This window comes from Dendropsophus ebraccatus, chromosome 3, assembly GCF_027789765.1.
Source record: "Dendropsophus ebraccatus isolate aDenEbr1 chromosome 3, aDenEbr1.pat, whole genome shotgun sequence".
Taxonomy (NCBI): Eukaryota; Metazoa; Chordata; class Amphibia; order Anura; family Hylidae; genus Dendropsophus; species Dendropsophus ebraccatus.
In genome coordinates, this window is record NC_091456.1 from 23,542,331 (window position 1) to 23,686,509 (window position 144,179).

At 44.1% G+C, this 144,179-nt stretch overlaps 4 protein-coding genes across 9 annotated transcripts; 3 read left to right on the top strand and 1 right to left on the bottom strand.

Annotated features, from left to right (window-relative positions):
• The first annotated feature begins 6,062 nt into the window (after positions 1–6,062).
• MMP11 (matrix metallopeptidase 11) lies at positions 6,063–43,804 on the top strand. Of its 5 annotated transcripts, none has more exons than XM_069964059.1 (8): positions 6,063–6,682; positions 23,279–23,484; positions 25,662–25,805; positions 31,803–31,936; positions 32,075–32,322; positions 35,111–35,315; positions 38,861–39,121; positions 41,661–43,804. In XM_069964059.1, exons 1-8 carry the CDS (start codon positions 6,593–6,595, stop codon positions 41,807–41,809), a joined length of 1,437 nt encoding a protein of 478 aa, XP_069820160.1. In that variant the 5' UTR covers positions 6,063–6,592; the 3' UTR covers positions 41,810–43,804. The 5 variants fall into 5 exon arrangements, with proteins under 5 accessions (XP_069820160.1, XP_069820155.1, XP_069820161.1 ...); XM_069964054.1 differs by having other exon boundaries at positions 6,601–6,682; positions 23,167–23,484; XM_069964060.1 differs by lacking the exon at positions 6,063–6,682 and adding an exon at positions 18,486–18,558.
• A 10,116-nt stretch (positions 43,805–53,920) lies between these two features.
• SMARCB1 (SWI/SNF related BAF chromatin remodeling complex subunit B1) lies at positions 53,921–70,297 on the top strand. The gene is made up of 9 exons (XM_069961132.1): positions 53,921–54,072; positions 56,034–56,154; positions 58,226–58,355; positions 60,391–60,528; positions 61,089–61,216; positions 62,609–62,775; positions 63,167–63,357; positions 66,670–66,801; positions 69,822–70,297. Exons 1-9 carry the CDS (start codon positions 53,983–53,985, stop codon positions 69,859–69,861), a joined length of 1,137 nt encoding a protein of 378 aa, XP_069817233.1. The 5' UTR covers positions 53,921–53,982; the 3' UTR covers positions 69,862–70,297.
• Positions 70,298–70,406: 109 nt separating this feature from the next.
• Positions 70,407–85,568, bottom strand: DERL3 (derlin 3). The gene is made up of 7 exons (XM_069964061.1): positions 85,319–85,568; positions 85,152–85,217; positions 82,297–82,370; positions 77,208–77,301; positions 73,410–73,605; positions 73,096–73,186; positions 70,407–70,693 (listed from the first exon to the last, which is right to left on the bottom strand). Exons 1-7 carry the CDS (start codon positions 85,412–85,414, stop codon positions 70,591–70,593), a joined length of 720 nt encoding a protein of 239 aa, XP_069820162.1. The 5' UTR covers positions 85,415–85,568; the 3' UTR covers positions 70,407–70,590.
• A 26,745-nt stretch (positions 85,569–112,313) lies between these two features.
• SLC2A11 (solute carrier family 2 member 11) lies at positions 112,314–141,252 on the top strand. 2 transcript variants are annotated; one of them, XM_069961135.1, is made up of 12 exons: positions 112,314–112,494; positions 115,196–115,288; positions 118,480–118,640; positions 121,328–121,452; positions 122,751–122,880; positions 133,985–134,133; positions 134,393–134,580; positions 134,670–134,780; positions 136,341–136,442; positions 137,580–137,655; positions 138,519–138,646; positions 140,235–141,252. In XM_069961135.1, the coding sequence occupies exons 1-12, from the start codon at positions 112,441–112,443 to the stop codon at positions 140,433–140,435; spliced, it is 1,518 nt and encodes a 505-aa protein (XP_069817236.1). In that variant the 5' UTR covers positions 112,314–112,440; the 3' UTR covers positions 140,436–141,252. The 2 variants fall into 2 exon arrangements, with proteins under 2 accessions (XP_069817236.1, XP_069817237.1); XM_069961136.1 differs by lacking the exon at positions 112,314–112,494 and adding an exon at positions 112,613–112,662.
• The last annotated feature ends 2,927 nt before the right edge of the window (positions 141,253–144,179 follow it).

Genomic DNA, 144,179 nt, shown 5'->3' on the forward strand with positions numbered 1-144,179 from the left:
CGGAACGTGGAATGCAGCCTTAGTCCCTGGGGTGATGCGCGGCTGCCGGAGGTGTCCCGTCCTGTCCCCGGCAGCGCGCGCATCAGAGAGATCCCCGTGCGCCGGAAGTCACAGCCACAGGCACACGGGGAGCTCTCTGATGCGCGCGCTGCAGGGGACAGGACGGGACACCCCGGGCAGCCGCACATCAGCCGGGACCAGACCAGAGAGGCTCGACGGGGGAACGGAGGGCAGGTGAGTTATGTGCTGTTTCTTGTTTTATCTGCTGTGCAGGGGGGGGGGACCATCTATAAGGGAGGGGGGAAAGAGGGGGACCATCTATAAGGTAGGGGGGGGGGGGAAGGGGACCATCTATAAGGGGGGGGGAGAGGGGGACCATCTATGAGGGGGGGGGGAAGGGGACCATCTATAAGGGAGGGGGGAAAGAGGGGGACGATCTATAAGGGGGGGGGGAAAGAGGGGGACCATCTATAAGGGGGGGGGGGACCATCTATAAGGGGGGGGAGAGGGGGACCATCTATAAGGGGGGGGGAGAGGGGGACCATCTATAAGGGAGGGGGGAGAGGGGGACCATGTATAAGGTAGGGGGGGGAAGGGGACCATCTATAAGGGGGGGGGGGGAGAGGGGGACCATCTATAAGGGAGGGGGGGAGAGGGGGACCATCTATAAGGGAGGGGGGGAGAGGGGGACCATCTATAAGGTAGGGGGGGGAAGGGGACCATCTATAAGGGAGGGGGGGGAAGGGGACCATCTATAAGGGAGGGGGGAAAGAGGGGGACGATCTATAAGGGAGGGGGGAAAGAGGGGGACCATCTATAAGGGGGGGGACCATCTATAAGGGAGGGGGACCATCTATAGGGGGGGGAAGGGGACCATCTATAAGGGAGGGGGACCATCTATAGGGGGGGGAAGGGGACCATCTATAAGGGAGGGGGGAAAGAGGGGGACCATCTATAAGGGGGGGACCATCTATAAGGGAGGGGCGGGAGGGGGACCGTCTATAAGGGGGGGGAAGAGGGGGACCATCTATAAGGGGGGGAAGAGGGGGACCATCTATAAGGGAGGGGGGAGAGGGGGACCATGTATAAGGGGGGGAGGGGGACCATCTATAAGGGAAAGGGGACCATCTATAAGGGAGGGGGAGAGGGGGACCATCTATAAGGGAGAGGGGGACCATCTATAAGGGAGAGGGGACCATCTATAAGGGGGGGGAAGAGGGGGACCATCTATAAGGGAGAGGGGACCATCTATAAGGGGGGGGAAGAGGGGGACCATCTATAAGGGGGGGGGAAAGAGGGGGACCATCTATAAGGGGGGGAGAGAGAGGGAAGAGGGGGACCATCTATAAGGGAGGGGAAAGAGGGGGACCATCTATAAGGGAGGGACCATCTATAAGGGAGGGGGGAGAGGGGGACCATCTATAAGGGAGAGGGGACCATCTATAAGGGGGGGAAGAGGGGGACCATCTCCTAAAAGATCAGCACCCTCCTCTCCTGACATCCTCTGTGCTGCTGTGACCTCTCCTAAAAGATCAGCACCCTCCTCTCCTGACATCCTCTGTGCTGCTGGGACTTCTCCTATAGGATTAGCACCCTCCTCTCCTGACATCCTCTGTGCTGCTGGGACCTCTCCTATAGGATTAGCACCCTCCTCTCCTGACATCCTCTGTGCTGCTGGGACCTCTCCTATAGGATTAGCACCCTCATCTCCTGACATCCTCTGTGCTGCTGGGACCTCTCCTATAGGATTAGCACCCTCCTCTCCTGACATCCTCTGTGCTGCTGGGACCTCTCCTATAGGATTAGCCCCCTCCTCTCCTGACATCCTCTGTGCTGCTGGGACCTCTCCTATAGGATTAGCCCCCTCCTCTCCTGACATCCTCTGTGCTGCTGGGACCTCTCCTATAAAGTCAGCCCCCTCCTCTCCTGACATCCTCTGTGCAGCAAGGGACCAAACATTATGTTTATTGGGGACAGCAGTGGGGGGGGGGGGGGCAGTAGTGGATTATAATGTGGGCGGATTGACGGGGGGGGGGGGGGGGGCGTCATTCTATAGTTCGCCTCGGGCAGCAGAGAGGCTAGAATCACCCCTGCTAACAGGACATGCTTTATATCGCATCTACTGTTGATTTACATTTTGAAAGTTATTACAGGGACCCTTTAAACTGTATTTTTAAAGATACAGATTAGCTCAAAGCTCTTACAAAGTGAGAGCTCTTTCTTTTGAAGTATACAGCATGTTAAAAGTTTTGTCAGGGAGAGTGTCTACAAAGGAGAGGATGTAAGGCCATGTTCACACACATGTTCCACGTGCTAATTTTGCTATTATCTAAGAATAGTGCAAATAGTGATAGACAGTCAAGTCTACAAATCCATACAATACTTTGTAATATGTGAAGAGTTTTCCACATTTTATCCGTGCTGGCGGCTTCGGGGACAACACAAGTTTTATTTATTTTTTTTGCTAACAGACTGTTGTAGACCCGTACTATAACCCCATTTGAACAGGTGATTTCTCCATATTCTGCTGCCAAAAAAGGTGGACTACACGCTGACAGATCCAGATTTCATGCATATTGGAATTTCAATTCCAATGTTGTCTAGGACCACCACTCTGCTCTAAAAGCAGTGGTCTGGCCGATGTATATGTAGCTATTATGTAGATGTATAGAGCTATAGCGTATCAATTGTACTGTATACAAATATGTAAACTATCATTGTGGGAGATTTATCAAACATGGTGTAAAGTGAAACTGGCTCAGTTGCCCCTAGCAACCAATCAGATTCCACCTTTCATTTTCCAAAGAGTCTGTGAGGAATGAAAGGTGGAATCTGATTGGTTGCTAGGGGCAACTGGGCCAGTTTCACTTTACACCATGTTTGATATATCTCCCCCATTATATATCTATATATACACACCAGCCAGACCACTGCTTTTACAGCAGAGTGGTGGTTTGTAACCTAGACAACCGGCTGTCAACAATGGGAGGGAAAGAGCAGCATATCAGAAGGAGGAATGTTTGTAAGATGAATATTTCACATGATGAGTCCTACAAGTACAACTATGTTAGCTGAGAGGGAATATCCCTTTAAGTTTAAAATTCCTTTAATCGCTGTATTAGTGATGGATGTATTTATGTTGGTGAGAAAGCCATAGTTGTCAGAAGACTGACACACATATCGGCCTGCACTGATCTATGGAGGACTGTAAACACTTGCACAAGCAGGTGTCAGGTGAAGGGACACCTGGTGTTTGCACCATGTTTTGGTTTATGCCGGATTCTTTCCTGGACCTCAGAGGGATATGGTTTAGTCTGTCTCTTTCAGGAACGGTTTGTATCGGTTTGGATTGAATTCCTGCAGACTGTTTGTTTGTACATAGGATGGGGCTGAGTGATGTGATGGATGAACCTTCTGCTGTGTGTAACAGAAAGACGGCCTTACATGTGAGGGTATATTCTTATGCTGAAAATTTGTTGCAGAAATGCATGAGACTGAAGATCAGTTTTAGGCTGGGTTCACACTACGTATATTTCAGTCAGTATTGTGGTCCTCATATTGCAACCAAAACCAGGAGTGGATTAAAAACCATACCTCCCAACTTTTGCAAAGCACAAAGAGGGACATGTGTGCCGCGGTCCCCATAGCCACGCCCCCATAGCGACCCTCCATAGCCACACCCCCATAGCGACCCTCCATAGCCACGCCCCCATAGCAACCCTCCATAGCCACTCCCCTACAGTCACCACATGCTGCTGACTGAATAGTGCCCTATACAATATCCAAACCCCCCAAAAAATGCCCTATATAGTATCCAATCCCCCATTATAGTGCCCCACATAGTATCCAATCCCCCATTATAGTGCCCCACATAGTATCCAATCCCCCACATAGTGCCCCACATAGTATCCAATGCCCCCATATAGTGCCCCATATAGTATCCAATGCCCCCATATAGTGCCCCACATAGTATCCAATGCCCCATATAGTGCCCCACATAGTATCCAATGCCCCCATATAGTGCCCCACATAGTATCCAATCCACCATATAGTGCCCCACATAGTAGCCTATGCCCCCATATAGTGCCCCACATAGTAGCCAATCCCCATATAGTGACCCACATAGTAGCCAATGCCCCCATATAGTGCCCCACATAGTAGCCAATCCCCATATATGCCCCACATAGTAGCCAATGCCCCCATATAGTGCCCCACATAGTAGCCAATCCCCATATAGTGCCCCACATAGTAGCCAATCCCTCCATATAGTGCCCCACATAGTAGCCAATGCTCCCATATAGTGCCCCACATATTATCCAACCCCCATATAGTGCCCCACATAGTAGCCAATCCCCCATATAGTGCCCCACATAGTAGCCAATGCCCCCATATAGTGCCCCACAAAGTAGCCAATCCCCCCATATAGTGCCCCACATAGTAGCCAATGCCCCCATATAGTGCCCACATAGTAGCCAATGCCCCCATATAGTGCCCCACATAGTAGCCAATCCCCCATATAGTGCCCCACATAGTAGCCAATGCCCCCATATAGTGCCCACATAGTAGCCAATGCCCCCATATATGCCCCACATAGTAGCCAATGCCCCCATATAGTGCCCCACATAGTATCCAATACCCCATATAGTGCCCCACATATTATCCAACCCCCCATATAGTGCCCCACATAGTAGCCAATCCCCCCATATAGTGCCCCACATAGTAGCCAATGCCACCATATAGTGTCCCACAAAGTAGCCAATCCCCCCATATAGTGCCCCACATAGTAGCCAATGCCCCCATATAGTGCCCACATAGTAGCCAATGCCCCCATATAGTGCCCCACATAGTAGCCAATGCCCCCATATATGCCCCACATAGTAGCCAATGCCCCCATATAGTGCCCCACATAGTATCCAATACCCAATATAGCGCCCCACATAGTAGCCAATCCCCCACATAGTAGCCAATCCCCCATATAGCGCCCCACATAGTAGCCAATCCCCCCATATAGTAGCCAATCCCCGATATAGCGCCCCACATAGTAGCCAATCCCCCCATTTGTGTGGCCCGACCAGAAAAACAATAAACCAGTAACTCACCTGTCCACCGGCCCCAGCAGCTCCTCTCCCGGCAGAGCCCGCACTCCCGTCATCCTCCGGGGCGGGCAGCGGGGTATACAGACACTGACTGTGCCGGAAGTAATTCATGACAGAGGCTGCAGGCTGCAGCCGTTGTTTTAGAATAACAGCAAATATTTGCCTTTAAATGGCAGCCATCCACTCAATTTCAACATTGTGTGATCAGATCCTTTCTGTGTTTTTAATCCACTCCTGGTTTTGGTTGCAATACTGATTGAAATATAAGTAGTGTGAACCCAGCCATAGGGTGCGTTTACACCTACAGGATCCGCAGCAGATTTTGTACAGGAGAAGCCCTGCAACATTCTTAGATAAAGTATGGTGTTTAAACAAGGGCTGCAAGGACATCGGTAACAGTGTCCCCGCAGCCCTCGCTAAAAAATTATTGGGCCGTGTAACAGGCCCAGTAAACGAGCGCCGATCTAGCAGATCAGCGCTCATTTACATTATTGATCGGGCCCCCATCGGCCCCTGGAATGGGTACGTTCAGACTGAGTAAAACAGGCACGCCGTGTACTCCACTTGGAATCCCGCCTGCCTCAGTGTCTCAATGTAATGTGTTGCGCATCTCCCCCCCGGCTCTCCCCCCAGCCCTCCCTCCGGATCTCCCCCAGGCAGCAGGTAGGGGGGCAGCCTTACTTTCGGGTTGTGCCTTAGTTTAGGGTGGGGGTTCCTTACTTTTGGAGGGTGCCTTATTTTCGGCGGAATGCCTTATTTTAGGCTAGTTGGTAGGCTAGTTGGGGTATCTTATTTTAGGAGGATGTCTTATTTTCGGGGAACCACGGTAGTAGACAGAACTAACGGATATGAGCAGCTTCCAGACACCTGTAGTGTTGCTTATCTTATAGGGAAATGATAGAATTTGACAGACAGAATACAAAGGGTTCAGTGTTCTTCATCAGTGAAGTTTCTGGTAGTTCAGTATATTCAGTGGGATCTTCAGGCGACACATAGTGACAATTCCATCCAGTCCATGGCGGAATCTTTTGACACATTTGTTACCTCTTTATTAATAGCTATCTCTTTGTACTTATTAATTCCTCCCCTACAGTAACGCTCCACAGTGTAAACTATCAGTAAGTCCTTAAGACCTCTTTCTTCTTCATTTTTTTTTTTTTTGTTTATAGGAAGGAGATTACCCGTCTCCCTCCTCCTCTCCAAAATGAACCCCTCTCCTTAGTCAACCCCTCTGTCTCTCTCCACTTCCCAAACATTTAGCACGTGATGCTGTTCAGATGTGTCACTTCAGGCCATAAAAGTGAAGAGAGAGAACAAAAGGCACAGAGGAGTATAAATCCCCAGCAGGGATTCTCTGCTCACTGACACAGGCACCAGGCTGTTCCTCCACACATACACATCCAGGAGAGCAACACAGAAAGAAAGGAACAAAGAGGCTGCTGCCCATAGAGTAAGCACTACTACCTCCAGCAGACAACCTGTGCCCTGCCCTGAGGATGCATCTCCTCCTTATCCTGCCTGCCCTGTGCCTACTGGGGGCACAAACAGCAACTTTACCTCTCAGGACCTCCAAGCAGAAAAGCCAGGTGAGCCGCACCTATAGCATATATATGATTTCATGTCCTTCTGTATTTGTTCTTTATGTGCTTAGAATGTGGGCGAATACATTGGCACAATTCAGGATGAATGAATACATGGTGCTATGTGCTGAGACAGCAGTTTGTTTGCATGAGTTGCCTTCCCCTTGCACTTTTAGTTCTGTGTTAAATTCTCAGCTTCTTTCTTGGTAAAGTGTTTTTTTTTTTACTACAGATATTCAATTGTATTTTAAATATTCTGTCTAATTAAAATGAGATAGGGAACTTTGTCTCTCTGGCTGTTGCAAAACTACAACTCCCATCATGCCTGGAGAGCCAAAGCTTTAGCTTGATGGGAGTTGTAGTTTTGCAACAGCTGGAGAGCCAAGGTTCCCCACCCCTGGTCTAATATCATGCCCATGCTGTATAAGTACATGCCAGGTGCCAGACTGGCAAATTTGGCATTCACCAGAATAGATGACATGAAGGATTAGTATCCATGGGCACGTTTTATAGCTTTGTCTATGTTAGCAATATGCACTTGGTCATTCATAGTACCAGTCAGCCAGCGATGGAGGTGCCAATCCTGGCACGCTAGGACCGTTCCTCGATGTAGCTCAGATATCATGCCACATTACAGAAAAAATAATAATCATAGAAATGTGTGTTTGTCCTGCGCATGTTTCCACCTGGGAAGAATGTGCTGCAGGCCTTTAGCAATGCAAGGGTGATGATTTTCTGATTGGATGAGTGTGACAGCCACAGGATGACTCTGGCAGACCCTGTTTGTATAAGGGATGTCATGTTTCTGTGCTGTCAGCTGCCTGGGATTTGGAATCTGCAGGCTGGCGTTTTTTTTTTTTTTTCTTTTTACATATCAGGGTTAAGCGCAGTGTATATAATGACAGCTTTTTTTTTTCATGTACAGAAATTTCAGCTGTAAACCCTTATACCATCATGGGGATTTAAACTGAAACTCAGTCATGTGATGAGAATGTTAGAAAGACTGTATACAATTCCCTCATTCACCAAGCTGGTTTATTTCAATGATGTACTGTATTAGCCTATACATAAAGAATAAGAAAGATTATAGTGGGCTTACACAGTGTGAGTGGGGGGACTTGCATATCTTGCATGGTCTCGCCAAGTGGTTGCATATGACTAAGTTCTGCCTAGAACAAAGAACAGATTTTTTTTTTTTTTTTTACGTATTGAGTTCGGTAAGTAAAAAAGTAGCAATAAGGAGGAGCCAAACCAATGAGTTAATGGGCTGGACTCCTAAGCAGAACAAAGAGAAGAGTTCTCTGCTAAAGTAGAATAAAGTGGTACCCAAGACAGCTCTGTCACCGCTTGCACAGTCCTCGGCATTGACATCTGTATTGCTGCCTAGAAAGTAGAACACCAGTTCACAATGTGGTGGCAGCTACTAGAGCCAACGCAGAACTTGCCCAGATGGATTCTGCGTTCTTGTTCAGAGTTATTTCCGATCTTTTGAAATGTTTATCCTCCGTATAAACAGGATCTAAAAACATTGCACAGACTGAATGTTCAGTGCAGAGGAAAAGGTTGGAGAGATGACAGAGTTATATTAGGGGCACAGTGAGAATAGACAAAAAATATATATAATACGCTGCTACGATTTAAAAAAAAAAAGTAATTTTTTTTTACTTTTTGGTTTTGTGGATGAATATGTATAATGTTATGGTTACAGTAGATGTAGCACTGACTTACTGGAGAGGGACGTGTTGTTGACTAAAGCGGTGTTTATCACAGACTGTGTGTATTCTCTAGGAACAAACTGATCATTTCTATTTTTATTGAAGACTTTATAAAAGGTGATGTGGGTGTTAAATGATTGTTGACAGTGTTTAAACAACAAAATTTTCCTAAAAAAAAAAGTTATTTTAAGTTTTTCTAATGACAGACTGCTTAGCCAATTACTGGCCGTGGCACTGTCCCGCTGCAGTCAGTGATTGGCTGAGCAGGTTGTCACTGCTGAGATGGGTCTATGTCAGAAATAGCAGCCAGAGCGTTGAGTGGGAGACCCAAAGATGTCCCAGGAGGACTCCCGGGGAAGCGTGATAGGTGAGCATAGGTTATTTTCTGTGCAGCTCCAGTTGGAATCCTGACCATTATTAGCAGCCATATGGTTAACGAAACGGCCACGTTTGCCCGATGTGTCCCCGAAGTAGGAGCCTGAAAGAGATTTATAGAAACAAAAAAAGAGCTGAATTCCAGATGTTCTTGTTTTCTGTCCTGCTTAGTCCGGAGAGTGCCAACAGCCAGGACTGAGAAATCCTATCTATAGTCAAGGACATGATATCAAACAGTGATCTCAAGATTTCATTGATAAATTGGATACAGAATTCTCCTGCTGATTTCAACGTATATTTGGTGGGAAGTGGAAGTAAATGTGTCTGCTTTGTGATAGTTTGTTGTGTCACTGGGGAATATTAATTATTACTATGGCAATGTTTGAAGATTTTTTTCACTTTGTGGGCACAGGGCCGGCTCCAGGTTTTTGCGGGCCCTAGGGCAACAGAGCCTCAGCGGGCCCCTCATCCATCCACTATGCATCCATCATGCACACACTATGCACAATCCCTTGAGACACCATTAACATACTAAAACACACATTACTGAGACAGACACTGATTGACACTGACTAGCTGACAAGGACTTACACTGACTGATTGACACAGACACTGACAGACACAGACTAACTAACTGAAAAAGATACTGACTGACACTGACACACTCAGACACTGACACACAGCACTTACAGCTCAGCCTTCTTCCTCTCTTTCGATCTGCTCTACACACTGTGAGGTCGAGGACCTTTGGGTCATGTGATCAGGTCCTTCACCCTTTTCTCTGTCTGTACAGGTCCTGCTCCGTCTCCTGTGTCTTCTGAGGTTGAGCTCAACCTGCACTACAGTGAGTGGGCAGAACATTAGAACACCGGGCCCCTCTCCCTTTCTGGGACCCTAGAGGCGCTGTGGGCCCCGGCACTTACCCGGGTAAGCCCTGTGCTGACACCGGCCCTGTGTGGGCACCATTAGTCTACGAACACAAGAACAAGAGGACAGTGAGAGGTTAGTGGGGGAAAGTTCAGACGCCAGACAAGAAAAAATATTACTTTACTGAAAGAGTAGTAGATGCTTGGAACAAACTTCCAGCAGATGTGGTGGGTAAATCTACAGTAACTGAATGTAAACCTGCCTGGTATATACATATATCTATCCTAAGATAATAATAAGAAAAATACTAATAGGGCAGACTAGATGGACCAAGTGGTCTTTTTTAGCCAACAATCTTCTACGTTTCGATATGTAGGAGCTGTGTGTGTGCGGAGTATGGCTTTTTTGTCCTTTTTGGCACAGTGTGAACACAGTCTGATGAGACTGCAGTTAATAAAAATTAGTTCCTAACCACATCAAGAGTACACACCCAAAACCGTTGCATGAAAGTAAGCAAGGTAACAAACTTTTGTCTCTGCTAAGCTGTGGTTGTGTTGCAGATTCCCCTGCACCCATCAGGCAGGTCACTCATGTACTTTTCTCTCTCCGGTCATAAAACAAGTCGATATTATCCCTTTACTTCTGTAGACCACCAACGTTGTTAGCTTTAAAGAGGTTGTCCGAGGGATCTAAAAAGTGTTTACACATGCCTGGGGGTATAAAAATAAAAAACAAGATATACTCACCTACCCCAATCCCTTATCATTGCTGCACTGATTCTCCCTACCCCCGGTCTTCTTGGCTACTTCTAGATGGTGCTTTGCCCCCACAGAAACTGCCCCACTTAGGTGAGCATACCCACTTTCTTATTGCTACCCCACTTCCAGGCATCTATAAAAAAAACTTTTGATCCCGAGACTATCCTTTTATCCACTTTACTACCCTACAGTATCAGAGGTGTTGGCATTACACTGGCCTACACTAGCAAAAACACACTTTATCTATTATAGATGGATATTATTGCAACTTTTATCCATAGACCACTAGGTTTATCGTGGGTTAAGAAATTCTGTGGACAGGTCTGATTCATGTGGGCATTGTATGCAGTAGTATCTGGACATTGTATGGTTCTGTAAACTTCGCTGTCGTATGGATAATTCTTTTGAGCACTATGGTGTTTATCTGGCTTAATGGTAAAACATTGCCTAAGTGCATGCACTCATGTCTGCCCTGAGCACTAAGACCTGAATGACAGCTATAGTGAACTCCTGATTAGATACTAGAGCTAAGAGGAGGGGTTGGCGAAGTGGTCAGTGCACGGAGCTCTTGGGCACTGAGCATAAAAGGTCTGTCTCTTGGGCACTTGCTTAAAGGGGTACTCTACTTCAGAAAGATTTAACCCTGTTCAATCTCCACTCATCATCTAAGCTTGTGTGTAATAGGTTTCTATTATATGGATTGGGCCGTTTGTCTGCAGCACAGTTCTGCTGTAAATCCTCACTGCCTGATCCTCTGTCTCCACTCCTCTGTTCTCCACCTCCCTTCTGAGACCAAAGTCACATGATCTCTGTCTGTTCTATTGCCAAGCAAGCTGTAACCCCGCCCACAACTGACATCACACCAATCAGTGATCACCTGGCCAAGAGGTGGGGAAACAACAGAACAGTGACAGCCTCCTGAGCAGTATAGAGGAAAGGAGCCACAGTTGTTTCATCTTTCTCTCGACCTTGCTCTGTCTCTCTGTCTCTCTCTGTATCCTTTTCACATGTACAGAATCCACACAGATTTGATTGAACAGATATCAGTGTAACTAAATAACTGAACAAAGCATCAAATCTGTGCTGCCATAAAATGTGCTGCAGATCTGCTGCGGATCCTGTACATGTGAACGCACTCTTAAGCAGAAGCAGATTGAGCCAGCAATGGGCAGATACTTGGCAGTTGGCTCTGAGGTGCAATGCATGCTGGGAGATGTAGTTTCCCATGGCTGGGTGCCATGATGTAAAACTGGAATCATTTGAGTTTTATTCCAGGGCTAGGGGCAATTTAGACATGTGGGAAATGTGTCAAATGATCCATGGGGGATTGGTGCACCCAAATGCTTTATGTGCCTTTTATTTTATTTTTTTGTGTGATCGCTAGTGTTTGCCTTTAACTTTAAGGCTTTGTTCCCACTCTGTAAAACACCGGCCGTTCCGTGACTCGGCCGGGTCAAAGAACGTCCGATGTCAGAAAAGAGCACCCCGGCCGGTACTGCAGTACTGGCCAGATAATCTTTACCGCCACTGAATTCAGATGCGGTCACATCTGTGCATGCCCGCATCCGAATTACTCAATGCATACAATGAAGCATGCTCCATTGTGTGAACTGACAGGGTTTTCTGCGGCCGATATTCATTTATAAGCGCCCGCAGAAAACTGACACGTCAGTTTCTTGAGGGACCGCTACAATCTCGGCCGGAGTGTATACTATGTGTTTTTAGTCCTCAAACCTGTAAATCCCCTTTAAATGATACTATATGTCACAAGATACTTGCTATTTAATAAATAAAATCAAGAAAAAAGATGTGCATCTGTGCTGGAAATAACTATGAAAATACAGCAGTTTTAGTGTTTCCTAAATATCCTCAGCGCTTCCATAGTGTTTGCAGATAACACCTGCTTACACTGCAGCTGGCCAGAGATCTGCACATACTTGGCCGATGTATCCTGTCTGGGTCTCTTGGCTTGTGCAAGCAACCAGTCATTTAAACAATTTTTATTATTCATGTCGACATCCACATTTGTCAGTAAAATAATTGAACAGTTTATAAAAACAGGGAGATTTATCAAACTGGTGTAAAGTGAAACTGGCTCAGTTGCCCCTAGCAACCAATCAGATTCCACCTTTCATTTTCCAAAGAGGCTGTGAGGAATGAAAGGTGGAATCTGATTGGTTGCTAGGGGCAACTGAGCCAGTTTCACTTTACACCATGTTTGATAAATCTCCCCCATTATGTACAGATGATTATTATTGGTATAGAGTAACCTGTATATGGCAAACTGATGTAAATGAGTATAATCCATGTTCCAATACCATCTGCTACTTCCTGGCAGCCAGCACCATGTGTTGCTAAGGCTGTGTTTACATTGAACTTGTCCTATGCATTGAAAGTATATGTCAGCAGTTTTTCCCAACCATTACCTCTGATGTATACTGGTGTATAGCTGTACAATGTACATGAATGTGCACCATGTGCTGCAGAATACGACTGGTTATATAGGATTTTACCAAAATCATCAAACTGTTGTGTTGTCACCAACATGTCTCATCTTCTTTCATTTAAAGGGGTTATCCAGCCTGGGGGCACTTTTTTGGGGGGACCGGGGAGGAGGTGGCTGAAATAAAAGACGTCCACTTACCTCCCCGGTTCCAGCGGCGGGTACCGCATCACAACGCTCCGGTGCCCGGTTCCCGGACGCTTCCTGGTGTCTGACGCCGCCCGAGACGCTACGTCTCAAGGCCGCTCAGCCACTCAGTGAAGGAGGCGGGATCCGAGCATAACGTAGAGAATAAATGAAGCGTCCGCCTGCTGATTGGATCAATGGGGTCCTTGTTCTCAATATTTTAGGGGACCCCACAGGTCAGACTTCCTGCGATCCCTTAAGGCCCTATTATACCTAGCTATTATCGGCCGTATTTGTATGATAATCGGCCGTTACAGCCAATAATCACTTGGTGTAATAGCTCCTGTTAAAAGGCAACAATCAGCCAACATGCATGATGTCCGCTGATCCTTGTCTTTCAACATGTTGAAAAAAAAATAGAATGATAGCGGCGGTCCATGTAACAGTAGCAGCAGTAGCAGCAGACCGTTGCTCTCTCCTATGGGCCGCCCGGATGACCTAAGGACCCTATTACACGGGACGATTATTGTGTAAAAATTCATTATATCTTTCAAATTTAAACAATAATTGTCCTTTGTAATTGCAGGCAACGATCAAAAAACTGTTTGTGTGTCGTTGATTTAGATCATTGATTAAAATCATTGGTAATCGTTCGCTAATATCCGCATTCGTTGGCTGTAATTCTGCATTCGTTCACTAATCGTTCAGTGTGATTGCACATTGTTCCTTCTTTTGCTGGGATCAGATGGAATAAACGATTGTAGTAACGATTTAACTAACGACTAACGTTCTGTGTAATATGGTGAACAATTTCAGGTTAACGATAAACAATCTCGTCTGCTATAGTTTATCATTAGTCGTTAATCGTTAAAAATAGCTTCATCTAATAGGACCCTAAAGATCGTCCCAGCAGTCCACCTCCCCCTTTGGGAGCATGTAATAGCACCGGCAGCAAACGGGGAGCGAGGAGCAAGCGTCTGTTTTTGGGGCAAACAAGCATCAGACACATTAGGGGAAATTTATCAAGGGCTTTGCGCCTATTTTTAGGTGAATAATTGGATATTTCACTAATTTTTGGTCTATTTCTGAACCCCAAGTTCTGTTTATGAACCCCTATTCGACGGGTGAATATTTTTAGATGCAACTTTTTTTAAAATCTGCCTGTTTTGAGTATTCACCAAAAAATGTGCATAATCCGGGATTAGTGCCCAAATCATCATTTGCGACTTTTTAAAAAGTTGCACAAACGGGTGCAGGCCTACATCTGGTCAGTATCAGGTGAATTTTTGCTACTTTTTTTGCGACTTTTTACTTAGATACATTCACTATGAAAGTTCTACATTTTAATAAATCAGTCACAAGATATTGGAACAAAATATCCACCAATCCCCATCAGAATAGACACACACTCTAGACTCCTTAAGGCCCTATTCAACGGAACGATTATCGTTCATAAACTCGCTCCAACGACCACTCATTAACGATCACTAAACAATTTTTTTTTGCGAACGATAACACACATGGGAACGTAAACGATATATGTAACGATTATTTTGAGGTCGTTACATGGTCGTTTAAAACGTTCGCCAGGGTGATCATGACCGTACGACACACCTACTTTTTTTTAAACCTTTTTACGAACGACTAAAAGATTTCTAATTTTACGAACCGATTAGCGAATTATCTTTCAAAGACCAACGTTTTTTTTCCGACATGCTGAAAAACAATTTTGAACGACATTATATTATGTATATTATGATGCATTAAAACAGGCATGGACTTACAGGACAGGGATATAATATTACCGCTCTATAAAGCTTTGGTGCGGCCTCATCTGGAGTATGCTGTCCAGTTTTGGAACCCGATTCATAAAAAGGATGTTCTAGAGCTGGAGAGGGTACAAAGACGGGCAACTAAACTAATAAGGGGAATGGAGCATCTTAGTTATGAGGAGAGATTAAAAGAATTACATTTGTTTAGTCTGGAGAAGAGACGTTTAAGGGGAGATATGATTAATTTATTTAAATATATAAATGGCCCCTACAAGAAATATGGGGAAAAGATCTTCCAGGTAAAACCCCCTCAAAGGACAAGAGGGCACTGCCTCCGCCTGGAGAAAAAAAGGTTCAATCTCCGGAGGCGACAAGCCTTCTTTACCATGAGAACTGTGAATCTGTGGAACAGTCTACCACAGGATCTGGTCACAGCAACAACAGTAGAGGGCTTCAAAACAGGGCTAGACAAGTTCTTAGAGCAAAATAATATAAATGCTTATGTATAGAACCTATCACCCCTCCCCCTTCCCTGTATCCATCCCCTCCTTGTATATCCCCCTTCCCTGTATCCATCCCCTCCTTGGTTGAACTTGATGGACATGTGTCTTTTTTCAACCGTATTAACTATGTAACTATGTAATTATAACGATTTCGCCTTTGACGTTCGCTCATTTACACCAATTCCGCGAAACAATTATTTTTAATTAGCGAGTTAATGAATGATAATCGTTCCGTGGAATGGGGCCTTTAGTAAATGTCCCCCATTGAGTTTTAGCAATGGCCAATCCTTCATAGACAGGCAGACCCCTGGCTATCCCCTATCCGCCTTCTCTAAAGCATGTGTGCTCGGCTGGAGAACAGAGAAGGACAGCTGCTTATTTGGCTGAATTGAAGGGTACTATGATGCACACAATGATTTATGTGGCCCAAAGACGCAGAGGCCTAAAGAGCTTGGGGGACAGACTGTTATTCATCCTGTCTAGTCTTTATATGTGTACGGGTAATTAGCCCTCACCTGTCTCCAGGTGACTTTGAATTTGAGTCACTGATATCTTCAGACACAGATAAGTGGTGATGTCACAGAAGGGGGCCAAGTTAGTCAAGAGCTTAAAGTGTTTAATGGTCTGAATCCTGAGGCAAAATTAAAGCCTCTGGGTCAAATAGTACAAACACAGACTGTTTACTATAGTCAAGCTATAAACTCCGAAGAATAGGACTGAAAGTGAAGCGTGACAAAAGCCATTCATTCACAACTGGTAATATCCATACAGTAATGTGTTTGCCTTCCGGTTAAAAAACTAAACTAATAACGGTGTAACTAAAGCTTCTCATATTACAGAGGCCGATCTGCAATTTCTACATGGACACTGAATACCCAGAGTCTATAGTCACCAACAATGTTGGAGGTCTCTGCTTGGCTATATTGTGTATATGCAGCCAAAAGCTACCTTCATCCTCAGAGCCCCGTGTACTACAGGGAGATAGAAGCAAGTTTGATACTTCTAACCTACCGTATTTCCGGTGAATAAGACGATCCCTGACTTTTAAGAAGATTTTCAGGGGTTCATCTTACACGGTGGAAAATGTTAACCCCTGCCTGACCACAGCAGGGTTTACCAGCTGTGGTCAGGCAGGGGTTAACTGAGACGGGAGACAGGAACCCCACCACCACCCGACTCCCCCTGGCTGCAGGGCCCCCACTAAAAATAAAACAATGAACTCACCTGTCACCCAATCCCGTTTGCTCACAAACGGCCGCATCCCCACCGAATGCGGCGACCGCTATAAAAAAAAAATTCAACTCATCTCTCACCCATTTCTGGCAGCTGCGCGTTGGCTGCTGGGAGAGCTTCGGGAGAGTGGCAGAGGCACTGTAAATCCCTGAGGCAGCTGAGGGTCACCAAGCTTCTCTGATGAGACGCTCGACTGCCCGGGAGAGCTTCAGGGACCTCTGGTGCAGTTAGTGTCTCTGGATCACACTGCCTGCGTCGGGAACATGACGGGAGAAGGCGGATGCCGGGAATGGGTGACAGGTGAGTTGAATAGTTTTTTTTATAGCGGTCTCTGCATACGGTGGGGATGTGGCTGTTTTTGAGCTCCACCACCGACTATTCTCAGCGTATAAGACAACCCCCAACTTCTGGGCGGATTTTTTTTGGTTAATAAATCGCCTTATACACCGGAAAATCCGGAAATCCGGTACGCATAATTTCCATTTAAAGGTGAACTATCGGCAAATTAGACAAATCGAACCTGCTGATAGCCCCTTATAGTGCTGCTGCTCTCCGCTGGAACGTAACACAAGACAAACACACAGTACAATAAGGGGACATTTGGAATAGAGGAAGATTCAAAATTGGGTGGACAGTCTGGGACACAGTTATCAATGGTAGAGAGGGTGCCCTGGCATATTTTGGCAAATACCAGTAAATATCCACTAGAAATTCTGTAATGCATTAGGCTATGTTCACACAACAATTTTCAAGGGCTGTTATATTTGGCTGTTGGTACATTATTTAAGTTTAGGTTGAATGATGGCCGCTTTCAACAACCTTTTGGGTGTAGCTATTTTTAAAGATCCATTGAATTTTGATGAATAAACAGTAAAAGGATGTCCGAACTAAAATCTGTGTTTGATCAACTTAAAGAGACTCTGTCAGTGGGTTTATTCTGTCTTATGTTAGGATGGCTTACACTAGTGACAGAGAAGCTGAACAGAATGATGTATCACATCAGCACTAGGCTTACCTGGGCAAGTGCCGGGGCACACAGCACCTCTAGGGGCCCAGAGAGGGGCCTGGTGCTCTAATGTTCAGCCCGCTCACTGTAGTGTAGGGTGAGCAGGCTGAACATCAGAAGACAGAGAAAGAGCAGTAATGTTTGTGTCAGTCACTGTGTGTCAGTTAATGTCAGTGTCAGTAATGTGTGTTTGTGTATGTTAGTGATGTCTTATATGATTCTGCCCAGTGTATGGATGGATGAGGGGCCCACTGAGGCTCTGTCGTCCAAGGGCCCGCTAAAACCTGGAGCCGTCCCTGATCACTTACATTGTTCGGTGCAGCTGATTCAGAGATATCTTCCTAAATAACATGGACAATAAGTAGTTGTCTATTATGTGCATGAGCCTAGTAGTCCTGGATATCCATGAGAAGCCAGATAACTCCGCCCACCAGCTGCTGATTGGCAGTTATTTATCCATGCGGTATACAGGGAGTCAACTGTCAATTAACAGCTGGAGGGTGGGGGGAGGGGTGCGGCAATAATCCTATTCTCCTGCTTAATAGGAGAATAGCTGAACAGAATGTAAAACACCAATCTGTTCAGCATTTCTGTCACTTGTTTACTCTGCCCTTGTTTAAGGTACCATACACCTAGTGACAGATTCCCTTTAAAATATCATCCGTTGTATGCTATATAACAGCCGCCAATAAATGTCCTGAACATTAATTTGATGGCCGCTGTGAACAATAGCCACTATTTTATGTATTGTGTGAAGTATTGGCCGTTGGTTCTGTAGACGTCAATGAAAATCATTGAAGGCTGTGAACAACGGCTGTTATAGACAGTTTGTGAACATGGCCTCAAGATGTAACCCTTATTGGGCTTTATTTCTAATTTTATATATATATATATATATATATATATATATATTTATATTAAATAATACCCAAATATGTTGAAATTCCAGATCAGGATTATTGGAAGCTACAGTTACAATAACTATAACCTGGACTACTGTATTTGATTTTTAAGAGGCCTTAAGGTAATTCCCATGGGTATTCTTGTCAATCTTGTCTGTAGCTGGACTACACAGGTACTGACATGTATAAACATAACTTCTACACACACATATACACATACCCAGGTACTTCCAGCCTTAAAGAGCATCCTATATATTTCCGATGAGTAAATGTGGCATAAAAGTATATTTGGAAGAAAATGTTACATATGGAATGACTGATTACAGAGTAGATTGCTATAGTCTTTTAGGTTGTGATTCCTCAGCCCACAGTTATGTGTAAGGTGGGAATAGTCACACGAGCAAAAAAACACTGTGGTAAAAAAAAAAAACTTATGGTGGAAATTATGAGTCTTTTCATGCATTTTTATTTCATTTCTTGAGGGAGAACTCCGGGGTAAACAAAAAATACAGTGTGGGTAGGGGGATGTAGGAACATAATAAAGTATCCATACTTACCTGTCTCCATGCCACCACAGTGCTGCATCACCGCTCACGGACCCCTGCTGGCCTGCTGCAGCTACTGCACCTGTAGTTTCATGACCCAGCTGAAAAATTGCCGCTCAACCAGTCAGTGACTGGGCTGGGACACCACTGCAATAAACTGACTGGTAGAGTGGGCCTGTCCCGCTGGGTCGTGACAACACTGGAACCCAGGAGAAACTAAAGCCTGGCGGCGGTCAGTGATCCTATGATGCGCCGATGCTGTGGCACGAGGATTGGTAAGTATAGACCCTTAATTATTTAACTGCAACCCTATGTCGGCCCTTGATTTTTCATTTTGGCCTAACTTCTCCTTTAACACTCCCATTGATTTCAATGGGGACATTTATGCAAAACTGCAATGAAAACTGTCACTTCTTAGTAGGATCCTGGCTCTCTATTTATTTATTTATTAGCCAGCGCCAACCTACTTTGTGGCCATAAGATTCACAATCTGCAATTTAAAGCAACTCTGTACCCACAATCTGACCCCCCCCCCCCCAAACCACTTCAGATAGTTGCTTTTAATCCAAGATCTGTCCTGGGGTCCGTTCGGCAGGTGATGCAGTTATTGTCCTAAAAAACAACTTTTAAACTTGCAGCCCCATGCCAAACGGCCGTGGCCTAGAGTATCTGTGCTCTAACCTTGCACCACCCCTCCGTCCCTCCTCCCCACCCTCCTCATCATTAGGAATGCCACTGGCAGGATTTTTTCTATTCCTCTGCAGTGAACATTGCACAGGTACCTTAACAATCCAGCCCATGTACCCTGCTGACACAGGTGATGAATAGGAGAAAATCTGCCTTGGGCATTCCTAATGATGAAGAGAGCGGAGAGGAGGGAATGCACAGACACTCTAGGCCACTGCAGTTTGGCACAGGGCTGCAAGTTTAAAAGTTGTTTTTTAGGACAAAAACTGCATCACCTGCCGAACAGACCCCAGGACAGAACTTGGATTAAAAGCAGCTATCCGAAGGTACAAGTGGTTTGGGGGGGGGGGGGGGGGGGGGGTCAGATTGTGGGTACAGAGTCGCTTTATAGGGGTCTCCTTATAGTATTATCCTCAGGGAGGAAACATAACATACACTTACCTCCTGGGTTCCCATGCTACCACCTGTACTACACCTCTCAAGTCCCTGTTTCAGCCAGACACCATTCTTTATGGTTTTAATTTATTTGTATGTAACATCTGCACTGAAAATATGCCTATATCCAGTCCAGGGACGGTGGATTCGGTTTATGCATATGTTTTTTATTTTGTGTATCTTTATTAAACTGTCTGTGATTAAAAAAGGAAAAAATAAAGGAAGAAATGCATGCTTAGTACCATCTGTCCAGAAAAACACATTCCTGTCTATAAATGAGGACTATTCCTGACACTGCAAACAGTCGACGCTAGGTTTATTCTTCTAATAGTCTTATTTGTAAATATCTAGCCAGAGCTCTGGGACTCTGAGCCTCATCAGTATTTAGAATGTAAGTATTTCTCTAAATATTATGGTTTAAAAGAATTTAAATGTTCAGACATTTACAATTTGTGTTTTTGGATATACTATTTAACATGCCTAGGGTCTGGATTGAAATGTATTAGTTCACATGTGGCCTATATTTTCATCACAGAATTGGTTGCCATGAAGTTACTATAAAAAGCATGTATGTAATATATATGGTTTGGATTCTGCATTACTACAAAGCAAATGTTGAAATCCACATCCAAACCTGCATCGCATTGACATGTAAGAGTATATGCACACTGAGCAATTTTTCGCGGGATTTTGAGCGGATTCCGCGTCAAAAGGCATGAGGATTCCGCTTGAAATTCTGCCCGTAAAAAATTAGCAGTCTTGGCTCCCATTGTTTTCTATGTTTTTGCGCGGATAAGTGCAGACGGTGGACGTTTCAGTCTGGAATTCTGTCCGGAATCCGTGTTCCGCCAAAAGAATTGATATGTCAATTCTTTTTTCGGATTCCGCTAAAGGAATCCTGTAGAAGTCAATGTGGCTTAAATTCTGCTTGAATTCCGATCCTATGCTGCTCCTATTTTGCCAGAGCAGAAAGGAAGAGGAATTTCAAGCTGAAATATTTCTTTTTTAATTCCTCACGGAATCTGCAAGAATTGCTCAGTGTGCATATACCCTCACACAGCAGAAAAATATGGCACATAACTCTGACAGGTGTCTGTGCTGTCTTGTATCCTTTCCATAGTGTTCTATGCCATCAGCATAGAACTCCATTGAAAGAGGAGTAACAGTAATCCAGGGATGCTCACTATAGTTAGCCAACCCTGGCTTACTGTTTTCTGCTTAATGCCAAAATCTGTGGCCCTTTTTTCTGACATTACAAGGCTGCTTTGTTTGCATCTTGCTGGTTATGAAAAAGTGTTGGGAACATTATTTTCTTTTTTTATTATTATTATTATTATTATTATTATTATTATGCATCTATTTTTTTTTTCTTTCTTAAGTGGGGTCCAGGCTGGAAAATGAATAACAACTCAGACCAAACAAGTTGTGTTCCCATCTTATAAAGTGGTTTCATATGAATTGGCTAGATCAGGGGTAGGGAACCTTGGCTCTCCAGCTGTTGCAAAAATACAACTCCCATCATGCCTGGACAGCCAAAGCTTTAGCTTTGGCTGTCAAGGCATGATGGGAGTTGTACTTTTGCAACAGCTGGAGAGCCAAGGTTCCTTACCCCTGGGCTAGACTATGACTTTATGATTGGTGGAAGTCTAACCTCTGTGACCCCAAACAATCCTAAGAATAAAAGGGCTACGGATAAATCAGCAGTGCAGCTTCTTTATTCTCACAGTCTGTAGGGATCCCGGAGATTGCATTCTCACCAGTGCTTAAAGGGCGTGAATCACCTAAAGTTTCTTTTACTGGTTAGAATCAGATCTCATTAATGTTACTGTCGCTATTTTCTAGGCAGTGGACAGTGTATTTGGGCACATACAGACCTTCTCTGATCATAAGATAGAGACATGGCCGTGATCAAATCTCTGGCCAGCTGCTAATTCCGTCAATATATAAGGCTATGAGAAAATATTGATGGAATGAGCGGCTAGCCCTGCGGCATTCTCTAAGCGACTATATCTCCTGATCAAAGAACCGCTGTGATGAATAACTTTTGACATGTCTGACATGTAAAAAGTTATTTGTAGTGACAGGGACCATTTGAAGTAGGAAGAAAAAAATCCTATAGTTTGAATGCACTTTAAGGCTATGTTCCCACTACGTAAAAGTGACGTCCGTCTATCGGTAATGGTCATTAGCAAAAGACAGGGGCAAGAAGATGGCTGCAAAATCCTTTATATACATTTAAAAAAAAAGTTTTTTGCAATATCCCCCCCCCCCAAGCCTTAGGGCCCTATTCCATGGGACGATTATCGTTCGCATAATCGTTAACGATAAACGATCTCAAATGACCGCTATTACGAAAGACCTGAAATCTTTCACCCATTTACATGGAAAGATAATCGTTACTTATGATGGTTCTGGCGGTCGTCTTGTCGTCGCTATTGCGTTCGTCACTACTGCGAACAACGTCTTATTCAATGCGAACGATTTGCGAGCGAGCAACAATAAAAATAGGTCCAGATCTTATTAAACGATCAACGATTTCTCGTTCGGTTGTTAATCATTAACTGCTGTTCAACCGAACGATTATCTCTTAGATTTGAACGACTTAACGATAATTGGCCCGTGAAATAGGGCTCTTAGACACACTTCCTGTTCCATAGCAAAGGTAATATCTATATATAGATAATACAGGATCTACAATTCACAATAGGCGATGGTCACAGCTCACCTTCTACCCCTTTCTGCACTATGACTCTTGCACAGGTCACAGAACATGCTGAGAACACTCTTCCATAAGTAATTTCCAGGTTCAGAACTTCAGGTTCCTATGAGCAATGTGACTGCTGTAAAGCATATCTCTAAATACTGTTAAAAGTAGCTTATAGGGCTGACCCCATATAGATCACTGAAAATTTAATTTAAAAAAATCTATCAAAAATAAAAATACTTTCCCTCTAAGGAAGATTTATCTGTTGCCATACCCATATATCCCTAATAAGTTACATTATTCACCTATAATATGTTCATGGACTTCAAGTACAACCTTTCTCCTTTCTTTGTAAATAGGAGGTGGTAGAAGATGGAACTCATTTATTCTATTTCCAAAATCAGGCAACAAAGAGGACAAATTATTATAATGTCTACTTCAAAGGAAGAACTCAACCTCTTTTATCTACAGGAGCAGGATAATCCCTCCTTGAAGTCACGGTTTTGGATGCGACAACCTTATACAAAGGGAATTTCCAGTCCTCATAATTCTTGGAACCCTCCTCGCTGTGGAGTACCTGATATTCCTGTCCCTGCAGACTCTTCAAATGGTCGTAATAGACAAAAACGGTTTGTGCTCTCTGGAGGTCGATGGGACAAGACAGACCTTACATACAAGTAAGATCACTCTTATTTTGGGGACCTCAACAATTGATGCAATAAGTAGTGTATTAGTTAACAAAGCTAGCAGTGGCAAAAGCCATAATTCTTTGGTTTTAGCCTACGTGAAAAATCTGAGCGTGGAAGGAAGAAGTTGAAAATAGCAGGGTATGACCCTATTTTCCATCGATGAGGAATAAATACACATTGACTGTGTCTTGCCTGTGCCTATTCCGCATGGTCTTCATCTCGTGGTATATGTCCAAGACTGCGCCATAATTTAGTATTTGAATTCTACGATTCATTTGCACGAGTCTTAACCCAGCTTTGTTCCTTCTGGCCTGGTAATTGATTCTTCACCACACCCATCTCCTCCCTGCTGAGTTCCCTCTTGGCAGTTAAAAGTTAAGCTTTGCTATGTTATCGACATTCTGCCTTGCCATTCATCCTTTGCTTTACCAGTCTGTGTTCTGTATGCCCGGTTCAATGACTTGCTGGGTGGGGACCCTGGCCTCCTACAACGTGTTTGTTTGTCAAGTACTCTTTGCTAGCTATTAGCCTCACCTGAGAATGCTAAGCATACCCTGTATCTTTAACTCTGTATCTCTATATATGGGTATCTGATCTCAGGCTCTTGTACCTCTGACTCCTTTTTGGATTCTGACTTTGTACCATGTTGTCCGTATGACCCTTGGGTTTGTCTGTCTTGTCTTAATTTCACGTTTTACACCTTAGGTTAGGCCCAGTTGCCTAGGGCTGTTTTGTGGCAAATAGAAACAGTTGGGTGAAGCAAGTCCAAAGTTTACTGTCCACGTCCTCCCAGTACCTTTTCTAGTCATCCTGTGGCAGCCTAGCTGACAGAATGATTTCATGCAATTCAAACTTTAAAAGTACGATTTGTGCTGGCCTGTTTTAGGCTAGCAATTTCTACTAATTTACATATATGTAAACAAGGCCAGATTAGGACAAAAAACAGTCCTGACACAAACTGCCCCATCAACCCACATAACAACATTAGTATGTTGGCTTAGGATGTTGACATAGAATGTAGGCTTAGGATGTTGACATAGAATGTAGGCTTAGAATGTTATGTTAACATTATAAGCCAGCATTCAATGTCAACATTCCAAGCCTACATTCTGACATAGAATGTTGTTATAAAATGTAGGTTTTGAATATTATGTCAAGCTTCTATAACAACATACTATGCTACATAGTATGACATTAACATTCTAAACCTACATTCTGTGTCACAGATCTCAAACTCAGACCCTCCAGCTGTTACAAACTACAATTCCCATCATACCTGGACAGCCAAAGCTAAAACTTTGGCTGTCCAGGTATGATGGGAATTGTAGTTTTGCAACAGCTTGAGAGCCTGAGTTTGACATTCTGATATGGAATTCTGTCATAGAATGTTGACTTACAATTTAGGTTTGTAGGCTTAGAATATTGACATAGAATGTAGGCTTAGAATGTTGATATACAATGTTGAGATAGAATGAAGGATTAGAATGTTGTCATTGAATGTATACTTATAATGCAGACATAATCCTGATTAGATTCAAAGGTCCCCGATTCCTGCTCATGGTTCTTGCTCTCTCCTGTGGCCCTCCTTTTTAGACCCCTGCTCAGCACCCCCAACTTTTCTCTGTGACCCTGTTTCCCTTTAACAAAGCTTCCTTACAGACTCTTTATTACCTCATCCTCTTTCCCATGCAAAGGTCCTTAAAAGGGTTATCCAGCACTACAAAAACATGGCCACTTTCCGCCCTCTCTTGTCTCCAGTTTGGGTGGGGTTTTGAAACTCAGTTCCATTGAAGTAAATGAAGCTTAATTGCAAACCACACCTGAACTGGAGACAACAGTAGGGGGGAAAGTGGCTGCATAACCCCTTTAAGCTTTTAGTTGCTGATTGGATATGCTGAGCTCTAGCTAGTGCTCAAGAATTGTTAATAACATCATTACAGCTTCTAGCTGCTTATAAGTCTGTGTAGTTTTTGCCATGATTTGTGCAAAATAGAAGAACAATACTTGATTCACTGGCTGGGAAAGAAGAGTGGCCCACAGAGGGCATGGGCCCATCTGGCATTTGCCAGAATTGCCAGATGGCCAGTCCGGCCCTGCATGTAAACAGTAAAATAAAATAAATGTCAGTATTCATATTAATGTCAAATTGTCTCACTGTTTTTAAGGATTATACGCTTTCCGTGGCAGCTCAGCAAGGTGAAGGTGAGAAAGACTCTTGCTGAAGCACTTAAAGTATGGAGTGAGGTGACATCTCTGACATTCACTGAGGTGCATGATGGACGTGCTGACATCAATATTGATTTCACACGGTAAGTACCATGATACGATAGATAGATAGATAGATAGATAGATAGATAGGATAGATAGATGTGCAGTGCTTCCATTTGGGATGGTTGGCCAAATTTAAAATACCTTTTTCACTGTATATGCAGGAAATTATACCAGATAGTTATTGCTTTGGCTTTGTCAAAAGTTATTAATTGCAGCAGTTGTAACTGCTCAGAACCGCTGCAATCAGGATATATAGCTAGGCAAAGAGCTTGGTGGCCTTGCCATCCACACTCTAGCTGTATCTCCTGATCAGCTACTTCCAACAATGTAACGGCCCTATTACACGGAGCGATTATCGTTTTAAAATCGTTAAATCGTTCGGATTTGAATGATAATCGTTTAGTGCAATAGCAGACAACGATTAAACAGCAAATGAGAAATTGTTGGTCGTTTGATAGAATTTGGACCTATTTTTGTCGTTGATCCTTTGCAAATCGTTCTCATGTAATAAGACGTTGTTGGCAGGAGCCACGAACGCAATAGTGATGACAGGACGACCACAAGAACGGTCATAAGAAATGATCATCGTTCCGTGTAATTGGGTGAAAATCGCTTTGTGGAATAGTACCCTAAGGGCGTGTCATCGGCTGATCGTTCATTTAGGGCTAGACCTAAAATCATCATTCCCCCACCGCGCATTGCTACGGTTGAATAGCGGTGCGCGGCGGGCGACCGACGACTTGACAAGCAGCAGCAGCAGCATACAATACCTGTCCAGGCTTCTTCTCCGCGCTGTCTTCATCCCCGGGTCCCGCACGCTCTATCTTCATAATGGCCGGTCAGCTGACGGAGCGCTCAGCCAATCACAGGCCGGGACCGCCGCGGCCTGTGATTGGCTGAGTGTCGCCTGTCAGCTGACCGGCCATTCTGAACATAGAGCGCACGGGACCCGGGGATGAAGACCGCGCGGAGAAGAAGCCTGGATAGGTAATGTATGATGCCGCAAGGGCTGCAAGGACATCGGTAACGATGTCCCTGCAGCCCTCGCTCAACGATCATCGGGCCGTGGAATAGGCCCAGTAAACATCTGCTAGATCGCCGCTTGTTTACATCATTGATCGGGCCCTCCTCGGCCCGTGGAATAGGACCCTAAGTCTATAAAGCTACATTGTCAGAATTGGCAAGTGGCCAGGGAGTAGATAACACTGCCCCACAATCTCTCTCCGGCTATATCCTGATGACATATCAAAAGTTAGTTTTAATGACAGGTACTGTTTACGCTACTGTACCAGTTTTATAAGTGTATGCCTGTTTTATTTTGTTATTAAAGCTGCTTTGGTAAGTCTCTTAGAGGGGGTCATTTTTGAAAGGTTTTTAATGTGCTTAGGCAAGTGGTAAACATTAAAAGAAGACATACTTACCTTCCTTGCTCCCCTGCTGCTGCTGCTGCTACTGTCACAGAGCCCTGAGCCCCATGCACAGGACTTTCAGGAGCAGGGTCAAAAGGAGATTCAGCCAATAAGTGGCCACTGATGGGACACTGCTGCAGCCACTGGGCGGGCAATATCTTATCCTGACATGGCTTCTTGAATTGAGACAGCAGCAGAGGTGGGAGAGCGAGGGTGGTAAGTATAGTTAGTACCAGATTTTATAAGAGGCTGCTCACATACGAAAAACATATTCATAGTGTGCAGTCTCCAAAACGTATACAGCAATGGTTTTTACATGCAGGCGAGTACAGTAGGAGCATCCTGGCAAACGCTATATAGCCAATTTTTCAATGATATCACATAGCATAACAGTGGTTGGCCAACCACCTTCATGCAATATAGTGATTGAGTAGAAGAGCTAAACCTAATAAAGGTAGAAATACTCAGTTTTAAAACAAAAGATGGGGGGGGGGGGAGTTGTTGCTTCATAAACCTCTGCACTGTTCGGTGGCTAAATTCAGGGGTTTTTAGAAAGATTAGGGCAGTTTTTGTGTGCCCAGGATACATTTCAAGTCCACCTTACAGTACCATAAAGTTTGACATTATGGATTCTCGTTCCTCCAGAGGAATAACTGTTATAACTGCTATAAAAGATTTCCATTTGGCCATAAAGCCCTTAGTAGACTTTTATTTAGTTCTCAATACATCAAGGAGTTCCAGATGTAATGTGTTCCTTAAAGCTGTAGTAATTTCAGATAGCATTGGTATTGATGGTTGTAACCAATGTTTGAGAAGACATTGTTATTGTTAAAAGTTGTTATTCTATTCTAATCTGTTTCTATTTTTTGGCTGTAATTTTTTTATTTCACTTTTTGCACATTGTTTTGGGGGCTGACGCCTTGCCCTGGCTGTTCTTAACAGCATTTATTGACATGTTTTACAGCAAGACTCATGGACATAGACGACAATAGACAGACTCCTTCCCTTTGAGATGAATAAACGTACTCTGTGACCTCTGAGGATTTCATTTCACAGGGAGCTACTATTGTCTCCTCTATCTACTGGTGTCACAACTGCGATACTGTACAGACCACTTTACAGCAGCTTCCTCTTATCACTGCAGACACAACAGGAAGTCTCAGCTTAGTTTTAGCCCCAGTGGTGAGAAGGAAATCTGCAAGATCTTAGGATTATTTTATAACAGATAGAAAAACAGAAAAACAGACAACCCCTTTGAGAAGCATTATTGGAGGGCAGCACAGGACATGGGGATAGATTGTTTGTTTGTTTTTTATCATAGTTTGGAGTATTTTATGTAAAAAGCTGTTAAAATACTTTCAGGACATGACATTTTGCAAAACGTGTTTACAAAATATTTTGTGATATACAAATGCTTCAAAATTCATGTTTGTGCCTGAAGGTCTAACTTGAAGACATGACACCTAATAAAAGTAAAAACATTCCAAAATTCACATGTCTATGTCTACACGCACATGTCATCATAAAATCAACTAAATTGTAGAGATCCAAAATTTCCATTATGCACATAACATAAGAGAGGTTGTCCGGAAAAAAATTAACTTTTCCCCATTCACAAGATAGCAGAAAAGTAAGAGATTGAGGGTGTCTAACCTCTGTACCACCCGCTGATCTCCATATTGGGCCCCCGGCTTCTTTGTTATGAAAACAGCGATGGGTACGGCACGTGACCTGTGGCTTTATTCTTTCCTACAGAGCCGCCGAAGAGAGCAGAGTAAGCTGGAAGAACACATACTTGGCTCATTCCAACACCTCCATAGGAATGAACAGAGCCGCGGTCACATGCCATGCCCGTGGCTCTATTCATAACAAAGACACTGGGGTTCCGATACGGAGATAAGCAGGGGGTATGAAGGTCGGACCTGTCGAAAAGGAAAAAGTAAAAGTTAATGTACCGCCGGTACAACGCTTTTCTGATATATACATGGATAGACTGGTGCTGTTGCAGGGATCCTGGTGCTACGGTCCTTTTTTTGAACCGCAGCCTGTTTCCCGCATACGGCGTTGGTCCATTCCCAGGTGCCGGCTGAGGGTGAAGCACTGGAGGGGGGCTGGCTTGCCCCCAGTGGGAGGAAACCCCTGCCCCTCTATGACACGGCTTTATTTATTCTTATGGAGCCGCCTCATAGAGGTACGGGGGTCTCCTCCCACTGGGGGCGGGCTGGCCTGATTCCAGTGCTTCACCCCTTGCTGGTGACCGGGAATGGACCGGCGCTGTACGCAGGAACCGGGCTGCAGTTCAAAAAAAGGACTGCAGCACCGGCATCCCGGCAACGGCGCCAGTCTATCCATGTAAATATTAGAAAAGAAATGTCCCGGTGGTACATTAACTTTAACTTTTTCCGGTAGTACATTCGCTTTCATTTTTTCCTGGACAGTTTTTGATACCTAAATCAACAATAGGTACGCAGACATATCAAACTATATAAAAATGCTATTTGATCTTGAATTTAGTTTCTCATGGGTAAATAAATTAGAGTAACTGCTTCGAGTATCTTCTCAAAACTGCAAAATTATCTCGCCATGCTGATGGTTAAATATTCTACCAAGCAGAGACATTCCGGTAGGGGTCGTTCACTGCTTGGGAGGCTGCCAAAATGTTCAGAGTTTCCTCCTGGGATGAAAGCCTTCAGTGTAATCATTTATAAATATAACTGTCAAGGCCGGTACTGTAAGGGTTTTACAAAGAACATTGTATGTCTAGTTCTCTTCATACTTGAAGCATTGCCCTGGATACCTATTGTGTACCCACAAGTACTGTACAATTGATGAGACTGAAAACCATATACATTGCTCCAAAAAGTAAATATCACATCCTAGTCCTCAAGGAATTAAAAATTCTGGTTGCAAATCTTTATTCATTTCATAGTGGAATGCGTTGAGAACAGTAAAACATAAAATAGAACAAAATGAATATCCCATGGAGGCAGAGGCGGATTAAATGTACCCTGGGCCCCGGGCTGTCCACCCAACCGCTCCCTTCCCCCTCCTCGGCCCCTGACTGCTGCGTTCACTATAGTAGACATGGCTCTCTGACTACTGCATCCACTATAGTAGATTGTCATCATTTGTGGCTACCCGCACAATAGTAGACATGGTCACCTGACTCCAGTGATGCCCTGACATGGCCCCTGAATGCTACCCCCACGATAGTAGACATGGTGACCTGACTGCTGTCCCCAAAATAGTAGACATGGCCAGTTAGTGAGTTAGTGATGTGGGTGGTTTGGATGGCTATAAGCCACCCAGGAGCCTCAGGACCCGGTACGCCGCCTAAATAGCCCACATTATAATCCGCCATTGCATGGAGGTGGATTTGGATTGATACTCAAAAGTCTAATTGCAAAATCAAATTACAGGCTGATTCAAATGCCTCAAGATAAGGAAATGAGGCTCAGTAGTGTGTGTGGCCCTCACGTATGACCTCCCTACAACGCCTGGGCATGCTCCTGATGAGTAGGCAGATCTCCTGAGGGATCTACTCCCAGACCTGGATTAAAGGTGGCGTTGGTGGATGGAACAAGACTAGATATCCCAGATGTGCTGAATTTAATTCAGGTCTGGGCAACGGCAGGCCAATCCATAGCTTCAATGCCGTCATAATGCAGGAACTGCTAACAAACTTCAGCCCCATAAGGCCTAGCATTGTCATGCATCAGAGGGAACCCAAGGCCAACCACACCAGCATATGGTCTCACAATGGGTCTAAGGATCTCATCCCTGTACCTGATAGCACACAGATGGCTATGCGGGCCTCCAAAGAAACACTTCCCTGCCCCATTACTGACCTACTGCCAAACCACTCATGCTGGAGGATGTTACAGACAGCAGAACATTCTCTACAGTGTCTACAGACTGACATGTGCTTAGTGTAAATCTGCCTTCATCCATGAAGAGCACAGGGTGCCATGTTGGTGTTCCCTCACAAATGCCAAATTCTTAATTTCCAACTTAAAAGTTCTTGTGTGTGGGGTAATGCAGCATGCGAGGAGGCCAGCATTAGGCTGGGAAAGAGTCAACTAGATGTCTTCCCTGTCATTCGGATTCATGGAACATGGGATGTGGGAATAGGCCCTTTGATTTCTTTACATGGACCCCAACAATTCATGCATCAATCTAGTATCTCTGGAAATTGTCTAATGGCCCCTTAACATGTCACATTGGGAGAGAAAAAAACTAACAGAAAAAACACATGAAGCCTGGCCTATAATCTATGTGACTGGCACCATTATGGTCTGGTAGCTGTGTCACTCCCCCTCCCTATATTGACGTAATGTGTTTGGCGGAGCCCAATGTGCATGTTTATGGGGGTTGAGCTGATTGACGTTATCTTGTCTATGGGCAGCTTTAAGCCTCATTTACTCATAGTTTGGCCTTAGTGTGAGTAGTACTGTTAAGAAGCTGGACCTGAGCCTAGACTACAGTAAATGATGTTGTCTGTCTCCCAGTTTACCTTAACTTTTGATGTATTAGATACAGAGACAAGCTGTAGCATATCCTCAGATCAGCTCAACACTAAGAACTGAACAGTAACCTATTGAATTAAACAATTATTTTTTTTTACAGGTACTGGCATGGAGACAACTTGCCATTTGATGGTCCTGGGGGCATCCTTGCTCATGCCTTTTTTCCAAAAACTCATCGAGAGGGGGATGTACACTTTGATTATGATGAAGCTTGGACCATTGGGAACAATTTAGGTAGGAACTGGCCATCAGACCCTTATGCAATACAACCAACCTAATCTGTCTATCATCTATCCATTTTCTATAGATGCCTTCATGGTTGACATCCACCATTTATGGTTATATACTTATATTTGCTTTCGTCTATTGCAGGAACAGATCTTTTACAAGTAGCTGCTCATGAGTTTGGCCACGTGCTTGGCTTACAACATTCCTCTGTCTCCAAGTCATTGATGTCTCCATTCTACACCTTCCGTTATCCACTAAGCCTTAGCACAGATGATAAACAGGGAATCCAGTACCTGTATGGGGCTCCGCATCCTCCAACCTTAGCACCAACAATAAAGCCAGAAAGCCGCCAGCTTCCTGAGCCTGAGAGCAACGAGATCCCTTATTCTGAGGTTTGTTGAATGATGTTTTATGCTTATGCACTGTATCTCTATGGGTCAAAAAGAGTTGTCCCCTTTTTGACAACTTGATTTTAAATGTTGGGTATGTTCACACATACTATATATGCTGAGGATTTTTTGCTGCAATTTTTATAATTGACTTACCAGTAGAGAAGTTTTCGAAGCAAGATTTGTTTTTAAGGGGTTATCCAGCGCTACAAAAACATGGCCACTTTTCGCCCTCACTTGTCTCCAGTTTGGGAGGGATTTTAAACTCAGTTCAATTGAAGTAAATAGAGCTTAATTGCAAACAACACCTGAACTTGAGACAAGAGAGGCGGGAAAGTGGCCATGTTTTTGTAGCGCTGGATAACCCCTTTAAACTTTGCAAAGAGCAAAGGGCTATCATTCTTGTCTCAGTCAGGAAATGGAGGCGGCTGAGATCAGCAGGAGGACATCAGGGAGTTCAGACAGGTAAGTATTGATAAGCAAACTTGCTGAACACATGAAATCGTTTAGCTGTTTCAGTGCGGTATGTTTAGGGTTCGGTCAAACCTGAACTTTCCTTAAAAGTTTGCCAATCCTGTTCGCTCATCTTTACTTACTAGCATAAACTGCAGCCTAAAATAAATCAGCAGCATATAAATAGTATGCGTTAAAGAGGTTTTTACATCCTGCTGTTTTTCTGCCATGCCCATTCTAACTTGAAATTTTTGCTCAGTCGCTGTGTGGTGCAATGCTAGCCAATCAAGCAGCTGCACCAAACAGCCAATGAGCAGTAAAGTTGACACAATCCAGTGTGAGCGCACATGCAGTGTGAGCATTTTAAATTCCGAGTACAGGTAGGGTCCTATTCCACGGAGCGATATTTGTCCCGATTCGGCCGATTATCGCTCCGTGGAATAGAGACAACGATCCCGATGATTGTGTCATCGGCTGATCGTTTATTTAGGTTCAAACCTAAAATTATCGGACACGACCGTTAATTGCTACGTGGAATAGCGATGTGCGACGATTTCGCAAGCACCATACATTACCTAAGCATGTAGCAGGTCCTCTCCTGCGCACCTTTTTCCTCCCGCTCCCACGCGCAGCAGAAGCTTCGGAGTGGCCTGTCTTAGCCGACAGACCTCTCAGCCAATGACTGGCCAGGACCGCCTCTCAACTCAGGCTGCACCAAAGTTGCTGCTGCGCGTGGGATCGGGAGGAAGAAGGAGCGCAGGAGAAGCCCTGCAACTTGTTTAGGTAAAGTATGGTGTTTAAAAAAGAGCTGCAAGGACATCGGTAACAATGTCCCTGCTGTCCTCGCTAAACAATTATCGGGCCATGTGATAGGCCCAGTACCCTTTAACTGTTGCAGCACTGCTGTGCTAATTTTCCCCCAGAATACCCCTTTAAGGCCCTATATATGGCAATTATCTGTGAAATCAGAAACATATCACCCTGTCTAATCAGGCCAATGATCAGGCGGCAATCTGATGATCGCTCAATTCTGATATGTCAAAAAATAATCTGCTTTTGGCCGCACATCTCCACACCTATCACCCCTCCCCCTTACCTGTATCCATCCCCTCCTTGGTTGAACTTGATGAACATGTGTCTTTTTTCAACCTTATTAACTATGTAACTATATATAAAAGGCTCTACAAACCAGAGATAGGCACTTGTGTCTACCGAGTCTCGGGCCATCTAATGCAACCCCTTAGGGTACATGTAGTTTTTCTGTAAGTGAACTGCAGCAGATCTGTATCTGATTTTAAATACGTGGGGGGGGGGAGAATTTATCAAAAAAGGTGAAAAAAGACAAAAAGGCGCCAATTTTTGCACAAAGCAATCATGGCCTCCTCTTACCCCTGATTTATCAAAATGTATGCCTGCTAGCTCTCTCGCTGCGCCTTACCCCTCCCCATACTGAAAGCAGGAAAGCTCAGTTGTGCTGAACGGGCAACAGGCAGGGGAGATAACTGATGATGGTTTGGCTGTCAGTTAATAAAAGTGTTTGGTGCCCTTTAAACAGGGTGATTAATGGCCAGAAGAGCTGATTCTTGCCCTGCATCAATATGTAGACAGGGGATGTGCTGTCAACAGCAATGAAGTGAAGGATCCAGTGGAAGGATTCATGTGGCCAATCACTTCCAATAAATTGGCCATGTGAAGGATCTATTTAAAGAGCACTGATGAACTTTTCCATATTCAATTGGTAGTCTCATTGGGCTTTTATCTGCCTTTGTAAAAGGACTCTTTGCTAAAATGAATATCCACATTTTAAAGGGGAATTATCAGCAGGTTAGACGAATCTAATCTCATCTAACCCCCTGATAGCCGATTAGGATGAAGGTATGTCTCTTACCTTCATCCTCGGAGCCATTCCCGTGCACTTAGTCGTTCATGCCACAGTCCGGTAAGCATTTTTAAAGCATTGGGGCACCGTTATAACCAATGGGGCAGGCCGGCCAGGGACGAGTCAGATCAGCGTATGGGGGCAGGGCAGTGCTTCTAACAGTCTTAAAGGACAGAAGAGTAAATGACTAAGTGCATGGAAACGGCGCAGAGGATTAAGGTAAGAGACATGCCTTCCTCTCTGGCGTCTCCTACAAGAGGTGTCTATCAGTAAGTTAGATTCGTCTAATCTGCTAATAGTTCCCCTTTAACATTTTGTTTTCATCATTTTCTCATATACATTTGTAGTACAGGGGCTCCAGCTTTCTGATAAAAAAAACTCCAAGTTTCCCAGTATATGTGTAGTTTAATAAGCACCATGCGGCTTGGCATTCATATCAGCTTATTAAAACTTTTTCAGCCAGATGCCTGTACAACAGATTTTGATGCTGTATCCACAATCCGGGGAGAGCTGTTCTTCTTTAGATCCGGGTACGTCTGGCGCCTGAGAGGAGGAAAACTTCAGAGTGGATATCCAGCACTGGCCTCTCGACACTGGAAAGGGATTCCTGAGTCTGTCGATGCCGCTTTGGAAGATTCTGTTGGGAACATCTGGTTCTTCCATGGTAAAAAGCCTTACGTAACTTTAATAATTTTTACAGTAGTTCAGGAAGAGCTACTACTGTAGGCGTGATACTCACTACTAACATGCAAACCTTTCTTTAGTGTTGTGTTAATATCTTATTTCGGTACTGAATATGCTGTACACTGAAAGGACGTTAGACTTACAGGTTTTCCATAGAAAGCTTCTTTAATTTGAAGTTATCACAAATAATCGTTTCCAATTTCCAACATTTGGAGCTTTATTATAACATATCCAGTTATATGAGGATAGGCAGAGGAAGCACAGACTAAATCTACCTTAAAGGGAATGTGTCATCAGAATATGTTTTTATGTTAAATATATTTTTAAAGAATTTTTTTTTTAATTTTCCTTTTTACTATCTATATTATTAAGAAATTCTTGAAAAGTTTTCCCTCTCACCACTGGGGCTTAGGTAAGTATTACACGGGCCGATGAAGGCCAGATAATAAATGTAAACAAGCGCCGATCTGCTAAATTGGCGCTCGTTTACTATTTACTCATTTACCTATTACACGGCCTGATTATCGTTTAACAAGGGCTGCAGGGACATTGTAACCGATTTCCTTGCAGCCCCTGCTTTTACTTTATACATTACCTGTCCATGGTCCAGGACTCCTCTTGCGGTCTTCTTCTCCCCGGGTCCCGTGTGCTCCAGCTTCAGAGCAGCCTGTCTTAGCTGACAGGCCGCTCAGCCAATCACTGGCCGCAATGGTCCCCGCCAGTGATTGGCTGAGCGGCTTGTCAGCTAAGATAGGCCGCTCTGAAGCTGCAGTGCGTGGGACCTGGGGAGAAGAAGACCGCAAGAGGAGCCCTGCAGCCTGGATAGGTAATGTAAATGATCAGTCGACCGCCGTGCACCGCTGGTACATGTAGTGATGCGCGGTCGGCACCCGACAATTATAGGTTCAAACCTATATCAACGATCAGCTGATGATCGTCGTCATCGGCTGATCTTTGTATTTATTGCACAGAGCGATAATTGGCCAAATCGGCCCGATTCGGCAGATTATTGTTCCATGTAATAGTACCCTAAAACTAAGCTAAGACTTTCTGTTGTGTCTGTAGTGACTGCTGTTCTGTTGTGTCTGTAGGCTGCTGTAAAGTGATCTGTACAGCATTGCAGCGACATCCATCACCAGTAGGTAGATAGCATCAATATAAGACAATAGTAGCTCCCTGTGGAATGACCTCTTCAAAGGTCACAGAGCATGCTCAGTAATTTTTAACGTTCATCCCAAGGAGACAGATTTTGTCTGTTGCCGTCTATGTCCATGAGGAAAGCTGTGCACGGCAGCTACAAGGTGATTAGGCCGGTTTATAGAGCGCTGGTTAGTTGTGATCAGTTCCCTTTAATTTACTGTATACTCCTTTTACTCTTTGGTAACTTTCATAGGTAGTGGTATCAACCTTAAAGGGTCTATACAGGGTTTAAAAATGGATGGACTATCTTCAGACTATGTTATTGATATCTGATTAATGGGGGGTCCAAGTCCGGACTGGAAACCCTGCCAGTCATCTGTTTGTAGGAGCTGTAGCGCTGGTTTAACCCATAGTAGTGATGCTGGAAACAGTTGTCATACATGAGTGTGTAAAGGGGTATTCCACTCAAACATAACTTTTCATATGTTGCTGCCCATGGTGAGACTAACAATTCATTCCATACTTGCTATTATCTATTCAGTCTTCTTCCTCCAGTTCTGATTCTGCTGCTTTCTGCTGAAGACACAAAAATCTGTGTGTGAGCTTTTCTTTCCATCCACCCCTCCCCTTCTAAAACAGATGATGTAAACAAGTCTCTGGCAGCAGCTCAGAACTGGGGGAAGGAGACTGAGTAGATAATAACAAGTATGGAATGAATTGTTAGTCTCACCATGGGCAGCAACTAATAAAAAGTTATGTTTGAATGGAATACCCCTTTAAGAGCAGTGCGAGGCTTTTACATTTTGACCATTAATTTTCTACACATCCAGATTTTCATATCCCAAAATGTTTCAAAGCACTACATTTCATCAAATAGCATTAATGTCCAAACATGCGACAACATCACTTAGGCCTCAATACTAGGGCACTGCCGCATTGGCCCCTGCGGATGCTACTTTGTGCTGAAACATTTGTTATTTTAGCACAGTCAGGACATATCATCAGTAAGGTGTTATACATTACTTGTAAACCAGTACATAACATAGATCCTTGACTTCAAATTCAACTCTAAACAGTTATGTGTTCTATTAGATCTTTAGGCAATAATACTGTATTTAGGGTCCTTTATTTTGTCAGTGCCTGGGTCTATTAAACGAACCCTGGAAATTGTGGAATTATGAAACAAAAATCATATATATATATATATATATATATTAACCATAGAAACTACTATAGAGCTCATGATGAAGTAAATGCAGCATTGTCGCTGTCTATGTGGCAGTGTCCTATAGAGAGATTGAGCATAGAATAGCTGTAGATATTTCCATATATAGAGGTGCTGTTTAGTCTATTATAGCTAATAGTGTGCATTTCAGTGTGTAGATGCAAGCTAGGGCAGGTCCATGGATCAGCTCACATTCTTAGGCCTTTGTTGTGTGTCTGCACCCTGGAGCCGCAGCATGTCCTGTTATCCCGGAGGCAGAGCACAGCAGATATTCAAGCTTCTGCCAGCGCAACTGCCCCATGAAACCTCAGGGTGCAATATTTCAACTATTCCAAGAAAGGGGATCGTTAGTTACGATCGTTACTATGATTGTTATTACTATCATTACTATGATTGTTTATTCCATCTGATCCCAACAAAATAATAAACAATGTGCAACTACACTGAGCGATTAGTGAACAAATGCGGAACTTGAGCGAACGAATGTGGAATTACAGCGAACGATTAACGATAATTTTAGGTTCAGATCTAAATCAACGATCAACGACATGCGAATGATTTTTTGATTGTTGCCTGCAATTACACAGAACGATTATCGCTTAAATTTGAACGATATATCGATTTTTCGAGCGATAATCGTCCTGTGTAATAGGGCCCTAACAAAAATGGAGTTTTCCATAGTATCCTGAAGTTCAGAACTTCACTGGAACTTAGTAGGGCACAATGGAGCGTACTGTGGTTCAGTTTTTGTCATCTGTCAAATGTTTGGTTGACACTTTGAACATATCACATACTATAGAAAGTGGAAGGTAAATACTTTAAAGGGGTACTCCAGCGAAAAAATGCTTCCGCATCCACTGGTGCCAGAAGTTAGTAATTTACTTCTATTTAAAAATCTCCAGTCTTCCGGTACTTATCAGTTGCTGCATGTTCTGTATTCTTTCCTGTCTTGAGAGGAGAGGTTTTTGGGGGGATTTGCCTGTACTCTGGACAATACCTATCACGGACAGAGGTGGCAGCAGAGAGCACTGTGTCACACTGGAAAGAATACACCACATTCTGCAGAACATACAGCTGCTGATAAGTACTGGAAGATTTAAGATTTTTAAAGAGTTCCCCTTTAAAAATAAACTGTATATTAATTGTGATTACTTTTATAGGCTCAAAGTATTGGGTATTTGATGGAAAACTACAGGCCACGGGTCCCTTCCAGTTATCGGATCTTGGATTGTCTGCACCTGATGTTCAAGCTGCGTTTTTGTGGGGCACTAACAAGAGTAAGAAAACGTATTTATTTAGAGGAGCGGAATACTGGCGATTCAATACTGACACGCGGCGAATAGAAAATAGACACTCCAGAAGCATAAGTGATTGGAGAGGGGTGCCCACCAGCATAGATGCCGCCTTCCAGGATGAACACGGTGAGAACATACTACTTCTATAAATAAGGACAATGGGATTAAACAATCTATCCTAAAAGCAGATATATAGAATAAACCACGGAGAGTAGAAATACTCGTAAAGCCTATAAAAGAAAAAGAAAGGTGATATCTAGATTTTTCTGTACACAGTTTCTTTATTTTAAAGAAGTCTAGCAAAAATCTTTATTAGGGTACAAACACACTTGCCGGATCCGCAGCGAGTCCCCTCGCTGCGTATTTGCAGTGAGACTCGCTGCGGATCCCGGCCCTACACTTTCAACGCCATACAAACTCGCAAACTCACAAACTCGAGTTTGTCCGCAGCCCGCCCTGTTAACCCCCCGCCGGCTGGACACTATACATTATCGGGTCCCCGCTCCTGCTTGCTTCGGCGGTTCCTGGCACGTCCCGCCCGGCTAATCAGTGCGCTGCCCCGCCGCAGTGCACTGATTGGCTGAGCGGGACTTGCAGACACCGGGAGCCCTGAAGCACGCAGGATCGGGGACCCGGTAATGTATAGTGTCCAGCCGGCGGGGGGTTAACAGGGCGGGCTGCGGACAAACTCGAGTTTGTGAGTTTGCGAGTTTGTCTGGCGTTGAAAGTGTAGGGCCGGGATCCGCAGCGAGTCTCACTGCAAATACGCAGCGAGGGGACTCGCTGCGGATCCGGCAGGTGTGTTTGTACCCTTAAAGTATTGTATTGCCTCCCAAAAGTTATACAAGTCACCAATATACACTTATTACGGGAAATGCTTACAAGGTGTTTTTTTCCCTGCACTTACTACTGCATCAAGGCTTCACTTCCTGGATAACATGGTGATGTCACTTCCTGGATAACATGGTGATGTCACTTCCTGGATAACATTAGGATGTCACGACCCGACTCCCAGAGCTGTGCGGGCTGTGGCTGCTGGAGAGGATGATGGCTGAGGGACACAGGGCACTGGAGGGACACTGAGCACTGGAGGGACACTGAGCGTCCCTCTGCCATCATCCTCTCCAGCAGCCACAGCCCGCACTGCTCTGGGAGTCGGGTCGTGACATCACCATGTTATCCAGGAAGTGACATCACCAAGTTATCTAGGAAGTGACATCATCATGTTATCCAGGAAGTGACATCACCATGTTATCCAGGAAGTGACATCACCATGTTATCTAGGAAGTGACATAACATGGTGATGTCACTTCCTAGATAACATGGTGATGTCACTTCCTAGATAACATGGTGATGTCACTTCCTGGATAACATGGTGATGTCACTTCCTGGATAACATGGTGATGTCACTTCCTGGATAACATGGTGACGTCATTTTCTGGATAACATGGTGATGTCACTTCCTGGATAACATGGTGATGTCACTTCCTGGATAACAGGGTGATGTCACTTCATAGATAACATGGTGATGTCACTTCCTAGATAACATGGTGATCTATGAAGTGACATCACCATTTTATCCAGGAAGTGACATCACCATGTTATCCAGGAAGTGACATCACCATGTTATCCAAAAAATGACGTCACCATGTTATCCAGGAAGTGACATCACCATGTTATCCAGGAAGTGAAGCCTTGATGCAGTAGTAAGTGCAGGGAAAAAAGCTCTTTATAAGCTTTCCCCGTAATAAGTGTATATTGGTGATTTGTATAACTTTTCCAACAAATGCACAAATGTCCTGTTATACTAAAGACTATAGCTTATTATATGTTCAATAGAGATGAGCAAACCTCAAGCACCCTCGGGTTTGTCCAAACCCCAGTGTGCGGCATTAGATTACCGGTGGTTGAAAAAGTTTGAGGCAGCCCTAAGGGCTTATTCCCACGTCCCATAAATTATGGAGGCTACAGGTGGGGAAACCCTGTAATGGAGTGCGGCTCTTTCACTACAGTGTTGCTAAGATTTAAACAGTTTCCCCTCTCCCGGCATAATCTTAATGCATCATGCCATGTGGGGAAACAGTCCATTATAGGGCTTCCCTGTCCATAGCACCCATAATTTATGGGACGTGGGAATAAGCCCTAGGACTGCATGGAAAACATGGATCCAGCCAGAGGCTGTATGGGGGCTACGGCCCTGTAATGGTGTGCGGCCCAGTCACTACAGTGCTGCAGAAATTCAAACAGTTTCCCCACTCCCGGCATAATATTAAAGCGACTCTGTACCCACAATCTGACCCCCAAAAACTGCTTGTACAATAACTCCATCACCTGCCAAACAGACCCCAGGACAGAACTTGGATTAAAAGCAGCTGACGGTACAAGCGGTTTGGGGGGGGGGGGGGGTTGCAGATTGTGGATATAAAGTTGCTTTAAGCTCTAAGGCTGCCTTGAAAACATGGATCCAGCCATATAGGCTGTATCCATGTTTATCAGTTCTCCCTAGGGCTGCATCCAACTTCTTTAGCCATGGGTAATCAAATGCCGCACACTGGGGTTCGGACAAACCGAGGGTGCTCAGGGTCCGTTCATCTCTAATGTACTTTACGTCCTTGAACAAGAAATACTAAGAATCAACTTTACAATCTTTGACTTTTCCTTGTAGGTTTTGCTTACTTCCTGAGGGGGCGCTATTACTGGAAGTTTGATCCTGTACAAGTTCGTGTGCTTGATGGTTATCCGCGTTTGGTCAGCCAGGATTTCTTTAACTGCCCCGTGGCATCATCATCATCATCTGCCAACTCATTATTATGAAGCCATCTTCACTTAAGCCTTCCTAATACATACGTGTATTCCTGCAGAGCACTGAGGTAATGCGAGCCTACGTTACTTACCGGATGGCAGGGAGTAATGCACAGAACAGTCTTGCTTCAATCAATTGTTTTGGACTGATAAAGCAGGGTGGTGTATCCCTGTGCACAGTTAAAGGACATTTTAAACCTACCAAATGTTGGTATGGCAAAAACATTGTAACCTTGGTGCAAGTCATGTGATGGACTGCCAGGAAGCCTAGAATTGTATGTCTGTGAGAAAAGAAAAAAAAAAATCAGTTGTAAGGGACGTAGTTTCATTGAGACACTGAACAATATTTTCTACATAAGTTCATGAAGTGCAAGGGTACGTCTGCACAGCTTGGAAATGCTGCGGATCTTCTGACCGACTCCGCAGGATGAAAACTGACAGCGTTTCTACAAAGAAATCCCCATTTCCATCTGTGGATTTTACAATCCATTGAGTTAAAGGGGTTATCCGGTCTTATAAAAACATGTCCGCTTTCTTCCAGAATCAGCACCTCTCCGGTCCTCAGGTTGGGTGCGGTTTTGCAGAGGTGGTGCTGTTTTTGCAAGAAAGTAGCTGTGTTTTTTCTAATTCTATGGAACCCTTTTAAAGGAGAAGTCCGGCGATTCATAAAATCCGTCAGCTGGTAGGGGGGGGAATTGATTACAAGTACTAACTTACCTCTTCCCATGCCTGTCCACGGAACCCACACCAGGCTCCGAGATCTCCAGTGCTGACACGACACAACCCGGCTGATGGACTGGCTGCTCCTGTCACTGATTGGCTGAACGGCCAGTCCATCAGCCGGGACAGGCTCCCCTCCCCAGTTGTGATGTCATCACAGCTCGGTGGAAAAAACTCGGCCCCGAGGACGGTTCTTCCACATTGTCGTCAATAAGGAAATCTGCACCCAATCTGCAATGGATCTAACATCTACACTGCAGGTCAGTTTTTGCACATATTCCGTACAGATTTTTAAACGCATCCATTTTTCTGGTCGTGTAAATGCTAAAGATTTTCCACACCCAAAATCCAAATGGAAAATCTGCAGCACATCAGCCCTGTGTGAACATACGCCAAGATAGAGAGGAGTGAACTTGCACAAACCCAAATCGATCGGCATTTGATTGTTCGGGTTTGTGCAAACCTGAACTTTTGGCAATCTCTAATCTTTTAAGTCTACCTGTCACAAAAAATTGTGATCTCAAGCAGTTTTGCAATATACTTAATTTTATTTTATTTTTTTTAACTTTCTATGTTTAAATCAACAATACGGCCAAACTGTGGTCAATGCCAATAATTGGTCTTTTTTTTGTTCAAAAAAATTAGACTAAACAGGAAGGTAAGACACTTAAATAAGAGCTAAATAAAATATACATTTTTGCTAATTAAATTATTAACTATGCATGATTACCAGGAGACAATGCTCTATGTTATGCAATAATTCAGTCACTGTAATGTTTTGGTGCTGTGTGACAGGAGAACTGACCATACAATGCGAGTAACCCCAGGATTCTTCACTGCTGAATGTGGACGAGCAGCAGCTGTACTTATGCACAGTGAAGGGAGACACCTAGTGGCCATATGTATGACATTGATTTAAACATAGAAAACATAAACAAAAATTTATCGCAACCTCTTTAATGAAAAATCCAGACAATCTGTACCACTTACCAAGAAAGACTCTTTGTTTCTTGTTATTTAATGTATGTATCTGTACATTATTAATACTTCTTGCAGTGCTGGACACTGACCAAGAAAGGTACAAGATTGCTTCCTCACTATTCTAAGAACATTTGTACTTCTGTATCAGTAAAATCTACCATAAACTCTGATTGTTTTAAGTGTAAATTCATGGTATAATCGTTCACAAGCTGTGTAAATTACTATACCACAGGTTAATCCTAATGGTACCCCATTTCCCCATCACATATAATGGGGGAGATTTATCAAACATGGTGTAAAGTGAGACTGGCTCAGTTGCCCCTAGCAACCAATCAGATTCCACCTTTCATTCCTCGCAGACTCTTTGGAAAATAAAAGGTGGAATCTGATTGGTTGCTAGGGGAAACTGAGCCAGTTTCACTTTACACCATGTTTGATAAATCTCCGTCATAGTTCGCTATACTGTAGATCTGCTTCTACAGTACTGAAATATACATATCTGTTAGTCTGTTTCTGCAAGTCACATGTAGCACATCACAATACTTGGTATATAGGTGAGGTGATACAGGTGATATATTTCCCGCCAAATGAGTGATCCCACAATAGGCATTTATTTAAATCAATCTCAAGCCCCCCAGTCTCCTTCCCCCAGTTCTGAGCTGCTGCTTTCTGCACAAAAATGTGTGCGTATGAGCTATTCTCTCTGTCTCCTCCCCCTCCCTTCTGAGACAACTGATGTAAAAAAAAAGTCCCTGACTAGCTTTATGTGCAACTTTGTAGCTTTGTTGTAATGCTGGGAGGGTTAATCTGAGTTCAAGTAGCTGATGAACTCACTGATTAATCCTCCTGACATAACAAAGTTGCAGATAGGGACTTGTTTCATCAGCCCACTCAGAATGGAGAGGGGAGGAGGGGGATGAGAGCAGAGACAGACAGAACAGCTCAGATACAGTTTTCTGTGTCTTTAGCAGAAAGCAGCAGACTCAAAACTGAGGGACGGAGACAGAAATGGTATTGACATGTATGGAATGAGGAGGGGGGATGATTCAACATATATTTTACCTAACCGGATAACCCCAACTTTAAGGTCAAATAACTAAGCATTCAGTTCAGCATTAAGCAGTTCTACCACTATTACCACCACTCATTGACGCTTTTAAAATAACAAAAAAAACTAAAAAAAAAAACTATTTTCAGCAATTGTACTACTGACATATATTCTGACTGCTGCCTTGCATAAGGTATCATCACATCATGGAAAGTGTTTTTAGAAGAAAAAAAAATGAAAAAGGAGGCATAGTCAGAGGTTAGTTGGGGGAAAGATCAGAAGCAACATGAGAAAACATTACTTTACTGAAACAGTAGTAGATCCTTGGAACAAACTTCCAGCAGAGGTGGTAGGTAAATCCACAATAACTGAATGTAAACCTACCTGGGATACACATATATCTATCCTAAGATAATAAGAAAGTAATTACTAAAAGGGCAGACTAGATGGACCAGGTGGGATTTTTTCTGCCAACAATCTTCTATGTTTCTGTCACAGAACTCACAGCAATGATTGGTGGTGCAATAAAGATTGAGGCCATGTTCACACGCTGTATAAACAACGGCTGTTCTGCATGAATAGACGTTGTTTAACGCTACCTACAGCCGGAATTAATGATCATAAGGTGGTGTTAAACAACGGCCGTTCACGCGGAACGGCCGTTGTTTATACAGCATGTGAACATATGTGCACCATTCATTCCAGGGTCAAATTTATCCTCATTCCAATGGTCAAACCTCCACCAATCAGTTTGTTATCCCCCTATCCTGTGGATAGAGAAGAACTTCGGCAGATGGAAATACCACTCACTAAATCTTTTTTTACCACCCTCTGATTTGGCACTAAGATGCTATCCTGTCCGGTCTTTCCTCTATTTCTCCGGCCATATGGACTGTTAGCTAGGAAGACAATAATATTCAGAATAAACATTATTGGAAATGTAGATGTGTCTGGAATGTTAACTGGTAATCATTAATAATAATAATCATTATAGCAAACGTACAAATACAGTATCAGGCTAGGTTCACACACAGTATTTTTGCTCAGTATTTTGCAACAAAAACCAGGAGTGGATTAAAAACACAGAAAGGCTATGTTCAAACACTGTTGAAGTTGAGTGGATGGCCGTCATTTAATGGCAAATCATTACCGTTTTTTTTAAAACAATGACCGTTATGTGCCATTAAATGGCGGCCATCGACTTAATTTCAACACTGTGGGAACATAGCCTTTCTGTGTTTTCAATCCATCTAAAACTACTGTGTGGGAACATAGCCTTAGGCTGGGTTTACACTTCGTTTTTGTAATCAATTTTTTTCATCAGTTTTTGCAAAAAAACGGATGGAAAAATGGATGCGTCCAGGTGTCATCTGGAGTCCTGGACAAGCTAATGCCCCAATTTGTTGCTAATTTATTGGATACATATTGCTACTTAGGGTCCATTTACACAGAAAGATTATTTTATAGATTAAGATTTGAAGCCAAAGCCAGGAATGGATTTGAGAAGAGGAGAAATCTCAGGCTTTCGTTTATGACCTGCTCTCTATTTATAGTCTGTTTCTGGCTTTGGCTTCAAATCTTTGGCAGATAATCTGTCAGATAATCTTTCTGTGTAAATGGACCCTCATACTGACCGGTTGGCTACAAAGGGATTGACTCCAATGTGTGACAATAATAGTATACGTCATCAGTGTCAAAGTGGACTCACTGGCTTGTTCCAGGATTGGTTCATAATGATATGCCGTACGTGTCCACTAACATATAGGTTTTTACCAGATTAGACATTGAATAGAATTGAGCCAATATACAACGACTAATAATAATAATTATTATTATTATTATTATTATTATTATTTTAAAAATCAGGAAATACTGTTATAATAACTAATCTGCCCATTGCAGTGTTTTCTCTCTAGTGGAGGCCTCCAGCTGTTGCAGAACTACAATTCCCATCATGCCTGGACAGCTGAAGCCAAAGGTTAAGCTGTCCAGGCATGATGGGAATTGTAGTTTTGCAACAGCTGGAGGGCCTGCAGGTTCCCTGTCCCTGGTTAGAGGTTCTCTGGTACTTTTATAGTAGACACGAGATAGCTGTAGGGGTTCCACAAAAGAACAAACATTTTTGGGGTTTCCCCAAAGAGTTTGCAGATTGATGTCCAGTTGATAGTATTAGCAGGGTTTAGCATAGAAGATCTGTCAGCTCAGCAGCAGGTTTGTAAGAGGCGTAAAATGATCTGTAACTTTAGCTTTGCTGATCGCCGCTTGTTACATTGTAAGTGCTTCTTTTTTTTTTTTTGTTAACTGTAGATAGTCAGTGGTAATGCTGCGTTACAACAGCTTACCTCCACCCTAGCTACTCTTACCCATTGACATACAACGCTGGAGGCCATGTCAATCATGCGGGGGGTTGTGGCTGTAACTCAGCGCCATCAGTTTAACTTTTCAGCTGCGAACAAAAAAAAAAAAAAAAAAAAGCACTTTTATAACTCCACAAACAAGGATTAGCAAAGCTAAAGGTATGGTTAAAGGGGTTTTCCAGTGCTACAAAAACATGGCCGCTTTCTTTCAGAGACAAAATGTCTCCAGGTCAGGTACGGTTTGCAATTAAACTCCATTCACTTCAATGGAACTGAGCAGCAAAGTCCGCCCAAACTGGAGACAAGAGTGGGGCTGTCTCTGGAAGAAAGTGGCCATGTTTTTGTAGTGCTGGATAACCCCTTTAAAAGGGTTATCCAGGGCTACAAAAACATGGCCACTTTTCCCCCTCTCTTGTCTCCAGTTTGGGTGGGGTTTCAAACTCAGTGCCATTGAAGTAAATGGAGCCTAATTGCAAACCGCACCTGAGCTGGAGACAAGAGAGGGGGAAAAATGGCCATGTTTTTGTAGCGCTGGATAACCCCTTTAATTTACCCTCTCTGCTAGGATATGCAGCTGCTCCATACCTGGTATAGCAGCGATAGGGAACCTATGGACCCCAGCTGTTGCAAAACTACAATTCCCATCATGCCTGGACAGCCAAAGCTTCGCTTTGGCTGTCCATGCGTGATGGGAATTGTAGTTTTGCAACAGCTGAAGGGCCGAGTGCTCCCCATCCCTGTGGTCTAGAGCTGACGGATTTACTTTAACCACTAGGGACACTGTAGAGTTACCAAATATTTCAGGTGAAGGGACTATTCTGAGACCATTTCAGGCCTTGTCACTTCATGTATGTGGAGTATTTGGGGTAACTGTTTAGGAGCTAATTTTTTTTTTACTTGTACTGATAACATATATAAGAATTTCTTCTGTGCATTGTATCACTCACAAATCGAGCCATTATGCAGTGTTCTTGTTGTATTCTGTTATTTAAATAACCATTGTGAACCTATTATGCTTTGTTGTTGTACATAAACTTTTTATATGATCTGTAATAAAATGTGTTTTTATAATATGGTTGTGTATCTTTTTTCTATTGTAACTTGTAGACGGCACGATCTTCCTAAGGATTAAGAATGGGATGTCTTGAAATCTTGTGTAGGTGCTAAATTGACTCTGTACCCACAATCTGTTCCCCCCCCCAAACCACTTGTATTTTCGGATAGCTGCTTTTAATCCAAGATCTATCCTGGGGTCGGCAGGTGATGCAGTTATTGTCCCAAAAAACAACTTTTAAACTTGCAGCCCTGTGTCATATTGGCATGGCCTAGTGTCTATGCCCTAGGCTTGAACCGCCTCTCCGTCCCTCCTCCCCGCCCTCTTCACCATTGGGAATGCCACTGGGTAGCATTATTGCTATTCATCACCTATCTGAACACTGCACAGGTGATTAACGATCCAGCCCATGTGCAGTGTTCACACAGGTGATGAATAAGAGAAATCCTGCCAGTGGCATTCCTAATGGTGAAGAGGGTGGGGAGGAGGGACGGAGAGGTGGTGCAAGGTTAGGGCATAGACACTCTAGGCTACGCCAATTTGACACAGGGCTGCAAGTTTAAAAGTTGTTTTTTAGGACAATAACTGCATCACCTGCAGAACGGACCCCAGGACAGATCTTGGATTAAAATCAGCTAACAAGCGGTTTTGTGGAGGGCAGAATGTGGGTACAGAGTGGCTTTAAGGGTGTGTCCTAAAACGTTTATCTACATAGAGTATGATTATATAATTGTCAGTGTTGTCAGTCTCACTTCTTTGTCCTTGTCCTAGTGGCCACATACAATTAGCAACTTGAGAATCTAGGTAAATAGCGACAGGAGCAATTCCTGAACGCACTGGGAGAAATTTATCAAGGGCTTTGCACCTACTTTTAGGTAAAAAAAATTTGATTTTTCGACCACTTTTTTCTATTTGTAAACCAGTTTTTGACGGGCGAATATTTTTTTTTTTGGATGCAATTTTTATTAAATCTGCCTGTTTTAAGTATTCACCCAGAAATTTGTGCCCAATTTATAATTTTTTTATTTATTATTTTAGAAAAGTTCAATAAAGTTGTGAATGCCTATGTCTATACCAGATGAATTTGTTTGCACATTTTTCGCAAATATTCTGAGAATATTCTATTCAGAAATTTCTAAAAAGTTTGTTAAAGGAGAAGTTCGGCCCAGGAGTAAAAAAAATGATTAAGGGCAGGGGGTGGCGGGAAAATAAAAAAGACACTATGCTTACTGCTCCTAGTCCCTGCCCTGCACCGCTGCTTCCAGCGCCCTGACAGCTGTCATCTTCTCCCCGGTTCCAGGTACGTCACTGTGGTGTCCCACCACAGGTTTTTCTAGTTTGGCCTCCGGTTGTTAAAGCCTTATACTTCAAAGTAAAGTGGTAATGAAGTTATATTCTCTGATTTTACCACAAAATGTCACTCTGTATTGTTTTGTATGTTGCACAGCTGTAGTAAGTCAAGGGTTACTATTGTATTTTGTTCTACTGTGCACCAATGAGAGATACTCTTTTCTGCCTACCAATCTCTATTCTCTTTTTTTCTATGCACTCTCTTCTCCACCACTCACAGGACATGTTACACACACCCTGTAGGAAGTAGTCACATGGGGAGAGGAAGTGTAGGACCAGTTTTAGTCAGTCTTTTTCTGATTCTCATCGGAGCAAGACAAATAGATCAGGCATCCCTGCTGAACTTGGCCAGGATTCTGGCTCTGCCAAGTTCCCTGTCCAGGACAGACCAACTGTGGTGTTAGTAGACACGTAGGGAGAACACAGAGACTTTATTTCTTAGAGCTACACTTACAGTCAAGATGCAGTGCTAAACACTTAGAGGAGGACAAGTCCGAGAACTCCTCAACCCACACCGTGAACATCTCTATACAGTGCATGGCAATATCCTAGACAGAGTAATTGACCCGGATAGAGCAAAGCCGCTGTAACCAAGGCCTATGTACTCTATCTCGCAGCACAGGTGACACCACAACACGCTCGGACATTCTGCTCAACTCAGGTAACCTGGACTGGGGCTTGTGTCACCCATGTAGGACGGGTAACCCGACACTTTAGGTCAGAAAGTGGTCTTTAGCGACAAAGGTCGAAACACGGGCACAAGTATTCTTTTTTCTCTTATTTCTTCTTTCAAGTATTTCTTCTCACAATTTCGGGCAGAGCACACTGCAAAACTGAGTTGGGGCTCTCCTGACGAATTCCTCTCTACTCTACTCAACCAAACCAACACTGCTATCCTACCTCAAGTCTTCAGTATCTCTCATCACAGATTCAGTGAAAGCACGTCTGTATCACTAAAGTCACTCCTCATCCTATTTTCCTGTATTACAAAGGACTTATTAGTAAAGATCAGTTTATTTATTCAACTGGGTAATGATAATTGCACCAGCACCTATACATACAGGCAACACCGTCCATGGGTCATTCTCCCCTTTCTGTGGGTGGCAGTACAGACAGTCCAGGTGGGTCATATCTCCACTCTGGACCACCGTGATAAGCACCCAACGTACCCATCAGAGCCCGGCAGGTCACTGACCATTACAGGGGAACAGTGTAGCCAGCCACACACACTAAAAGCAGGTATACCATCACACCCTTGTGTTAGCACTGGCGTCAACAACAGAACTATCACCGGCTGAACTATACTACATCACCAACCAACCACCATAGAAGTGACGTCACCCGTAACAACAGCAGGTGACCGGTCGAGCATCAGATTATGACACGGGATCCATGTAATAGACTGGTGGGATTTAGCCCGCTCAGCCACTCAGTCCCATTCCCCAGGACGGCAAAATCTCAGCAGTGTTCGTCCCTTTAGGATCTTTTAGGCAGACTTGTCTAGAAAAGACATTGATCCATTGATCGAAAATGCTTGATCACATCTTTTGAGCAGGCTTTAAAAGTTAATATCAGTCTCACATCTACCTGGGTAAACATGGCCTCCAATAGCAAAGGGAAACTGACAGCACATATATGCATCTATCCGTGCTGTCAGTTTCCAGATGCCATCACATCAACAGTGTATACTTACCATCAGCGCTGCTGTGTCATTCGGATTCTCCACCTGCTTTATCATGTACTGACAGCGCCACAGATGAGGGACTGTGACACTGTCAGCTCCAATTCTGCTCTTCATCCTCCGCTGTGTATTCAAGCTGCTCTGCCTCGTCCAGCTGTCAATCATTCTGGACGAAGCAGGGTGGCCGCCTGTAGCCATAGACGCTGTCATTATGTGAAAAAGAAGATTCCGGATCACAAGAAGCGCTGATGGTAAGTATACACTGCTTGTGTGATCTGGAAACTGACATACATATCTTATATACATATCTGTGCTGTCAGTTTTCATGGCTACACAAACGATACAAGGATCATTTGTGCGACCCAGCTGCTCGGTTGATTGTGCCATGTAAAGGTGCTGCAAAAAAAGCGCAGATCTTGCTGATTAATGCTTATTTAAAGGACGGATGAAGATCTGGAAATGTAAAATGACATTTCTCTCCTAACAATTCTAAGCATGCATGTAAACGCCCACCATGTTTACGCTAGCAGGTCAAACATTGTTGGGCTTTTGCAGCCCAGGGGAATGCCCCCTGGGCTATATATCCTAATTTGCATTAAACTTTAAAGTGTCACTGTTGTCGTTTTTTTTTTTTTTTTTAATGCAGAAATCAATAGTCCAGGTGATTTTAAGAAACTTTGTAATTGGGTTTATTAACCAAATATGCCATTATCTGCATTAAAAAAGACTTTCCCCAGCCCCCCCCCCCCCTCTCTCATTCACTGCTCAGGAAATCTCGACTCTTTTACATCAGTCGGGCCCTGTCTGTTCTATGGAGAGGGGAGGGGGGAGATTAGTTGGCAGCAGAGAGCAGAGAACAAAGGATTACACAGTAGGGGCTGTGTGAAAACCGGTATTCAGAGGTCAGAGAGGTCAGTGCTGAGTTCAGAGGAGATAGCCCGGTGATATAGCTGTAAATTAACTCCTTGTTGTCCTATTTTAGTGCCTCATCTCCCTCCACTCCTCCCCTCTCTATAGAAAACCATGAAGACAGGAAGGAGAGCTTCAAACTGCTTTTTTATGGTAAAATGCATTTTTCGGCAAATAAACCCAATTGCAACATTTTTTTTTTAATCTCCTGTACTATTGATTTCTGCAAAAATAAATTTAAACGACAGGTACACAGACAGGTATAAACAGTCGAATCCACATAGAGACTATGACGATTGAGTTGGTCCCTCAATAGAGTTCAATATTAATTAGAGTAGGTGCCAATAAAACTCCAATAAGGAATAAAACCTATATTAATATAATAAATAAAAAGTATGCAACCTTGTGTAGAGCTTATGTGGCCGAGACTGTCACCATGATATACTGTAATATCAATAACTGATAAAACAATGTAAGTGTGTCGGCCACTAAAAAGTGGGGAAGAAATATAAAATACAGTGTGTGACAACAATGGCAGATACTATTATAGTACATTGTAACCACAAATCAACACAAAGATACAGAAGACGTCATGGAGAATCTCCCTCTGCTGATCACATATCAGATACTTACATCACGTGTCAAGGGAAGTTAGTTTATATCTGACGCGTTTCCTTGGGCAATTTGGTGTGTATAAACAGGGATAAAGAGGGAAATAGAGAGAAACTATTGCCAGCATGTGTTGAATGCTTAAAAGGGTACTCCAGCAGGGGGGGGGGCTATTTTTGGATCTGGCTGAGAGAAAAGATGTCCACTCACCTCCCCGGATCCAGCGGCGGGTCCCGTATCGTGGCGCTCTGGTCCCCTTTTTCCAGCCGCTTCCTGGTGTCTGACGCGGGCCCGAGACGTGATGTCAAAAGTCCGCTCAGCCAGTCAGTGACAGAGGCGGGATCCGTTTCGGGCCCGCGTCAGACACCAGGAAGCGGCCGGGAACGGGCGACCGGAGCGCCGCGATACGGGACCCGCCGCTGGATTCGGGGAGGTGAGTGGACGTCTTTTCTCTCAGCCGCCTCCTCCAAAAATAGCCCCCCCGCTGGAGTATCCCTTTAAAGGGGTACTCCAGTGTTTTGTTTTTTTTTTTAAATCAGCTGGTGCCACAAAGTTATACAAATTTGTAAATTACTTCTCATTAAACATCTCCAGTCTTCCAGTACTTATCAGCTGCTGTATGTCCTGTATTCTTTTCAGTCTGACACAGTGCTCTCTGCTGCCACCTCTGTCCATGTCAGGGACTGTCCAGACTAGTAGCAAATCCCCATAGAAAACCTCTCCTGCTCTGGACAGTTCCTGACATGGACAGAGGTGGCAGCAGAGAGCACTGTGTCAGACTGAAAAGAATAAACCACTTCCTGCAGGACATACAGCAGCTGATAAGTACTGGAAGACTTGAGATCTTTAAATGGAAGTCATTTAGAAATCTGTATAACTTTCCCACAGCAGTTGATTTGATTTTTTTTTCACTGTAGTATCCCTTTAAGGGGTTCTGCCATGAAACAATGCTAGTGAAATGAGAAGTGTACATAAGTATGTTTAAAGAGTGCAAAGGTTCCACCCCAGCGATCTGCTCTCTTATTAATACATCGGTTTAGACATATGTATCATCGTAGATATTCCCTTTAATTTTCTTAAGGGTACAAACACACACGGCATATACGCAGCAGATACGCAGCAGATTAGATCTAAATAACTGAACACAGTATCAAATCTGCTGCGTTTCTGCTGCGTATCTGCTGTGTGTGTTTGTACCCTTAGGAATTGCCTTGTGCAAGATATATACTAACATAAGCAGAGACGATACGCCACCCCCCTCACAACCTGTCCTGAGGGAAAGAATAGCAGACCGCTGTCACTACGCATGCGCCTCCATAGCTTGCTCTACGCATGCGCCTCTTCCAAGTTCTACGCAAACCCACAAGCGGCCAGCTTAGCGCATGCTCATTGGCAGACGTTCCCGGCGCTTGCGCTTTGGCAAGTTAATGTACTGCGCATGCTCGGTGAGCCGGGCCAGGCGCTGGAGACGGCAAAATGATCATGGCGCTGAGTAAAACATTCGGCCAAAAGCCGGTGAAATTTCAGCTGGAGGAAGATGGGGAATTTTACATGATCGGCTCCGAGGTATGAGACTCAGAAGTCCGGGGTCAGGGCCTAAAAACACGGCAGCACTGAGGAGTATAGAGCACGGCCAGAGACAAAGGCTGGGGAAGGGGTGGGGGGAGCTGGAGACAATAACTGGCTGATACTGTGCCCTATATCTATATACCTGGCCTGTTACCTGTGGTATATACTCAGCCCCTGGCCTGTTACCTGTGGTATATACTCAGCCCCTGGCCTGTTACCTGTGGTATATATACTCAGCCCCCGGCCTGTTACCTGTGGTATATATACTCAGCCCCCGGCCTGTTACCTGTGGTGTATATATACTCAGCCCCTGGCCTGTTACCTGTGGTGTATATATACTCAGCCCCTGGCCTGTTACCTGTGGTGTATATATACTCAGCACCCGGCCTGTTACCTGTGGTATATACTCAGCACCCGGCCTGTTACCTGTGGTATATATACTCAGCCCCCGGCCTGTTACCTGTGGTATATATACTCAGCCCCCGGCCTGTTACCTGTGGTGTATATATACTCAGCCCCTGGCCTGTTACCTGTGGTATATATACTCAGCCCCTGGCCTGTTACCTGTGGTATATATACTCAGCACCTGGCCTGTTACCTGTGGTGTATATACTCAGCCCCTGGCCTGTTACCTGTGGTATATACTCAGCCCCTGGCCTGTTACCTGTGGTATATATATACTCAGCCCCTGGCCTGTTACCTGTGGTATATATACTCAGCCCCTGGCCTGTTACCTGTGGTATATATACTCAGCACCTGGCCTGTTACCTGTGGTATATATACTCAGCCCCTGGCCTGTTACCTGTGGTATATATACTCAGCCCCTGGCCTGTTACCTGTGGTATATACTCAGCCCCTGGCCTGTTACCTGTGGTATATATACTCAGCCCCTGGCCTGTTACCTGTGGTATATATACTCAGCACCTGGCCTGTTACCTGTGGTATATATACTCAGCCCCTGGCCTGTTACCTGTGGTATATATACTCAGCCCCTGGCCTGTTACCTGTGGTGTATATATACTCAGCCCCTGGCCTGTTACCTGTGGTATATATACTCAGCCCCTGGCCTGTTACCTGTGGTATATATACTCAGCCCCTGGCCTGTTACCTGTGGTATATATACTCAGCCCCTGGCCTGTTACCTGTGGTATATATACTCAGCCCCTGGCCTGTTACCTGTGGTGTATATATATACACTCAGCCCCTGGCCTGTTACCTGTGGTATATATACTCAGCCCCTGGCCTGTTACCTGTGGTATATATACTCAGCCCCTGGCCTGTTACCTGTGGTATATATACTCAGCCCCTGGCCTGTTACCTGTGGTATATATACTCAGCCCCTGGCCTGTTACCTGTGGTATATATACTCAGCCCCTGGCCTGTTACCTGTGGTATATATACTCAGCCCCTGGCCTGTTACCTGTGGTGTATATATATACTCAGCCCCTGGCCTGTTACCTGTGGTATATATACTCAGCCCCTGGCCTGTTACCTGTGGTGTATATATACTCAGCCCCTGGCCTGTTACCTGTGGTGTATATATACTCAGCCCCTGGCCTGTTACCTGTGGTATATATACTCAGCCCCTGGCCTGTTACCTGTGGTATATATACTCAGCCCCTGGCCTGTTACCTGTGATATATATACTCAGCCCCTGGCCTGTTACCTGTGGTATATATACTCAGCCCCTGGCCTGTTACCTGTGGTATATATACTCAGCCCCCGGCCTGTTACCTGTGGTATATATACTCAGCCCCCGGCCTGTTACCTGTGGTATATATACTCAGCCCCCGGCCTGTTACCTGTGGTATATATACTCAGCCCCCGGCCTGTTACCTGTGGTATATACGTAGGTGAAAGCAGCTGGTCAGGTGGCTGATGTGGGGAGATCTTGTCCCTGGTAGGTGGCTCCTCCAGCCTTGACTATGAGGGGCTGATGGTTGTGTCTTCTTTTACAGGTGGGGAATTACCTGCGCATGTTCAGGGGTTCACTGTACAAGAGGTACCCCTCGCTGTGGAGACGCCTGGCCACTGTGGAAGAAAGGAAGAAGATCGTCGCCTCCTCACACGGCAAGAAATGTAATTACCGCTATACTGGTTTCCTTATTGGTGTATGTGCCGTATGTTATGGGGGTGTATGTGCCGTATGTTACCGGGCGTATGTTTATGGGGGTGTATGGTACCACTTGTATGTTACAGGGTGTATGTTATGGGGGTGTATGGTACCACTTGTATGTTACAGGGTGTATGTTATGGGGGCATGTGGTACCATATGTTACATCCCTGCCCCAATGTTACATCTATCTTCTGCCTTCACTAAATAGCTGAGCTTTCCTGGTATGCATGGATAGATAGATGGATGTGCAGAGCATTAGATAATGTAATGTGGTAGATCTGATTGTATATTGCCCCATTTCTCCATAGAACATGTACACATATGGGGGGGGATTTATCAAACATGGTGTAAAGTGAAACTGGCTCTGTTGCCCCTAGCAACCAATCAGATTCCACCTTTCATTCCTCACAGACTCTTTGGAAAATGAAAAGTGGAATCTGATTGGTTGCTGGGGCAACTGAGCCAGTTTCACTTTACACCATGTTTGATAAATCTCCCCAATAGTGTGCAAATAAAAATGCAATGGATGTGCACTATTGTGCTAAGATGCATTCTATCCGTTCTGTGATGGAGAATCCCATCCATATGTATAAGGCTACGTGCACACAGAGCAAAAGCGGCGGAATGTCGGCAGCCTTCGTGTCATAATGACAGTCTATGGGAGGCTCGTGCGCCTCCTCTCCGCGCTGAAGAATGAACATGTTCATTCTTCAGCCCAGAGAGAGGAGGCGCACGAGCCTCCCATAGACTGTCATTATTACACGGAGCCTGGCGTCATTCCTTCCGCCGCAGAATTCCACCACTTTTGCTCTGTGTGCACGTAGCCTTAGGTGCATGTAAACATCCCTGTTGCAGGGTAGTTTTCCTGGAAACACTTTTGCTTGTGCCTCGTTTTTATAATCAGGAAACGGTGATCAGGAACTCATTAGTGTTTCCTGGCCAGAGGAGCAAAATAAAAAAAATCATACTCGCCTGTTGCAGGCAGCAGCAGTGTCCTCCTCTGGCTTCTCCTTTGCTCTTCTGGCTCTCCATGAGCATGAGTGATGTCATTCGTGCACCACAACGCTGGGGGGAGGTAGTGGTCTCTTTTGGCTGAAGATATAATGTGCAGAAAAATGATTGACAGGGTCCGGAGGCAACTGCTTCCAGCCTGGTCAATCACAGCGCTATATTTAACTGTATGCACTCCTGATTAGGAGCCCATATGGTTAAATCGCCAGTAGCGCTGTCCTGGGCTGCTATGTAATGTATCCAGAATTCTGGACAGATTCCGGATGTGCATCTGGAGCTGTCTGGAATTCTGTCTGCCCCCATAGGGTTCTATGGAGAATCCATGCTGGAATTCTTGACAAATATAGTATGTGTCCTATATATTCCAGAGCTATTTTCCGACACACATTGCCTCCGTGTAAAATCCTGAAGAATATCCGATAGAACCATCAGTGTCTGGCAATTTACCCAGAAATTTTTTTTCTTACAAATGGCTTGGGATTCTGTCAAAATAATAACCGACCATACTCGCCTGCCCTGATTTCCTGCAGCTACCATTCTGATGGCTCCTGGTCCTCACTGGTCTCTGTGACATGATGTTCCTGAAGAAACTCCCCACTTAGCCAGTCTGTGACTGAGGTGGGTCACTGCCATGGTAGGGTTAAAGGGGTTATCCAGCACTACAAAAACATGGCCACTTTCCCCCTACTGTCTCCAGATTGGGTGGGGTTTTGAAACTCAGTTCCATTGAAGTAAATGGACCTTAATTGCAAACTGCACCTGAACTGGAGACAACAATAGGGGGGAAAAGTGGCCATGTTTTTGTAGCACTGGATAACCCCTTTAAGCTGAGCAGGCAGTTCCTGTGGGGACATCATGTGACAGGAAGCAGCAGGGACCAACATACAGAATACCCCTTCGATACATCTGCAAGTGTGTTCTTATTGGAATCCCCAGGGAAGTGACAGCCCACTGCTTGGTATTGTCTTTGCATTTAGTAGACCTGACATAACATGCTCTCCATTTCTTCTTCTACTTCTGTAGATCACGGGTACACAACCTTAGCTACTAGTGTCACTCTATTGAAAGCTTCAGAAGTTGAAGAGATCCTTGATGGAAATGATGAAAAATACAAAGCTGTTTCTATTAGCACAGAACCTCCAACTTACCTCAGGTGAGCATCAGCGTAGCTTTGGTGAAGTAGTAGTGCAGATGTGCACAAAGCAGCGGAGGTCTAAAACTACGTCTATATGGATGCATTATGTTACATGAAACAAGTTTCAAATGTACAGGAATTTTTTTTTTTTAATTATTGTTTGAGAAATATAGACTCTCTAATCCCAGTGTTCTGCTTTGTTAGATAACCTGTTGGTTACGGCATATACTAGGTTGGGTCACTCATGCTCAGTTCAATCGCAGTCACATGATCTGTCCCGTTAGTACTGGCACCTACATAAACCCATGCATTAAAAATAACTACACAATGTCAAAACAATTTCACACTTTATCGAAAACTGCAGATTAGAAATGAGCGAACCAGAGCGTGCATCATCTGAATACCAGTAGTTAAACAAGTTTAATGTAGCCCTAGGGAGTCCGGAAAAACATAGATACAGCCTATGGCCATGTTCACTCAATGTGTTTTTTTTTTTATTAAACATCGTTGAATAGCGGCCGCACAACATAGTGTGCAGACAATGTAAAGTATGGATCCAGCCATACTTTACATTGTCTGCTATGGCCGATTGGAGTGCGGAAACACCCGAATTCCAATTAAAAAGAAGTGATGTTAACTCTGTACTGGCCGGGTTGAACATCTCAGACAGCAGCCGTTCTGTAACACGGTCATGTCACAGAACGGCCGCTGTTTTACCACATCCAGATGTGGCCTATAGTTGTATCCATGTTTTCTAGGCAGACTTAGGGTTGCATCCAAGTTTTGCAGCCACCAGTATTCAGATGACGCACATTCTGGTTCAGAAGAATCCAGGTTCGCTCGAGACTCGCTCATCTCTACTGCAGACACAAAATGACCGATCAAAAAACATGCACACGTGGAGACCAGATTACAACAGAAATAAGGGTGAAAATTATAAAAGTACATTAAAATAACACCTCTAAGATGCATCTGACTAGTATGTAGAGTAGAGCAGTGTTTCTTGAACCTTCTGCCACTATGAGCGGATATTGGAGCCTTTTGGGCTTTATTCACATTTGGGTCAGGGGCTAGTGTCAAGTAAGGGGCACTGTGATCGAACCACAACAAACCCCATTAGTCTGTGGGCTCAATCATCATTTATAGTTGTAGGGCACATCTCAGGCAGTGTGTTAATCTATACCGGTATCCACAACCTCCTAGGTCCTACTGTGTTCTTGTAATGGCTGTTATAGAAGTATATATTCACAGGCCCTTGTATACTCCGATATGGATACAACATGATTTGTATTTTTTCTGGTGGTCCGTTGCCTTACGGGTTAGCACTGATGAAACCTTGAAGTCTATTAAGGGTCCTATTAACGTAGCAATAATCGGCCTGATTCAGCCGATTCTCTCCATGTAATAGAGACATGATCAACTGATAAAACGATCATTGGCTGATCGTTTCTTTAGGTCCACACCTAAAATCATCAGCCGCCAACAGCGCACCGCTACGTTTAACAGAGAAGCATGGCCGACGGCTGACAATTGGCCATTCAGCCAATCACTGGCCACAACGGTCCCAGCCATTGATTGGCTGAGCGTCCTGTCAGCTCAAACAGGCTGCTCTGACTCTACAGTACGTTGTGCCGGGATGCATGCAGAGCTCAGGAGAAGAGCGTGAGTGTAGACAGGTAATGCATTAACTGTTTGGGCAAGGGCTGCACAGACATCACTAACGATGTCCATGTAGCCCTTGCTTAACAATTATCGGAACGTGTAATAGGCCCAGTAAAAGAGTGCCGATCTAGCAGATTGGCACGCGTTTACAATATTGATCGGGACGTCATTTGCCGTGTAATAGCACCCTAACTAACAATGTGAAATCATTATATAGTGCGAGAAGGAAAATGACCACATTGCGAACAAAAAAGGAGTGTAGGACAAGTCATGGGGCAGATTAGAAGACTTAAAGACGGCCATTAGTGACTCTATGATTTTGTATTTCATAGGGTCCCCAAGTGCAGGTTGTACATTAGAGCTATATGTTTGTTTTATTTTTTTATTGCAGGGAACAAAAAGCAAAAAGGAACAGCCAGTGGGTCCCAACACTGCCTAACAGCTCCCACCACTTGGATGCTGTGCCCTGTTCTACTACTATTAACAGAAACCGCTTAGGACGTGACAAGAAGAGGACCTTCCCGCTTTGGTAAGTGCCCTTACCTTTATTGTACTGTTTTTTTTATTTATTTTTGTATCATTGTGTATGTATTATATGTTTTGTTTCATATGCCTCTTCATACTCAACAATTGTTTGGCCGACAGTTATCTCTCCCATCCTCCCCATACACATGAACGTTTGACAGGGCCAAGTATCACAAATCCATTATACCTGACCCCTATCTCTATCACCTGTTGGTAGAGACTCTGAGGGGGCTTTACCTTATATTTCAGTAAAATGTGCACGGAGACTTTAAGGGGGTACTCAAGCCAAAAAAAATCATATCAACTGGCTATAGAAAGTTATAGATTTGTAATTTACTTCCATTTAAAAATCTTCAGTCTTGCAGTACTTTTTAGGTGCTGTATGTCCTGCAGGAAGTGGTGTATTCCTTCCAGTCTGACACAGTGCTCTCTGCTTCCATCTGTGTCTGTATCTGGAACTGTCCAAATCAGGACAGATTAGCTATATGGATAAAGTTGTCTTTTGAGTTGATTGACCATATTAGGACGACATTTCATGCTTTATTTCTCTTTCTCGGTTCACAGCTTTGATGACCATGACCCAGCAGTGATTCATGAGAACGCTTCTCAGCCAGAGGTGCTAGTTCCTATCCGATTGGACATGGAGATAGATGGGCAGAAGTTGCGCGATGCTTTTACATGGAACATGAATGGTACTTTTAGTTTAAATATAATAAAGGTGTTCTGCTTTGTGATCAGCGCTCTTTCTGCATTTACCTGTAGCTGTATCACTGCCAGTAGAATTTACATTTAGCACGTCCAAAACTTGACGTGATTCTTTTGTTTCCTTATGGTACATTCTCCACTTGTGAGACGTAAAAACTAGTTATGCATAAAATGTGCCTATATGTTTATCTTCTGACATGTCAGTGAGGCTGTTCAGACAAGAACTTTAACAATTTCACTTAACAGGATTTATAAGACCCACAGTACTGATGTCCTATGCTTAGCCAGACACAGCTTGGTACTTTAGGTAGTGGTTTTGTCTAGTATTACAGCTTCCAGTAGCTCAAACCTATTTAAGTGAATGGGTCTGAGCTGTAATATCAAGCGTAGCTTTTACTAAAAGTACAAAGCTTTGTCTGGTTTGTACTTGAACTTTGTAGCCCCTTTAGGCAACTGATAGGTAGGAGTGATGGCCTGGAGACCCCAAACTGATTGTCGAGCCATCAATAATATTGTGCTGTAAAACATTAACCCCTTAAGGACACAGTAGTTTTTCACCTTAATGACCAGGCCAGTTTTCATTTTTGTGTTTTTTTCATAGCGCTTTTATTTTTTCCACCTATAGGGCTGACTGGGATGACCTTTTTTGCACCACATTCTCTAGTTTTTATTAGTTAATAATTTTTTTTTATAATTGAACAAAAAATAATCATTTTGGTTCGCGCTGTTCACCAGGAATACAGGAATAGTATTGCTATATCAATAGATTAGACAATTCTGCATGCTACGATATATAATATTTATTTTTGCATATTTTATTTGTAAACTAGTAAAAGGGTGTTGTTTAAACATTTGTCATATTTTTACTTTTTTTTTTACATTTTTCAAGTCTCCCTTGGCAGCTTATACGAATCAGTGCTGTTCCATTGCATAGCATTAATCAGTGTTATCTTCCACCATCTCATAGAGTCTGCCTGAGGCAGACTCTATAAGAACATTGGGGGTCAGACTGCACAAAGCTAAATATTGGACAGGGAAAATGATCGGTCACAATTGAACAGTGACAGAAGCTCAGCCCCTCTCACAGACACTTAAATGTCGCAGTCGGCGGCGGGTTAATAATGGGCAGCTAGGCAATTGCTTTTGTCCATCATTGGTGGTGAGGACGCGGCTGCTGATGGCAGAGGGTAGTAACCCTCTATGGCCCTCAGCTCCTGAGCTTGCTTCATAGAGCCTGTGTAGATAGTATACCCAATGTCATGGGTCCTCAAGGGGTTAAAGTAATTTATTTAGAATTTGATTGAGAATTGAGCAGTATTCTAGGAAAGGTCATGTTTTAGCTTATAACATTATTTCTCTTTTACCTTTTCCATCTACAGAGAAGCTAATGACCCCGGAAATGTTTGCAGAGATTCTCTGCGACGACTTAGACCTTAACCCTCTCGCCTTTGTCCCAGCTATTGCTTCAGCTATCCGCCAGCAGATAGAGTCTTATCCTACTGACAGCATTCTGGAGGACCAGTCTGACCAGAGAGTCATCATCAAGGTACATCTGACAAAGCTATCTTCCCACTGCCGCATTGTAACAACGGCTTGTGTACATTCTCAGCTGACTCCATTGCATGTTGTTGCATGGTTCTCTTGTTCGAGTAGTTATAAGCCTGCAAGATGTGTTTGCCTTTTTCCAGACAGATTGATAATCCTCGGACATTCTGTGCAGTTTTCTCAGCTGATTTCATATCCGGATGATGATTTTTTTTGCATGGCATTTCTGGAATATGAATATTTTCCTAACATATAAAAAAAAAGCCTGGCCGTGTGTGTGTTCCGAATCTGCATAACGTCTCTGCGTCGAGACTATTGCTGTGTTGGTGAATGAAAGATTAGCGGCCTCACTTTTTGGTTTGCGGTTTTTTTCTCCTTGTGCTCTTCCTCAGCTCAATATCCACGTCGGAAATATTTCCTTGGTTGACCAGTTTGAGTGGGATATGTCTGAAAAAGAGAACTCCCCAGAGAAGTTTGCACTGAAGTTATGTTCGGAGCTTGGCTTGGGTGGCGAGTTTGTTACCACTATTGCGTACAGCATCCGTGGGCAGCTCAGCTGGCATCAGAAGACGTATGCATTCAGGTAGGAGACGTTACTGATGCAAATACCAAAGCTAATAGTGACAAGTTACTGACAAGTTAGTGACATCTTACACCAATGCATTGTGTGAATGGAAATTTTGTACAAAACAGCTGTTTTACATGTTCATCCACCCGATATTGTATTAACGTTATTAAAATCATTGCAATCCGGATGACGCATGGGTGTCACTGAGAATCAATTTACCCCTTAAGGACCGGGCCTGAAATGGCCTTAAGGACCGGGCCAATTGTCACTTTTACGTTTTCATTTTTTCCCCCTCGCCTTCTAAGACCCATAACTCTTTCATTTTTCCACTTACAGGCCATTAAGGGGTTAATGGCGGGCAGGCGGCCGCGCGATCTCAGCGGCCCGCCATTGATGGTGAGGGCCTGGCTGCAGATAGCAGCCGGTCCTCACCGGCTATGGAGCGAACTCAGCTCGTGAGCCCGCTCCATAGCCCTAGCAGGGCCTACATTTATGCCCTCCTGCGTTAAGGCACAGGCACTGGGGGCGTAAATGTACGCCCACGGTCTTTAAGGGGTTAAGCATTGATTCTCAGTCACACTAAGGCCGCAAGACAGCCACACACTGTGTGAACTGTCAGTTATTTCCAGCTGCTGTTTAGAAACAACGACCAGAAATAATTGACAGGTCAATTATTTCCACGGCTGTATATAACAATTACAGGTTGCCACCTGTATACAGTGAATGGAGACAAAATGTGTAGTGCAAAACTGATTGCAGGGTGTTTGCATCCCACCAGTCAACTTCGAGATAAAACCTTTAAAAGTAATAATGTCAAACCCCCCCACCCCCCACCATCCCTTTTGCTACTGGCGAAATATACTGCATTTGGTATCAGTGGCCCTCTGTATCAGGTTGTTCTAGGAGGTACCAGGGAGTTATCTTTCAATGGGAAGTAGGATGTATGGGGAAAATGATCTCTCTCCATATACCCTCCTACAGTTCATTGAGGGTTAACTTGTAGCTTGCTGGAAGGTAGCGGAGAAGGGATTCCACAGACCTGTGGGTGATGAATAAGTAGCTCCTGTCACTGTGGCAAGTGCTGCAAGAGGAGAGATTGCTGTGTGCACAGATATAGGAGAAGACAAGTGACAGACACTGAAGCGGTGACAGATCTCCCCAGCTGCTGCTGAAGTTGGTGAGTGGATGTTTTGCAGCACCTGCAGAGATCTGTTGGCGGCTGCTGCTTCAGTGCCTGTCGCTTGTCGTTTTTCTGCTTGTTGCTCAGCCTCAGAACAGAGCGTAGGAAATGGTATGTTCGCCTTATAAGAAGCACTTTGGGGGGGGGGGGGGGGGGGGTCTTGATTATATGATTATAATAAAAAGGGAAATATGATTATTATAATAATCAATTTATTAAACTTTAGTATTATATAGTATTTATAATACTATATAATTATGAAAATAAAGAATTATTTATATATATTATATAAAGAATTATTTACTGTAATAGATATGTCAGGAGAGGTGACGGGTCCTGTTAAATTATTTTTGGCGTGGGCAAAAAAGAAAAAAACAACAACAACCAAAACAAACCGTTTAATGGCTTTTCCACTCATTTGCTCTTTGGTGTTTCAATTAGGCATGCCATGAAGGTTTGATGAGTAGCTCCCAGCCACTGGGACCCTTGCCATTTATTAGAGGGAGTACAGAGTTATTGTTTCAGACTGACCTCTCAGATGTTAAGTCACAAGTTTTGCAGATAAAAACATTTCTGCTGAAAATGCACAAATGTAGTGAGAATATAGAGTTGTTTTAGCACAAGCACTATGTCTTCAGATGAGGCAGCGTTTGTGGTTAGTGTTGTTTTTACTTTGGAATTACTGTTTCCATGTTTTGGAAATGGGAGACAATGTTTTTTGTGTCACTTGTCTAGTTGGAATGCTGACTTATCCTTTTTACCCTCCATACAAAATATTTCTCCTTTTGGGTCTTTTCCAAGGGAAATTTGTGATAAGAAAAAGCTGGGTGTGCAACAATATAATCTTGAGAGCTGTTGGGAGTTCATATGTTATGCTATAAAAATGTATTGTGATAAACACGTGGTGTGTATATATAAGAAATTATATAATATATAAGAAAGAAATTCACATGGAAAACGTGATCAGAGCCTTATGTTTGCAGGTGACCGCACAGAGCATTCCAGTAAACGACAAGCCACCAGCGCCGTCCCTGATGGCTTTCCCCTGCTCGCCAGCCTTGAAAAATAGATCTCTCCTTATACGCAAGCGGAGAAGCTACTGTTGTTCAAGGCTGGTGGTACAGGGAAAGGCCCAGAGCATTAGATATCTTAGGAGCAGTAGTTATCACATTAAGCTTTTCGGTCTGGATGCTGTAACCACAGAGTTGATCCAGATCCTAAAAGCCCAAGTCCACTTAGACATTACAGGGCAGATGTATGAAGAGACCCTGTATTTTGCGCCTCTAATTTAAAATTTCCCCAGTCTTGAGTCGCCGGATTTATCAAGAGGTGCACGCATCTTGATAAATCCAGTGCATCAGAGATTTTATCTGAGCTGGCGTCGGTTTTAAGCTTAATTTTTGTCTAATGGAGATCAAAATCTTATTAAATTTTCCACACGAGGAGGACACACCTCCCCATGCACAATGCCATGCTTCTCCGCCCACATGGCAAAAATCTACATGTTTGCCTGTCAACTCTGTTGTCACCTTCTGTCCTCCAGTTTATAATACAGTGTGTGTATCATAGGCAGGTCTGGCTGAACATATCTACCAGTCATCCAGATATTGTGGCTTCCATGTACACACAAGGGTGATCACTGACAAATAGGGAGAAGAAGGCTTCTGAACTTATAGAGGTGTTAGATTAGGTAACAGTGGGTTGCCTGTCTCTGCTGATGGACAGCCCGCTCAGCCAATCGGTGACTGGAGTGGCATCCTGCCCCAGTCACTGACTGGCTGAGTGGCTAGTCCATCAGCTGGGTTGTGATGTGTGCAGCGACCAGGGTCCCGTAGCGGAGATTCAGGCCTGAAGAGGCTTAGGGAGAGTTAAGTTAATACCCTTTGTTTCTTTCCCACGTGTCCCCCGGAGGCCGGACTTCTCCTTTTAAGTGTAAACAAATGCAGTGTAAATACAGCCTTTACCTTGCCTCGTTAGCATTATGATTACATTTTATCTGTTAACTGAAGGACGGCTTTATTGCTGTAGATACCGTGGTGCTATGAAGTTCATTGCATTATATATATATATATATATATATATATATATATATATATATTTATTTATTTATTTTTTCCCCCTTTTAACATTTTAATATCTTATTTCAGTGAAAATCCCTTGCCAACAGTGGAGATTGCCATCCGAAATACAGGTGATGCAGACCAATGGTGTCCTCTTCTGGAGACTCTCACAGATGCAGAAATGGAAAAGAAGATCCGTGACCAGGACAGGAACACCAGGTGCCACCGTCGTTTCATACGCTTTTCCTTCCGGGCTTCTCGCCGGGGTAGAATATAGACAACCACGTGGCACTTCCTCGGAGCGTCCGCGGGGAAGACTTTTCAGCTTTTGCGCACCAGCCTATGAAGTGATGTGTGTCTATCCGTGTCTGTGCTGTCGTGCTTCAGCCAGTGGAGCTCCTCTCTTAATCATTATCACACTTTGCAAGTGTCGTGTTGGTATTTCATTTGACTTTAGCTGGTGGGATTGGACATTTCTCCCAGTGCTCGCCATTAGCTTAGTAGCACCATCTGTGCCCGATTCCCCGAAATAGAAAACTAGTTCTGTTTTTAAACGCTAATCCCGATACTTGGCCCTGAGGCTTAAAGCACTTATCATTGATTTGCGACTTCTAGCATCTTTGTCTCACATTGAGATAGTCAATCACCCTCTTGCCTCATAACTTTTATTATTTTTTTTCTCCCCCCTCCCTTTAGTGGGGCCTATAATATATGGGACATTGCTGGTTCTTCTAGCAATGAGTACATCTACTAAAGAGTGCCCACAACAGAATCTTTAATGTCCTCTAGTATCTCTCATTTCTGTTGATCAGGCTTTAGTATTCTTTATATATCGATAGATGATACTTAAAACTGGTGCCAAAAAAATATGCTTGTGAAATGTCGTTCTAGATATAGCTTTGCTGCTTCAATCGCTAACCATAAAACCTTTAACTTCTGCTGGTTCCTGTAGAGTATAAGTCTACCGGTGCATGCTGGGTTAAGGGAACATGAATCGCCACTGGTTATATTAAAGGTGGCGGCTTTACGAAGTACTTATGTGCAGTATTAGGACTTGTATTTTTATTTTTATGTGTATGCCAGTGTAGTGACAGTATTAATGTTTTTTATGGAAGGCTAGGAGCTATGTTTCGAAAGGTTGGCTCACGCTGGTTGGAGAGTCTCTTCAGGCATAGGTCAGAATTATAACGGTACACGTGGATGGAGGATTTAGCTGAGGTTTAGAGTCTCTGTGCGTCGCGTATCATTAGGTCTATTGTTGGTTTGTTAATTAGTGGAATCCGTAGGGGATATGTATAAGGTTAAACATTACAATGCCCCTCTTGCAGTTAAAGGGCTTAAAGGGGTTGTCTGGTCCAAATAAAAAAAAAAAAAATTGAAGAAAGCAGGGGGTTTGTGTAAATATAATAAACAAAGTTACATTCACCTGTCCCGGTCACCCACTAGTGCCATGCAAATACTCCCAACCCATTTCTTGCCTCTATCTCCTTATGTCCCCTTAAGGATTAGCCACTCAGTCAGTGACTTAAAACGCCCCCGATCTTCCACTGATTGTGTCATTAGAGCAGGCTTCAAAATTTATTATCGGCCGCACGTCTTCCTGTGTAAACAGGGTACGAGGAGCCGATAATGGGAAAATTAAAGCACGGATATGTATATATCTGTGCTGTCAGTTTCTAGGTCACAAGCAGCAGTCTATACTTATCACCCGCGCTGCTTGTGATCAAACATCTGGCTCTCCAATCCCGCCCCTGTTGTATCTTCAGGTTGCCGCCTCCTTCAGAATGACAGACGGAGGAGGCTTGGCCCGAAGATACAGAGCACCAAATCACAAGCAGCGTGGATGGTAAGTATAGACTGCTGCTTGTGATCTGGAAACTGACAGCATGGATACATATATTGTCTTTTTTTATATATATAATGTTATATGTGCTGTCAGTTTCCATAGCTGCACAAACAATACAGAGATAGTTTGTGCAGCCCAGACACTCAATTTGTTGTGCCATGTTAAGGTACTGCAAACGAGCGCCAATCTTACTGATTGCTGCTCGTTTGCAGCTGCTCGGGGCTGACAAATCCTTAAATGTAAAAGGACCTTGAAGTGGAAACAGCTGAGCAAGCAATTCCTGTGATGTCACAGGAACCAGAAGACAGAGGAAACCAGTGAGGAGCTGGGCTGGGTGAATATAACTTGTTTATTATTTAAACACCATAGCCGGTTGACCTGTAATTTTTTATTTTGCCCAAACCACCCCTTTAAGGACAGTAACGTCTGTAGCATTGTCCACTTTGTGGTAGATGTTGAAATAACGTGACGTAACAGATTTGCTAGTATTGTTTGTTGTCCCCTCAGACTTGTGACTACCTAGGTCTAGCTTCTAGGATTGGTTTTCAGTCATTGAGAACATTTGTATCTACAGATCACCACCCCCTCTGGGGTTGTGGCGCTGTATACATGTTTTAGTGCAATACATTCTTATATAAACCGCAGCACGTGCCTTTGTAGAGAATGTATGTGCTTTATGGTTGATGTTTGCCACAATGATGGTGGCACTGACTGCTGTTTAGAGCACAAGAGGCATAGGACAAGCTTTACTGAAATGTACTAACATATTGGAGTCTTTACGTAAATGCCTTATTTGCCCCAGGCGAGGAGAGATTTTAGTTGGCACTTTACCTATAGTATACTAGTCTTTGTTGTTATACTTTTACCCAGATGAATGTTGCCTTTTTCTCTCGGCACTTATTGTGGTGTGTCCTAATGGTAACCACACCACCGTATCTGAATCAATGGGACTGACAATAAGGTAGTGCTAAACCTTTGCACTAGCTTACAGTTGTATAACGTAGCTTCTCCCGCAGTAGGCCGTGAGAGTATAAACAAGTAGTTCCCCATCAACTTGATCTAAACCAGAATTGTTTCTAACATTTGGCCACAGGCATGTAGATGTGTATACAGTGGACTTTGCAGTTGGCATTTCAACTTTTGAAGCAGTGCCATTGTATTCCATTTGCTGCCGTTTGTATAGCAACAAAGCTGTTTAGGAGATGAAGGATAATTTCTTATATGCAGGTTTGGTTTTCTGTTGGTTTCTTAGAGAGTGCCTGCACAGAATGGTTTTCAAGTGGCCTAAAATTCCCCCCCATGAACATAACATGATCCTCTGCCTTAGTGTTAAGAATACACCTACAACCTCCTTATCATTTACCTTGCCCCTCTTCTCTTTTCCTCCCTATAGGCGTATGAGACGTCTTGCCAACACTGCACCGGCCTGGTAAACAGTCCCCTCCCGACGAAACTCGCGGTTCACATCCTGGAGATGGAACCTCGTCCCATAAATAAAAAGTAACCATTAAAAAAAAAAATGAGAAAAAAAAACGTAAACAAAAAAAATTCTAAGACTAAAGAGTTGTGGAGGAGAGGAGGGTTACCTTAGCACCTCTTGAGCCAAAATCAGAAGGTGCAGGGAACCCACACATTCCACTTTCAAAGCAGCTGGGTGCTGCCTAGTTTGACTCCCTCATCCTTTCCTTCCATGTACAGAGTGTGAAGCTTTAGTGCTACCTGACTACCGGAAGACCTGAGACAGATGTCCCAAGCCCTCCTTTATACCTGTGTACGTGATATGTAAAGCTTTTTTGTGTTCTGTTTTTAATTTGTATAGGTGCGTCACGCACTTGTAGAGAACTTTTTAAATAAACATAATGCTCAATATTTTGCATTGAGAGATTTGCCTTTTTTTTTTCCTATTGACAAGCAAACAGAGGGTAAGTCTGCTCCGGATATATTAGAATTGAGTGAAGTACAGGTTATGTTGTTCATTGAATAATGTATTTTGTCTACCATTAAAGTATAAGCTTGGAATGATCGTTTCAGAGAAAAAAAAAAGGTAAGTCAACCTTACTTGTCCTATACCTTGTTTCTTTAGTATATGGTTCACGTTGATGCACAATCGTAGGATAGAAGAAACATTTATTTGAAGAAATGTCGGTTCTATACAGTTCCTTTTAGTCATCTTGAGCCGGTTGGTCATTGTCCCATTGGTTCACAATATCTTCTGGTAAAGGGTTGTAGTTGGGGTCCGGATGGGGTTCATCAAATATTTGTTTTCTGCAGGAGACATACAGACAAGGTTTCTGGTCATGGTACATTGAATAGAGCTCCTGGTTGTAGGAAATTGTAGTGGTACCTTAGGCTAGGTTCACATCACGATTTTGCTGTCCATTTAATTTATCCGTTCTATGAAAAAAAAAACTGATGCTGTTGGATGCCATATGTTTTGATCCGTTTTCCATTAACATGATTTAAAAAAACTGATCCTATTTTTTACACAAAAACCTTGTTGACCACGTTTTTCTGTACGTTTTCCAAAACGGATACAGTGAGACGGATTGCAAAATCATCATGTGAACCTAGCCCTAAAGGAGTTATCCACCATTACAAAAACATGGCCACTTTCTTCCAGACACAAAAAAAACGTATCTCAACTAGTGCCTAAACGCACTGTGTGACCCAGTCCTGAGACCAAGACGCCAACCTTGGTATCCAGTTCAATGTATTAATATAAAGCAGGACAACCTTTCTTCCAGAGACAGTGCCGTTTGTCTCCAGTTTGGGTGCAGGTTTTGCAACTTGGTTCCATTGAAGTGAATGGAGCTTAATGACAAATCACACCTGAACTGGAGAAAAAATGGTGCTGTCTCTGGAAGAAAGTGGCCATGTTTTTCTAACGCTGCATAACCACGTTAGGCTATGTTCACACACATTATGTATTTTTGCTCAGTATTTTTCAACCAAAACCAGGAGTGAATTGAAAACACAAAGGCTATGTTCACACACTGTTGAAATTGAGTAGATGGCCGTCATGTAACGGCAATTAATAGTCGTTATTTAAAAACAAAGGCTGTTGTTTTAAAATAACTAATTATTTGTCATTAAATGGCACTGTTAATTTCAACAGTGTGTGAACATAGCCTTTTTGTTTTCAATCCACTATTATTATTATTATTATTATTATTTATTTATAAAGCGCCCTTGATTCCAGAGCGCTATACAAGAGATAGGGGGTAACAAACAGGAACAATACAAGATCAAAAACACATTACATGTCACATCACAAATGGCAGACTGGTACATGGGGGAAGAGGACCCTGCCCGGGAGGGCTTACAATCTATAAGTTAAGGGGAGAGAAACAGAGTGCAGAGATATTGTAGGTTGTAGCCTAGTTTGAAGAGAAGGGTTTTCAGGTTACTTTTGAAGGACATGATGGTGGATGAGAGCCGGATGTGTCGGGATAGCAAGTTCCAGAGTATGGGGGAGGCTCGGGCAAAGTCTTGGAGGCGGTTGTGCGAGGTACGAACAAGGGGGGATCACAGAAGGAGGTCACTGGAGGATCGAAGGTTGCGTGAGGGACGGTAGCGGGATATTAGGTCAGAGATGTACGGAGGGGACAGGCCGTGGATGGCCTTGTATGTCATGGTCAACAATTTAAACTGAATGCGTTGTGCAATGGGGAGACAGTGGAGGGATTGGCAGAGGCAAAGCGAGGGGAAAGGTGGATTAGTCGGGCAGCAGAGTAAAGGATAGACTGGAGGGGAGCAAGGGAGTTAGATGGAAGGCCAGAAAGGAGGATGTTACAGTAGTTCAAGCGGGAGATGAGAGCATGTACCAGCAGTTTTGTGGAGGCAGGGGTGAGAAAAGAGTGGATTCTAGAAATGTTTTTGAGGTGAAGGCGGCAGGAGGTGGTCACTACTGGTTTTGGTTGTAAAATACTGAGCAAAAATACTGTGTGGGAACAAAGCCTTAAAGGAAATCTGACAGCTGAAATTTACATTCTAAACTGCTGATACTGTTAGATTGCTGTTAGGTCAAGAAGACACATGGTTCCCTTCATACATCTGTCTGTGTTTCCAGAATGTAGAAAAATGATTTTATTTTATCCTACAAAGTCTTTTCCGAGCTTCTGAAGTGCAGCAAACAGTAACACCTCTTTACTGCCCCTCCCATACCTGACCCTGCTTGGGACTCCTCTTCCAGGTGTCAATCACGCAGGGAATGGAGGATGAGGAGACATTCCAGCTTTTGCAGCAGATCAGGAGCTTGAAAAAGCCTCTTTGTACCAGAGAATAAAAGCATTTTCCACCTCTTGGAAACACAGCTGGATATATGAATGGTACAATGTGTCTCCTTGTCCTAACAGTTTTAGCAATTTGGAACGTGAATTACAGCCAACAGATTCTCCTTTAAGAAATAGTGTGAGGACTCCCTTTAAAACCCCTGGACTACTGTCAAAATGGTTTTTGAACGCACAGTCTCTGAACACATCCTTGTTTCCACGCCATATTTTCTTCTTATACAGTGGATTATTCGGGACAAGATGTTCTGATTTAAAGTCTTAGCAAATAACGTCTCTTATGCCAACAACTGGCTATGAACTGAACCCCTGCCAACATGATATGTCAACAAATGGCTGGAGTGAGATCATGTCTTCATCCGACTTTATCATACTCACAAGATTTCTGGAGTAACTAAGAGCTTCTTTCCCCCTGGTTGGTTTGGAAAAACATCTTCAAGAAAGAAGTAAATGTGTCCTGCTGCAATGCCTGAAACAGTGGAAGAAAGATGGTCTAACACTGTACCAACATATATGCAGCTTAAAGCTATAATGATTTTACAATGGTCTAGATCACAGGTGTTAAACTCATGGCCCTCCAATTGTTGAAAAACTACAATTCCCATCATGCCTGGGAATGATGGGAATTGTAGTTTTGCAACAGCTTGAGGGCCTGAGTTAGACATCGCGGTCTAGGAGGTTTTATCTCTTACCCAGCGCGTCCACAAGGATGGAATCACCCACTAATATGGAGAAAGCCAAGAGAACCCAGGGCAGATAAGGGGCATAAACTGTCAGAATTCCAAGAACGTTGATTCGGACGTATGGATTTTTACGACACCAAACATATACTAACATCAGGGTGAAAGCCTGTCCCAGGAATGAGAGATTGACAAACAGACCAAACATCTGTATTCTGTTTAGGAGAAGTGGTAGTATTAGACTATTGAGACATACAATATCATCATCTGGTATTAACCCCCTCAAGACTGAGCCTGATATATAATTTATTAAAATCAGCAATCCTGGTGTTTTGTTTTTTTTGTTTACGCCGTTCACCGTGCGGGAACAATAATGTTATATTTTAATAGATCGGACAATTCTGCATGCTACAATATGTAATATGTTTATTTTTTAATATTTTTATTTTTATAATGGGCAACGGGGGTAATTTAACCCCTTGATGACTAAGGACGTACCGGTACACCCTGGAAGTCTGTGCCCCGGAGCGGAGCGCACTTCATAGAAGGTGGGGGCGGCTGCAGTGAACAGCCAAAACCGCACCGTTAATTACAGGCTGCAGCGTGTCATTATCCCCTGTCACTTAACGATCGAGACCCTGTGCCTGCGGGGGTCCCGATCGTTGTAACGGACCGCCGAAGGTCTCTCACCTGCCTCCGCAGGCAGGCTCAATGAGCAGATCGCCTATCGCAGTGATCAGTGTGAATAATCAAACAAATGAATGTAAAAGTCCCCAAAGGGACTTTAAATGTGTTGAAAAAAAAAAAAAAGCATTATTGCACTACCCCAAAACCCCTCCCCCAATAAAATTTAAAATCACCCCCCTTTCCCATTATATAAATAAAACATATAAAAATAAACATATAATATACCGTAGCGCGCGTAATTGTCCGATCTATTAAAATATAACAAGCGTCATCACTAATGGCAAACGGCATAAATGAAAAGAGGGAAAAAAGTGCCAGGATTGCCGATTTTATTTTTACTATATATATAAAGGTAATAAAAAGTAATCAAAACATCCGATCTTCACAAATATGGTATTAATAAAAACTAGAGATCATGGCGGAAAAAATAGCAAAAAAAAAAAAAAAAAAAGATTTTATTAAAAAAAAATAATAACATAAGAAAATCTGTGTAACCTGCATATGGTTGTGTTTGGACTGACCTATAGAATAGTGGTATCAAGTCGCTTTTACCATATAGTGCATTACGTAGACACAGGAACCCCCCAAAAGTTACCATATTGCATTCTTTTTTACGATTTCACCAATTTCTATCTTCATAAATAATAATTTTGGGGGTTCCATCGTACATGTTATGGTAGAATGAAAGACACCATTACAAAGTACAAATATTCCTGAAAAAAAACAAGCCCTTACATGACCCTATAGATAAAAAACTGAAAGTGCTAGAGCTCTTAGAAGGGGAGGAGGAAAAAATGAAAACGCAAAAATGAAAATGTGCGTGGTCCACTGGGTCATTTTGGGCCTGGACCTCAAAGGGTTAAACTTTTATTGGGGGTTTATAAGGGGTTTTTAATACTTAAAAAAACTTTTTTATTACATTTTTTTACACTTTTTATCACGGTAAAAGATGCAATCATTAGATTGCATGTACCGATCTATGCTATGCCATAGCATAGATCAGTGTTATCGGCGATATATGCATAGAGCCTGCCTGAGAGCATGGCATGGATCGCTGATCCGACAGGAGTGAGGTAAGTGACTAAACCCGCCTGTTGGGCCAAGCGATCGGGACCCCCGCAGTCCCGATCACTCAGTGACAGATGCTTGTTCTGTCACTGAGTACCTTAAATGCCGTGATCGCTATAGATCGCAACGTTTAAGGAATTAATGAGATGCAGCTGCCTCTCATTCCCTCCAGCCTCACACACTGATGTGTGCGGGACCGCTCTCACTGCAGCGGTCCTGCACACATCAATAGCTTCATCAGTGCAGGAACATATATATACATTTCTACTGCACAGGGTATGTGCAGTACACCTATCACATTCAGGAGGATACTTCAGAGGCTATTGGCTGGTGTATTAAGGCTACATAATATCCCCCAACTGATCCTCAGTTTCTAGTATCCCAAAGCTGATCTTATCACAGAGTTCTAGTATTTTTTTTATTAAAGCCTACCTGTCCCAAAAATGTTTTTTTTTTAAAAAGTCAGTATTTAGCAAAAGTGTCACTGTCATCATAGAAAATGTTTGACATGTCAAAAGTTTTGATAAGTCTGGGTCTGAGTGTTCAAACCTTTACGGATTGGGAGAACGAGTGGGGAGAGGACGGCAGCTGCAGCATGTCCACTCCCCGCTCTGAATCAGGATAATCGGTCAGGCTCCATAGACTTACATTATGTGCCCGACTGATTACTAGACACAGAGCCGGGAGAGGACTGCGCTTAGCACGGTCTTCTACCATTTGCTTCGGGTCTGAACATTCAGTGATGAAAAAGAGACCAAACACAGGAAGTTCCAGGTCTTTGCGCACTCACACAAGGAAAGACGCCTGTCCATCATGCATTAACTTATAGCCCTATTCCACGGGTCGTCAGAGGAGCAAACGAGCGCTCTCAGCGCTCGTTTGCCCCTCATTCCCCACTTGCTGCCGCCGCTATTCATCGCGGCTGCGGTGAGCGGGTGAGTGCGGGAGGGGCGGCGGGGAGCTGCGGGGGGGGCTGCTCGGAGGATTGCTGATCGTCCAGGCAGCCCATAGGATATAGCAGCATCTGCTGCCGATGCTCCTATTCAACGGAGCGACGGCAGCAGATCGCTGCTATATCAGTCGCTTGTTTTTCAACATGTTGAAAAACAAGCGACTGCAACGATCAGCCGACATGAATGATGTCGGCTGATCGTTGCACTCTATTCCACGGGACGATTATCGTTCGTAGCGGACGATATCGGCCGAATACGGCCGATAATCGTTCCGTGGAATAGGGCCTTTAGGCTAATTATATTCGCTGCTATGCATGCTTAATGGGAGACAATTGCCTTTATGAGGTTTTGGTGCAGTGTGACAGGAGACCATACAATATCAGCACCCCCCAGGATTCTCTTCTACTGAATGTGGATACACATGTGCAGTAAAGGGAGACCTCTAGTGGCTGTATGTATAACGTTGATTTAAAGGGGAACTATCAGCAGGTTAGAGGAATTTAATCTGCTGATATCCCAGCCCCTTATTGCTCAGGAGGTGGAGAGGGTGATGGTATGGCTCTTACCTTCCTCCTGGGTGTTGTTCCCGTGCACTTGGCCGTTTATTCCTTGGTCCGGTAAGACCACTATGAGCACTGCCCCGTCCCCATAGCACCGATCCAGCCAGCCCGCTCCGTTGATTATGATTAAAGGAGCAAATAGGCGCTATGGGGGCAGGGCAGTGCTCGGAACTGTCTTCAGGCTTTGTACTCTGCTCTGCTCATTGCTGCTCCTCCTGAGTGCTGGGAAAAGATGGATCCAGTCCTGGGCAACTGGGAGAAGTTTCCTAAGACTGGATCCATCTTTCCCCAGCACCCGGGGAGGAGCTGCAGGGAGCGGAGCAGATTACAAAGCCTGCAGCCTGATGAGCAGAATACAGAAAGGAATGAAGCAATTTGCAAAAGAGTGGGGCTGTCTCTGGAAGAAACTGGCCATGTTTTTGTAGCGCTAGATAACCTCTTTAAGAATTAAAAAGGTTGTAACAGTTCCTCTTTAATATATGAATTTTTTAAATATTTTGGGTAGAAATGAATCAAATATAAGTATCTCCAAGAAAGGATACATTAATGATAAGTCCTCCAAAGAGAAACATGAATACAAAATCCGCTGTGCGCCCCCTAAAGGACGTTTCTTCTAACATTTTGCAATATCTATACCTGGATAGAAAAAAATATCTGTAAAGGAAACTAACAAGATCTCATAACCAAAATGAGAGCACATCAGGAAGAGAGTGTCAATATATACAGCAACGATGCACTACTAAGCCCTGTAATAGGCTCTGCAAGCGAACGCCGATCTAGCAGATCAGTGCTCGCTTAAATAGACTATCAGGCCATGTAATACCCAACAATGAGCTTTGGGCACCCATGACCCTGTAGCTAAATTACTGGTTGCCCTTTTGTAGATTATTTTGGGAATGTATTAACCACAACCACTTAAAGGGGTTATCCAGCGCTACAAAAACATGGACACTTTTCCCCCCTCTCTTGTCTCCAGATTTAGTGGGGTTTCAAATTCAGTTCCACTGGAGTAAATGGCGCTTAAAGGGGTAGTGCGGCACTAAGAAATTATTCACAAAATGACACACATTACACAGTTGTACAACTTTGTAATGTATGTTATGTATGTGAATGGCCCCCTTCCCGTGTTCCCCGACCCCCGCCCGTGTACCCGGAAGTGTAGTGCATTATACATACCTGATATGTGTCAACCCCCGTCGGCCGTGTTCTGACCCGCTCCTGCCGTCCCTCATGCCGGCCCCCCTCTGCCGCGTCATAACTGTGCTCAGCCGCGATTGGCTGAGCATAACTGTGCTCAGCCAATCGCGGCTGAGCAGCTGATGACGTGTGCCGCGTCATCAGCTGCTCAGCCGCGATTGGCTGAGCATAACTGTGCTCAGCCAATCGCGGCTGAGCATAGTTATGACGCGGCAGAGGAGGGACGGCAGGAGCGGGTCGGCCGGCCGGCCTCCTGAAGATGAAGTCTTTGACAGGGTCGGTCGACACGGATCAGGTATGTATAATGCACTACACTTCCGGGTCCACGGGCGGGGGTCGGGGAACACGGGGAAGGGGGCCATTCACATACATAACATACATTACAAAGTTGTATAACTTTGTAATGTGTGTCATTTTGTGAATAAATTCTTAGCGCCGCACTACCCCTTTAATTGCAAACCACACCTGAGCTGGAGACAAGAGTAGGGGGGAAAGTGGCCATGTTTTTGTAGCGCTGGATAACCCCTTTAAAGACACCCCTCTAGACCTGCAGTTTTCCGGGATGCACTTGTATATTTGTCCAGGCATCGCATTTAGACCCTTGACTAGGGAGGAGCAAATTTACAGTGCTAGTGTTGCGCTTCGCTAAGCTCAGTGAACTGACTTTGAAATCCGTGCCGCTCCCGGTGCCTGAAATAGCTGGATCTAGTCCTAGGAAACTTCTCCCAGGACTGTATCCAGCTTTTTCAGGCACCTGGAGCAAAGCAGCACAGAATTTAAAGGCAGGCGGCTGACAAGCTGACGGACGAGCTTAGCGAAGCACTTTGCTAGCACTGTAAATTTGCTCATCCCTACCCTTGAGTTAGATCTTAAGGGTACAAACACACGTTTCCACAATGGATTTCTCACTGCAATTTCGCTTGCCCATACGCTGACCTTCTCGCAGAAGGATTACAATCGGGATGCTTGCTCAGGGCCTCCCAGCATCTCCTGGTGGTCAGCCAGTCAGTGCGCTGCAGCTGGGCAGCGCACTGATTGGCTGACTGCCGGTAGGCTCTGAAGCAAGCAGGAGCGGGGACCTGGTACAGTATCTTCCCAGGCCCCAGGGGTTAATGGCGCTTAGTTTGACATACTCGCAGCGGGATGACAATCTCTTTGCGAATATGTCAACCCACTGAAGTGAATGGGCAAGTATCGACAGTGGATTTCGCTGCAAATTCCCAGCAAAAAATCCACTGCGGATACGTTGTGTGTGAAGCTACCCTAAGGGTGCTTTCTCACATACAGGAGCTGCAGCAGATTTCATTTGCTGTGAAACTTTTGGTCTGCAACTTCAAATCTGCTGCAGATCCTGTACGTGTGAAGGCACCCTGAAGGGGTTATCTGGAAAGCAGTTATCTGCTGTCCATTGCTCCACTTTCCTTTCGCTCTGCCCATCTCTGCCGGTAACTTCCGGAGACAAGGGGGGGGGGCTGGAGCATGTTGTGGGCGATGATGCTACCAATATCACAGCGACATCGGGCAGCTATTAGATATTACATGTGGACTTGTTTTTACCTACATGCAATGCCAGCAGCGTCCGCAACATGCTCCCCCCCCCCCCTCTGTGGAAGTTATCAGCGCAGAGGGGGGAAGTGGAGCGCTGGAGAGCGGAAAAGCTAGGACCTTTTCTTCTCTCTGCATACTCATTTAACATATGTCCATCTTTGCTGCTTCCAACTCATTAACTCGAGGACTGACTATCCATTTGCTGCATAAAATATCCCACCGCTTGACAGGTACCAGTGCACATGATAATCAAGGTTATTTACATCACCTGTTAGTGATTTTAGGCTGTGTTCCCACATGGCGCCATGCAGTGTTTCTGAAACTTTAACGAGCCTCTGTACCCACAATCTGACCCCCCAAATCACTTGTACCTTCGAATAGCTGCTTTTAATCCAAGATCTGTCCTGGGGTCCGTTTGGCAGGTGATGCAGTTATTGTCCTAAAAACAACTTTTAAACTTGCTGCCCCGTGCATAACGGCCGGGGCTTAGAGTATCTGTGCCCTAACTTTGCACCACCCCTCCGTCCCTCCTCCCCGCCCTCTTCATCATTAGGAATGCCACTGGAACATTTTCTCCTGTCTAAACACTGCACAGGTGCCTTAACGATCCAGCCCATGTACCATGCTGACACAGGTGATGAATAGTAGAAAATCTGCCTGGAGCATTCCTAATGATGAGGAGGGACAGAGAGGTTGTGCCAGCCTAATGCATACACACTCTAGGCCAGTCATGTCAAACTGCCCGTGGGCCAAATCTGGTCCGTCCAGGGGTGAAAGGTTCCCTTTAACAACTGTTCTAGGGGCTGACTACAATATAAGAGACTGTGGGGGAGGGCTAGCTACTATATAAGAGACTATGGGGAGGGCTGGCTACTATATGAGAGACTGTGGGAGAGGGCTGGCTACTATATGAGACTACTGGGGAGGGCTGGCTACTATATGAGAGACTATATGAGACTACTGGGGAGGGCTGGCTACTATATGAGAGACTATGGGGGAGGGCTGGCTACTATATGAGACTACTGGTGAGGGCTGGCTACTATATGAGAGACTGTGGTAGAGGGATGGCTACTATATGAGACTATGGGGGAGGGCTGGCTATTATATGGGAGACTATTGGGGATGGCTGGCTACTATATGAGACTATGGGGGAGGGCTGGCTACTATATAAGAGACTATGGGGGAGGGCTGGCTACTATATAAAAGACTATAAGGGAGGGCTGGCTACTATTTGGGCACCACTGACAATGCCAGGACCGCAGCATGCGCTCTTCAATAATTGTCAAGGTTGGCCCATGACTTTGTCCAATTTTTTAATTTTGGCCCACTGTGTATTTGAGTTTGACACCTCTGCTCTAGGCCATGGCCAGTTTAAAGGGCGTATATTTACGCCCTATTGCCGGTAAGGGAGTTCAGAGCAGGGCCGCGCCGCGACCCCGCTCTGAACCGCGGCGGTCCCGGGTGCCGCTTGTAGCCCGGGACCACAGGTATTAGCGGGCATGGTCCGATCGCCGTGCCCGCTAATACAGTAATCAGATGCAGCTGTCAAACATGACAGCTGCATCCGATTACCGGACGCAGCTTATCCCTGGTGTCTAGTGGAGGAGATCGCTCCTCCGGGATGTTATCCCGGAGGAGCGATCTCCGTTTCTGAAGCTGGCCGGGGACCGCTCCAAGATGGCGCCGCCCCCGGCTCGGCACTCGTTTGTTATCGGCTGCAGCAGCCGGAAGTAAACAAGTGCCTATCTCATGGATCTCTGCAGCATATCTATGCTGCAGAGATCTCTATGAGAGATCAATGCACTTATACTAGAAGTCCCCCAGGGGGGCTTCTAGTATAAGTGTAAAAGTTTAAAAAAAAGTGTCATTATTAATAAAAAGCCCCCTCCCCTAATAAAAGTCTGAATCACCCCCCTTTTCCCAGGTTATAAATAAAAGTAAATAAATAAATAAACATGTTTGGTATCGCCGTGTGCGTAATCACCCGAACTATTAATTAATCACATTCCTGATCTCGCACGGTAAACGGCGTCAGCGCAAAGAAATCCCAAAGTGGAAAATTGCGCATTTTTGGTCGCATCAAATCCAGAAAAATTGTAATAAAAAGCGATCAAAAAGTCGTATATCAAGGTACCGATAGAAAGAACACATCATGGCGCAAAAAATGACACAGCCCCATAGACCAAAGGATAAAAGCGCTATAAGCCTGGGAATGGAGCGATTTTAAGTGACGTATATTTGTTGACAATGGTTTTAATTTTTTACAGGCCATCAGATACAATATAAGTTATACATGTTACATATCGTTTTAATCGTAACGACTTGAGGAACATATATAACAAGTCAGTTTTACCCCAGGGCGAATGGCGTAAAAAAACACATTTCCCCCAAATAAACAAAATGCGTTTTTTTTTTCAATTTCACCACACTTTGAATTTTTTTCTGGTTTCGCAGTGTACTTTATGCAAAAATTCAGCCTGTCATTGCAAAGTACAATTAGTGACGCAAAAAATAAGGGCTCATGTGGGTCTCTAGGTGGAAAAATGCAAGTGCTATGGCCTTTTAAGCACAAGGAGGAAAAAATGAAAACGCAAAAATCGAAATTGGCTCTGTCTTTAAGGGGTTAAAAGTTGTTTTTTAGGACAATAACTGCATCACCTGCCGAACAGACCCCAGGACAGATCTTGGATTAAAAGCAGCTATACGAAGGTACAAGAGGTTTGGGGGGAGGGAGATTGTGGGTACAGAGTCACTTTAAGCAACATAGTGCAGCTACTGGCAAGCACATGGGGGGATGGGTTTAGCCAAATGGCTGACTGATGTATATTCCCTTTATTAAATATGTCAAAATTTAAAGGGTAGAACCATACTTCTACATGAGGATACGTAAAAAATATGTTGAAAAGAAAGCTGAAACTCAGATGTCCAAAGTACAGAAAATTAGTAACTAGTCTCCAAATCTGTGGAAAGAAAACACATTAAAAAATTAATAAAAGTCATCCTCATAGGTGTGAAAAAGAACACTTTGAAGGGGTTGTCCAGCGAAAATCTTTTTCTTTCAAATCAACTGGTGTCAGACAGTTATATAGATTTGTAATTTACTTCTATTTAAAAATCTCAAGTCTTCCCATACTTATTAGCTGCTGTATGTCCTGCAGGAAATGTTTTATTTTCAGTCTGACACAGTGCTCTCTGCTGACATCTCTGGCCGAGACAGGAACTGTCCAGAGCAGAAGAGATTCTATGGGGATTCATAGAAAACAGAGTTCTTGTCTGGGCCAGAGATGGCAGCAGAGAGCACTGTGTCAGACTGAAAATAAACCAACATTTCCTGCATGACATGCAGTAGCTAATAAGTATGGGAAGACTTGAGATTTTTTTAATAGAAGTAAATTACAAATCTATATATCTTTTTGATATCAGTTGATTTAAAAGAAAAAGGTTTTCGCTGGACAACCCCTTTAAAGGGAGCATGGAGGGAGGGGGGGGGGAATGTGTCAAGCAGCGGAATCCGTAGCATGCCTATACCCTTGTGTGTGGTATTATAATCTATCTCTATTCACTTTTAAGGGGTTATCTAGTGTTGGAAAAACATGGCCACCTTCTTCCAGAGACAGCATAGCTTGTTTCCAGTTTGGGTGCAGTTCCATTGAAGTGAATGGAGCTTAATCGCAAATCACACTTGAACTGGAGAGAAGAGCTGTTCTGGAAGATAGTGGTCATGTTTTTCTAACGCTGGATAACCCTTTTAATAGAACTTAGCTGCAAAACCACACACACCAAGGACAGGAGAGGTGCTGTTTCGGGAGGAAAGTGGCCATATTTTTCAAAACTTGCATAACCCTTGGCTGCTCAGTTTTGCTGGCAAATCTAGTAGTCATTGACCATAAAGATGAGCGCAAGTATGATCGTTTGCCATTTAAATACCGATGGCTGAAGAAGTTTGATGCAGCCATAAGCCGTACTAATGTTTTTCCAGACTCTGTAGGGCTGCATCAAACTTCATCAGCCACCGGTATTCAAATGTAGAACAATTGGACTCAAGCATGCTTAAAGGGGTACTCCAGAATTTTTTTCTTTTTTTCTCTTCAAATTAACTGTTGTCAGAAAGTTATACAAATTTGTAATTTTTTTATATTTAAAAATCTTAAGTCTTCCAGTACTTATCAGCTGCTGCGGGAAGTGGTGTATTCTTTCTAGTCTGACACAGTGCTCTCTGCTGCCACCTCTGTCCATGTCAGGAACTGCCCAGAGCAGCAGCAAATCCCCGTGGTAAACTCCTGCTTTGGACAGTTCTTGACATGGACAGAGGTGGCAGCAGAGAGCACTGTGTCAGACTGGGAAGAATACACCACCTCCTGCAGAGCATACAGCAGCTCATAAGTACTGGAAGGCTTGAGATTTTAAATAGAAGTAATTTACAACTTTCTAACTTTCTGACACCAATTGATTTAAAAGTATTTAAAAGTACCCTTTTAATGGCAGCATACACCATGAGTAAGTCTCGACTGAATGATCGTTTAGCTTTCCCGTCCTCCCTATATACAGGAATGTTCCGAGTGTTCCTATGTTCTCTAAGCGGCTGCCAGACTGCTTTGCCATAGGCTTCCATCAGACACAAATTTGGGGGGAGGGCTCACTCTTTACTGGTTTTTGACAGTTTTTCTGGCATTTTTCTTTTTAGTTTAGTGTATATTACTATATGCATTTTTTTTGGGCATTTTATCCCATTTTGCTCGATGAGATAAATAGTTCACGTGAACCCGATCAGCATTTGAAGCCTGCAGAAGAATGCTGCCTGGAAAATGGGGATACTGCTGTATCCATGTCTTCCAGGCAGCCCCACACCAGCATCCATCATCCATTATTTGAGGTTTGCACTTCAGGTAAGGCACCTTGGATCAATATTAGGCTATGTTCCCACAACGTAATAAAGATTGCAAAGAACAGCCAGTTCATGAACATTATTTCCGGCCGTTGTTTAGCAACAACAGCCGTTCTTTTTGCTCTTTAGTACTTCATGGGAACATAGCCTTACTGATAGATAGATAGATAGATAGATAGATAGATAGATAGATAGATAGATAGATAGATAGATAGATAGGAGATAGATAGACAGACAGACAGACAGACACTCTGCTGATCCCAGCATGCATATTTAGGCTATGTTCACACAACGTCAAAAATAAAGAAACAATGGACGATTTTGGTATTTTAAAAAACGTCTGTTTCTGCTGCGATTCAACCGACTGCAATTGCAATGCAATAAAGTCAATGGGAAGATGGACGTTCAATGCGCACAATGTATTCAATAACGGACGTTTTTACCGGGGACATCAAAATAATGAACATGATCATTATTTTCGGACGTCTTTTGCAAACAGCGGACATTTTTTTTATTAGTTGTTCACACACAGTTTTTCTTTTGTCACCGTTCTTTCTCAGTTTTTACTATTAAACTCAATGGACTTTTCAATTAAGACGCACCCAAAGGGCAATTAGTAACCCCAAACTAGAATAATGTACAAACACCAGTCATTGCACTAAGGGAAGGCCAGGCTGCTATATGATGTCCGTTATTTTAGACTCAAAATGACGGACGTCATTTTAAACAGAGCTGAGAAAACATTGTGTGAACATAGCCTTACAGTGGGTACAGATAAGTAGACTGGTGATCGCCCAGCGATCACTCAGCAGTTAGCTGCATTTCTTGCACTTCCAGCTGTTACACAGACACTCACCTGCAACCTTTTGAAGATCAGATCTGGGTTGAAATAAATCTGGAATGGGCTGACCAGCTCCATGTGCTGCAGAGAAGAAGGTACAAGAACTGAGGACATATACTGGGCAATGTGGCGTCTCTCATCACAGGTGGCATCTAACAGCTGGCAGTCAGCTGGGCACTTACCACTGCGGCGGTGGTGATGAAGCAGGCGGTGGTGTAAGCCCTGGTGACACTGGGGATGTGCTGGTAGCTCCAGATGAGCCCACCAGGCTGAGCCATACTACTGGTCGTGTAGCAGCTGCCGGAGTCAGGTTCCCTGTGACAGTCGTGTTCTTCCTCGTCCTTTGCCAGTTCCTCCTCCCTCAGGTATGTTAGAGCAGGTTACTCTTTTTGTGTATCAACAATTCTGAAAGCAACCTGTTGCCTCTGTGTGCACCTACCCAACCAGTCTGCCATGCAGTATACAATATACAGTGACTATGTGCTGGAGAAGAGCAGAAGCTAAAGAACACAACCTATTAGAAATTAAAACCCCTCTTATGGGTATAAACAGCGTACAACTATAATCTGTCTATATAGATACTTGCACGACTCTTTGTGCTACTTTATGCAATTTACCCTTAATACTCTCTACACAGGGGCAGAATAAGCTCTCTTATTCAGTGTGGTCAGTATGATAGCTGTCAGACCATCAATTATTCATTTAGTTTCACTGCCACAGCATTCCCTATCAATCCCTATTACCCATATTTTAGTATACGCACACCATTTCCTTTAGACATACATTTAGGGTACTATTACACGGAACGATAATCGATCCGTGTAATAAATACAACGATCAGCCGATGACAACAATCATCGGCTGATCGTTGATATAGGTTAGAACCTATAATTGTCGGGCGCCGACCGCGCATCGCTACGTGTAATAGCGGTGTGCGGCCGGCGACTGACGATATACATTACCTATCCACGCTCCAGGGCTGCTCCTGCAGTCTGCTTCTCCCCGGGTCCCGCGCGCTCTAGCTTTAGAGCGGCCTGTTACCCAGCTGTGGATAGGTAAAGTATATAGTTTAAGCAAGGGCTGCAAGGATATTAGTAACAATGTCCCTGTAGCCCTTGTTAAATGATTATCGGGCTGTGTAATAGGCCCAGTAAACGAGCGCCGATCTAGCAGATTGGCGCTCGTTTACAGGTATTATCGGGCCCCCATCGGCCCGTGTAATACCACCCTTATACTAGTAGAGGAGGAAAGACGGCGTTTCGGGGACCGATGGTGCTCGAAGTGGGGAAATCCAGCAATATGTAGAGAAAACCCGGCACTCACCAAGTACTTTTGTTCATTTATTCAGTGCAGTATGCATCAATATTACAGCAAGTATGCGTTTCGGACAGACATGGCCAAGCTGATGAAGACCATGTCTGGCTGAAATATGTACTGTAATACAGTACTGTAATATTGATGCATACTGCACAGAAAAAAATTAACAAAACTACTTGGTGAGTGCCGGGTTTTTTCTCCATACATTTACACTACACTGGCAACTGACCAACTGAAGTGTTGACAATAGACTTGACAGCCTGCAGCATTTACACCAGACTGTGGACTGACTGCAGTAATCACACTAAGCTCTTTGATGTTGGCAGTGGCTCGACCTCACACTGTAAGCGAACGTCAATCTTCTAGATCGGCGCTTGGCTACCAATAGGGATGAGTGAACATTCCGATGTTCGGATCCCGAACACGAACATAAAATAAAATGATTGTGATCAGTTCGTGTTTGCCGTACATTCAGGAACAAATAACAAACATACAGTACAAGCGTACGTTTCGGTCTACACACAGATTATCAGGTGCAAAGTGTAAATTACGCAGTGGCATACATTTGCAAGTTCGAGTATGTTTGAAAATAATCGTTATAACCATTCCGAACATTGAACAAATTGTGAACGGCGAACACAAACAATTAGCGTCATGTTCGTACGAACATTTACGAACATGTTGTTACCAAGTCTATACTTTGCTCATGCGTGAGGGGCTGCCCGAACATCGGTAGCGATGTCCGTGCAGTCCTTGCTTTATATAGAAAATAATAAATATGCAGTTATGCTTACCCTTTCCGTGCTATACACTACAGTGCAGTTACATCCAGTGACTACAGGTGATGGATCTTCTTAAATATGAGTCATTCACTCTCTTGTTTCTTCTCCCTCTGACCCAGACAGCCATGAAGACATCTATCAGCCATTTTCAAGCATTATCCTCAACTTTTGCTACACAAACATACATCTGTACTGCCACAGGTGGTAATAATACCCTCTTTGTTCCAAATTTCTGGAACATTTTTGGAAGAAAAAACAATTAAAGAGGGTAATTTTAGGCTATCAGGCTTTAGGCTAACAATAAGCCCCACCTTAGTAATGGAACCCCTCAATTAGAGACCAGCCAATAATAAGGCAATTGTGACAAACTTGATTTAGACAATAGGTAATTTTGTGAGTTTGTAACATGAAAAAAAGTTGAAAAGTAGATACGTAAAGAGGTATGAATACTTTTTCAATGCACTGTATGCAATGTACCATGTGTCTCCATGACCTAACAGCTATCATATATAGCAGTGTCAGCAGCTTGGAACTTGAATTGCAGCTGATAAAATGAACTTTATAAAATGAATGAACTAAAATGAACTTTATATACACGTTGCACAGACATGTCAGAAGTTTAGATTGATCAGGGTGTTAGTGTTGGGACTCCCTACAATCCTTAGATATAGCTTAGAGAAGCATGCGGCAATTCGACTGCTTGCAGTAGACTGGCTCTATAGACTTAGGCTATGTTCACACTACGTATGAGACCGGCCGTTCCGTGACCCGGTCGGGTCACGTAACGGCCGGTCTCTGCCTGGATCATCCCGGCTGGTACTTAAGTACCGGCCGGATGATCCTTCCGGCCGCAGGGTTCTGATGCGGGCTCATCAGCGCGCACCCGCATCAGAGCCTCCCACGGCACACTATGGAGCAAGTGCCCGGAGCCGCTCGCTTCATAATGTGCACTGACAGGGTTTCCTACGGCCGCAATTCATTGAATTGCGGCCGCAGAAAACTGACAGGTCAGTTATTTGCGGTGCCGCACGGGATCCCAGCCGGAGCGTACACGATGCGTATACGCTCTGGCCGGGATGCCATAGAAATGTAGGCAATGTTCCACACTGCATAAATTATGGCCGTTGTTGCCGATGGCAACAACGGCCGTACTTTTACGTAGTGTGAACATAGCCTTATAATGGAGCCCATCTCCTGCAATAGCCCAGCAAGATAGATAGGGCTGACGCTATACTAGGCTTTGGCTGCACAATGATGTCGCTACAGCCCACTACCTCTGCCCAGATAAGAGCAAAGGAGTGATAAAATTCTTGTTTCTGCAAGGAAAGCCTGCAAAGGATATTCACGATGATATGTCGCAGACATTTGGTGATCTATGCCCTTCATATTCTACAGGTAAGAGCAGGGTTCCCAAGTTTAAAATGGGCCGCTTCAGCACCAACAATGAGGAACGTCCTGGAGGACCGAGAGTGGTTGTTGTTCCAGAGATCATCGATGCTCTGCACAACCTCATACTGGAGAATCTGAATTTCAGCTAAAAGATTAGCAGACATCATGGGGATTTCTCGTGGACGTGTTTGTATCATTATAATAAACATTTGAACATGAAGAAGCCATCTGCAAAGTGGGTCCCCAAATGTTTGACAACAGATCAGAAAAGCGTGTGAGTGACAACTTCCAGGTCCATTTGTCAGCATTTCCGGACTGATAAGAACTTCCTGAATCGACTGGTCTCTATGGATGAGACCTGCACCTATTTGTATGACCCTGAAACCAAGGAACAGTGAAAAGAGAGGAGGCACAGTGGTTCTCCTGATCCAAAGAAGTTCAGGGTGCAAAAATCAGCCACTAAGGTGATGGCGACTGTGTTCTGGGATAAGGAGGGTATGCTGCTAGTGGACTACCTTCAAAATGGTGCCACCATCAATGCAAGGTATTACACTAAACTTCTGGACCAATTGAAGGAAGCTCTGAAGGCCAAACGGTGCGGCAAGCTCTCGAAAGGAATCCTGTTCCTGCAAGACAACGCCTACCCTTACACTGCATAAGCAACCACGGCAAAACTGGTGGAGCTAGGCTTCCAGCTTGTTGACAACCCTCCTTATTCACCAGATCTAGCTCCCTCCAACTAACATCTGTTTCCAAACCTCAAGAAACCCCTCAAGGGAACCAAATTTCCCACCATTTCTGATGCCATGGCTGCAATGGATGACTGGTTTGGGGCACAACCAAAATTCTTCTTTGTGCAAGGCTTACAGAATTTGGAATACCGATATAGGCTAGGTTCACACTCTGTATCTGTGCGGCTGTATTGCGGGCGGTAAATCATCGGCCAGATTTTTCCTGTTCATCCGTACGCTGGAAAGTATACGATATACGGTTGCACAGTGCACACTATGTATGAATCTACGGCCCGATCGTAAACGGACCCGTAAAAAATGAACAAGACCATTGTTTGCGGCTGGACATGCGGCCGAGGATTGACAGGCGGTCCGTACGGAGTACTTCAAAAATAGCCGGCAATGATGCCGAATGCCGATGCCTCTAATAGTTAATATATTAAATTAATAAAACACATTTTCTTTGTAATAAAGTCCCTTTCGTTGTTCAATAATTTAATTCTAACGAATCCATCATTGTGCAATTAAATATACTGTTAAAATAAATATATATATAAATAAATGTATATTTATATATATATTTATTTTTTGACAGTATATTTAATTGCACAATAATGGATTCGTTTAAATTAAATTATTGAACAACAAAACTGATTTTATTTCAACGAAAATGTGTTTTATTAATTAAATATTAATTAGTACAGGAAGCTCCATAAGCCGTTAATTCATATGCCGGCAATAGAGCATTCTGTACTAATCATCACTTTACTTTAATGAAAACATCAAATGTTTCTTCTAATTATGTTATGACAATAGCATTATTAGAAGAAACATTTAGAATTATATGTGCGCTCAGCTGATTGGCTGATCGGCTGAGCTCACGTATAATTAGCGGGTCCGCAGCACAGTAACTTCATTGTGCTGCGGACCAGCGAAGAGGACACATCGGGGTGAGTATAGAGCTCTCCCCACCCCCTCCCCTGCACTGCACCCCTCCCAGCAAGGAAGGGGGGTCACTTAACCCCTTCATTGCTGGGATGGTTGCAGTCTGACATCAGTCTGGCCTCCAAGGGGTTAAGGGGGATGCAATACATCCTCCCTTAACCCCTTGGGGGCCAGACTGTAAGCAGCGATCTGTAAAGATGCTGCATACTGTAAGGAGCACAACACCGCTCACAATGATGGGTGTTGTGCTCCTGTTTGTGTTTTTTTCGTGTGTTTCTCCCTTTTTGTTTTTCAGATATCGGTATCCTGGGGATTACGTCGGATTCCGTGGACTACGTCGATGACCAGCGGTTGTTTGTTGTTTTTTTTTTTTTTATAAAATGGTCAATGAGGGGTGTGGGGGTGTTTTTATTGGAATAAAAAGTTTTTTTTACTTGTGTCTTGTCTTTATTTCTTTACTTTATAGACTTAGTAGTGGAAGCCGTCTAATAGACAGAATCCATTACTAAGTTGGGGCCTAGTGTTAGCCTGTATAAAATGGCTAACACTAACCCCCCATTATTACCCCAGTACCCAATGCCACCAGGGGTACTGGGAAGAGCGGGGGGCCAGTGGTCCCGGAGCGTCAAAATTGGCGCTCCTGGACCGGGCGGCAGCAGGCTGGTAAGATTTAGGCTGGGGAGGGCCTAAACCAATGGCTCTTCCCACCCTGGTGTTACCAGGCTGCTGTCGTTTGGTTTTTAACCCGGCTGGTTATAAAAATAGGGGGGACCCTATGAGTTTTATTTATTTATTTAAAAAAAAAAACGCATAGGGTCCCCCCTATTTTTATAACCAGCCGTAGTCCACGGAATCCGACGTAATCCACAGGATACCGATATCTGAAAAACAAAAAGGGAGAAACACACAAAAAACACAAACAGGAGCACAACACCCATCATTGTGAGCGGTGCTGTGCTCCTTACAGTATGTAGCATCTTTACAGATCGCTGCTTACAGTCTGGCCCCCAAGGGGTTAAAAGAGGATGTATTGCATCCCCCTTAACCCCTTGGGGGCCAGACTGATGTCAGACTGCACCCATCCCAGCAAGGAAGGGGTTAAGTGACCCCCCCTTCCTTGCTGGGAGGGGTGCAGTGCTGGGGAGGGGGTGGGGAGAGCTCTATACTCACCCCAATGTGTCCTCTTCGCTGGTCCGCAGCACAATGAAGTGACTGTACTGCGGACCGGCTCTTTATATGTGCGCTCAGCCGATCAGCCAATCAGCTGAGCGCACATATAATTCTAAATGTTTCTTCTAATAATGCTATTGTGATAACATAATTAGAAGAAACATTTGATGTTTTCATTAAAGTAAAGTGATGATTAGTACAGAATGCTCTATTGCCGGCATATGAATTAACGGCTTATGGAGCTTCCTGTACTAATTAATATTTAATTAATAAAACACATTTTCGTTGAAATAAAATCAGTTTCGTTGTTCAATAATTTAATTTAAACGAAATCCATTTTTGTGCAATTAAATATACTGTCAAAAATAAATATATATATAAATATACATTTATTTATATATATATTTATTTTAACAGTATATTTAATTGCTAAATGATGGAATCGTTTAAATTTAATTATTGAACAATGAAAGGGACTTTATTACAACGAAAATGTGTTTTATTAATTCAATATATTAACCATGAGAGGCATTGGCATCGGCATACTGCAGAGGATCGCAAACCCCGGTAATAGCAATTCATGTAAACTGTGTTCCCTGCTTTCCCAGATGCATCCAGAGGTGTTTGCATCACTTTCTTAAGATTTTATTTGTTATTTTTAGTTGAACCAGATTTCCAAGTAAATGACCGTATGTTTTCAGCCGCATGTCTATTTTTTCCCACGGCCGTAGTTTCAGCCGCACATTTCCAGCCGCATAAAAAATACAGCCGCACAGTTACATAGTGTGAACATAGCCATAAGAAGTGTGCTGAGATCAGTGGAGAGTTTGTGGAATAAATGTAAAGTTTCAACTTCCTATCTTGTTTTTTTCTGGATAAAGCCAAAGGCTTATCAGCAGAAAATCTACACCTGCTCCGGATTTATGGTTTATGCCTATGCCAAGAACTACAGGTCTGACCTGCAAACAAAGGTTTCCGGACCAAATATTAAGTTCTATTTTCTATAACAAATATCAAATACTTATTTCATGCAAGAAAATTAAAAATGATTATTAAAAAATCAAACATGATTTTCTGTTTTTTTTTTTTTTAGAGATTCTGTCTTTCATCGGTGAAGTGTACCTACGATAAAAATTACACACCTCTTCATTGTTGTAGGTAGTAAAACCTGCAGCTTTGTCAGTGTATCAAATTTTTTCATTCCGCCCACTGTGGGTAGCCCCCTAGCAGTGAGTGCCCCTTCCCCAGTAGGCAGCATCACCCATGTAAGTAGCCCCCTAGCAGTGAGAACCCCCACCAGTAGGCAAGATATTTCATGTAGGTAGCCCCCTAGTAGTGGGTGCCACCTTCCCAATTGGCACTATTCCCCATGTAGGTAGGCCCCTAGCAGTATGCACCCACCCTTTCCATAGGCTTTATCCCCCATATTAAAAAAAAAATCATAACCGTACTCACCTGGCTCCTGTTCAGTACTCCAGCTTCAGTACTCCCACATTTTCTCCAAAAATTACGTTGATCATGAGCTGGAGCTAAGAGGATGAGAGCGGCCTCTTGTGATGACTATTCTTGTCGGCCTTTTAATTTCAGCTTCATTAGAATCAATGGAGCTGCTTCACAGAGAGGAGGGGAGATCTTCACACTGGGGGCAGGCCGGCCTCCCGTGCTTCATGCCGGGCTGGTGTTCAGGAATAGACTGGCACCTTGCACAGGAACTAGGCGGTGTTTAAAAAAAAAGGGCTGCGGCACCAGCATCTCGCTCCAGTCTGTTCATATAAAAACCACAAAGTGATGTGCGAATTTGTACCGAGATACGCTGCGGATCCGTGCCCTGTACACTTATAGGCAGGCTAACTCCCTCTGTGAGTATGTACGCAGCCTGTCCTGTTAACAACCCCCGCCCCCCCCCCCCCCCCCCGAAGTCTATACTTCACTTGGTCCCCGTTCCGGCTTGCTTCGGGGCTCCCGGCACATCCTGCTCAGCCAATCAGTGCGCAGTGCACTGATTGGCTGAACGGGACGTGAAAACACCAGGAGCCCCGAAGCAAGCTGGACCGGGGACCAGGTAAAGTATACGCTCCGGGGGCCGGAGGTTAAAATGTGCATGTGCATGTGCATCCCGCTGTGAGTTTGTCTCCCCATAATTGTACAGGGCAGGGATCCGCAGCGAGAAATCCACTGCGGATCCGTTGCGTGTGAACGCACCTTAATACAGTGTATGTATGGAGGGCCAGGAGGAATCCTTCTGCAACATAAAGTCATACTGGGGACACTGGATGGGACTGGGACTCAGCCACAGAACTCTGGAGAATTCTGCCTATAATTCTACTTTAGAATGTGAATAACCTTTAGGGTCGATGTCTGGGACAGAGTCAGTTTATGTTTAGCTTTAGACAGCCATAAATTATGAAGAGTACCAAGAAATCCCACAAGGAGTGAAGCAGCAGCTGCAATATACTGCTACCAGAAGAGACTTCCATACCCCAGTGACCTAGGTTTACCTCGCTAATAAGTCATCAACCTCAAAAATTAGAAGCTATGTGGCTAATGATAAGTAGGGGGCGGGGGAGGGGGAGCACGTCTTGTTTCCATCTTCTGCGCCTTTCTTGTGCTTAATTTAGAAAGATTGTTTTCCTTTAGTCCCATAGCAGATATGCGTCATGGTTCTGGGGTTTACAACAAAACAGGAACAGGGTCAAGTCTGCAACCCATTAAATGTACAGAAGACATTTCCATCAGCTGCAGACTGGATGTGTCCTCAATCTATAGTTCAGCAGGATGCAAAGGCTTTTTTGTAAATAGACTCACAATGCATTTTTTTTTCTCTTCTTGCTGAACATTAGGGTCTTTCATGATGGCTCCATGAATGAAGTCGCTATTGCCACTTCAAATAAGACACAAAGAACAAAACCGATTGTCATGGTTCTGTGATTGTTCCAGTGTGGGAAGTAGAGCAAAGAAGCAGTGTTTCCTAGCGCCAAACAATAATTGGACAACTGACAATCAGTAAGACAATGTATGCGAGTGTTATTTCACTGCCATCTAGTGTTTACTATTGAGCATTGCAAGGTTTGGAAATTAAAGGGGTTATCCAGCGCTACAAAAACATGGCCACTTTTCCCCCTACTGTTGTCTCCAGTTCAGGTGCAGTTTGCAATTAAGCTCCATTTACTTCAATGGAACTGAGTTTCAAAACCCCACCCAAACTGGAGACAACAGTAGGGGGAAAGTGGCCACATTTTTGTAGCGCTTGATAACCCCTTTAAACTAAACTTCTCTGGCATTTCTAGTAAAGTATCCTGTATAAGGCTGTGTTAACACAACGTAAGTTCCGTGGAAATGACGGCCGTTATCACAACGGCCGTGATTCCCACGGAACTTACATAGTGCTGCCTTCTGAGGGAATCCCGGCTGGAGTGTATACACATAGGGGGAGATTTATCAAAAGGTGTAAAATTTAGACTGGTGCAAACTGTCCACAGCAACCAATCACAGCTCAGCTTTCCTTTCACCAGAGCTGGAAGCTGAGCTGTGATTGGTTGCTGTGGGCAGTTTACACCAGTCTAAATTTTACACCTTTTGATAAATCTCCCCCATAGTATCGACTCTGGCTGGGATCCCTAGCAGCGCCGTAGAAAACTGACATGGCAGTTTTCTGCGTCCGCTATTCATTGAATAGCTGCCGCAGAAAACCCTGTCAGTGCACACTATGGAGCGAGCGTCTGCGGCCACATGCTCCACAGAACTCTGCGGCACTAAAGATGATCTTTTCAGAGACTGTCCGTTAAGTGACCCTGCCAGTCTCATACTTTGTGTGAACACAGCCTAAAACTATATATTTACTACAGCGAAAACTACATAAAATACTGTTGTCATACTAATCCTCTGTGTTTACACTATAGAAATACCCACAAGCCTGACTGCCGCTCCTTCCCGGGTGCTGAGAAAAGCTGGATCCAGTCCTTGGAAACTTCTCCCAATTTCCCAGGACTGCCATCCAGAGCGGAGCGGCACTGAGCTAAAAGGCAGCCGGCTTCCCTTTCTTAGTACAGTACTGTAAATCTGTTCATCTCTTCTTACTAGCTGCCATGTGCAGCTTCTAGTAGCGTGGTTTTGCACACGCAGCAGTTTATCAGTATCCGATTCAGCTAAGAGACAGATGTAAGAAGGTAATTAAAGGTATAGTGCACTCTGCCCATCACTATGAGCCAATAATTATAATGTGTATGATCTCCCAGCCTGAAGCCATTGGCTTAGCGAGAAGCAACATTTCTGCTGACTGCTAATTCTGCAGGACTAGGCTTGATTCTCATTTCAAAAAAGAATTGTGCTGAGAACTATGGATTCGCTGGAAATGTCATTTACTCAGCATACACTTCCTAATAACAGTACCAGGGTATTTAGGATCATTAAGGTAATGTCTCTCCGGAGTTTCTCACGCCAGAGCTAACACGAACGGCGAAGCCATGCAGACTGGCCAATGATAAAGAGGATAATTTTACGTCTGTAACATGGCGACTCTGCTTGTAGGGTTCCCAGAACATAATCACTCTTGTAAAACATTAGGAAAGCATTCCCTGTGTGCCAGCACTAATGTGTGCAAGCTGGACAGCCTAATGGGGATAAACTCACCATATAAACCTCATTATAAGTTTTTAGGAGTCAGATCTCTTCATATCAGTAGTTCTTTCATTTAACTTTATGGGAGAATGTATAAGTCGTAGCACGTACAGTATAAATTGGCCAAATAAATCGTGTAAAAGAGACACAAAAGGAAACGTTCCAGATAAAGATTTCCCAAATGCCAAAGAGTATTCTTTTCTCTTTTTTTTCTAGGTTTGTGCAGGTTTGATAACTCACTGAATAATCTACATTTATTCCCAGTTGCATTTGGTTTTAAGGTGTATCTGTCGTCTGTAAGAGATCTATTACACGGCCTGATCATTTTAGTAAACAAGCGCAGATCTGTTAGATCAGGGGCTCATTTACTGGACCTATTACACGGCCCGATAATCGGACAGCAAGGACCCTTGCCCAAACACCTGACACCTTGCCTCTCCCCGCTCCCGATTTTATCTACTGTGCTCCACAGCTTTCCGATCTTTCTTGGCGGCCTGCCAGCTAACAGGACGCTCAGACTCTGCAGCCGCCTGAACCGGGAAGCTGTGGAGCACAGGAGAGAAGATTGGGAGCGGGGAGAGACAAGGTGTCAGGTGTTTAAGCAATCGTTAGCCATCGGCCGCGCATCGTTATTACACGATTTTAGGTCTAAACCTAAATGAACGATCACTGTCTCTATTACATGGAGCGATAATCGGCCAAATCAGATGCCCGACTCTGCGCCTTGCGAACCAAATCTACACTTGCTTCCAGAAGGTGCAGATTTGGATCTTGGTTTATGTAAATCATGAGAAATGAGGCACGGAAGGAGGCCAAGCCCATCGGGCAAGTGGGCATACAGCAGGCGCACACCAGGGAGAAGATGCCCTAAACTAATACGGATCCTAAAGCGGACTAAATACCACAAAATAGAGGGACTGTCAGATCCGTCCAACTCTCAAGATTATGATCTGAGGCGGCATTATGTATAGCCAGAGCCCTCTAGTTTTTACTCCAGGTATCCTTACAGCTCAGCATTACATTGAACCAGTGGAATAGCCTTCAGCGTGGCAGAACCTTCCTCAGAAAATCTCTTGTAAGCTTACCAGCAGGATCCTCATTTCTCCTCAGTAATTCTGTAGTGTTTTATTGTCTATGTAAAGAGTTTGCTGGCCCTATATAAATATTATTATTATTATTATTATTAATAATAATAATAATAACCTCACTGACCGCATGCCTAGCCATGTATATACATGTATTTTTGCAGGTGAGGCTCATATTTAATACTAATAATTCAAAATGTTTTAAGTATTTTGTTTGCATTTTTTATCATTTGCATATCATCATCATCATCGTGTCTATCAATTCTGTGATTTCAATAATTCCATGACATTCCTTATTGGTGTTGTGATTTCAATATTGAGGAGTCTATGTACAGACCCCAGACAAGGACCCCAAAATAAATACAAATCTCAGAACCGAGTCTAAAATAAACTGTAGCGATGCCGGACGAGACTCCCCAGCAGCGGTGCCCTGTCCGCTACTTTGCTCTGCTCTATGCGTGTCCTGGAGCTGTTCATGTCTTCATTCATGTCTATTCTTTCACCTTCTGCTGCAGTGACATTTACATTGAGCAAAACTGCTGAAACTTCAAACGGAGCCGCTTGAAATTCTGTCTGTGCCATTGTTTCAATGCTGAGCAAAAATACTGTGTGGGAACATAGCCTAAGGCTATGGTCACACGTAGTATGAGACCGGCCGTTCACAGAAAAGATACTGCAGTACCGGCCGGATGATCTTTAGCGCCGCTGAGTTCTGATGCAGGTGCACCCATGCGCGCCCGCATCAGAACTCCCCACAGCACACAATGGAGCGAGCAGCCGGAGCGGCCGATATTCACTAAATAGCGACCGCAAAAAAGTGACGTGTCAATTTTCTACGGCGCCGCTAGGGATCCCAGCCGGAGCGTATACTATGGGCCACATGTATCATCCGGCGAACGGATGATTTTCGGCGGAAAGTGCCGATTTGCGTATTTTTTTATACGCAAATGGCCGATCTGCGAATAAAATATTTGCAAATCGGCACTTTCCGCCGAGTACGCCAGGGGGGCGGAAAGGGGGCGTGTAGTGGGCGGAACGGAGGGCGCGGACTCAGAGTCTGCGCGATTTACCATCCGTTCCGCCCAAATGTATGCTGAAAACCTACTCCAGTCCTCAGCTGGCGTAGGTTTTCGGCGGTGCGCACGGGATTTATGTAGAGGCAGTCCACCTCTACATAAATCCCCGTAGCGCCGGAGCTGCGGGGGCATTTATAAGTCCGGCGTAAAAAACGCCTGACTTAATAAATGCCCCCCTATGTGTATACACTCCGTCCGGGATTCCCTCAGCCTGCAGCACTACGTAAGTACAGCATAAATCATGGCCATTGTAACAACGGACATGATTTCTGCGGAACTTACATAGTGTGAACATAGCCTAAAACTGTGTATTTACTACAGAAAAACTAAATAAAATACTGTTGTCACACTAATCCTCTGTGTTTACACTATAGAAATACCTTCCGGATGTGTGACAAGGACCGGAATTATTATTATTTTTTTAAATGTCATGCTTATGGACTGTGGACTTAGTGCTTAGTGTGTGAAATCCAGCACTTTACCCCCATGTGTATAAAGGTCATGGCCATATCTCATTACACTTGAACTAAACTCATTCACTTTACGCTCCATTTATTCTTAATAGCATACACAGGAAACAATATTTCTTCACCCCAAATTACTGCCGAGTATGGGGTGTAACAGTGCTGAACCAATGTCAACCTCTTGTCTGCTAGAATTACAGTATCCACTTAAAAGCAGGGGGTATAATGTTACATTTACATATGTATGAGTACTAGTGAAACAGAAGCTATGTAGTTCTCAGCGCAGAGATCCATGGTTCATTGTGAGGACATTTATATGACAATCACAGCCATACAGCCATAGTCACCAAAGGTCACACTGGAACACTGCTACATTAGGCCTCACCAGGTTACATTTAAAGGGGTAATCCCTGCAGAGGGAGCAGTGATTGCTACCACCACTCTGTGCTAGGACCAGTTGCCTCCAGAAACCTAGACAACCAGCTGTAAAAAAAAAAAAGTAAAGGGGAAAAAGAGCGATATAAGGCAGCTATAAAGGGGTACAATCTTATTTTTCAAATCAACTGGTTTCAGAAAGATTTGTAATTTACATCTATTTAAAAATATCTTGTCTTCCAGTACTTATGAGCTGCTGTATGTTCTGCAGGAAGTGGCGGATTCTCTCTGTAGTCTGACATAGTGCTCTCTGCTGCCACCTCTGTCCATGTCAGGAACTGTCCAGAGTAGTAGCAAATCACCATAGAAAACCTCTCCTGCTCTGGACAGTTCCTGACATGGACAGAGGTGGCAGCAGAGAGCACTGAGTCAGACTGGAAAGAATACACCACCAAGTACTGGAAGACTGGAGATTTTCAAATAGAAGTAAATTACAAGTCTACATAACTTTCTGATATCAGTTGATTAGAAAGAAAACATTTATTTTTTGCTGGAGCACCCCTTTAATGAATGTATTTGTAAAAATATATATTATCTATGTTAGCAGAGATGGGAATACCCCTTGAGGGTGTGTTCACACCTACAGGATCTGCAGCAGATTTGATGCTGTGTTCAGTTATTTAAATGAAATCTGCTGCAGATCCTGTAGGTGTAAACGCACCATTAATGTTTATTTTTATTCACTTCTGCCTCCATATCATTTGGCCTAGACGGACATCCAATGCAAGTCTATGGGGCCTGTCTAGTTTGCAAACACAGATCCAGGAGAGGAGCGTGTGGCAGCGTTGTTGTCTCCTTGCTTGTTGTACAGGTGCTCATTAGAGTTGAGCGAACTTCGAGCATGAGTTGGATGCAGCCCTAGAGAGCCCTGGAAAACATGGATATAGCCTATGGCCTTTGGCTGTATCCATGTTTTCCAGGACTCCCTAGGGCCGTAGCCCCTGCTAATCAAATGTCGCACACTCTCGTGCTCATACAAATTGGATAAACAGCTGTGGGCACATATTCGTTAAACGCAGGGTAATTCATGAAAAACTTCAGAAATCCATGGTAAACCAGCTTACCGCAAATTACTAAGAATTTCTGGCGGGTACAGATGATGTACAGGGTTTACCACATGAAATTACTGCAGGTTATTCACATGGTGGACAGGTACACCAACACTGACTAGGCCTTCTTCTTCAGGTTCATTCCACCTTTGTGACATTATTTCTTCTTTTGCTGCCTGTTATGCTGATAGATCTAGTTTAAAGTGTCACTGTCGTGAAATTTTTTTTTGCAGAAATCAATAGTCCAGGCGATTTTAAGAAACTTTGTAATTGGGTTTATTATCCGAAAAATGCATTTTTATCATGAAAAAGCAGTCTGAAGCTCTCCCCCCTGTCTTCATTGTTCTCCTATGGAGAGAGCTAAAGAAAAGACCAAAACAGGACAACAAAGAGTTAATCTACAAATCCCTCACGGGATATCTCTTGTGACCATCACCAGTGACCTGTCTGAGCTCGGATTACAGCTGTCACCCAGCTCCGTGCCTGTAATCCTCTGTTATCTGCTTTCTGCTGCCGGCTAACTCCCTCCTTCCTCCTCCCCCCTCCCCTCTCCCTAGAACAGACAGGGTACGACTCCTGCAACAAGTCACAATTTTCAGATTTTTCAGAGTGGATGAAAAAGAGGAAGGAGGGGGGGACCTGGGAAAAGGCTTTTTACATGCAGATAATGGCAGATTTGGCTAATAAACCCAATTACAAAGTTTCTTAAAATCGCCTGGACTATTGATTTCTGCAAAAAAAAAAAATATGACAGTGACTCTTTAAGGATGCTGCCTTCTCCTGATTTCACAGACTGTATGTATCTCTGTGTTATATCATGATAATTAGGAATGTGCAAATGTGGTGTCCCACTAGGGGTGTTACTGTTGTTCACACCTTTAAAGTATGAAAGCTGTATAAGTGAAGTGTCTCAAAGGGTTATTGTGTTTATGTGTACCAGATTCTGTAAACCAGTAGGATCTTTACTTTCTTCTGTCCTATCACCTCTTCCCTTTCTGCTCTTTTGTTACACTCTTTCCACCCAACCTCAGCGCACCTCACACACTGGACAGGAAGAGGTGGAGTTTTAGTCATGGTCTTAGTCAGTACTCCGCATGGGTAGGACGCAGGACAGTGCTCTCTTACAAACTTCCTTCTCAGTGCCTATACCCTGCATGATGCAGTGTGAAACCCCTCAGGAGAGGACTAGCCAACAGATCATCTCAACCCACGCCGAGGACTAGGGATAACAACAGTGTAGGACAGTATCCACTAAAGAGCCAAAGAGCTAGGAACTGATCCAGGTGGAGCAAAGTTATTAAAAAGTCTAGGAAGTTCATCTTGCAGCGTGAGTGTCAGCAGGAAACCCTCAGCTCTCTGCTCATCCTAGGTAACAGGGTTTGGGGCCTTTGTCACCCATTAGAGTTCAGCCAACCCTAGTGGGCATAAGGTGGTGTGAAGACCAGAAAAGTCAATACACGGGCACAGGTTGTCTTCTTCTTCGTCTTCTTCTACAAGTATTCTTCTATACACTCCAACATCCTGGCAGAGCACATTACTACATGGGTTGAGACTCTCACGGCACCCTCCTCTCTACTACGCTACCTCAGTACAACTTTACCAACTCTACTACATCCTACTCAGCACTTATTAAGCAGATCTGGTGGTTTGACGTCTCGGTATTTATTGGAACTCTGTCAAGTGTATATCCGAGCTCATCTGTATCACCTATTGCACATTTGTCATTAGTAAATCAAGTCCATGTTATCCATGGAGTCTGTGATTATTCACTACCACCTGCACAGCATATACACCGCAACCTTGGGACATCTCCCCTTTCTGTGGGTGGCGGGTCATACTATTATTTGGGAGGGTCATTACACCGCTCGGGCCACCTGTGACTACACCATCCGTGACACTATCCCAAGGGACCCGGTAGCAACCCGACAGGACACAGACCACAGGGGAAAAGGGTACAACCGGCCTTATACACTAAAAGCAGGTGTGCCATCACACCTGTGTGCTTACAAGCCCTGGCGTCACATGACAAAACCTTAAGGTCCGGCTGTATCTCGGCCATCCACCACAGGAGTGGCGTCACACTTCCATTTAGCAAGTGACCGGCTGACCAACCGCTACAACACCATCCGGGGGTCACCACACAAATCTACAGTAAGAACAAAGTAAAGCACTTTATTAGGATTGGTCGGCAGCTTGTCAGGCTGCTGGCTTTGAAGTCTGTGCCGCTCCACTGGATCCAGCCTTTCCCGGCACACGGGGAGGAGCAGCACAGACCTCAAACCCAGCAACCTGACAAGCTGCCGACCAATCCTAATGAAGCGCTTCATTCTTACTGTAAATTTGCTCATCCCTACTGATAATAATCCTACTCTGAACCCACAATCTGCCCCTCCAAACTGCTTGTACTGTCAGATAGCTGTCCTGGGGTCCATGCCGCAGGTGATGCAGTTATTGACCTAAAAAACAACTTTTAAACTTGCAGCCTTGTGTCAAATTGGTGTGGCCTAGGCCTGCGACGCCTCTCTGTCCCTCCTCCCCACCCTCTTCATGATTAGGGATAGCCCTAGAAAGGGATTTCCCCTTATCATCACTTTTCTGAACACTGCACATGTGCTGGATCATTAAGGCTCATGTGCACATTGATGAATAGGAGAAATCTCTCCAGGGGCGTTCCTAATGATGAAGAGGCTGGGGAGGAAAGATGGAGAGGTGTCACAGGCCTAGGGCAAATACACTCTACACCACACTAATTTGACACAGGGCTGCAAGTTTAAAAGTAGTTTTTTAGGACAATAACTGCATCACCTGCCGTACGGACCCCAGGACAGATCTTGGATTAAAAGCAGCTATCTAAACCAGGATTGAAAACACAGAAAGGATCTGATCACACAATGTTGAAATTGAGTGGATTGCCGCCATTTAATGGCAAATATTTGCTGTTATTTTAAAACAACGGCTGTTATATTGAAATAATGGCCGTTATTTACTGTTATATGGCGGCCATCCACTCAATTTCAACATTGTGTGAACAGATCCTTTCTGTGTTTTCAATCCACTCCTGGTTTTGGTTGCTATGAGGCCTAAAATATACAGCCTCAAATATACGTAGTGTGAACCCAGCCTTACAGTGTGAACCAGTGCATGATTAAATGTATGAAAGAATCCAACACACACCTGCGTGAAGAATGAAGTCTGAGCAGAGCCCAATGTTGAATAATAGGAAAGAATGAGGGCGTCACAGAAAAATAAGACGTATTTTGATTCCACTTCGACCCTCAAGTTTCTTGATATTCTTGGAATTGACGTCTCAGCTTCAGCCCACAATAGATAACTAATCTGACATTCCTCTGGGAGAGAGGTCTAGAATAGAAGAATACCTTAATATTTAACAACGAAGCACTGGAAATCCATATCTTATAAGTAGGAGAATGGAAGAAGAGCAGAGACTGGTAAGCTCCAGAGGGTGGGATGTACCTGGCATATGTGCACTGCTCATTTATACATAGAATTTCAGACTTATAGAATATGACACAACAATGCTCTTGCTTTAAAAATAGTATCAAGTACATGCATAGCTCTTATACTGGCATGTATTATCCTTATACTGGTGTCATTGATGTTGTAGCAACGTCAGGTCCTGTAGGCCACAGGAATACATGTGGCACACTGGCACCAGTCATAAAAGTCATTCATGCTTGCTGCTTATGCCAGTTGTGTGTACCTTGCTGATACCCTGCAACGATCTGCTCATCACTTTTGGTCTCCTTCTGTGTTTTTGTTGATCTTCTGTGTTCTGGCTGCTTTCACCTAATGCACTTGTTTGTGCCAACCTAGTCTGGTTTTTACATTGTACTGTCAGGCAATGTTCACACAGGGTATAAACATCGACCGTTGTTTGACACAGACATGTCACAAAACGGCTGCTGTCTGACATGTTCACCCGGCCAATACCGCAGTATCGGCCGGATGGGCATCGCTTTATTTTAATTGGAATGCAGGCACATTCGGGTGTGTCCGCACTCCAATTTGCCATAGACTACAATGTAAAGTGCATCCGGAAGCTGTACTTTACACTGTGAGCACTGGCTATTTTGTACGGCCGCTGTTCAATGAATAGCGGATGCACAAAATAGACCTGTCAGTTATTTTGTATGGGGTGTATACACTATGGCCGTGGTTCCATAGGCTGCTATTCAATGAAGCAGTGCTGTTAAACAACGGCCGTTGTTTAACGGTCAAATACACTGTGTGAATGTGGCCTCAATTTGTTGGGTTTTTAAAATTCTCTACATACAGTACTAGTCAGAGTTTCCGCATATGCCCCCATTTCTCCCCCCGATGGCCGATAATCCCGGACAATATCGCACAGCTACTGGGGAAGAAATGGGGAGGGGGTTTTGAGTACATTCGGAATGTGTATGTGGAAACACATCCTAAAGCCCTTTTACATGGGCCGATTATCACAACCGCTTGTTGGCTGATTTAATTTTTCATGTGGCAGTAAAATCTGTTATTATTTGTCAATAACAATGATTTTGTGATTCACGGAACACGTGCATGAGGTCTTCTCCAACTTCTCCAGCCGCCAGGAGTCAAATGCTGAGCGTTCAGGTTCAGGAAATGTTGCCGAACCTGAATAATTAAGGCAGGTCCGCTCAACACTGGTACACACTGGAAAATAAATGTCATGAGGGACAAGGGCTGGGTATGTTATTACAACTGCCCAATAATTTTGTCCTCGGGCAGATAGGATGCTCTGGCAGCGGCTTTATCGCCTCTATCCACATCACAACTCGGGGGAAAATACCTTTTGGCGGGGGTCCCACGGCTGAACCTGCCGATCACCAAGGCCACAAGGAGAGGTAAGCTACTTCTTTAATTTCCCCCCTGCCCCTCATGGATTTTATAATCCGCCGGACTTCTCCTTTAAGCCAAATTCAGTAGTAGAACCAAGAGCAAAACTATACTGGAAATATTTGCAACTTTTCCCGTATTTGGTCCCACTCCAGTTTTTGGCTAAAGTACTGTGTGAACCTAGCCTCAACTAAGCATCTCATAGTTTTTTATTTAGTTTGAATGAAGACCTATGCGTCTGTAGTAAAAGACTACAAACCTTGAGCAGTGCGATCCTGCGGTCACATTAGTTATGAGCTGTCCTCTTAATTCTTGCTAAGCTACCAAAAGTATGCGTGAGTAAAAAGTAAAAAGAGTGATGAAAGGGACTATAACTTCAGGATCAGACTAGACCGGGTTTGTTTGTAGTCTGTAACCTTTGACATCCATAGGTCTGCATAAGAGCTTTAGATGTAAAATGATCGTAAATTAAAACCATTTGCAGACTTCTGTAGTTGTTCATTTTACATGCACTCAAACAATTATAAAATTATTAAGGTATGTTTGTAAACGTTCCTAAAAAAGCTATAAGAGATGTCGAATAACTAGGCTGTTTAACCACTAGACTGAATTCATACTAACTTTGTAGTTATTCTGTTAACATCTGGTTAAACCACAATGGTTAAAATTGTGAGTGGATAATGAGACTATGTCCACATGGGAGAGATTTGCTTCAGCACACTGGGGGACATTTACTAAGGAGTCTAAAGTATGCGACTATTCTAATGTGGGTTGGTGTTTCTTCCACTATATCGTGTTTTATTTATAGAATAGTCGCACTGTCAGGCCGGGTTCACACTACGTATAACACCGGCCGTTCTGTGACCAGTCTGGGTCACAGAACGGCCGGTGTTACTGAACATCATACTGGCTGGTACTGCAGTACCGGCCGGATGATCTTCATTTCTGGTGAATTCGGATGCTGGCTCATCCGCGTGCGCCCGCATCCCAATTCACCGCTACACACAATGGAGGGTGCAGCCGCTATTCAATAAGGAGCGGCCTCAGAAAACTGACATGTCCGTTTTTCGTGTGGCCAGATGGAATCCTGGCTGGAGTGTATAAGCTCCGTCCGGGATCCCATTCATTCCAATACAACGTATGTTTTGTATAAATTACGGCCGTTGCTGCAACAACGGTCGTGATTTATGCAAAACATACGTTGTCTGAACATAGCCTCATAGTAAATGCGTCTAACTAAAAAGGTTCAAAAAAGTCGCAAAGTAATTCACCTAGTACTGACCAGACGTAGGCCTGCACCAGTTTGTGCAACTTTTTAAAAGGTCGCACATGATAAATTGGGTCCTGGATTATGCAAATTTTGGGGTGAATACTCAAAACAGGCAGATTTTAAAAGGTTGCATCTAAAAATATTTACCAGTTGATTACTGGTTCATAAATCGAACTTAGACCAAAAATGGGCGAAAAATCCAATTATTCACCCAAAAATAGGTGCAAAACCCTTGATATATTTCCCCATTGTGAAAAAAACGTAGGGCCCTATTACACATCTTTTTAGCTGACCATAAAACCGTTGGTAATCGTTCATAAATCTTTCGGTGTATGTACACATAGTTCGTTCGCTGAGATCAGCAGTATAGCGTATACAATCGTAATAATGATCATAATTACAATGGTAACTAACCACTATCGTTCAATCTATTATAGTGAACAATTTCAGGATGTTCGCGATCGTTTATCAGAGAAAATGAAAATGATCCTTACTGAGCATCTGCGACAGACTCAAACACTTTCCCTGCTCCCGGCATCATATACAGCCATAGGCAGCCGTGGGGAATGAAACACTGAGCATTAGACAGATCTGCTCAACACTAGTGACAATGAACACACGCAGTTGAAAACCACCCATCCTCTAAGTCCACCCACCACCACCACATTCACATAACAAAACATAATCCTAGTAACATTACACTGCCATTGGTACATGTTCTTCCACATAGACACTGGGATCCATAGACCCCCCATCCCCTGGCAAAGGCTAAAAGCCATATCACACGGCACAATAATGAGGGGGAAAAGAGCGCCGCCCTGTCAGGTCATTGCTCACTTCTCCCTTGTTTCCTGCTTGATGCCGAGGGAGCAAGGAGCAGTGGGAAGGGCGGCTCGGCCAATCCTTCGATTGTCCGGGTGGCCCATTGAAGTCAGTGGCTGTCTGCTGCCTCTGATCCTATTACATGGAGCAATGAGCAGCAGACCATCGCTGACATGATCGTGTGTCAGCTGATCACATCTTTTAACATGTCCCATTGCACCAAACGATTATCGTCCAGAACAGCCAGTAATCAGCTAAGGCTAAAAATGGTGCGTTTACACGGAACGATTATCGTTTGAATTTTCACAATAACTATGGCATTTGCGTTCTGTGTAAACACAGCAAACCATCAAGCGACGAGCGAAAAATCATTAATTTTAATCTTTCAACATGTTCTCAAATCGTCGTTGGTTAAAAATTAGCAGATCGCTTTGTGTAAACAGTCTTTCAAAGGGAAACATGAATATGCAAAAGAGGAGCCCGTGGAGCCTCACCAAAGAGTCTCGAAACACAGGACTAGCCAGATATCCCTCCGGGAAGGACCCAGCCAAGGGGTGGCTCCTGTAAGGAAACCACCAAAACCACCATATTAAGTGACCCTATAAGTCAATGTAATGACAAGTCACTGCATTGAGCTCTTTCACTAGCAGCCGGCAGTGTTGTCGTTTGGCTGGTCTCCCTGAGATCAGCAATCTGTTTCTCTTATTGCTCTACTAGGCATTGCTCCCACCTAGCCAGAATCCTGCTCCACACTGATGAGGGGCAACACTCTGGAACAGCTGTATGTGGATGGATACCTGGCCTTGGTTTTTCCTTTGTCATTACATTGACTTATAGGGCACCTAATATGGTGGTTTTGGTGGTTTCCTTACAGGAGCCACCCCTTGGCTGGGTCCTTCCCGGAGGGATATCTGGCTAGTCCTGTGTCTCGAGACTCTTTGGTGAGGCTCCACGGGCTCTTCTTTTGCATATTCATGTTTCCCAGGGGGCAGCAATCTGTTTCTCCCTGTACTGGGTGGGAGCGCGAGTGGGGGAGAAGCATGGTCTGCCTAGTGGGGTCTACAGCCCTGTACTCTTAGGCCTTATGCACACGTTCCGTAATTTTTTCGGGTCCGGAAACCACCCGCTAAAAATTACGGGTTGGACATCCGTATTGCATCCGGAAGCACGGAAGTCTGATGATGCCTGCAATCACCACCGAGCACGGAAGCGTCCCCAGTTGCCATGGTGATCGCAGGAGGACACTTCTGTGCTCGGTCTTTACAGGCATCATCAGACCCCTCCTGCGATCACCATGGCAACCGGGGACGCTTCCGTGCTCGGCCGGGATTGGCATCATCAGACCCCCTCCTGTGGCGGCATCAGACCCCCTCTGCGGCATCAGACCCCCTCCTGCGGCGGCATCAGACCCCCTCTGTGGCATCAGGCCCCCTCCTGCTGCATCATCAGACCCCTCCTGCGGTAATGATGCGATCTCCTATGCGAAACTCCTGTGCCGTTCTGCCTTCAGTGCTCTTAATTGATTCATTGATACTTTCCTAACTACATTGTAAACACCCCAATTTATTGAGGTAATTGGTACTTGTACCTTTGTAGCCGAGCTGCCAATCATCATTACCAATTCGCACAATAAATTGGTGTTTACTATGTGGTTAGGAAAGTATCAATGAATCAATTAAGAGACTGTGAGCAGTGAATGAATGGCCTGTCAGCTAAATTCGGCACAATATAATAGATCCCAGCACTTCTATATACTGCTGTGCAAATAGGAGCATGAGTTATCCATATTTTTCTACGGAAATACGGATGCCAAACATGTTGCAATCCGCAAACAATCCGTAGACAATTGATGTCAATGAGAGCATCCGTGAAAAAAATCTGGGTCTGCACCGGGTCCGCACTAGGACATGTCCTTTTTTTTAACGGATTGATTTTCATCCATTTCTGCTACTGATCGTGTGAATAGCCCAATAGACTTCAATGTGCACTAACTCAGATACGGATCCGTAAATTACAGAACGTGTGAATAAGGCCTTACCCAGGAAGTCTCCCTCGCATTCCAAATCATAGCAGATCCACTTCAGGCTGGGGCTTGCATCAAGGGACAGGACTGTGGAGGTAATCTCTCCATAGCTGTAACCCCTCTCTCCCTGGACAGAGAGCGCTGCATGTATGTGCCCACATCTGTCCTGCTCATTCCTTCATGCTCCCTGCAGTCTCTGTCCGCCCTTGTGTTTCCCATCCCCTCCATTACTGTACAGGAACTTATAATATCACATATTCTGCTGTTTCTGAATGTTTGTTTCATCTGTTTTACATGTTATTCAGAATAATAAATCATTATTTTTGGGGTGTGGAACCAATTGTCTGCATATCAGTGATTTGCTTTGGTTTAAGAGTGGATTTGGATTACAAGCACGGTCCCGGAACTAATTATATATATATATATATATATATATACATACCTCCCAACCGTCCCGGTTTCAGCGGGATGGTCCCGATTTGGGGGTGATGTCCCGCTGTCCCGGGAAGGTTCCCCTGTGTCCCGCAGGCGTCCCTGAAGCCATCTGACAGTGTGAGCGGCTCCTGCGGCTGCTGACAGTGTCAGGTGGCTTCAGGGACGCTATTTGCATAAACAGGGAGCTTGTGGAGCAGACAGCCGGATACACAGCTCAGCTGCTGCGGGGCTGGAGCAGGAGCTGTGGGGGGCAGGGAGCTGTGTGTCAGGCTGCCTGCTCCTCTCCTGCAGTGTCCCTGACCTGTGACCAACTGGGAGAAGACAGACAGCCAGCTGGGATCTGACTGCTCCTGACTAGGTGAGTATATGTAGTTTTTATTATTTTCTGTCAGGGGTGGGTCTGCAGTGGGATTACTACATTGGGATGAACTGGGATTACTACATTGGGATGAACTGGGATTACTACCATATTATTAACTGGGGAGGGGGATTATAACCATATGATTAACTGGGGAGGGTGATTACTACAATAGAATTAACTGGGGAGGGGGATTACTACAATAGGATTAACTGGAGGGGGAATATAACCATAGGATTAACTGGGGAGGGGGATTATAACCATAGGATTAACTGGGGAGGGGGAATATAACCATAGGATTAACTGGGGAGGGGGATTACTACAATAGGATTAACTGGGGAGGGGGATTACTACCATATTATTAACTGGGGAGGGGGATTACTACAATAGGATTAACTGGGGAGGGGGATTACTACCATATTATTAACTGGGGAGGGGGATTACTACAATAGGATTAACTGGGGAGGGGGATTACTACAATAGAATTAACTGGGGGAGGGGGATTAGTACAATAGGATTAACTGGGGAGGGGGTTACTACATTGGGATTAACTGGGGAGGGGGATTACTACCATATTATTAACTGGGGAGGGGGATTACTACAATAGGATTAACTGGGGAGGAGGATTACTACAATAGGATTAACTGGGGAGGGGGATTACTACAATAGAATTAACTGGGGAGGGGGATTACTACAATAGAATTAACTGGGGAGGGGGATTACTACAATAGAATTAACTGGGGAGGGGGATTACTACAATAGGATTAACTGGGGAGGAGGATTACTACAATAGGATTAACTGGGGAGGAGGATTACTACAATAGGATTAACTGGGGAGGGGGATTACTACAATAGAATTAACTGGGGAGGGGGATTACTACAATAGAATTAACTGGGGGAGGGGGATTAGTACAATAGGATTAATTGGGGAGGGGGATTACTACCATAGGATTAATTGGGGAGGGGGATTACTACAATAGGATTAACTGGGGAGGAGGATTACTACAATAGGATTAACTGGGGAGGAGGATTACTACAATAGGATTAACTGGGGAGGGGGATTACTACAATAGAATTAACTGGGGAGGGGGATTACTACAATAGAATTAACTGGGGGAGGGGGATTAGTACAATAGGATTAATTGGGGAGGGGGATTACTACCATAGGATTAACTGGGGAGGGGGATTACTACAATAGAATTAACTGGGGAGGGGTATTACTACAGGGGGATTAACTGGGGAGGGGGATTACTACAGGGGGATTAACTGGGGAGGGGGATTACTACAATAGAATTAACTGGGGAGGGGGATTACTACAGGGGGATTAACTGGGGGAGGGGGGATTACTACATTGGGATTAACTGGGAGGGGGATTACTACAGAAGGATTAACTGAGGGAGGGGGGATTACTACATTGGGATTAACTGGGAGGGGGATTACTACAGGAGGATTAACTAGGGAGGGGGGTACTACAGTGGGATTAACTGGGGAGGGGGATTACTACAGTAGAATTAACTGGGGAGGGGGGTAACTACAGTGGGATTAACTGGGGAGGGGGGTTACTACAGTGTGTCCTAGGGGGAGGTGGGGGTTACTACAATGAGATATGGAGGCACAGAGGGGTCTGTACCATATGGGGGCACAGAGGGGTCTGTACCATATGGGGCACAGAGAGTTACTGTGAAGCAGATGAGGATGATACTGGAGACAGGAGCCTAAAATGTTTGTTTCGCAGATGGCCGGAGAGGTTTTCAAGATGGCCGTGCATGATGGCGAAGTACCACAAAAGTGATCAACAAGAGAAGACGTCCCCTGTGAGTCACTGAATAACTGCACTATAATCACCTATAAGGTCTGCAGGTGTACAGTCTAATCTACCGCTATATGATCAGTGCTGAGGGAGAGAACTGCTCTGTGTATAGTGGATGTTATGCAGTAATAGTATAAGGGGGTATAAGTCACTATGTGGTGAAGATCTGGTGGGAATATTTGTTTCCTATATAATGGTAATAGTTAATGCGGGCGTGGCTATGGGGGCGTGGCACATTGCCGTGACTGTCCCTCTTTCCTCCAAACAAAAGTTGAGAGGTATGATATATATATATATATATATATAAGCTGCCAGACCCCCACCAAACTCAACTTCTGACATATCTCTAGGGCACATCACAAGTTATATAAAGTTATATATATATATATCCTCTTTAAGAAAAGTCTTTCTGCATCTAAGAACATGATTCTCCATAACTGATTTAATCCCCATGAGGGGAAATGACTTCAGTGACTGTAAGCAGCAGCCTCTATGACGTCCCTGCATCTAGCAGCACGGACACCGCGCTATACGTCTGTGAGAGAACACGACGCTGAGGCAGATGCGGCTGCTGTGACTGGAGATCCCGCCAGTCAGGTGGCAGCGCCCAGCACAGTGATAGAGGGACAGCGCTCACTGCCTCAGCCCCGCTGACAGGACGCCTTCCCGCCCATGGATGAAGAGGGGGAAGACGAGGAGACCCAAAATAATGCTCGGAGCCGGCCGGTAAGCGCGGGGAGGCAGGAGGACGCAGCGTCATGACGTCACAGCCCCCATGTTAGGGCGGAAGTAAATAGAGAGACAGCGGGATGTTCATGTCCTTTGTTTAACCCTCTCGCAGCCACAGACCTCCAGGGCACTGACTATAGTGCTCACTGTGTCGCACCTTGAAAGGTTTTGCAGTCTTGCAGAGAGTCCCTATTCTGGACTATGGTTTATATAAATTTGCTGTTTATAGGCAGGGCTTCAAGGGGTTATCCAGCCTTATAAAAGGGTGACCTTTATGGACATTAAAATGTAACGTAAAAACCTTCACACTGAGTAAAACGGGCGGAATTCTGCGGCAGAGTTCTCAGCTGGGAATCCTGCCTGCTTCAGTGTGTCAATGGGAAGCCTCGCGTGCCTTCTCTCTCCGACGTTCTTTAAGGGCGGGTTCACACTACGGAAACCGATCGGAGAATTTCCGATGGATTCCGTAGCTCGTAGGCTGCGCGCCTCTCTGCCCGTGCCATAGACACCATTCTATGCACAGGCGGATTCCGCATTCCACCCAAAAAATTGACACGCCGATTCTTTCGGCGGATAGCAGAATCGGGACGCTCATAGAATGGTGTCTATGGAGCCAGCCGCAAGGCGCGCGGCTGTGAACAGGTACAAGCTACGTAATCCGTCGGAAATTCTCCGCTCGGGTTCCGTAGTATGAACCCACCATAAGTGTCAGAGAGCAGAGGTGCATGAGGCATCCTATTGACACATTGAGGTAGGCTGGATTCTGCGTCTGGGGTTCCTCCTCAGAATTCCGCCTGATTTACTCAGTGTGAACGTACCCTAAGGGGACAAACACACTTGCCGGATCCGCAGCAAGACCTCTCGCTGCAAATACGCTCGCTGCGGATCCCGGCCTTATTGTTTCAATGTTAGACAAAATCCCTGCTGCGAGTTTGTCCCCAGCCCGCCCCATTAACCCCCGGCCGCCAGAGCATATACTTTACCTGATCCTGGCTCCGGCTTGCTTCGGCAGTTCCCGGAGTCTTCAAGCTGGAGCCGGGATCAGGTACAGTATACGCTCGCTCCAGTGCCCGCCCGCAGCCCGGCCTCTCATAGACTGCCGGCGGCGAATTCCACCCCTCTTGCTCTGTGTGAACGGGGCCTAATAGTGCAGTGAAACTCTCCAATATCTCTTCAATCTTTCATCATCTAACTCTGTACTGCTCCTCCCCAGGTGCTGGGAAAAGCTGCATCCAGTCCTAGAAAACTAATAGTGCGTTTATACAGAACGATTATCTTTTGATTTTTCGCGATAATGATCACATTTGAGCGATAATCGGCTCCTGTAAACACAGCGAACGATCAAGCAACGATCGATAAATCGTTCATCATGATCTTTCAACATGTTCTCAAATCATCGTTGGTCGTTCACTGAAAATTAGCAGATCGCTTCGGCTAGTCTTTTACCCTATGTGTGAGATGGGCTTAAGCGATCTTAAAACGATTGCAATATCGATTTTTCCAAACGATATATTGTTCCGTCTGATCGTTATAACAAACACATCTTTGAAATCGTTAATTGTTCGTTTAGGCGAATTATCGCTACGTGTAAACGGACCATATTGCTGCGTTTACAAGGAGCAATAATTCGCCCGATCGTACAATTAACGATTTTGAAGTAACAATTTTTTTTTTTATAACAATCAGCATTTAGACGGAACAATATATTGTACAGAAGAATCGTTTTGCGATCATTTTGCGATCGCTTAAGCCTATCTTGCACATAGGTTAAATCGGCAAACGACTGTTTACACAGAACGATCTGCGAAATTTTTGCAAACGACCAACAACGATTTGAGAGCTTGTTCAAAGATCAAAATGAAAGATTTCTCGCTCATTGCTTGATCGTTCGCTGCGTTTACACTTACGATTATCGTTTGAATTCGATCGTTATCGTGCAAATTCGCACGATAATCATTCCATGTAAACGCAGCATAATGGTGCGTTTACACGTAACGATTATCGTGCGAATTTGCGCGATAAGGATCGAATTCGAACAATAATCGTACGTGTAAACGCAGCGAACAATCAAACTACGAGCGAGAAATCGTTCATTTTGATCTTTGAACATGTTCTCAAATCGTCGTTGATCGTTGGCAAAAAATTCGCAGATCGTTCCGTGTGAACAGTCGTTCGCCGATTTAACCTATGTGCAAGATAGGCTTAAGCGATCGCTAAACGATCGCAAAACGAATTTTCCATACGATATATCGTACCGTCTAAACGCTGATTGTTATGAAAAATAATTGTTACTTCGACATCGTTAATCGTACGATTGGGCCAATTATCGTTTCGTGTAAACGCAGCATTAGAAAAGACTATTCATTAATCATGTTTAACCAGCTGCTTTTTATCAAGTGCAATTTAAAACAGGCAGTTTTCTAGAGGTTTTTTTCCAGTGCATTTTTTCTGGGATTCTAAAATGCAAATGTGGAAACATGGCCTTAAAGGGGTATTCCCATCTCAACTAATATAGTTAATCTTGCTCGTCAAGTTGTATATTTCTGCAAATACATTCATATAGTAAACTTGCTTCTCATGATATGCCTGTTCTTTCCCTCCCAGTGACACTTTGAGCCAGGTGATTGTGATTCCTATTATTTTATCATCAGTAATGTTTTATTGTGTATTTATTTTATTGTGTATTTATTTATTTCAGGGATGGTTGCTGCTCCTTACTATGTGCGCTGCAGGTATCGGTGGCACTTTCCAGTATGGTTACAATCTCACTATCATCAATGCACCCACAACTGTACGTAGGCTGGAGAGACCTTTTTATATGTATAAATTATTATACTGGATTAACCTTATTTTGTATCACAGTGTGCCCAAAATTATGAAAATGCCTTAACCCCTTCAGGACCGTGGACGTAACTATGCATCCTTTTTTTGCGGGGTTTTCCCGCTCAAGGACGTAAAGTTACTATCTGGGATGAAACAGGCGCAGGACCTGCACCCGTGTCATCCCGTGGCAGGTCCCAGCTGTCAGTGATAGCCGTGCCTGGATCGCGGCAGTTAACACTATAGGTGCTGTGATCAGGCCGATCGCAGCACCTATAGTGTTGAATAGAGGGAGAATTTTCCCTCTATTCCTATCGGGGCCATGCAGAAGAGATCGCACAGCTCGATGGTTGCTATGTTATGACACAGGAGGTTTCCCTGAAGCCTCCTGTGTCATAACTATGGTGGCTGGACAGACTCAGCCTAAGGGTGGGTTCATACTGAGGAATTCTCGCGGATAAAATCCGCGGAATTCCGCAGTATGTCCGCACACATGGCCGGCGGAAAGGCGCGCGGCCGTGCGCGCGGACATACTGCGGAATTCCGTGAACATTATCCGCGAGAATTCCTCAGTATGAACCCACCCATAGGCTTAGCCTGTTCAGCTTTGCCTGTTTTACAGGCACATTACAATGCAATGCAGATCTGGCAATCAAATAGAGATGTCAAATAGTGATGCCCCCATGGTGGGACAGTAAAATAAAGTAAAACAGTAAACATAAAACACACACACAAATAAAAATAAATAAATAAAAAGTACACAACACATAAAATCCCTATAGCCCCAATGTAATAATAAATGTAAAATAAATAAATAAAGTACAAATAGTCAGTATTGCTGTGTGCGTAATGACGCTGGCAATAAAATTATCACATAACTTAACCCGCACAGTGACGCAGAAAAAAAAATAATCAGAAAATCATCGGCCAAATTTTACCACTAGCCTAAAGTACAATATGTCACAAGATAACAGTTTCAGAATTGCTAGGAATGTCAGACTGGTCAGATTTAACCCCTTAACAACCGCGGGTATATAGGTACACCCCCGCAGCCTGTGCCTTAACACAAACAGGCGTACATTTACATCCGCAGTTTACCCGATCGCTGTGTGTACACACAAAGCGATCGGGTAAAGATGGCTGCTATAAGTGATAGCAGGCCATCTCTGGCCTTACACCCCCTGTGCCGATGATCCCTGGCTTTCTGGGTCATCCGTCTTAGACAGCACCAATTGCCGTTACTGTTTTGTGTAAAAGTGGCCATGGTGCCACTTCCCTGATTGTTGTTATTGGCCTGCCAGGACCGAATTCCCCGCTGCACACAATGGAGCGTGTGGCCGGAGCCGCACGCTCCATTGTGTGAACTGACAGGTTGACATGTCACTTTTTTGTGTGGCCACCAGCGATCCTGAGCGGAGCGCATGCTATGTGTATACACTCTGGATGGGATTTCCTCTAGCTTCAGCACAATGTAAGTAAAGTATTAAAAACAGCCGTGTTGCAAATCGTCAACAACGGCCATGATTAACACTTTACTCCGGTTGTGTGAACATGGCCTTAGACTGTATGAAGGAAGGGACACCCGAATTCAACCCCCAGAATGCCCCCCCCCCATCCTAGGAGTAGTGGGAAAATAGTTTGGGAACTGATCTTCCCAATGCTGGATAAAGGTTACCACCTGTATGTGGATAACTTTTATAACAGCATCCCCCTGTTCCAGTTGCTACTGTAGCTTGCAGCACGAGCCAAAAAAATCAAAGAAGCCTCCCAAGTCATCCGGTAAGACAACCAATGCCAAGGGGGGAGAGCAGGGGCTTTTTTTAGAGAAAATATGTTGTTGGTTAAAGGGGTTGTCCAGCGAAAAAATGTTTTCTTTCAAATCAGCTGGTATCAGAAAGTTAAATAGATTTGTAATTTACTTCTATTTAAAAATCTCAAGTCTTCCCATACTTATAAGCTACTATATATCCTGCAGGAAGTGTTGTTTGTTTACATTCAGACACAGTGCTCTCTACTGACATCTCTGGCGGAGTCAGGAACTGTCCTGAGCAGGAGAGGTTTTCTATGGGGACTTGCTGCTGCGCTGGACAGTTCCTGACTCCGCCAGAGATGTCAGTAGAGAGCACTGTTTCTGAATGTAAACAAACAACACTTCCTGCAGGATATATAGTAGCTTATAAATATGGAAAGACTTGAGATTTTTAAATAGAAGTAAATTACAAATCTATTTAACTTTCTGAAACCAGTTGATTTGAAAGAAAAAAAAATTTCACTTGACAACCCCTTTAAGTATAAGGAGAAACATGATGTCCTTATTTTGACCACAATTCAAAGAAATAGCACCACCCCTGTACCTGTGTGAGGTACCAGAACCGTGGCACACAAACCTGATTGTGTTCTAGACTACAGTCAGTATATGGGAGGAGTTGATCTCTCAGATGACTCCCCATAAAAAATAGCTTTAGAATCTTAGCCACTGAGTGTCTCCCTTCCCTTTAATTTGCTGTTCACTGCCTGTTGTTATTAGAAATCTGTCTCTAGTGAAAGCCTCACTATATTATAGGATTATAGTAAGTTAGTGTGTGGTTTACCATGTGCCCTGCGCAGGAAAGAGGGAATGAGAAGGAAGGCCTAATGAAGACTGGGCTCTGCACCCGCAAGCTGTGAGCTTACAGACAATCTGCACTGTCCATATAAGTTAATGGCATCCCTCTCAGCAGCAGGATTTATTGTAACCATTTGCTTGCTTTTCTGTTGCTTTCTTTCATTTATGATCACATGTATGCTGAAAGCCATTTCAGAAATAACCTCTTTTTCTCCCTGTGTCTTCTATAGTAGTATACTTAAAGGGGTACTCCAGAGAAAAAAATGTTTTTTAAATCAACTTTGTAATTTACTTCTATTTAAAGATCTTAACTCTTTCAGTACTTGTCAGCTGCTGTATGTCCTGCAGGAAGTGGTGTACTTTTTTCAGTCTGACACAGTGCTCTCTGATGCCACCTCTGTCAATGTCAGGAGCTGCCCAGAGTAGTAGCAAATCCCCAGAGAAAACCTCATTTTTCATCTATAGAATTACTTACATATTGCTAACTTTAAAGTCATTCAATGTCATTGAGTGTCATATGTCTCATTATGACTTTTCCCATTATATTCCCCTCACAGCATATTCAAAAGTTTGTGAATGAAACATGGCTAGAGCGCTATGGATCAACGCTGGACAGCTGGATAATTACTCTCATTTGGTCCATAATAGTCTCTGTGTTGCCCCTTGGTGGTTTCATGGGAGCCCTGCTTGCAGGTCCTATGGCGATCAGGCTAGGAAGGTAATCTATGTTTAAACTTTTAAATTATATATTAACAGTCACCTGCCCTGCACTTCCTTTCCAGCTGGTCTCCTAGTACCATTACTTACTCTGCAGTTTGTAGTGACAGTGAGAGTTTACAGAAGATGTAGCCCTGGGTGCACCCAGAGAAATTCAAGGTAAGTATTTAGATATTCTTTGTCCCTTCTCTCTGCGTTCTCTATTCCTCTCTTCTTTTTTTTCAAGTGATTGACTCATCACCTCCTACTCATTGCACTGGCATCCTTCAGAGGTTCAATAGGGTGTTGTTCTGAGCAAAGGGACTTTTGATCTCTGGATCAAGTCCATGTTTTGTGGGGATATCTTAACTTCCTACTAGCCAGGTTTATTCTTCTCTAGCAGACTCTAGAGAACACACACTCACGCAGCACCCCATCACAGTATACTCACTTCCTAGTTCCTAAGCTAGTCCAAGCCAACAGGACCTTGGTTAGCTCCTAACCTTCTTCCCCCTCACCACAGTCACATGAGCAGCAGCCTGAAGATTCTTCTCATTTGTCAATAATCACATGGTTCAGGGTTGGTGGCCAAAAAAAGGAAACCAGTACAGTTTACTCTTCTGAAGACGAGGGACATCTTCCAATTTCCTACTTTCTCACTAGACCCAATGGATCAGTCTCTTTGCCTAGAGGATACCTCATATTAAGGCCCCCTGACCCTTGCAGTTGTCTTTATCATTACTCCTTGGAACGAGTTTTCTCTTCTTTTCTTCCCTCCAGTCCTGCATTTCAAATGGGTCAAGGCAAAGTGAGTATCCCCAGACTCATTCTCAGGGCCTAGTATGCCGACCACTTGAGGTTGCTTCCAGGTGTGCCATGACTTCTTCCACTATTGCCCAACCTTCTTTCCTGTGATTCACTATTCTACCCCATTTTACCTCAGCTGTGTTTTTACCAGTGCAGCTGTTGAAGCCAAGGTTTTGAGGTTATGGTCTGATTTTGTCATCTAAATGATGCAGGTCTCTGCTCTTTTAGCCTTACACTCTTATGGCCCTAATCTGCCGAATATGTGCTAATAAAGACTCTGTGTAATAAAGACAGTGATCAGCCAATGACAACGATCATTGGCTGATCGAGTCTTTTGGTCCTGACCTAAAATCTTCCTTGCTTTTGTCCAGTCCTGCAGACGCCGCTTGAACTTCAGAGGAGGTCTCTGAAGCCAATAATTGGCCGGCTCTGCAGTTCTTGCGGCTGCTATGGGACTGCGCAGAAGCCAGAAAGATACCCGAGAGAGCGGGCAGAAGCATAGGGGCAATAGGTCTGTATGAACTTATTATTATTTTTATTTTAAACTGGCAGAGGCTGCATGGACATCACTAACAATATATATATATATATATATATATATATATATATATATATATATACTGTATATATATATATATATATATATATATATATATACAGCCCTTGCTGCACAATAGTGAAGCGGTTTAATAGGTTCAGTAAATGAGCTCCAATCTAGCAGATCTGCGCTTCCTTCAGACCGCTGAGAGTATGTATTCACAGGGACCTGCCAGAACCTTACATCGTAGCGGATCTCGCTGCAAAACTCACAGCGAGATTTCTGCTGCTAGTCATCCTGTGTGAAGGCACCCTCAAAGAAAGTTTGCAACAGGTACCCTTTAATTATTTTTTTTTTTTTTTCCCCTCTCTTTCTCTTGTAAGTGGAGAAAACAAGGAGGACATGGCTTTCCTCATTTCCCAGGTGGGGATGGCAAATAAAGGGTCACACTGTTAACCCTTTTTTGAAGAAGTCAAAGGGGTGGGGGAGTATTTATAAATCACATACCTGGCGTACACCAGCAGATTTTTGTACAGCTTGTCTTGTTTAAAAATCTGTGCCGACATTCACCCCGTTTGTCTGATGGGTGGGCAGGGAGGTGTGAAAAGGCAAGTCAGAGGTGTAGCCTCCTCCCGTGCCAAATTTATCAAGATTTATACCTTCAAGCAGGCAGAAATCATGGCCACAATCTACACCAGCTAAGAGCTGTACAGCAGCCTCAAATTCATTGGATTTACTGAGAGACGGTGTGGGTAGGTACAGGTACAGGTATGATAGTCTTGATAAATTCCCCCCATTGTGTTCCTCTGTGTCTTCCCCGCTCATTCAGCTGGTTTTCACTTCAAAAGTTGTATGCATTCCCTCTATAGCTCTGAGCAAGCAACAATTTCTACCTGTAGTAGACCTAGGATCTGGGCATATAAAGGTTACCACTATCCCCTCAGGCTATATATTCTCTCCCATGGGACTAGATTATTTCGGGGCTCCTAGAATAAACTCCAACACTGGCATCTCTCCAGCTGCTTTACAATAAAAGAGGAAAAAAAGAAAAAACTACCTGTAAAACGTTTTTGTCACAGAGCTCATTGGGGGACACAGCTTCCATCCCATTATGGTTTATGTTTTTGGGCAGGTTTTTTTATTATTATTATTATTATTATTATTATTATTATTACTCTTTACCTTCTATTGTCTTCTCCCTTTTTCCCTGCTGCTTGTGTACAAACCTATTATCTCAGTCTCTGTATGAGGGGTATAGCCTGTGTAGGAGGAGATAACACTTTTGTGTTAGCAGTAGCACATAATCATGGCTTTTTATGTCCCTTTTTATGTAACTAAAAGTACTTTTTTTTTTTTTTTTTCAGAAAGAAGTCTTTGCTGTTCAACAATCTTTTTATAATACTTTCTGCAATCTTATGTGGGTTCAGTCGGTATGCCAAGTCCTTTGAAATGATCATACTGGGGAGAATCTTAACTGGCATTAATTCAGGTGAAAACCCCTTTTTTCATAGGAGTAAAATAGTGACTAAAGGCACTATTAAACCAAGACATTATCGGCCGTATTAGGCCTATTATCAGTCGCTACGGCCAATAATCGCTTGGTGTAATGGCTCCTGTTGCCAACATGCTGATCCTTGTCTTTCAAGATGTTGAAAATAACTAGAACGATAGCGACGGTCTGCTGGCTATAGATATAAAGATCCCGCAGCTCCCTGCGGGCCCCCGGCTCTTACCCGCTCGCTGATGGCAGGTGTGACAGTGCCGGCAGCAAGCAGGGAACGAAGAGCAAGCGAGTGCTAATCTGACAGGTGGGCGCTCGCTTGCTCCTCCAGATAGGCCCATGTAATAGGGCCTTAAGGACCCTATTACACAGGACGATTGTCGTGAGAAAACTAATGATATCTTTTTGAATTTAAATGATGATCGTCTTGTGTTTATGCAGGCCTAAAAAACAATCGTTCATGTGTTGTCGATCGCATCTTTTACGCTGATCATAAAATCATTGTTAATCGTTCACTAAATATTCGCTAAATAAATATTCGCTAAATAAAACGTTCGTTCTTTTGCTGGGATTAAAAGGAGTGAATGGTCATAGTGATGATCATAGCCTACGACTATTGTTTTGTGTGTTATGGTGAACGATTTCAGGTCATTCCCAAAAGCTCTCGTTTGCGATTGTTTATCGGTAATTGTTAAAAATTGCTTTGTCTATTAGGACCCCAAGACTCCATTGCACGGCCCAACGTAGTGCCCCAAGTACAGTAAATTCTGATCACCAAGATCAGCACTCGCATGCAGGGCCTTTGCTTGCGTAGCTCAATAGATTGTGTGGCCTCTTAGCTTCATCATAGTCGCCCACACATACTCATTTACACAGGAAGATGTGCAGGTGACTAGCAATAATATAAATGATCGCACTTAACATGCAAACAGCCAATGAACAAGAGATTTCTTATTTGTTGGCTGATCGTTGACCCTTTTACATGACCCGATTATTGGCATTGCGGGGGGCCCAAGTAAAATTACCCTAAGGATATGTTCACACATGTTCTTGCCTCTTGCACTGCATTGAACTCTATCTAGAACAACAGCCATTATTGTGCCACCCAAATGTGCCCGTAATCCAAATAAAATAAAATGATGTTGCAATATCAGCCACTGAAACATGTCAAACAATGGCTGTTGGTTATACATAGTGTGAACATAGCCTAAATCAGAACAATGTGTACCTCTGTTTGAGAAAGTATGACTCTTTATTCACATTTTTGTCTTTTCCCATTTCTTCAGGGGTCAGCATGTGTATTCAACCTATGTATCTTGTGGAAAGCTCCCCTAAAAATCTTCGTGGCACAGGAGCTCTATCATGTGCTATTAGTACTACTATTGGGTTGATCATGGGACAAGTAGTAGGACTCAGGTAACATGGTCAAACATTACTGAGAGTAATAATGTTTTTTTGTTTTTTTTTTATATTGACTTAAAGTGAATTTGTCAGCTGCAAATCACGTTCCAAACTGCTGAAACTTTTGGATAGCTATTAGGTCAAGGACATACACAATCTCTCATATATTGTAGAAACATGCTTTTATTTTGGAATGTGAATTGCAGCTGACAGGTTCACTTCGAAGGGGTTGTTCACCCCATTTTTTTTTTCTTTCAAATCAACTAATGCCAGAAAGTGCCAGAGATTTGTAATTTAATTCTATTAAAAAAAACTCAAGTCTTCCAGTACTTATCAGTTGCTGTATGTCCTGCAGGAAGTGGTATTCTTTCTAGTCTGAGGTTTTCTTCAGGGATTTTCTTCTGCTCTGAACAGTTCCTGTCATGGACAGAGGTGGCAGCAGAGATCAGTGTGTCAGACTGGAGAGAATACAACACTTCCTGCAGGACTACACTGCACTACATACAGAGGTTGGACAGAATAAGCAGAACACCCCTATTATCACATAGTCCCGTTGAACTCTTCTTGACTCTTCGCTTCTTCACTGACCAGAGTTGAAGGATGTGTCAAGGCCTGCTGTTTTCTTACTCACAACTTATTAGAGTTGCAAAACATCTGCACATAGAAGTAGCTGTGGTCGTCAAAACTTGATGTGTCAGAAGAGCACTTCATTAAATTGTAGCAAAAACCCACAAAACAACCCTCAGGTTATTGTATAGTGCCCCTAAACTTGCATTAAATGCTGCAGTAATATAATATTATTCAAGCAGAATTGAGCTGCGGGTCAGCATTCTCTATAGGGCTGCTGGAAAGAACCATGGGGGGTGGGGAATCATAGGGGTCTAAGCAGTTGGACTCCCAGCAATCATCTGGTTATACCCTGTCCTATGTATAGGGAATACCAAGCCCAGATGAGAATACCCCTTTAATAGGAAGCATATATCAGTCTTTGGTATTTTCTTCTGTATATACCATTAGATAAATATTTACAATGTTGTAGATTATGTTAATAACATATAAGTTATATATCAAACATAACATTTTAGTAGAATTACCTAAACTATAATATTTATTATTGTAAACAATATGCTGCTCTGAAAGTACTTGAAGTCATCAGGTTAAGTATGTGTGTACATTAGTAGAAATTCAAGAGAAATTGTAGAAATAAGAATCTTGTTGTCTTATAGAAGGTTTTGTAGCCTTTTGTTTTCTTTATTCCACAGATCCTAAAACACCAGTTCTGGAACTTTATTGTGTACACTTGGTTAACATGCGTTATTAGTGCTTTGGGTCCTATTACAGGGCCAAGTACGGCCCCATCATTTTAGTAAACGAGCGCCGATCTGCTAGATCAGAGCTTACTTACTTGACCTATTACACGGCCTGAAAATCGGGAAGCAAGGGCTGCATAGACATTGTTAGCGATGTCCATGCAGTCCTTGCCCAAACATTTGACACCTTACTTCTTCCCGCTCCCAGTCTTCTCTCCTGTGCTCAGCAGCTTCCCAGTCCCGGCCGCTGCATCGTCTAAGCATCCTGTCAGCTGACAGGCCGCTGAGCCAATCACAGGCAGGACAGCAGCGGCCTGTGATTGGCTGAGCAGCCTGTCTGCTGACAGGACGCTCAGCCGTTGCAGCTGCCAGGACCGGAAAGCTGCGGAGAGAAGACCAGGAGCAGGGAGAGGTAAGGGATCAGGTGTTTGGGCAATTGTTGGCAGCGCATCACTGTTACATGTAGCGATGCACGGCCAGTGCCCGATGATTTTAGGTCCCAACCTAAAACAACGATCAGCCAATGATCGTTGTCATCAGCCAATCATGGTCTCTATTACACGGAAAGATAATCCGTCGAATCGGTGCACAACAGTCACCTCTGGAATGATACAATAAAAAATTGTTTTTTTTCTATAGGGCCTGCTTCACACATCTGTGGCCATTTTTATGATCAGGGAACACTGATCTTAAATCCTTTTAGGAGACTTCAGGAAACCATCAGTGTTTCCTGGTCGTAAAATGGATGTGTAAAAAAAAAAAATCATAGTCACCTTCTAGCGATGTGTGCACATGTGTGACTTCACAGGTAGCGGCCTCTTACGGACGGAATTAAAATGCTGCCTCCGGCCACAAGAGGGATTGACAGGGGCCCAGTCTGGTCAATCACAGCACCGCATTTAAAGGAGAGGTCCGGTGTAAATTTTTTTTTTTTTTTTTTTTTTTCTCTTTCTCAACGCTTTTATTGGAGAATAAAGAAGTGCACAGAAAAGGATGTACAAACAGTAGGAGCGGGCATTCCGCTCGGTAGAAAATCAGAATCATATTAGAGAGCACTGCCAAGTTGAGCTAATAGTAGAAAATATTCAGAGCAATTATGACCGTACAGGTCACTACATACATAGCAACTTATTAGCAAATTAGCGGAGAGGACAAGAAAACCAAGAGAACGAAAAAGAAAAGGAGGGGGGGGGGGTGCCAGCGCGGTCCGAGCGATAGAGAAAAGGTTCATTGAAGAAATGCGAGCCAGAGAAGGTTCAGGCCTGATGCGCTATAGCCCAATTTTTGTAAGCTGGAGAGTCTAGCCTGGCAGTGGGCACAGTTTTATTATGATATTCTGCTTTGAGTTCCTCCATTCTCTGCAATCGCAGGATTTCCTCAAACCAGTCAGTCATTGTAGGGGGGACATCTGATTTCCACCTCCTGGGGATCACTATTTTAGCGGCTAGGAGGAGGAATTTGGCAAGTCCCTTCTTGAGTTTGGCAATCGACCCAGGTAGAATCAGCAGCAAGAGCGTGGCAGGGTCATTTACTAAAGTCAGTCCCGTAATCTCCTTTATAATGGAAACCACTTCTATCCAGAAACTCTGTAGTCTATTACACCCCCACCATATGTGGGACATAGTTCCCCTAGCTATCCCACATCTCCAGCAGATGTCAGTGACAGAAGGGTATAGTCTGTGGAGCAAGGTCGGCACTCTATACCATCGCGAGAGAACTTTATAGCAGGTCTCCTGAGCACTGCTGGAGACCGAGGATTTGTGGCAGAAGAACAGCGCCTTTTCCCATTCCTCCCTAGAGAAAGTACGGTTCAGTTCCGCCTCCCACCCTAGCTGAAAGGTCGACTTGAACGAGTCCCCCGTTGCATTTAGTAAAGCGTATACGAGAGATACAGTGTGTTTGACAGGTTCCACCTGAACACATAATTCTTCAAATGGCGTGAGTTGTCTGTGAAGGTTGGCGCTAGTGGCTATAGATCGATAGAAGTGCGACAGCTGCATGTATTGCCAGCTAAGCCTGGGGGTCCTATCTGACTCGGGAACCAGAGACTCAAAGGGACTAAGAGACGTAGAGGTACAGACCTCTTTGAAGAGGAGGTGATGTCCTTTAGGGAATGTCAGGAAGAGTCGGTCAGTATGACCTGCTGGGAAATCTAAATTATGCGTTATGGGAGTGAGCGGGCCATCAGCTGAGTACAGGAAGCTACCGACTTTCTTGTAACGAAACGTCAGCAAGACCGTGCGGGATATCAAGGGTAGGGACGTCAATTGTGTACCTGTCCACGAGGCGGGTTTAATCCACAACAAGGATGGTAGAGAGTACGGGGACATGTAATTTTCAAAGCGTACCCACAATTTCGAATCAGAGAAGTGGAATCCATCAAGGACTCTAGTTGCTACTGCCGCTAGATAATATTTGCGGGGGTCAGGGAGAGCCAAACCGCCATCCATCTTTGCCAAAGAAAGTGTGGATCTCGCCAGACGGGGGCGTCTACGCTGCCAAATAAAATGGGAGAAAAGGCGGTTCATGGCCTGAAAAAAGGAGCGGGGGAGCTGGACCGGGATAGTTTGAAAAAGGTATAACAACCTCGGAAGGAGGTTCATTTTAATAATATTAATTCTGCCCAGCCACGAAAAATCCCTCTTATCCCATTTGGCGAGATCCACCCTAAACTGAGACAACAGCGGGGCGAAATTTTTCTCATAGGTGGTAGCTAAGTTGGCCGGGATGTGGACTCCCAGATATTTAAAAGAGGAAGTGCGCCACACGAAGGGAAAGTGCTGCATCAAGGGACGAATGGAATCGTGGGGCAAGGAGACATTCAGGGCAACACTCTTGGAGAGATTTATTTTGTAGTTACTAATTTTACTGTAAGCGTTCAAGATGTCCATCAGAGCCGGCAGGGAACTCTCTGGCTCCGTAATGTACACCAGGAGGTCATCTGCAAAGGCTGAGCATTTAAGGTGCATCTCTCCAAGCTTGATTCCCACAACATCGTCACTCGACCTAATGGCCCTTAGCAGATGCTCCATCACTAGTACATAAAGGAGCGGGGAAAGGGGGCATCCCTGTCTGGTGCCATTAAGAATTGTGAACGGGGCAGACAACGTTCCATTTACTCTAATTTGCGCCTGCGGGCGTCCGTATAGTGCCATAATCCTATCCCTCATCACCGTTCCCAGCCCAACACCCCCCAGTACACCCTCCAGGAAACCCCAATCCACCCTGTCGAATGCCTTCTCCGCGTCGAGCGACAAAAGCATACACGGCGCGGCGGAGGCATGAACAAACTGAATAGCAGAGAAAGTCTTCAGAGTATTGTCTCTGGCTTCTCTGGAGGGGACGAACCCCACCTGGTCAGGGTGGATCAGGGTCTCCAGCAAGGGCGACAGTCTCTGAGCCAGCATTTTAGCATAGAGCTTGGCGTCCGTGTTTATAAGGGAGATTGGCCTATAGCTCGCACATAGGTTGGGGTCCTTTCCCTCCTTGGGGATAACAGTGATATGCGCTGTGAGGAAGGAGGGCGGGAAGGGCGAGGAGGAAGAGACACCATTAACAGCTGCTAATATGTGTGGGGAAAGATCCGATTGCAGGAGTTTGAAAAACTTGCTAGTATAGCCATCAGGGCCTGGGCTCTTACCCGTAGGTAATGCCGCAACAGCAGTAGCCAGTTCCTCAGAGCTGAACGGGTTGTCCAAATCCGATAGGATTGACGAATCTAGCCGTGGAAGGGCTGTGCGAGCGATGTACTGGAGCACATCCTCTTTAGGCGCCCCTCCCGTTGCCGAAAGTTGGTATAAGTCAGAGTAGTAGGTTTTAAAGGAATCGAGGATCTCAGAGGTGAGTCGCACCATCTGGCCGGCTGAGTTCTTAACAGATTGAATATACAAGGAGGCCCTTTTGTCCCTTAACGCCCTCGCCAGCAGGCGTCCCGACTTGTTTCCATGCTCGTAGAATGCACTCGCACAGATTTGCCTGTACCGGTGGTGTTTTTTATCTATAAGTGTCCTTATTTCCTCGCGTACTCGGATCAGGTCTCTAAAGTCCCCGTCAGCTAACGTCATTTTGTGTTTCAATTCCAACGTTTGTAGGGTGTCTAGTAGTTTGCGCAGTTTGCCTGCTGCCTCTCTCTTTAACCTAGACCCATGCTTTATCAGCGTGCCCCGGAGCACGCACTTGAGAGCCTCCCACTTCACCTGCGGGGCAGTGACATCCAAGACGTGATCCATCGCAAACTGACTTATCACCGTCTTTAGTTCCGTGAGACACAGCGAGTCACTAAGTAACGACTCATTGAGCCTCCAGGAATATGTTTTCTCAGGGGTCCGGGGCAAAGAGAGCCTGCAATGAATCGGAGCATGGTCAGAGAGGAGTATGTTACCAATGGTAACAGAGCGTATTCTATCTAAAAGATGGTGGTGTAAAAAAATGTAGTCTATTCTACTGTATGTGTTGTGCACATTAGAGTAGTGAGTATAATCACGAACATCTGGATGGGCTAGTCTCCAACTGTCACACAATTGCAAAGCATACAGGTCTTTCTTAATTTTGTTACGCTTGTTACTTGGAAACGAGGAGAGACCCGAGGACGTGTCTACAGATGGCATTAGTGGGACGTTTAAGTCTCCGCACAGAATCAGATGACCCCGCTGAAAGACATTAAGGTCGTCCAGGGCCTTTGCTAAGAACGTTTGTTGGCCTTGGTTTGGAGCAACACAGAAAAACATAACGTGCCTCAGGGTCAGTCCTCGTCTCGATGACTTGACATGGCAGAGATTTATGCAGCAGAATTGCAACCCCTTTAGATTTACCCTCCGGATTACTACTGCAAAACCACTGTGAGTAATAACGGCTACTTAGCTTAGGGATTGTATCTGAGCGAAAATGTGTTTCCTGGATACACAGGATTTGTGCTCTCATCTTATGCATTGCATATAGGATTTGCGACCTTTTCTCAGGGATATTGAATCCTTGAACGTTCAAGGATGTAATATTAAGCGTCTCCATGAGAAAAAGAGAGGCTGCTAATGGAGCAATGCACAACAGGAGGCCTTAAGTAATCGCTTGACAGACCGCGCTGGCACGGGGAGAGGGAAGGGAAAAAAGAGTGAAAAAGGGGAGAAAGAACAACAAAACAGCAGCACCAAAACTTAGGTGGCATTATGTCTAACACGTACAATTTTTGTACTAAAACTAACAGATGTACAATATTCATCTGAGTACCTATTGGGGGGAACAGGTAACCAAACTCGGTCTAGGAGTCGTAACAGACCTATATTAAGAGCTAAACTATAGAGTATGAAACTAGGATGGGGGGTTGCATCTTCTCTAAGGTATCATCTAGGGGCAGACTGTGTCAAAAGAACATACAAACAGCAAGTCGGGGGCATCGCACGCGACATTTAGTCCCTGCGGGCATCAGCGGTCAGAACCCGAGCGAGACGCACTTCTTCGCCTCCTTCTGGAACGCTGCGGCCTCGGGGGTTGGGACCTGAATGCGTCCTGGGTTGAAGAGGTATCCGGTCGCCATCCAACCATCAGGGGATTCAGCAGGATCTCTTCCCATTCCGGGAGCGAGACTGGGGGAAGTTCGAGAGTCTGCAGAAAGGTAGACAGGTCACCGGGGGATCTCAGGGTAGCAGACTTGTCAGAACTTCGGGCAAACAGGGCAAAGGGGAAGCCCCAGCGGTATGTAATGTTCCGGGATTGCAGAAGAGCCAACAGTGGCTTTAGCGCAGCTCGCAGACGAAGAGTACGCCTGGAAAGATCCGGGAAGAGCGAAAGCTTGGCTCCATCGAATTCCACTTCGGGCAAGAGACGAGCTTTCTGCATGATTTCCTCCTTCACTGAGAAAAAATGAATCCTACAGATCACGTCCCGCGGTCTGGCTGGGTCTCCACTCTGCGGTCTGAGAGCTCTATGGGCACGATCAATATCTATGTGAGTTTCTGGCGGGCGCCCAAGAAGTCCATTGAAGATACCCAGTAAGGTTGGAAGTAAATCTGCTGCCCGCGTGGCCTCCGGCAGACCCCGGATCCGGATATTATTGCGCCGGTTCCGATTTTCAAGGTCATCCATATGCGCTATAAGCGACTGCTGTTGAGAGGAATGGGCAGAAATCTGTGCTTGCATTTCAGTCAGGGATTGCTGCACTGACGTTTGGAAAGTTTCAAGGTCATTCACCTGGGTTTGCAAAGTAGAAATGTCCGCTTTTACTAGACCCAGGTCTTGTTTCCAAGCGGCTTTCAAGTCCTGCGCCATTGTCTCAATGTCTTGTTTAGAGGGTAAAAACGTCAGCAGTGCTTGGAGCTCAGGGTGAGCACTGAGAATAGCTGCTGCGTCCCCCTGGGGTAATGTCTCCGACATCAGGGGTGGTTTGGGGCTGTGTATGGTTGCCACGGTCACACTGGCCGCCACCGCTTTGGGAGCCGTTCGGGACGGGAGGTGGGCAAGACAGGGTAGTGAGGCCATTATGCGTGCTGGGGGGTGCAGCTCACGGGTACTGGGGGCCACTTGCCCAGTCTGGCAACACAGGGCTGGAGAGCTTGAGGCGCTGAGAGGGAGCTGCTGTGGGCCCGGGATGGCAGGGGGAGACAAAGTCACAGGACAGCGTCCCCTGGCGGGATCAGGGGGGCGCTGAGAGCCCGTATGTGATGCTGCCAACACTGAGGTGGCGTGATCTGCAGCCACAGCACAGCTGTCCACTGAGGATGGGGGTGAATTGAGAGCTGAGTTTACGGAGGTGCTGGGTGCCTGAGAGGTGCCAGATCTCCTCACTCCCGGCACTGGGATGTTACTGAGAGGCAGGGGGTCCGGGCGCCGGCACAGGGCACAGTCAAGCTGGAGTGCTGGTGCAGAAGGACTGCGTGCATGCAGCACGTGGGGGCAAGATGGCCGCGCTCCCTTACCGGTCTGCTGTAGTGGGTCAGAGTCCCCAGACTGGTCCCCAGCCGCACCACCCAGGTTCCGGTCCTCCGGGCAGCTGTGCCCCGACGAGTCGCCAGTCTCCGTCGGCGTTTCCAGGCGCCGATCTTCTCCCTCAGGACACCGGCCCGCACGGCAAGATGGCGGAACCCCGTGACGCTGAAGAGGAGGGCCGCCGCACACGTCCCGCTTCCGCAGCCGGCGTCCTCCCTCAGGGTCAGTCAATGAGACGGGGGTTGCTGGAGAAGCCGGTGGGATCCGGTGGGCTGCGTCTCCCCGCCTGGTCTGCCTTTTCTCCTGCGTGCTCGGGACTGAGCAAGATGGCGCCCGCTGTCCGCTCTCACCCGCTGCGTCGTCAGGCAGGCTGGCCAGCGGTGAGAAATAGTTTGATATCGGTGTCTGAGGGGTCTGGGGCGCAGATGGCACCTTTGTGTGGGATTTCAGCTTCTTCAGCCCCATTAAAAAGCTCTTGGGACCCCCAAATGCTCAGGTCTGTAACGGAGCTCCTACTCCTTGCTTCCTTCTTCCTGCATGGCTAGCCACGCCCCCTCCCGGTGTAAATTTTTATTAAAGTATTGTATTGCCCCCCAAAAGTTATACAAATCACCAATATACACTTATTACGGGAAATACTTATAAAGTTGTTTTTTTTCGCTGCACTTACTACTAAATGAAGGCTTCACTACTAAATGAAGGCTTCACTTCCTGGATAACATGGTGATGTCACTTCCTGGATAACATAGTGATGTCACTTCCTGGATAACATGGTGATGTCACTTCCTGGATAAAATGGTGATGTCACGACCCGAATCCCAGAGCTGTGCGGGCTGTGGCTGCTGGAAAGGATGATGGCAGAGGGATGCTCAGTGTCCCTCCAGTGCCCTGTGTCCCTCAGTTTCCCCCTGCCATCATCCTCTCCAGCAGCTTCAGCCCGCACAGCTCTGGGAGTTGGGTCGTGACATCATCATTTTATCCAGGAAGTGAAGCCTTGATGCAGTAGTAAGTGCAGAGAAAAAAGCACTTTATAAGCATTTCCCCTAATAAGTGTACATTGGTGTTTTGGGGGGGCAATAGAATACTTTAATAAAAATTTTTGTCAGACTTCTCCTTTAACTGTATGCGTTCCTGATTAGGAGCGTGTACAGTTAAAAAGCCAGCATTGGCACCCAGCGGCACTTGCCGTAGCGCAAGCACTGGCCCAGGCTGCCATGTAATGCATCTGGAGTTCCAGACAGATTCTAGATGTGGATGTGGAGCTGTCTGGAATTCTGGATGCCCCCTTAGGATTCTATAAGGCATCCATGCCAGCAGGGCTGCCAGCAGGAATTTAAGGGCCCCATACACCCAAAGTGCCGACATCATCGCTGGGTAAACTAACAGACTGACAAAATATCCTGGCTTACTATGAAGAGGTGACCCCATTAATATAACACACATACATCATATACAGACAAAATACACACACTGTATATATTACATACATCATATACATACAACACACACTGTATATATCACATACATCATATACACACAACACACACTATATATTAAATACATCATATACACACAACACACACACTGTATATATCACATACATCATATACACACAACACACTGTATATATTACATACATCATATACACACACACAACACCCTGTATATATTACATATATTATATACACACACAACACACACTGTATATATTACATACATCATATACACACACACAACACACTGTATATATTATATATATTATATACGCACACAACACACACTGTATATATTACATACACACACAACACACTGTATAAATTACATACAGCCACACTTACAGACATAGACTCGTATGTACATTATATATTTACATCCATGCTACTAACACACAGGGCTGATTCTATCTTTTCTGCTGCCTGAGGCGAAAATTAAAATGATGTTCTGCAGCAGCTGAGGTGTAGTTTGAGGTTCTGCAGCGGCTGAAGTGTATTATAAAGTTCTGTAGCAGTTGAGGTGTATGAAGAGGTTCTGCAGCAACTGAGGTGTGTAATGATTTTCTGCAGCAGCTGAGGTGTATTATGAGGTTTTGAGCAACTGAGGTGTATTATGAGGTTCTGCAGCAGATGAGGTGTATTATGGTGTTCTGAAGGAGCTGAGGTGTATATTATGAAGTTTGGCAGAAGCTAAGGTGTATGATGAGGTTCTGCAGCAGCTGAGGTGTATGATGAGGTTCTTCAGCAGCTGAGGTGTATGATGGGGTTCTGCAGCAGCTGAGGTATATTATGAAGGTGAGCAGTGCTACGCAGACATCATAATACACCTTAGCTGCTGCAGAACCCCATAATGCACCTCAGCTACTGCAGAACCTCATAATACACCTGCTGTAGCCCTGCTTCTGTCTACACCTGGGACCCTGCTTGTCACAGTGAGCGGCTGACAGGCAGCAAAGAGCAGTGTGTGCGCGTGTGTGTGTGCAGTACAGCTGTCATCTTCAGCATGCCCCCTGGATTCTGGTTTGGCCCTGGGGCCCCTGACAGCTGTACTGCCAATACTGCCCTGATGGCGGCCCTGCATGCCAGTATTCCGGACAAATATAGGACATGTTCTATATTTTCCAGAGGTATTTTCTGTAGCAGACACCCTTCAGGAAAAATAATGAAAGGTATACATGCCCCATAGAACCCTATGGGCCCAGAAATGTATCTGGATTAGCTGATCCGGATATTATTACTGGACGGCCTACCTTTGTCAAGGTTGTAGAATATTGTTGTGGCACTGCAAATAGTTACGTATAAGTGATACAAAAAAAGCAACAATTTCAGTATATGTCTTAAAGACGCCTTTATATAAACGTTAAATGTTACTTCTATGGGCTTTTTATCTAATTTTAGAGAGATCTTGGGCAGCGAGGAGGTCTGGCCTCTTCTCCTAGCTAGCAACGTGGTTCCAGGGATCCTACAATTGATGACCCTCCCTTGGGTTCCTGAAAGCCCTCGATATTTGTTAATTGATCTGAAGGACAAGGATTCCTGTGAAGCGGGTAAGGATCTTGGCAATAACGAAATGTCGAAAATGCATAACGTTGTAGCCTTAGCATAACATAGCTGTCCTGTTTGTTAATCTTATTGGGGGAGATTTATCAAACATGGTGTAAAGTGAAACTGGCTCAGTTGCCCCTAGCAACCAATCAGATTCCACCTTTCATTTTCCAAAGAGTCTGTGAGGAATGAAAGGTGGAATCTGATTGGTTGCTAGGGGCAACTGAGCCAGTTTCACTTTACTGTCCCCATTGTGTCCAGCTTTACGTCGGTTTCGGGGAAGCTGTGATTTTAGTAGCGAGGTGGAGGAGATGATGGTGGAGCAGAGAGCGATACAAGGTCAGACACCAAAGAGCCTATGTGAGCTTATACGGGATCCATCCCTGCGAAGGCAGCTCCTCGCTATAGTGGTGCTCAGCAGTGCCATGCAGCTCTGTGGGAATGACTCGGTGAGACAAAACATAACCTGTCCTCTATACTTATTCGGCCATCTTGGACTCAGCATCACTCACTGATATTATATCTTTTATCATATTAGATGTATTTCTATGCAACCTATGTATTTCAAGCAGCTGGCATCCCCTCGGAAAAGATTCAGTATGTTGTGATTGGCACCGGAAGCTGCGAGTTCATCACCTCAGTCGCTTGTGTAAGTAATACTCTAATATATAACTTATGTTCTGTTAGAAAGGACTTGTCAGCTTTTCAGATATATTTTAAGAAAGTACGTTTTTTTCCCCATAAAATAATAATGCTCAAAGGGGTACTCCGGCAATTTTTTTTTCTTCTTTTTTCGTTATTTAGATTTATAATTTTTTCCTATTTAAAAAGCTCAAGTCTTCCAGTACTTATCAGCTGCTGTATGTCCTGCAGGAAGGGGTGTATTCTTTCCAGTGTGACACAGTGCTCTCTTCTGCCACCTCTGTCCATGTCAGGGAATGTCCAGAGCAGGAGAGATTTTCTCTGTGGATTTACTCTTGCTCTGGACAAGTTCCTGACAATGTAATTGTAATTTTTTTATGGTTCAAAATATTTTTATTAGCAAAGATTTTCACATAAACAGCGGTTATATCGGCAATGATAATATATGAAAGCTATACAGCGATGCGTTCGCCTATCAAAAACTAAAGAGGACATGGTCCCTTAGGATCAGAAAACTATAACAATAAAAATACAATGTAAACGGGATACACAATATTCAGGCGTGATATCTTTCCGGTATATTCCACCATGTATGAGGAAAGGTGGAAGGCTATGAGTCGTATCTAAGGCACATCTCCGGGCATAAGTGCAACGCATAGTATAACCTTATCTAAACAAAAAGAACAAAACAACCAAACACATCAAGACAGACATGTATACAAGAGGGGGGGGGAGTACAAAGAAGGGACAAGAAGGGAAAAGGGTAATTGTCATTTTTTAAATTTAATTTTGCATAATTATAAGGGCATTTATCTTGCCTGAGGTATTTTAGAAGCAATCAGAAATATGCTTTACAGCAAGCCCCATGGACAATAGGCAGCAAGAAAAAAGAAAAAAGGAGAAAAGAAAAACTTAAATGAAAAATAAATAAAAAATAATAATTCAATGGGCCTTTAAAAATAGCCTCACCCAAAAGGGTGTTGAATGCATCATCATTCATTAATTTATCAAAGGGTGTAAACTGCCCACAGCAACCAATCAGGGCTGAGCTTTCATTTTACTGAAACTGAAAGCTGAGCTGTGATTGGTTGCTGTGGGCATTTGCTGTGTGCGACAGTGTACTGACAGTCAGTAGACTAGTGTGAACTTTTAAACTGCCAAAATGTTCTGGATTGGCAACATTATCCGAACGCGAGCACTCGGCGCTTGATTCCTCACAGTTGCAGAAGTTGGATGCCGCCCTGGGGAGTCCTGGAAAACACGGATACAGCCATAGGCCACAGGCTGCAGTTCTCAAATGTGTTCTAAAATTTTGTTTGGGTCCCCACTATTTCTACTTACATTCTTTATTGGCACAATGCAGATATCTAAGAAAAATGCTCCAATATTGTTGTTTTCAAGGGGAATATAGATATCTACCTGAAATATCTCAGGAGAGCTTGACATAGTAGTCATTTTTTTTGAAGAATGTCTTCCAAAGACCAATATACACATTATATTATATATATTGTTCTTACTACTATTTTTATAATAATATGATGTACCTTACAATGATTATATCTTGCAGACTTTAGTCATTGATCGTCTTGGACGCCGTGTGTTGGTGATGGGAGGTTATAGCCTCATGTCTGTGTGGGCAGTGGTTTTTATGGTGGCCCTATCTCAGCAGGTACAGAGATAATGGAAAACATTGTAGTATTCGGCTATGTTCACACAACGTAAGTTTTATATTAATCACGGCCGTTGTTGCCAATATGCAATAACGGCTGTGATTAATACAAAACTTACATTGTACTACAGTCAGTGGGATCCCGGCTGGAGCGTATACACATAGTATACGCTCCAGCCGGGATCCCTAGCGGCCGCAGCAAAAACTGACATGTCAGTTTTGTGCAGCCGCTATTCATTGAATTTGCGGCCGCACAACACTGACAACTTACACAATAGAGAGTGCAGCTCCGGCCGCACTATCCATTGTGTTCAATGGTGAATTGGGATGCGGGTGCACACGGATGTGCCCGCATCCCAACTTAACAGAATTGAAGATCATCTGGCCGGTACTGCAGTACCGGCCGGAACAATCTTTACTGTTATCGGCCGTTCTGTCACAAAACGGCCGGTGTCTTACATAGTGTGAACCCGGCCTTCCACTGTAAATGTAAGACGGTCAGTATCAAATGGTCCTGTGTCTGAAACATTTATTGATATGATGAAACACGGATTACATGATGGGTACATATTAGTACAAAAGGGTATGTCAATGCTTGTCCAGAATCACTGAGTGACCTTGTGAACCAAGAACGTATACAAACTATATCCCAGCTCATATAAAACTGTCTAACAGTGTGTCGGTACGGGAAGCTGGGCTCGTGCACCCATTCTTTTAGTATGAACAAGAATTTTCATGGAAGGACAGTAGGACAGTATTGTAACCCCAACAAATCACTCTCAGGCTATGTTCTTAGACAATGATGTTTTGCTGCCATCTTTTTTGGACAGTTGTCAACGCCAAACGACAGCCTTACTTTGATAACAACGATTGCAAATAACGATCATGATTATTTTTTTGTAGCTGTAATTATCAAAAGACTTTTATCTTTTGCCATCAAAAAGATAGGCGCAAAACAACAGTGTGTGAACATAGCCTAAAACAGTATCGATACATAAGCTGTTATGCTGTGGTAGCCACATGTATAAAGCCATAGCCAATTTGTCCATAGTGTGAATATTAGCTTGTAATTTGTTACACTGCTCGGCTGCTGAATGCTGAACCACTATTAACCTAAACGAGTTCCCTGTTTCCTAGGAACACATTACATGGATGCCTTATCTCAGCATGGTCTGTATTTTTGCCTACATCTTAAGCTTTGGAATTGGTCCAGGTAAATATAGAACAGTAACACAAATGCATATGAATTGTCCAGGGGATGCATGTTCAAGCATTAAAGTGACTCTACCCATAATCTGCCCCCCACAAACTGCTTGTACCTTCGGATGTCTGCTTTTAATCCAAGATCTGTCCTGGGGTCCGTTCAGCAGGTGATGTCCTAAAAAACAACTTTTAACCTAGCAGCACTGTGTCAAACTGGCGTGGCCTAGAGTGTGTGCGCCCTAGGCCAGCGCAGGCCTAGGGCATGGGTGCTTTAGGCCACACCGGTTTGACTCACCACTGTTAGTTCAAAAGTTGTTTTTCGGACAATAACTGCTTCACCTGCCGAACAGACCCAAGGACAGATCTTGGCTTAAAAGCAGCTATTCGGTTGGGGGGGGGTGCAGATTGTGGGTACAGAGTCGCTTTAAGGGTCAGTTTACACTGAGGAATCGGCGATGAAATTCTGAGCGGTATCCCTGTTGCAGACTCCACTCAGAATTCCACCTGCCTTAGTGCCCTAATGTAAAGTATAGGCCCCTCCTCTCTCCGTGCCTCACCGCTCAAAAAATTGACAATTTTTTGAGAGGAGAGCTGCGGAGAGCGGAGGCGCTGAATCACATTTTCCTTGCTCCAGAGATCCATTATTCTGTCCTTGTATGTTAAGGCTATGTTCCCACAATGTAAAAATAAGGGCAAATAACGGCCATTGTTGCAAAACAACAAACAACGTCCATATTAATTTTATCAGTTTTTTTCTATCTAAGGTGTCCATAGCATATAAAATCAATATTCTTATAGAGTTACAGTGGTCTGTATGTCTCTGTATTTTCAACACCATAATCCTTGCTTTCCTGTTTCTTATTAAACTAATAGCTGGAGTTACTGGTTTAATGCCAGCTGAGATATTTGACCAGATGGCCAGGCCTGCGGCATACATGATCTGTGGCTCCCTCATGTGGCTAATGCTATTTCTGGTGGGCTTGGCCTTTCCTTTCATTATGGTAAGTGCAGGCAGATGACTTTTGTGGAATTTCGTCCGTACAAAGTTACAACAACCATAATAATTTCACATCGTATACAATATAGAAATTACACAAAGACAAGGAATTTTGGCTCCCAAATACTGTATTTCCTATCTGTGCTCTTTACACAGACTGCCCTTACCAATGTGATTACTTCTGATCAGTTCTGGTGAATTGATGTTTAAAGTTCCTTTCACACTGTGTATACTTCTTCAGCCACCAGTAATCAAATGCCGAATGATCGCACTCCAGCATGCTCATCTCAGAGGTTTTCCATGGTGTTAAGAAATCCCAAACTCCACAATAAAGGGATGACCAGAGAAATATGACTGCTTTCTTCCAGAAACAGCACCACTCTTGTCCCCAGTTTGGGTGTGGGTTTTGCAGCTCAGTTCCATTGAAGTGAATGTATCCGAATTGTAATACCACACACAACCTGGGGAACAGGGGTAGCGCTATTTTTGCAAGAAAGTAGCTGTGTTTTTTCTAATCCCGGATAACCTCTAGTAAAAAACCTTTTTGGACGATTTACAATTTGTAAGTACTTAATGTTTTAGGTGTTCAGAAAACCATTTCAACATAACAAAAAAAAAAGGCAGTGTTCAAACTGTATTAGACCTCTGTGCTTATTATCTACATTGCAAGTTCCAGTAGACTATGATAGCCCTTTTTTTTTAACTATATTGAAAAATGTACTTGACTGTCCTTTAAAGGGGTATTCTGATGAAAAAAAAATTGTTCAAATTAACTGTTGTCAGAAATTTATACAGATTTGTAATTTACTTCTATAAATCTCAAGTCTTCCGATACTTATCAGCTGCTGTATGTCCTGCAGGAAGTGGTGTATTCTTTCCAGTCTGACACAGTGCTCTCTGCTGCCACCTTTGTCCATGTCAGGAACTGTCCAAAGCAGTAGCAAATCACCTAAGGAAACCTGTTCTGGACAGTTCCAAAATTGACATAGGTGGCACCAGAGAGACCTGTGTCAGACTGGAACGAAAAAAATATATAGGTGTCAAACTCAGGCCCTACAATTCCTATCATGCCTGGACAGCCAAAGCTAAAGCTTCGGCTGTCCAGGCATGATGGGAATTGTAGTTTTCTAACAGCTGGAGGGCCTGAGTTTGACACCTATGATATAGAAAATCACAAAGATTTTATTTACCTCTCCATGCTCCCAGGCGTCCCTGAAAATTCTACACCCATCTCTGAAATGACAGGCCGCTCAGCCAATCACTGGCCATGGCGCTGTCCCTTCTCGGCCAGTGATTAGCAGAGCGGTCTGTCACTTCAGAGACAGGTTTAGAAGCCTCAGTGTTGGCTCTGGTTAGCGGGAAACAGGCAGCACAACATTGGGGGAGTGTGGACAGGTAAGTGAAACTTAAATTTTTTTCTATGTAAAGCAAGTGCTGCACTGACATTGTTAATGATATATATACAGCCCTTGCCGCACGATAATCGAGCCATACTATAGGTTTTGTTAAGCGAGCGCCGATCTAGCAGATCATCGTTTGTTTACCAGGGCCTTTAGATTCCCCCAAATTAATCAGCGTTCTTTCTCTTTCAGCAAGGACTTGGTCATTTCTGTTTTGTGCCATTTCTGGTGGTCTGCGTCAGCACCACCTTATATATCGGATTCTTCCTCCCAGAAACCAAAGGAAAAAGTGTTTTAGAAATCACGGAGGAATTTAAAACACTCAAATCTAAACCACGCAGAGAGGAAAATGGCTGGCTGGGACCTCAGGAAATCAAATCTACCAGTTTATGAGAAAAGGAATAGTTAACATTTTAGAACTGAGTGCACACTCACACTACTTGCAGTTATGTTGGATTTTGCAAGTCAGAGCTGGAATCTAAGAGACATATAAAATCCTTTCTTAGATGTCTTCCAATTCTACCTGAAGTTGAACAGTCTGCACGTTTGTAATTGTCTGTCACCGATCCACTCCTAAGGAAAATGATCTCAGAGTAATCCTTCTATATAATAATAAGAAGAAGAATAATAATATTTATTTGTATAGCGCCAACAGATTCCGAGTACTTCCTATCTCCTAAGCGGCTAAGGAGTTTTGCTGCATCTATAATACTTGAATATAGTACCTGCTGGTGGTTATACGGTTATGTACACCTTGTTATGTATGGCAGAATATATATACTCAGGCCTCTCTCCTCCTTACAGAGACAGAGACAGTCATTGTGACCTCAGTCAGACCATAACATTTGTTAAGTACATAAGAAAGGGCAGTAGACAGAGGGCCACTGCAAAGTACTATACACACACTGCACAGTATATCAATATTTTAACATGAGAGCCAGTGGTCATTGTTTTAACCTTTACATTATTTTTAAATTCAGAAAAGCAATAGTCATGGGATTAGGGAATTTAGGTAAAAAAAAACATAAAACAAAAGGTTTTGGGATAAATAAGAAAACAGTTTTGGTTTGCTTTAGTACAGATGGGGCTGAAACCTTGGGTAGCACTTTCATGTCAATTTGGCATTTGAATTACGATGGCATAAAAACTAGAGATAAACACAACCTGAGCATGCTTGAGTCGGATTATTTGGTATTTGAATTACGGTGGCTGAAGAGGTTAGATGCAGCCCTAGAAAGTCCTGGAAAACAAAGATACAGACATAGGCCGGGTTCACACTATGAAAGACACCGGACGTTCTGTGACCCGGCTGAGTGACAGAACGACCGGTGTCATTGAAGATCGTCCTGGCAGGTACTATGTTTAATTGGTAATGCAGGCGCATCCGTGTGTGCCCGCGTCCCAATTCACCATTGGACACAATGGAGAGTGCGGCCGGAGCTGCACTCTCCATTGTGTGACCTGTCAGGGTTGTGCGGCTGCTATTCAAAGAATAGCGGCCGCACAAAACTGACATGTCAGTTTTCGCTGCGGCTGCTAGGGATCCCGTCTGGAACGTACAGTATACACTCCAGCCGGGGTCCCGTAGACTACAGTACAACATCAGTTTTGTATCAATCATGGCCGTTGTTGCAAATCGGCAACAACGGCTGTGATTAATATAAAACTTACATTGTGTGAACAAAGCCATAGCCTTTATCCATGTTTTCCAGGACCCTCTGGGGCCGCATCCATCTTCTTCAGCCACCAGTATTCAAATACAGAGAATGAGCCGACTCAAATCGCACTTATCCTAGTAGAGACATAAAATGCCAACAACTAATGCAAATGCAAGGCATATAGTAAATAGTAAATAAAAATTTTGCGATACTTATTACTAGAGAAATGAATATGTATGTTAATATGTCAGTCATGCCGGGCAGGTGCACTTTAGTTCTTCCAATTTTTCCTCTACTTAGTACTGTATAATGCATGTCTCCCTCCTTAGTGCTTATAAACAACCCTACAAAAAAATAAAAGCATATTTTCTAGTTTTCCGCCTTTACTGTTTATTTTTATATACTGTTTTTTTTTTTGTTTTTTTTTTTAAATACACCATTCAGCCAAAGCATTTAGAACCACCTGCTTACTATTAAGAATATTAAGTACCTCTTGGGCCACCAAAACAGCTCAGACCCATCCATGCATGGGCACCACAAGACCTGTGAAGTTATACTTACCTGTCCCGGTGCCCCCTCATGGTCACCCGCTGGTTTCCTATATTATCACAGCACCAAGACACAAAGGAGACCTGAGAGTGACTGTGAACGGTGGCACAGCTGTGGGAGCATCGGGACAGGTAAGTATAACTTGATCTGATGAATCTGATTTGATTTGATGAAGTTTGCCCTTTAATTTACGGACATCTATGGTTTGATTTCTTTGCCCATGTGGATTAAGTGGGTTGTTACCAATATCTGGTGAGAATTTCATGTCAAAAGCACTTTTATAGATATATTTAGCAAGAAAAATGGTGACGAGTTTAATACTTATTTCACCCATTGTGTATGTGACGTGCAGCATGTCCAGGAATTTGCTTTAACAGAAAATATTCAATGATGTTTAAATCTGAAAAGCCCGATGACTGTTTCCTTTCATTCACTGAATCTATTTTACATATTCAGAAAGAGAATAGGAACTAATCCTAATTCTAACATGTTCTGTAACTTGTGTTTATTCAACATCTTTACAAGACAATAGTCCAGGTGGAGAACAGTGACTAACCTATAAGGGGTGTACCCTGCTAGATTATCACTGACACCTTATGGTGAAAAACTAGACTCTTTTTTTTTTTTTTTTCCCCCATGTACATTGCACAAAAAAGAAAACCAAACTCTGGTCCTCACAAAAGTCATAGTTAAGGCTGGGTTCACACTACGTTTTTGCAATATGTTTTTTTCATTCGTTTGTTGCAAAAAAACAGATGAGAAACTGATGAAAAAAAAAAAACATGCAATTGTGTGCATCGGTTTTTCCATTGACTTCCATTATAAAAAAATAATGGATTAAAACGGATCCGTTTTTTTTAATGTACACAAAAACATAGTCTACCTCATTTTTGTGTCCGTAAAAAAAATGGAAGTCAATGGAAAAACGGATGCAAACAATTGCATCTGTTTTTTTCATCAGTTTTTCATCCGATTTTTGCCAAAAACGGATAGCAAAAACGTAGCGCGAGTGAACCCAGCCTAACATAGTTTGTAAAGCTTAAAAAAACATATTTGTATCTAGTTGAGCCTCATTTTAGGGGGAAAAAATTCTGGTTCAAAATCTGCAATCTGAATAAATCCTTGGACCACCAACTGTTCTAGTAACTTCTAGTAGAGATAAGCCTTCTCAAGTATGAGCTTTCTGCATTTGAATACCAGTGGCTGAAGAAGTTAGAAGCAGCCCTAGGGAGTCTGGGCAAATGCAGAACAGTAGCACTGGAGAATACTTGAGTTGCACTCATCTCTAATAACCTGTAATATTATTGTGCTCCAGAAATGCATACAGACCCCATTATAACTTGTTTATTGAGTTCCCCATGACCACTTTCTATAGTCTTACTGCACACAGTATAGAATCCCTTTCTGTGCTGGTGGAATTTTTTTTTCCTAGGAGAAATCTTATACTGTCCCTTACTATATTTATACATAGTTATTAGGTCACCCCTCAGCCATTTTTTTCTAAGCTAAATAACCCTTGTGAAATTTTTATTAACGTATTGTCCCCCAAAAGTTATACAAATCACCCATATACACTTATTACGTGAAATGCTTATAAAGTGCTTTTTTCCCTGCACGTACTACTGCATCAAGGCTTCACTTCCTGGATAACAAGGTGATGTCACTTCCTGGATAACATGGTGATGTCACTTCCTGGATAACATGGTGATGTCACGAGCCGACTCCAAGAGCTGTGCGGGCTGTGGCTGCTGGAGAGGATGATGGCAGAGGGACACTGAGAGACACAGGGCACCGGAGGGACTCTGAGCATCCCTCTGCCATCATCCTCTCCAGCAGCCACAGCCCACACAGCTCTGGGAGTCGGGTCGTGACATCACCATTTTATCCAGGAAGTGACATCACTATTTTATCCAGGAAGTGACATCACTAT

What these genes read in the sequence shown, in the direction of transcription:
- MMP11 (XM_069964054.1), top strand. Translation starts at nt 23,180, where the DNA reads ATGGAACTCATTTATTCTATTTCCAAAATCAGGCAACAAAGAGGACAA. An exon ending in AAGACAGACCTTACATACAA is followed by an intron (nt 23,485 to 25,661) that starts GTAAGATCACTC and finishes ACTGTTTTTAAG; the next exon opens with GATTATACGCTTTCCGTGGC. An exon ending in GACCATTGGGAACAATTTAG is followed by an intron (nt 31,937 to 32,074) that starts GTAGGAACTGGC and finishes CGTCTATTGCAG; the next exon opens with GAACAGATCTTTTACAAGTA.
- SMARCB1 (XM_069961132.1), top strand. Translation starts at nt 53,983, where the DNA reads ATGATCATGGCGCTGAGTAAAACATTCGGCCAAAAGCCGGTGAAATTT. An exon ending in TTTACATGATCGGCTCCGAG is followed by an intron (nt 54,073 to 56,033) that starts GTATGAGACTCA and finishes CTTCTTTTACAG; the next exon opens with GTGGGGAATTACCTGCGCAT. An exon ending in ACCAGAGAGTCATCATCAAG is followed by an intron (nt 62,776 to 63,166) that starts GTACATCTGACA and finishes GCTCTTCCTCAG; the next exon opens with CTCAATATCCACGTCGGAAA.
- DERL3 (XM_069964061.1), bottom strand. Translation starts at nt 85,414, where the DNA reads ATGGCTCAGCCTGGTGGGCTCATCTGGAGCTACCAGCACATCCCCAGT. An exon ending in TGATCTTCAAAAGGTTGCAG is followed by an intron (nt 82,371 to 85,151) that starts GTGAGTGTCTGT and finishes TTCTTTCCACAG; the next exon opens with ATTTGGAGACTAGTTACTAA. An exon ending in TTGGAGGACTTATCATTAAT is followed by an intron (nt 73,606 to 77,207) that starts GTATCCTTTCTT and finishes AACAGAATACAG; the next exon opens with ATGTTTGGTCTGTTTGTCAA.
- SLC2A11 (XM_069961135.1), top strand. Translation starts at nt 112,441, where the DNA reads ATGGATGAAGAGGGGGAAGACGAGGAGACCCAAAATAATGCTCGGAGC. An exon ending in TCATCACCTCAGTCGCTTGT is followed by an intron (nt 134,781 to 136,340) that starts GTAAGTAATACT and finishes TATATCTTGCAG; the next exon opens with ACTTTAGTCATTGATCGTCT. An exon ending in TGGTGGCCCTATCTCAGCAG is followed by an intron (nt 136,443 to 137,579) that starts GTACAGAGATAA and finishes CCTGTTTCCTAG; the next exon opens with GAACACATTACATGGATGCC.